At 33.1% G+C, this 144,179-nt stretch overlaps 9 protein-coding genes, 1 long non-coding RNA gene and 3 pseudogenes across 19 annotated transcripts in view; 9 read left to right on the plus strand and 4 right to left on the minus strand.

Annotated features, from left to right (window-relative positions):
* Positions 1–11,812: 11,812 nt before the first annotated feature.
* Positions 11,813–13,581, minus strand: LOC148620497 (uncharacterized; annotated as a pseudogene).
* A 7,896-nt stretch (positions 13,582–21,477) lies between these two features.
* On the plus strand, positions 21,478–31,824 carry LOC148620498 (uncharacterized). The gene is made up of 5 exons (XM_088581408.1): positions 21,478–21,634; positions 25,839–25,980; positions 28,032–28,180; positions 30,593–30,701; positions 31,363–31,824. The coding sequence occupies exons 1-5, from the start codon at positions 21,574–21,576 to the stop codon at positions 31,430–31,432; spliced, it is 531 nt and encodes a 176-aa protein (XP_088437534.1). The 5' UTR covers positions 21,478–21,573; the 3' UTR covers positions 31,433–31,824.
* Positions 31,825–42,000: 10,176 nt separating this feature from the next.
* On the plus strand, positions 42,001–51,953 carry LOC148620499 (uncharacterized). The gene is made up of 7 exons (XM_088581409.1): positions 42,001–42,132; positions 43,396–43,522; positions 44,991–45,151; positions 46,800–46,874; positions 48,461–48,553; positions 49,480–49,609; positions 50,903–51,953. Exons 1-7 carry the CDS (start codon positions 42,090–42,092, stop codon positions 51,675–51,677), a joined length of 1,404 nt encoding a protein of 467 aa, XP_088437535.1. The 5' UTR covers positions 42,001–42,089; the 3' UTR covers positions 51,678–51,953.
* A 7,311-nt stretch (positions 51,954–59,264) lies between these two features.
* Positions 59,265–66,266, plus strand: LOC148620500 (uncharacterized). 2 transcript variants are annotated; one of them, XR_015921343.1, is made up of 4 exons: positions 59,265–59,679; positions 60,122–60,177; positions 65,088–65,166; positions 65,539–66,266. It is a non-coding gene; the product is annotated as an uncharacterized LOC148620500 (long non-coding RNA). The 2 variants fall into 2 exon arrangements; XR_015921341.1 differs by having other exon boundaries at positions 65,847–66,266.
* A 1,827-nt stretch (positions 66,267–68,093) lies between these two features.
* On the plus strand, positions 68,094–70,088 carry LOC148620501 (protein CFDP2-like). Its single transcript, XM_088577111.1, has 3 exons — positions 68,094–68,984; positions 69,324–69,455; positions 69,885–70,088. The coding sequence occupies exons 1-3, from the start codon at positions 68,094–68,096 to the stop codon at positions 70,086–70,088; spliced, it is 1,227 nt and encodes a 408-aa protein (XP_088433237.1).
* A 4,445-nt stretch (positions 70,089–74,533) lies between these two features.
* LOC148620502 (uncharacterized) lies at positions 74,534–80,175 on the plus strand. Of its 2 annotated transcripts, none has more exons than XM_088577006.1 (8): positions 74,534–74,686; positions 74,956–75,082; positions 75,758–75,912; positions 76,621–76,725; positions 77,383–77,454; positions 77,871–77,951; positions 78,850–78,940; positions 79,645–80,175. In XM_088577006.1, the coding sequence occupies exons 1-8, from the start codon at positions 74,626–74,628 to the stop codon at positions 80,024–80,026; spliced, it is 1,074 nt and encodes a 357-aa protein (XP_088433132.1). In that variant the 5' UTR covers positions 74,534–74,625; the 3' UTR covers positions 80,027–80,175. The 2 variants fall into 2 exon arrangements, with proteins under 2 accessions (XP_088433132.1, XP_088433134.1); XM_088577008.1 differs by having other exon boundaries at positions 76,639–76,725.
* A 2,592-nt stretch (positions 80,176–82,767) lies between these two features.
* LOC148620503 (uncharacterized) lies at positions 82,768–92,262 on the plus strand. 3 transcript variants are annotated; one of them, XM_088581411.1, is made up of 5 exons: positions 82,768–82,931; positions 85,119–85,241; positions 85,564–85,773; positions 88,881–88,978; positions 92,044–92,262. In XM_088581411.1, exons 1-4 carry the CDS (start codon positions 82,889–82,891, stop codon positions 88,943–88,945), a joined length of 441 nt encoding a protein of 146 aa, XP_088437537.1. In that variant the 5' UTR covers positions 82,768–82,888; the 3' UTR covers positions 88,946–88,978; positions 92,044–92,262. The 3 variants fall into 3 exon arrangements, with proteins under 3 accessions (XP_088437537.1, XP_088437538.1, XP_088437539.1); XM_088581413.1 differs by having other exon boundaries at positions 82,771–82,931; positions 85,564–85,683; XM_088581412.1 differs by lacking the exon at positions 88,881–88,978 and having other exon boundaries at positions 82,770–82,931; positions 85,564–85,683.
* Positions 92,263–94,175: 1,913 nt separating this feature from the next.
* On the plus strand, positions 94,176–102,222 carry LOC148620504 (uncharacterized). The gene is made up of 4 exons (XM_088581410.1): positions 94,176–94,332; positions 100,384–100,534; positions 101,329–101,507; positions 101,840–102,222. Exons 1-4 carry the CDS (start codon positions 94,293–94,295, stop codon positions 101,980–101,982), a joined length of 513 nt encoding a protein of 170 aa, XP_088437536.1. The 5' UTR covers positions 94,176–94,292; the 3' UTR covers positions 101,983–102,222.
* Positions 102,223–108,560: 6,338 nt separating this feature from the next.
* On the plus strand, positions 108,561–118,630 carry LOC148620505 (uncharacterized). Of its 4 annotated transcripts, none has more exons than XM_088581417.1 (9): positions 108,561–108,687; positions 109,463–109,507; positions 110,598–110,713; positions 112,194–112,338; positions 112,634–112,747; positions 113,375–113,527; positions 114,174–114,473; positions 114,878–114,950; positions 115,270–118,630. In XM_088581417.1, the coding sequence occupies exons 3-9, from the start codon at positions 110,633–110,635 to the stop codon at positions 116,600–116,602; spliced, it is 2,199 nt and encodes a 732-aa protein (XP_088437543.1). In that variant the 5' UTR covers positions 108,561–108,687; positions 109,463–109,507; positions 110,598–110,632; the 3' UTR covers positions 116,603–118,630. The 4 variants fall into 4 exon arrangements, with proteins under 4 accessions (XP_088437543.1, XP_088437540.1, XP_088437541.1 ...); XM_088581414.1 differs by lacking the exon at positions 108,561–108,687 and adding an exon at positions 109,116–109,281; XM_088581415.1 differs by lacking the exon at positions 108,561–108,687 and adding an exon at positions 109,116–109,281 and having other exon boundaries at positions 113,384–113,527.
* Positions 118,631–118,996: 366 nt separating this feature from the next.
* Positions 118,997–131,323, minus strand: LOC148620506 (cytochrome P450 27C1-like). 3 transcript variants are annotated; one of them, XM_088581419.1, is made up of 10 exons: positions 131,186–131,323; positions 127,655–127,936; positions 127,162–127,387; positions 126,419–126,597; positions 125,194–125,389; positions 124,410–124,593; positions 123,121–123,287; positions 122,761–122,842; positions 122,062–122,277; positions 118,997–119,761 (listed from the first exon to the last, which is right to left on the minus strand). In XM_088581419.1, exons 2-10 carry the CDS (start codon positions 127,887–127,889, stop codon positions 119,642–119,644), a joined length of 1,605 nt encoding a protein of 534 aa, XP_088437545.1. In that variant the 5' UTR covers positions 127,890–127,936; positions 131,186–131,323; the 3' UTR covers positions 118,997–119,641. The 3 variants fall into 3 exon arrangements, 2 of the variants coding, with proteins under 2 accessions (XP_088437545.1, XP_088437546.1); XM_088581420.1 differs by having other exon boundaries at positions 127,655–127,879; positions 131,186–131,300; XR_015921821.1 differs by lacking the exon at positions 122,761–122,842.
* A 739-nt stretch (positions 131,324–132,062) lies between these two features.
* On the minus strand, positions 132,063–132,771 carry LOC148620507 (uncharacterized; annotated as a pseudogene).
* Positions 132,772–133,622: 851 nt separating this feature from the next.
* LOC148620508 (uncharacterized) lies at positions 133,623–135,940 on the minus strand (annotated as a pseudogene).
* Positions 135,941–141,047: 5,107 nt separating this feature from the next.
* Positions 141,048–144,179, plus strand: part of LOC148620509 (uncharacterized) — a 7,924-nt gene continuing 4,792 nt past the window's right edge. The window contains exon 1 of the mRNA XM_088581421.1: positions 141,048–141,199. The gene's annotated coding sequence lies outside the window, so the exon portion shown is untranslated. The remainder of the gene's footprint in view (positions 141,200–144,179) is intronic.

Raw genomic sequence — 144,179 nt, forward strand, 5'->3', positions numbered from 1 at the left:
AAAGAATTTATACGAGAGTAGCAAGATCGGAGAATATATCTGGGCTATTCGACAATGCACACGTACATCCAGGGACGTATAATTATATTCTCTTGCAACTGGAATACAAGTAAACTTGTATACTAGTAGTATACAGGGAGTAAATAGTGTTATATTCCTATTTTCTCTGTCTGGTTTCTGGGACTGAATAAATTATTACTACCTTGAAATTGGGTACGACTCCGGCATCGGAGGAGAGGTTTTGGGAGTGTTGTTGATCGTCTGCTGGATAATGTGTGATGTGTATTCACGTATAGTTGAATGTGAAAATGTTTTGTTTGAAAATTAACAATTGAAAAAGTTAAAGGAATTCGTAGTTCTTTATAGTTGATAATTTACCAAAAAAACGCGACAATAGTTAAAAACTTGCGGGTGATTATCTTTTAACATTCACTTGTAGTGAGTATATCATTTACTTAAATCATACAATAGGTACCCATGATTTAGCTATAAACATAAGGGGCGGATTCAGGCGGGGGCGTGGCGAGCGTGCAGCCCCGCTAAAATTTTCAAAGCATGTGTTGTCAGGGGTAAATTTAGGCGGTTTTACTTTGAAACTTTGATCTCTCGCTAATTTGACCACAAAAAATATCTCTAGAAGAATATTTGAAAAAATTAACCTCAAAAATTGTTTCGCCTCGCTCCGCTCCGGCGAAATTCTAACTGTGCCCCCCCCCCAATTTAAAATCCTGGATCCGCCCCTAAATACATTTCTTTCATATTACTGCTGTGACATATTGTATATCCCTTAATCAGTGTATGGTAATGGCTAATATTTAAGAAATCTTATTTTACATTTGTGACTTTCTCTTCAACGTTGAGCACCGAAATATAACGGATGCTAAAGGGCGGATTCAGGATTTTAGACTGGGTGTGTTAATATGAAGAGTTGCAAGACAATTGGGAAAGACATTACTGAAAAAGCAGATTTCTGGCAAAAATTTCTTTCTGTATTTTGGTAATACACTGGTGCGTTTGTTGCGTTTTATCATATATGTTCTTTGTTTCTTTTGCTAGTATATAGTGTGGAGTTCGAAGTATTTTGCTTCATGTCATATATTTTAAGAATACACCAGGTGAGGGCCCTAGAGAAGATGTGCCGGTCGTATCTCCCACTGAAATTGGGAGGGAATAATTGCATGGAATGACAATTGATATAATTTACACTCATTTTATACCAAATTTATACAATAGTATTACTGCGTAAGGTTTTCTATATTGGCTTAGTTATTGTTCCGAGACTAGCCATATTTGATTGAAGCGTAGACGAATTCCTATATTTCTAGCCGAGGACAAATAACTTAGCCAATATGAAAAACCTTACGCAATTATACCTTTATTGAATAACTAGTCAAATACACTGAGCCAGTATGGACTTTAACCAGTCCAGTATGACATATTGTACGGGAACGGCTTAATCCCGAATTGGACGACTATATCCCGTATTGGTGCACTTTTTTATTTTGTATTGTATCGGCAGTTTTAATCATATTTAGGCTAATATTCGAATTTAAGTCAATAAAACTCATTATTCCTTTACTGTACTAAAACCTAATGTATAGTTGATTCCGATAATTCTACAAGTATTCGTCTGTGTAGAATTACGCATACATTGTGCACGTGAAAAGTGCGTCAACGGCGGCAGGACCCATATATCCTTAATTGGGAGTTGATCTTTCGAAGGGGTTCAAACTTTGTTTAATATATTATAACAAGATTAGCTTTTTAAAGGGCCATCCATTCGGACGATTTTGAAACAAAAAATATTTCTCTTATTTTCCCATACAATATTGTCATAATTATATGACTCTTATACATTCTTATGATTTTTGCATGCATATGTTACGGCTGCAAGTCGTCTCTAATTATATTATTAATTCAGTATTTACTTACTGTATTACATTTTCTTTAAAAAAAACCATCACGTCTCAATAGAAAATATTTGTTTTCTATAATTATCATGATTATTCTATAATGTTTTGGGGGTATTCTTGGGTATTTTTATGGACAACTCTATTTAGCTGAATGTACAATGCATATAATTTTGCACTTTTTTTCAAAATGAGCACTTTACTTACGGGCTTTAGTGTAAAATGAAAGTAGAATCCATCATTGAAAGTGCCAAACCGCTGAGGCAGATAGCAACTATTAAAATTTCGAGTTCTAAAATTGAAGATGAAGCTCCATTTTGTATTAGTTGTTAACGACACAATTCGAGAGAATCTTTGTTTAAATAAAATACATATATTTCCCTAGATATTCGGATAATACAATATTGGAAAAAAGAATGTCTGTTAAAAAGGAGTGCTTTTTTTGTTGTTGAAGATTTTGAGTTATAAACTTCTTTTAAAACCGTCTTTCGAATTGAGGACAACCGTATTTTCACCACATGTTTAATATTCATTCTTTTTTTACGTCCAAATGTTTTATCATAGTCACTACTTATGTATACCATATGTTTAATCGCAATACAGTTATTTGATTTGGTTTGATTGTTTAGTTTGTAAGAGTTTAGCATTTTTTAATTACTTCGCACCTTGACCGGGATTACCGACTTACGGCTGGGTATACAATACACACTCGTGTCAAGCGAATTCACAAGGGGCCTATCGATACGGTTTTGTTAAATAAAATTTAATGTACACACCCTGCACTTACAGTGTGATATACATGAAGTTAATGGTCCAATGCACTTCATATTGTTTATTAGACTCTGCGTATGTGCATGATCTGAATATATCTCTCGAATGTTCAAACAGTCGTTATGCCTCTGCTTTCAATGGTTCGTAAAGCATACTCCAAGTAATCATAAACTTATTCATGTTTTGTTTGAATTTCCTTTTCAATGATCTTATTTTTAGTCTATTTAGCATAAGCGGCGTCATAAATGGTCATTCATGAAGACGTTCTGTTAAAGCATAGTACACTGACGTAATAATTTGGGATACAGCAGTGAAATTCTTGCGTTTGAACGGTTGGATAAAAGGTGAATTTATACTGATTTATTTCCTTCTGGATAAGTTACATTCTGTATATAACATAAATGTTTATTGGATGTAAGTGTTTGTAAGAATCAGGCAACATTTGAAAAATCAGAAACATGCATGTCAAACCTTCAGCGATCTGTCAATATGATTTCGCTCAAGGATGCTTTCCTCATTTGAAAAGACCCTTATTTGATTTCTGGATAACTGGATTCGTTCAAAAATGTTCAATAGAATGGACGAAATATAAGATTTTTGACAAAGTCATTTGCACTTGGCTTCATTTTCATTCAGAGAGGAATGTAATGAAATCATATATTTTCTCAAATTTGGACTGAACCCACATATTTTGCAATTAGGTTTGTATTTTGCATTAGCATACGGCAAAAAAAACAAAACGGTTTTGTTGTCTAATTACTCACTTTTTATTAATGTTAAGCTATATCTATACACATTTGCCAAAGTTGAATTTCGGGGGCCGACCTGTTCAACATGAGTATCAATTGTTGCTTCTTTGTTACATCTTTATGTTTGTTATTAATTGGTCAGTTTTTTTTCATTGACGGAATACAGTAACATGTCTGATCTGTATTTGTTCTGAGGAAGCTATGACAAAATTTGGAATAATCATCGAAACGAAGATACATGTATACGCAATTTTTTTTTTTTTGTTTTATCTCAAACTCCCTTTATGCTTAGTTCTAAGGCGTCATATGGAATGTTACTCCTTGAAATTTGTGTACAGCATACCCATCTTTTGCATTTCTGATCTAAGACTAATATTTTAGAATTTTTATATGCAGTTTGGTAAAAAATTACACGCCCATATTTTGAAGTTAATCAGTAATTGCATTTCTTATTCATGAGTTTTTTTCTAAAGGAATTGTAGGCAAGGCCTTTAACACACTGTATACGTAACGATGTCTATGGTTTATAGAAATAGTTAACACGTTTATTAACCTGCGCAGCTGCTAACATACTTTCATGGTTACCCTGGACATGACTTTTTATGAGTAACACGGTCGTGTTAAAAAAAGCAGAGGCGCTTACACTACCGGTGCAACTGGTCCATGCTCCCAGATTTTAGTAGGGTCCGAGTTGCTCATTTCTTTTTGTTACTTTGTATGTATTATTTTAGTTACTTTATTTTCGTTGTCGTACATTTCTGTTTTCAGTGTTTAGGTATTTGGACTTGGATTACCCTTTTTTTAATTTCCGCTGAAATCATGGTTCTCTCGATTATAGTTCCATATGTTTTGTCTTATTTTATATTTTATATGAAGTCAGGGTCATATCTAGACCTACACATAGCGATCGGTGTCCTAGAAACGTATTAACCAAACTTTACGACAACCGTGATGACTTCATTCAGAATTATCAACTTTTCTTTCATATGTAGCAACATCCCTTCCACAACTGCGTATGGATTTTTCATATCACAACTCACGCGTTATGCCAGAGCTTGCCATAACTATGCAAAATTTTTGTATTGCGCTAGACGTCTTACAATTAGGCTTCTGGAACGGGAAAGTCCTCACTGCTATGCTCAAATAAAATTAGTTGCATTTGCACATTAACATAATGCTTAACAATGAATTTTACTTTGATTCATTTTAAGTTCATTGAAATCTTCTAAATACACAATTCTGTGTAATAACTAACTATAAGCAGAGAATCATAATTGGTCAATAATAAACAGATAATATGTGTGCAGTACACTGATGCATAATTAGAGATGTGGAATGCAGCAATGACAAACATCTTGCAAATATGATATTTGAAAGAAGCTGTGTACGATTTAAATTTGCATTTGTTCTCAAAAATAGGTTACTGATAACATATGTTTTGTATCGTATTTCCGCTTTATCATCAGTGACAATGGTTAGCTACGGCCCTTGTACGCGGTGATGCGGGTCGTATTTGATACAATGTATTAACATTTATCATTAAAACCTAGGAATACATGCTTAACTTTTCGCTGTGTTTCGAATGTACCGCTATTTTATATATTTTATTATTTAATTATACAAGATTTGTATAAACGTCAACAAAATATATATCTTCAAATCTTTTTTTCTTTAACCATGTCTTGAATGAATACAACCAAATGCGTAATCCAGATTATGTAAATATCTTGAAGTAGTCTTATTTGCAAGTTGTTCTTTGTTGTATTTTCTGAACTTTTTAAACACGGATTTGGTTTTTCTTTTAATTGAATTTTATAATTAATTTATACATACAAATTCAGTTATCGAAAGCGTAAAATTGAGTAAGGGTATTTGATAAATTTTGTAATTATGAGAAACTGAGACTGTCACCAAATGACAAGCGCTGACTAATCAAATTTAGAAGAAGAAACAAAAACACTCCAGCTATCTGCAAGGGACAAACACAATCACAAACGTCCTGCCAAAAAGATTATCCTGGTATAATTTACTGTAATAAGTGTTTAGTTTTTCTATCATGGCAATGTATCCCCCCAAAAAATGTTTCTGTGCAGCTGTAAAACAGTCAAATAAGGCTGACAATTACATCATAATCAATATCCTATACTTCCTTTTTGTCACATCGATTTTTTAATTTAGAATTTAGAATGTGCGGTTAAATCCTCACTGCATTTTTCTCATAGAGTTATTATTATCAACTGTAATTTATGTCATTCAATGCTTCAGCGTGTCAACATCCATTTTTATATTATAAGTAAATACAATTTTAAACCAAATAAAGTTTTTTTTAATCGATTCCCGTATTTCTCAATTCAACACCCCCATTCACATTAAGATTACGCATTCCGCCATTCAAAATATTCATTGCTTATCATGAATAAATAACTAAATGCTTATAAACTGACGTCTCTATTCCTTCATTCTGAATGCTCATCCGAATCCCAACGTACAATCTTTTCCTAAAATATCACAGAATGGGACGAATAACACACTAGACTTTTTACAATTAGGCTTCTGAAACATGGTTATGTTGCTACAAGATTAAAGGCATCACTACTTGACTTTTTATGAGTAGATAAGGTTGGTGGATCCCGAGTTGCTCATTTACTTTTGTAGCTTTGCACGTATTATTTGGTTATTTTATTTTTTTTATTGTGTATATCTGTTTTCCATGTCTGGTCTTTGTTCTTATATTACGTTCGTTTGATTTCCGGAAGAATCTTGGTTTGCTTGATTACTCTACGGGCTGTACACCACCGCCGAGAACATTTATCTTCATTGAATGATATGCGCACATTGCATCCTTCTGAGAATACACACTGCAACAACTCCCACCATTTACAAGTGACCTGCACTCTTTTAACTTTCCAAAAAATAATGTAACTCTAACCATCTTATAAGTTTAATGAGATATACAATTACTTCCTTTGATCATAAATCAGATTTGAGATTGCGTCGAAGCATGAATTTTGTTATCAAAGAGCTATCTTTACATGTTCGTTACATTTCCCCTTTTTTCGTGATGACTGAAATAATAATAGATATGTAGTCTACCACAGCAGCAGTTTAGTCTTACACTGGATTGAATTTACTCTTTTACAAATTTTGTTTTTATTGTACACTACACTGAAACAATTGTGGCCACTTTGGAAGCGGAAGGTTAGACAACACCCATTTTTACCCAACATTTTTAACGAGTTCGCTCAAATTATTCTGTTAACACGTAACTTTCCTGTCGTGGACAGTCTGCTACATTTTGTTTAAAGTGCACCGTTATGTTGCTATTGGCAAAGTCTCATTCGATAAAGAAATGTGTGGAACTTTCTTCAAGGAAAGCTTAATAAACTTCTACACAGCAAATAATTTCCAAGATATTATTTAAAAAATAAACTAATATGAAATATTATGCATCGACGTATTTAAAGTCAAATCAACGTCTCTGCAAATGTAGGATAGAGGATCAATTTATGATGCATGTCACAAGAAATCAATATAGAGTCGTCACATTCTGAGACGTTTGTATAATATTGCTTTCTTGTGACATGCATGATTAATTTGATCCTCTATCCTACATAATAACATCTAAAATAAACTGTCCCATACTTTGGCCCGAAACTTTGTGCAGATGGTATTGCCATAGATGTCACCTCGAGGTCCGCGGAGAGAACGACAAAAATTTGCTTCGCAAATTTGACAGTTCTAACATCGTTGGGAATTTTTCGCCACTGCTATGCTTACATTATCTTCCCTGTATCAATTTGATCAGTGTAGCAGTGTAGCGAATAGAGTCGTCATATATATACGTTATTTTCGATAGAAATATGGTTTGACTCCTTCCGCCTGTGTTTAATAAACGCACCTAAAAAAAGACTATTCACTGTCGCTTAGTGACTAATACAGATGGTGAGAATTTTGTGTCAGTCTATGTTTTGTCAATCTAATAAAACATTATTTTTGTCAGCACTTTGTTTGGTTGAGTTAGTTAAGTTCCAACTAAATCATCGATTTTTGTATTATATCGGACAAAAACTGAGTTCGTCTATCTTCAAAATTAACAACAAATGCAAACCTAACACACTTTTGTAGGCATATTTTTTCGACGCCAATACAGAAAATGTTTGATTAAACATGTACATTGAATAACACAGTTAACATTAGATTTGCTTTGTTGTTTTAATACTTTGTACAGCAGTGATTTTTTTTGTGTTTAGTTAGAAACAAATGATCTTTTTAACGAGCAATCGTAGTCTTTGAGATGGTCAAAATCTGAATGAATTTAACAAAATGGGCGCCGCTGGAATAGACATAACCTCAATTACCTGTACATCTTAAAGGAAATCGTATATAGGTTGTGATTTGTCTGGCAAAATTACATATTTTTGTTTGTTTTTTTTTATATTGGAACGCATACCTAAGAATATTGTAATTAAACTAAATTCACTGGTCTTGAACTGATGTACGTTATTGAAGTAACATACATCCAAAGATGGCGGAATAAAAATCAAGTACTTTTTAAATTAGAATATTTACTCATCATATCAACTTTTTACTAAAATGATAAGTCAAATTGCATTTTTCTTTCCTATTAAAATTCTAAAGGATAAAATTATTCATTTTTTAATGAAGACTAAATAAATCTTCTTAAATAGTAATCAACGGAACCAAGGTTATAGCGGTAATCAAAAGAATGTAATCCAGTAGCAAAGACCAGACATGGAAATAGACATACACAACAAATAACATATACTAACTAAAATCATACATACAAAGTAACACAGTTAATGAGCAACTCCACTAAAAACTGGGAGCATGGACCAAGTGCACCGGTAGGGTAAGCGTCCTCTGCTTTTCTAGAAAAACCCGCCGAGCTGCTCATAAAAAGTCAAGTCCGGGGTAGACAAACGAGGAAAGGAAAACTATGACCCGTACTATATACACCATAACGATCCACGAGTTCATGATGATGACCATAAAACTTCTGTAGTGATGACTTCAATCTTGTAGCAACATAACCCTGTTCCAGAAGCCTATTTGTTAGAGTTCTAGCGCGATACAAGAAGTCTGCGTAGTTTCGGCAAGCTCTGACATAACGTATGAGTTGTGATATGAACACTCCATACACAGGAGGCGAAGGGATGTTGCCACAGATGGAAGGAAAGTTGACAATTCTGAATGAAAAGTCATCACGTTTGTCATAAAGTTTGGTCAATAGTTTTCCTTTATCATCGATTTCTAAGTGTAGGTCAAGATGTGAGGCTGAAAAAAAAAAAAAAAAAAAAAAAAAAAAAACACGGGTGATACCATAAAATTGACAAAGAATGTCTATCCAAAACATTTTAGTAGACATATTCTATTTCACATCCGTGCGAAAAATGATGGATTAGACATTTAACACTAGATTCGCTTTGATATGTTAAGACTACAACAGCACTATTTAGTGTTTAGTACGAAAAAATATTCTTTTTAATGAGCATGTTAGGCGTGGAGAGGGTCAAAATTTGACTAAAGTGAACAAAATGGGCGTTTGAATAGATATAATTTATTGTTAACAATTACTTGTACATTTGACTGTGCATGGTCATACAATCATACATATGTAGCTGTAATCAGACGCAAAAAGAATGATTGATTAATTGATTGTTGGGATTTAGCACCCGAGCAGCAGTATTTCAGCTATATTCAGGCGATAAACATGAAATGAATGATAAAATGAACATGAAATGATGATGATGATGAAATGAAAAGAGGGATGGGAGATAAGGATATGAGAGTCGAGATATTTTGATTGCCACTAGAAAAAAAGGAGTAATGGGTAGGGTCGGGCAATTTAGCCTCCTGCGGCCGAGCGCAAAGGTCCCTACTCCTATCGAATACCACAGCAGGGTTTTTTTAACGTGCGAGGAACTTGGCATCTTTCCCAACACGATAAGGTTTTCCGTATTATAGCCCTGCAACCCTAGCATGTAACACGCCAGGGGTACCCCATTCCACAGAGCGCCTAGCCCCCGGCACTTTTTAGTCGCCTTTCACGACAAGCTTCGCGCTGCTGCAGGCCTATTCTTTTGACACCCGGACCTGCACGGGGAAGAAACAAAAAGAAATAAAAGCAAAAAGACAAAGGCCCGTAGAAAGATAACTGTTTTCAAACAAAGTGCCTGCCTGTTTTCGTCAATATGTATGTAGATCATTTTGTCTTCAGTTTTCACATATCGTATTTGTATTTGCGATCTCTTCTGCTTTGATTCTTTGATATTTTGCCGTAAATTCACGAGATTGGTACGCAATCATAAGAATTCAGGAAATGAACAAAAGCATGTAATCGGACAGACGTGTGACTGAAAAGTTCAGTATGCATGTGCTATTTTTTTCCGATTTGCTTCAGTCAGTTGCATTGATTAAAAAAAAAAAAACAAAGAAACTATAACAAATGCAAAGACGAGTGAAATAAATAACTGTATGGTAAAGTACCAGAAAGAAGTTGATGTTCGTTTGAACATATTCAGGATTTTTTTTCGTATACACTTTACTTCCATAACTGAAACTCCAAGAAATATAGGCATAATTAATCAAATATATATCATATTGCCGATAGCCCAGTGAGCATTGTGGACACTGGATTTTATTTTATTCGTACAAGTAATATACAATACAATTAATTATTTTTATGAAACATCACATGTATTTTTCCGACTAAATTGTGCATCACACACACATTGTGTTGCACAATTTAGTCGGGAAAATACATGTGATGTTTCATAAAAATAATTAAGTATACATAAACACTTATTTGTTCATGTACAATTATTAATTCTGCATTACTGACGATCTCGCCGGCCAGGAAAATCCAGAAAAAACGAAATCTTTCGGTCAACTACATTCAAGTGTAGTGGAGAAATTGTTGGAAACCTGTGTGCGATACCAATGCGACAAATCGTCTCAAGAGTTATATTCGGACTTATATAATAAAAAAAATTTAAATATTAATTAGAAAAGTATTGTTATAAACATATTTGTACCGTAATTAATCTTATAATTATTTGAACTTGTGTGTTGCCCTCACTGACTTGGGCTAGAAAGTGACCAACCGGGAAAACATTTCCCGCTCAAAATTGATAACACGTGATAAATATCACTACGCCAGGTCTCGTACCGTTAATACAATAATTTCTCCCTATACTACGAAACGTGAGAAATTATACTTCCATATCTCAAACTGTAATAAATATAGGCATACTTAATCAAATATATATCATATATATATCATATTGCTGATAGCCCAGTGAGCATAGAAAATAATCAAAAAAAGGGGGTTAGTATGAAAGAAAATCAAAAATTTAAAGACCAAGTTTCTGTGAAACTGATGTTCTCTTATCTAATGTGTCTTCGATATAACCATCTTTTACAAAATCAGTTTTCCATCTCCCATGACTCTTAATGCACCTTTCATTAACATCAGATATGGCAGCGGCCGTAGCCCCACCGGAACGTAATGAATGAAGACCTAGATTGAGACTAGATGCTACTGACTTAAGCCTATTAACAATATTCTCTATAGCTGTAGTATAACTAATTGGTTTGTTTTTATATATAAGTTTACAAACACCTTTACATCTAAATATGGGTTTAAAAACAAATTGTTCAGATTGAGGATCTAATCCAGTTAATCTTAAATAAGGAACATACATTTTATATGGACAGGCAATAGTTTGACCTCTTGAAATATAAATCTCGTTGCCTTGTCTGTATTGATCTGTTTTACTACTGCCAATCCTGATTTTTAAATAATTGTCACAAATATGAATATCTTTACATTTGATTTTACTGATTTCATCAAAACGAAAAATCCGGTATAAGACAATAAAATCATAGTAAGGTCTCTGACTATTAAAATGTCCGTAGAATGTTCGTAAATAGAACAAAGTTCAATGAGCATACCGTTAAGTCTTTTAACTGATTCTAATAAAGATATAACAAAAGAATTGTTTGTAGGATCAATGAAACCGTTAAGATTGTGTGCCCATTTTATGGAAGAAACAGCTGAATTTACTACACTAGGTGAATAGTGGTCGTCTATTAATTTAGTTATATAAAGAGCTATATGTACAGGTTCAGCTGGTAAATCGGATAAGTTATCTTTTGCAAACTTCTTCCATCTATTAAAACTATAGAAAACTTTTTTACTAGTGTTCTCCCTTTTAGAATCCACAACAAAAGATGTCATTTTTCCTGCTAAAATGTACAATGAATCGTCTATGGTAACACCACTCTAGATTATCGCTGTTTCCACATTTCGTCTGATATTTAGTCCTGAAAAATGACATAAGAAATAATCAAAATACAATTCTAAAAGCTATCATATTGAAGTTTACGTTTGCCAAAAATCCCGTTTGTCCCTGCTCCCTCTACTACAACTTTGTTTTCTCTCAGATATTTCATATCTTTTATAAAGTGAGCTATTCCTTTTTTGTGTGTAAATGAGAGGCCAAAAAGGAGCAGATTTCCATTCTGGAATAATTAATGTACATTGTGCCTGGTCTTGTTCAGCTTTTGTAAAGACGAAACAATCAAGTGAGGGGGTGGAACAAGCAAGTTTATTTCGTTAGTCCAATCTTGTGTGAATGTATCTATTGCCTCCGTGTCAGGGCACCAATACTTGGAATTAAATCTCTTACATTGTGTGTTATAATCTGTAGCAAATCTATCGATACTGTACGGTTCCCATTTCTTGTTAAGATATACAAAAATTTCTCTATGAATTGACCAATCATCACAGTCTGATTGTCTGCTCATTGCATCAGCTTCTTTGTTTTCTGACCTGGGAACACAATTCAAATTAAGATTCATATCCCTATTGAGACATAAGTTGTGTATATCTGTAGCTACGCTTTGTAATTTGGATTTTCTGCTACCCACCTTAAGTATATGGGGAACATTCATATTGTCTGTATTTACGTTTATTTTCTTACTTTCTAGAACATTTGCGTTAGTACGCAAAACTGTCCTCATTCTAATTTGCGCCATGTTGAGCTTTCTGATTTTTCATCTCTAGTCCAATTACCTGTTACCTGACCTACGAAGTAATCACATACTTCCTGGCACTGAAAAAATCCCGCAAAGCCTACATTTGAGGCATCAAAACATGTCAAAGTCAGACACAAAATTTAAATCTACTTTACTGATATCTACACCCGATTCCTTTATCTTTCTAACTGAGTTATCCCAAAACATAATTTCTGTCAATGCTGACTGTGAGATTTTTACTTGAGCATCCCAACCTGCTCTACCCATAATACAGTCATACAAATATCTTATGTAAAATCTGGCTTTGTCGCCAATGACAATTTGCATTGAAATTAACTGACCAACTATGCTAGCTAAAAATCTAGCACTAAATTATAATCTGCCATAAAACTGTAATTTCTTTGCATAACTTTCTTATGCTGTTTTCAACTTTACTATTTGGAAACCAATGACATTTTTCATGAGCTATTAGAAAGCCCAATTCTTGTAATTCATTATTGACATCAGTGCTAGTTTTATAGCAACTATCAAAATTGTCATCACCTCCTATACCGTCGTCTAGAAACATGACTATACGTTTTCCTTCTGATCTCATGTGTTTAACTACCTACCTCAATACTTTTGAAAATATATACCCTGCTGTAGCGATGCCAAATGGTAAGACATTGAAAACAAAATATCTAGTTTTTGTGCCAAATTCAAACGAAAACCCATGAAATGTTCTGTGAATATCAATAATTTCAATATAATGATAAGCAGATTTTAAGTCATGACTGAAAAGGAAATCATTTAAATAAATCTCTTGCAATTTTCGTATCTTCATATTTGTGTCTTAATCTAAATAGATGTGGATTTATATGTCTGCAGTCTAATACTAATCTAGGCTTGTTTTTTATTGTAGGCCATAGTGAGTGGATTCACAACAACTTTTTTTCTATTACTTCAGTAATACATCTTTTCTTTATTAATGTCATAATCTCAGATTTTACAAATTCTGGATTATCTAAAGAAGATTTGTTATTCTTTAAAACAATCGAATCCGGTTCTGTTTTGAACGGTATTCTGTATCCGTTCTGGATAACATCAATAATATGTGTATGTTAACTTTTAATGGCTTCCTTAATCGTGGTGTCCATCTTGTGTCTTGCCCTCACTGACTTGGGCTAGAAAGTGACCAACCGGAAAAAAAATTCCCGCTCACGTGATAAATATCACTACGCAAGGTCTCGGACCGTTAATACAATAATTTCTCCCTATACTACGAAAGGTGAGAACTTATACAGATCTACAGGTGGATATGTTGGGATTGGAGTGAGTGGTCTACTTTTGATAGGTATTATCGTGGCTGTGTATTTCTGTGTTAAACGATGTAACAAAGGTTCAGAGACTGCAGGTCAAATAATTAGTCCTGTCCCTCAAAATCCAGCGATGGGTTAGTAATACAACACCGTGAAAAAGGGGTGCGCCATCTAGTTTGTACTTTTTCTGTCTGCATTTGTGCATCTTTAAATTTACGATTCTTCTAAACCGGTGTAGTTATCTTCTACAAGTCAAATTGATATATATATAACTCTTGATAATAATTAGAACGTTTGTATTCAGCAATTTCCATCAATCTCATGTAAGCATCACAGAAACATGGATCAATTTCATTCTGATTCAAATAAGAGCTTGATAGGCTTTGGTGATTTGAATATGATACAAACATATCACTAATTTCAAGAGTTGTGTCCCTTACCATAAGTCTACTTTCTTAAACTTGTAAGTGGCAATAAACCAAAACACCGATGAAGGTCATGTACTTGTATTTGCAATGAAATGTTAATAGTAAGACCAGCGCGTGTAGGTATATATAGAAGATGTAGTAAATGATAAAAGAAAAAAACTTATTTAACATCAGAATACAATATATACAATTGGCCGTTCGTTGATTAGTTTTAAATTGTCTCTGACAATCTAAACTTAAATATTTAGTTAATGGACCTTTTAATCTAATTATTGAAAGACTCATTAAGGGAACAAAGATTCAAACGGAATTTAAAGAGTACAATCCAGGGACAAAGACCTTGCAGGGAACACTGACACACAGGATAACGAACAAACCATAATCAAATAATACGTACAAATCAACAAAAGTAAATGAGTAACTATTAACTAAGAACACGGACCAAGTGCACCGGTAGGGTATTGACGGATATTAACCGTCTAGGATAACGACTACAAATTCGTTTGTTTAATAGATCTTGTGTTTCACCGACATATACTAACCCTAACCACATACCAATATCAGCAAGTCTTATTAAGGTATATACGTAGTTATACCAAACATTGCGAAACAAGATACCCGCACTATCAAAGGCAAGTCAGAAGAGCTACAAGGTGCAAACGATGAGGAAATCAATGATTTATTCAGCCTATGCAAACAATTTGTTATTAGATTAGGGAGTTCATGCAAAAACCAGGCGTTGGGTGGCAAATTAGAACAAAATTTCACTGCATAGCACCTTTTCTCAAAATTGTACGCTGGTTTATAATCAACTGCAACGGTTAAAGAGAAATACATTACAAATAAATTCATAGGAAACGGGACAAAACTCTTTATTTTTGTGCAAAATCTGGTTGTTTGTTTCCGAACTTTAAAGTCATTCTCTGAGCGATCTATTGGTGGTTTAAAAATATATTTATACTATGATATAACAATTTCTACGGAATTATGAATTTAGTGTGGTGAAAATTTGCAATATTGTACCCATACCATAGGAACTGTCCGGTTTCTACATGGAATGTCTCTTTGAAAGTTAAAAAAAACTCTGGGATTTCATGATTATTGTGTCAGCAGTCACTAATTGAAAACGATACTTATACAAACAAAACCTAATAAAATTTAGTTTTATTTCCTTGAAATATTTGTATTCACAAGTTCAAATATACATTAAATATCATTCAACAGAATAGAAAGTTGTAATTTTGATTATTCAATTGATTATGGTTTCAATCCAATTTGACCTCAAAATACTACATGCTAGGGAGAGGAGCAGAAACAAAAGATAGTGAAATCTTTGACATGCCTCTGTCGGAGATATACTCTTTCTTGTGCTACAGAAATTAGAACAGTTGGTCTAATTAATATAGCGATGTAAACATTTTTTCTGCCTGATAGTCTTATTTTTCATCAAATACTGTGCTTCAGCATCAATTCAATATTCCATTTGTCAATACTTTAATTTATTTACAAGAAACTCTGTGATTGCTCAGTTTATTTTGAGCATACCAGAATATTTGGATAACCTGGCTTGGTACTGTGATCTCATTAACATCAATTGGGCCGCATTTGGAGATTCAAATAACAAAATAAAAAAAGCTTCATTTCAATTGTACTTTCGTTAAATCTTAGCAGGTCAATGTTCACTACGTAAATCTTTCCTTTTTGAAATAAGTAAAATAATTATAGTAAAATATATTAAATGATATTTGGATGTGAATATTACGTAATTAAACAGCAGTAGTCGGAATATCTTGTAAAGCTGCATAAATTGCTGTGTATTTACATTTCTTGGGAGTTTGATAATACTTTCACCACGCACGTCAAGTCGGACGGCATTCAGAACTAGCATTAGATCCATATGTAAAACCACATTGAAATAGGGAAAAAACTTTACACAACATCAGTTTAAAATAAACATTACGAATTCGTCGGAGTACCATCAAATTTACGACAGATATAGGTGATGGAGTAGAATAAATATTTTTTTAATTTCATTTATTCATAGTTATCAAATTTGAGAAATTTTGTCAAATTGATAGGGCGCTGTGTTCCTTTATATCATGAACGTTTGTATATCAAGGCATCTAGAATACTTATGAACACACCATCAAATTTTTACACTGTGTCAGGTTTATTTGTAATTTACATATTTACATAATTGTACTGACTGATATTTCTTTTATTCATTTTTATAGTAATCTATATTTTACTCCTTGACCCGTCTAATAAGTTACACAAATTTTTTCACAATTCCGATTCTAGATTTAGCATTCGAATGATTTTAGTTAATTTTGAAATACTCCTACCTCCAATCCTAGTAGACAGTAAAAATGATTATAATGCACTATATGATGCATTCAGGCTTTTATTCATTAAGCATTGTTCTGCGGCTGATTTTTTTATCATTATATGAAATTAAAATTTGGAGCCGAGCAAAATGTAAAAAATTAACCATTGAAAATTTACTCAATATTGCAAAATAGGCAGTTGTTACTCAGGTTTTCATTTAGTTTTGAAACTTTGTGAAACTATATATTAGATCAGTATATTTTAGTTCATAATTTAATGACCAATTGATTATCCTTTTTAGTATACAAATTTTCTACATTTTATACAATGTAGCAATTTTCAAATGAATTTTAAATTTTTAACAGGAGAAAGTCCGAGAGTAAAATTACAGGTTTTGTTTCACATCATGTGAAATATCAATTTTTTTTAAAAACGGAACATTCTATAATTCTCTGTCCCCTATATCAAAACTACAAGGCATCACTTTAACCACAACGAATGTTGATAATTGGAGTTTTTTACCGCCTTACGGATCTCGCATGACCGCCCCTTACGGAGATTAAGTTAGTAGTTGAAGGTAGCGGAACCGAGCCTTCGGGATACCCAACCGACGACCTCAGTAGGAGTATGTCCTAATAGCGACTGGGCTGCTGTATTGACTCTCTGTCTTACTCCCAGACCCCACGTTGGTCCGAAAGCGTTTCCTCAAGTTAACTGTTTGGGAGTACGTCAACGTGAAGAGTGACCACAACGATTGATGATGATTGGGAGTTTTTACGGTCTTGACTATCCTTGACGGATCTAGCACGTTTTAGTTTTAATTTTTATGAACAATAAGCAATTTGTCCTTTGAGCGTAAAAACCGAGGGACTCACATATTCATAACCTTTTATTGAGTTATCGGTTTCGACAAGGTTGAATAATCGAAAATGGCAAATGAAGTGCGTGCGGTATAAATAGTCTGTAATGTATACATGTAAATGTAGATCGAAGGGTTCCGCTCTTATGGGAAATTTTACTAATTACGTGCACAATTTACTAAAAAATGAGCAGTTAATAGCCAGGACTCCCCCTCCCTCCCAATTCATCATCCCCTTATTACACTATTATAGCGTGGTATATATACTTAAAATAAAAAAAAAGAATGTATACGGGGGTAGCAAGATCAGAGCTATCTGGACTATTCGATAATGCACACGTATATCCAGGGACGTATGCATTATGTTCTCTTGTAGCTTGAATACAAGTGGACTTGCATACCAGTAGTATACGGGGAATAAATAGTGTTATATTCCTATTTTCTCTGTCTGGTTTCTGGGATTGAATAAATTATTACTACCTTGAAATTGGGTACGGCTTCGGGATCGGAGGAGAGGTTTTGGGAGTGTTGTTGATCGTCTGCTGGATAATTTGTGTTATGTGTATTCAAGTATAGTTGAATGTAAACATTTTTGTTTGGAAAATTAACAATTTAAAAAGTTAAAGAAATTCCTAGTTCTTTATAGTTGATAATTGTACCCAAAGAAAAGGCCACAGTAGTCCAAAACTTGCGGGTGAATTCCGTTTAACATTCATATATATATATATATACGTGAGTATATCATTTAGTTAAATCATACAATAAGTCCCATCATTTAGCTAGAGATACCAGAGGCGGATTCAGGCGGGGGCTAAGTGGGCGTGCGCCCCCATCCCCCCGCTAAAATTTGCAAAGTATGGGTTGTCAGGGGTAGATTAAGGCGGTTTTAAGTTGAAACTTCGATCTCTCGCTAATTTTACCATAAAAGATACTTACATTTCACCCACTCTAGAAGATAATTTCAAAAATTAACCTAACAAATTGTTAACTGTGCGCCCCCCCTCCAAAAAAAAAAAATCGAATATCCTGGAATCATCCCTAAATACATTTCTTTAATATTACTGCTGTGACATATGTGACATATTGTTTATCCCTTAAGCAGTGTATGGTAAATGGCTTTTATTTAAGAAAACTTATTTTTACATATGTGACTTTTCTTAAAGTTGAGCACAGAAATATTACGGATTCTAAAGGGCGGATTCGGAGTTTCAGGTTCGGGGGGGGGGGTTAATATGATGAGTTGCAAGACATTTGGGAAAGAGATTACCGAAAAAGCAGATATCTGGCAAAAAATTCCCTTATTTGATTTTTATCTTTGATCTCTGAAAATATTAACTAGCGACTGTTCTGTATTTTGGTAATAAGCTGGTGCGTTTGTTGCGTTTACCATATATGCTCTTTTTTTCTTTTGCTAGTATATAGTGTGGAGTTCGAAGTATTTTGCGAGGATCCTAGGGAAGATGTGCCGGGCCAAACGCCCACTTAGATTGGGAGGGAATAAGTGAATGGAATGACCATCGATTTAATTTACACTCATTTTTTTTATTTCATACCAAATTTATACAATAGTATTACTGCGTAAGGTTTCCCATATTGGCTTAGTTATTGGTCCGAGACTAGCCATATTAGACTGAAGCGTAGACGAATTCCTATATTTCTAGCCGAGGACAAATAACTTAGCCCTACATGAAAAACCTTACGCAATTATACCTTTATTGACTAACTAGTCCAATACACTAGGCCAATATGGACTTTAACCAGTCCAGTATGACATATTGTACGGGAACGGCTTAATCCCGAATTGGACGACTAGATCCCGTATTGGTGCACTTTTTTATTTTGTATTGTATTGGCAGTTTTAATCATATTTAGGCTAATATTCGAACTTAAGTCAATAAAACTCATTATTCCTTTAATGTACTAAAACCTAATTCACAGTTACTTCCGATAATTCTACAAGTATTCGTCCGCATAGAATTAAACATACATTGTGCACGTGAAAAGGGCGTCAACGGCGGCAGGACCCAGATATCCTTAATTGGGAGTTGATCTTTCGAAGGGGTTCAAACTTTTTCTTATATATTACAACAAGATTAGCTTTTTAAAAGGCCATCCATTAGGACGATTTTGAAAAAAACAATTCTCTTATTTTCCCATACGATATTGGCATAATTATATGATTTATACATTCTTAAGATTTTTGCATGCATATGTTACGGCTGCAAGTCCTTTCAAATGATATTATTAATTCCGTATTTACCTACTCTAATATATTTTCTTTAAAAAATATCCCGTCTCAATAGAAAATATGTTTTCTATAATTATCATGACTATTCTATAATGTTTTTGAGTATTCTTGGGTGTCTCTATGGACCTCTCTATTTAGCGTACTGTACAATGCATTTATTGCTTGCCCTTTTTTTTTTCAAAATGAACACTTTACGAACGGGCTTTAGTGTAAAATGAAAGTAGAATCCATCATTGAAAGTGCCATACCACTGAGGCGGATAGCAACTATTGAAATTTCGAATTCTAAAATTAAAGATGAAGCTTAGATTTATATTACTTGTGAACAACACAATTCGAGAGAGTCTTTGCTTAAAATAAAATACACCTATTTCCCTAGATGTTCGTATAATACAACAGTGGAAAAAAGAATGTCTAATAAATAGGAGTGTTTTTTTTTTCTTTTTGTTGTTGAAGATTTTGAGTTATAAACTTCTTTTAAAGCCGTCATTCGAGGACATGAGGACAATTGTATTATCACCACATGTTTAATATTCATTCTTTTTTACGCCCAAATGTTTTGTCATAGTCACTACTTATGTATATCATATGTTTAATCGCAATACAGTTATTTGATTTGGTTTGATTGTTTAGTTTGAAAAGAGAGTAATCAAGGGAACCAAGGTTATAGCGGTAATCAAAAGAATGTAATCCATGGACAAAGACCAGACATGGAAAACAGACATACACAACAAAGAACATAAAGTAACTAAAATCATACATACAAAGTAACAAAAGTAAATGAGCAACTCGGACTCCACTATAAACTGGGAGCATGGACCAGGTGCACCGGTAGGGTAAGCGTCCTCTGCTTTTCTAGAAACACCCGCCGAGTTGCTCATAAAAAGTCAAGTCCTGGGTAGACAAACGAGGGAAGGAAAACTGTGACCCGTTGAATAAATCAATTCTCATGGTGCTGATGGATACTCCATAACGATCCACGAGATCATGATAACGACCATAAAACTTTTGTAGTGATAACTTCAATCTTGTAGCAACATAACCTTGTTCCAAAAGCCTATTTGTTAAAGTTCTAGCGCGATACAAAAAGTCTGCTTACTTTCGGCAAACTATGGTATAACGTATGAGTTGTGATATGAACACTCAATACACAGGTGCTGAAGGGATGTTGCCACAGATGAAAGGAAAGTTGACAATTTTGAATGAAAGGTCTTTAGGTTTGTCGTAAAGTTTGGTCAATAGTTTTCCTTTACCATTGATTTCTAAGTGTAGGTCAAAAAATAAGGCTGACTTCACAGTGTCTGTAGTATCCTTTATCTCAAGTTCTTTTGGGTAGATGGAAAGTATCAAATCCCCGAAATTAGGATTGTTTAAAGGTAATACGTTAATTATATAGCGGAAACTGAGATTAAAGGATCTAGCCAAACGATATTCTTTCTTTTGGATCAGATCAGCTATAAAGTCAGCCTCATAAGAGTGAAGAAAAGATCAGCAAGTAAAGCAACACAATTTGTTCCCATATGAATGCCGATCGTTTGGTGAAAAGCAGGTCCGCCATACTGGACAAATATGTTGTCAATGAAAAATTCCAGCATTTTGTAAACATTAACATACAGCAAAAAACAAAATGGTTTTGCTGTCAAATTAAATTGTTCACCTTTTACTAATGTTAAGCTATACCTGCATACATTTGACAAAGTTGAATTTCAGTGGCCGACCTTTACTTAAGCCGAACCTACCTCTTTACTTAAGATTAACTATATAAAGAATTTGACATAAAAGGTATCGTTTTCATGACCTTATATAATTTCAGATGAAGAACACACCTATAGGTTACACTTATCGTCATAATTCAGGGGAACTGAAGTAAAACTGCGTTTATCTCTGCAATTCAACCTTGAATGCTTTACATAGGACAGAGAAATGTTCAACATGAGTATCAATTTTTGCTTCTTTGTTTCATCTTTGTGTTTGTTATTAATTGGTAAGTGTTTTCTTTTAATTCTTCATTTATTTTTCATTGACGGAATACAGTAACATGTCTGATTAGTATTTGATCTGAGGAAGCTATGACAAAATTTGGAATAATCATCGAAACGAAGATATATATATACGCAGTTTGTTTTTCATTATCTCAAACTCCCTTTATACTTAGTTTTGATACGTCATATGGATGTCATTCTTTGAAATATGTGTACAGCATACCCATCTTTTGCATTTCTGATCTAACACTAATATTTTATATTTTTTGTATGCAGTTTGGTAAAAATTACACGCCCATATTTTGAAGTTAATCAGTAATTGCATTCCTTATTTATTAGTTTTTATTCTGAAGGAATTGTAGACAAGACTTTTAACACACTGTATACGTAACGATGTCTATGGTTTATAGAAATAATTAACACGTTTATAAACCTGCGCAGCAGCTAACATGCTTTCATGTTTACCCCGGACATGACTTTTTATGAGTAACTCGGTGGTGTTAAAAAAGCAGAGGCACTTAAACTACCGGGGCACCAGATTTTAGTGGGGTCTGAGTTGCTCATTAATGTTGTTACTTTGTTTGTATTATTTTAGTTACTTTATTTTCTTTGTCGTAATTGTCTGTTTTCAATGTCTGGTATTTGGGCTTGTATTACATTTTTTTTTTATTTCCGTTGGAATCTTGGTTCCCTTGATAATATTTCCATATGTTTTCTCTTATTTTATATTTTATATGAAGTCAGGGTCATATCTAGACCTACACATAGCGATCGGTGTTAAGGAAACTTATTAACCAAACTTTACGACAACCTTGATGAGTTTTCATTCAGATTTGTCAACTTTCCTTTCATATGCAGCAACATCCCTTCAGCAACTGCGTATGGAGTTTTCATATCACAACTCATGCGTTATGCCAGAGCTTGGCGTAACTAGGCAAACTTTTTGTATTGCGTTAGACTTCTTACAATTAGGCTTCTAGAACGGGAGAAAGTCTTCACTGCTATACTCAAATAAAATTAGTTGCATTTGTACATTAACATAATGCTTAACAATTAAATTTATTTTTATTCATTTTAAGTTCATTGAAATCTTCTCAATACATAATTCTGTGTAATAACTAACTATAAGCAGAGTAACATAATTGGTCAACCATAAACAGATAATATGTGTGCAGTACACTGATGCATAATTAGAGATGTGGAATGCAGCAACGACAAACATCTTGCAATTTCATAAAATTTGCTATTTGAAAGAAGCTGTGTACCATTTAAATTTGTTTTTGTTCTCAAAAATAGGTTACTGATAATATATGTTTTGTATCGTATTTCCGCTTTATCATCAGTGACAATGGTTAGCTACGCCTTGTACGCGGTGATGCGCGTCGTATTTGATACAATGTATTAACTTTTATCCTTAAAACCTAGGAATGTTTAATTTTTCGCTGTACTGATATTTTATATATTTTATTATTTGATTATACAAGATTTGTATAAACGTCAATAAAACAGATGTATTCAAATCTGTTTCCTTTAACCATGTCTTGAATGAATACAGAAAAATGAGATAGCGTTTAATCCAGATTATGTAAATATCTTGAAATAGTCGTATATGCCAGTTGTTCTTTGTTTTATTTTCTGAACTTTTTAAACACAAATTTGGTTTTTCTTTTAATTGAATTTTATAATTGTTATTATTCATACAAAGTCAGTTAACGAAGCGAAAAATTGAGTAAGGGTATTTTGTAATAATGAGAAACTGAGACTGTCCTAACTTTCACCAACTGACAAGCACTGACTAATCAAATGTAGAAGAAAAACACTCCAGCTATCTGCAAGAGACAAACAGAATTTCATACGTCCTGCCAACAAGATTATCTTGCTATAATTTACTGTAATAAGTGTTTAGTTTTTTTATCATTGCAATGCATCCCCCCCAAACAAAAATGTTTCTGTGCAGCTGTAAAACAGTAAAATAAGGCTGACAATTCACATCATAATCAAACTCCTATACTTCCTTTTTGTCACAGCGATTTTTAATTTAGGATTTAGAATGTGTGGTTAAATCCCCACTGCATTTTTATCATAGAATTATCATTTTCAACTGTAATTCATGTCATTAAATGCTTCAGCGTGTCAACATCTATTTTTATATAAGTTAAATACAATTTTAAACCAAATGAACTTTTTTAATCGATTCTCGTATTTCTCAATTCAAAACCCCCATTCACATTACGATTACGCATTCCGCCATTCAAAATATCCATTGCTTATCATGAATAAATAACTAAATGCTTATTAACCGACGTCTCTATTCCTTCATTCTAAATCCTCATCCGATCCCAATCTTTTCCTACCATATCACATAATGGGACGAATAGCACGTTAGACTTTTTACAATTAGGCTTTTGAAACAGGGTTATGTTGCTACAAGATTGAAGTCATCACTACTTGACTTTTTATCAGCAGATAAGTTTTGGTGGATCCCGAGTTGCTCATTTACTTTTGTTGCTTTGCACGTATTATTTTGATTATCTTATTTCTTTATTGTGTATATCTGTTTTCCATGTCTGGTCTTTGTTCTTACATTACGTTCTTGTGATTTCCACAAGAATCTTGGTTTGCATGAATACTCTTAACGCTTCCATGGGCTGTACACTACCGCCGAAAACATTTATCCTCATTGAATGATATGCGCACAATGCATCCTTCAGAGAATACATACTGCAACAACTCCCATCATTTACAAGTGACATGCACTCTTTTTACTAAAAAAAAATGTAATTCTAACCATTTTACAAGTTTAATGAGAAATAAAATTACTTCCTTGGTTCATAAATCAGATCTGAGATTGCGTCGAAACATGAAAATTGTTATCAAAGAGCTATATTTACATGTTCTGTACATATCCCTAGTTTTCGTGATGACTGAAATTATAATAGATATGTAGTTTACCACAACAGCCGTTTAGTCTTACACTGGATTGAATTTACTCTTTTACAAATTTTGACTTTATTATACACAACACTGGATCAATTATGGTCACTTTGGAAGCCGAAGGTTAGACATAACACCTAGTTTTACCCAATATTTTCAATTGAAATGAAAGTAATAAATCAGGAATGTAGTGGTCAATTCAATTAAGCCGATTCATACTAGACTTTTTTGCCAATTTATGCATTATATTACATTTCTTTCCGATTTCTCAATATGATATTTTCCTTATAATGGATGGAGCACAATGAGTTTTCTCAAATTAGTTTGTTAAAACACAATTAATTTACCTGTCGTGGACAGTCTGCTACACTTTGTTTATAGTGCACCGTTATGTTGCTATTAGCAAAGTCTCATTCTGTGTGGACTTTCTTCTAGGAAAACTTAATAAATTTCGTAACAGCAAATAATTTCTAAACTATTATTTAAAAAATAAATAAATATGAAATATTATGCATCGACGTATTTAAAATCAAATCAGCGCCTCTGTACATTCGCAATCGTCTAATTTCGAGTCAATAAATATCGTCACTTCAAACAGAATATTTTTAAGTCATTCTTAGTTCTGATCTTACATTCTACAAATATAGAATTGTCGTTTCCCTCATATTATATGTTCGGTGAGTTCAGTTTTACTGTTATATATGTTGCTTGAGTGTTGCCTTTTATTTCTAGATTATTATTTGGTTAGTTATTATGTTTACATATCCCCACGCTTTTACTTTTCCATGGTAAAATAGCTGTATCTTTTTTTTCACAAATCTACAAAATGAGAACCGGTTCGTTCACCATGTCGTAGTTTTCCCTTTCTCCTTTGCCTACTCCGGACGTGACATTTAATTGGGAAAAAAACATATGGAGTTTACTATACTGTATTATGTACCTGGTCAATTGCCTGAATATAGCTGAAATATTACTGCTTGGGCGTTAAACCCCAATAATCAATCATGTACCTGATATATGCTCCGGTGTTTTAATGTAGTCCGGTTTGTTCATTGACTTACGCTTCTTTGTACATTTCACTTGTGCTTTTTGTAATGTATTTCTGTTTTCAATGAAAAGTCCTATCCTTTGGATATATTCTTTTGATTATCACCAATTTACTCCTAAATGCTTTTGTATCCTTTATGCTGTTTTTAATGATACGATATTATTCCCTTGATTTTTCTATTACTTTGTTTTACTCTTATTTGTATTTATTTTTTTTTCTTTCAGACTTCGTATCAGCCGCCTACATTTGCGAACAGAAGGTGGGATATCTCACTTATAAGAATAAATATTGTTCGAATGGTTGTTGTAGGACCGATTCTTACAGCCCCTGCTGCTCTATTTATTATAACACTTACAAGGCATCTGTGTAAGTAGTGGAGAATGTTATAGTACAGGTCAAAGATTTAAGCAATACAATTTGATGCTTGGTGGAATGGAAATATATATATATATATATATACAGTGTATGAAAAATTCTGAACGATGTTAGAATTTTCAAATTTACGGAGCAAATTTTTGTTGTGTTCTCCGCGGAACTCGAACTCGTACCGCTGTGACATCTATGGCAACACCGCCTACACAACGTCCAGCGCCCTAGACCACTCGGCCAGCTATGTTAGATAAAATGTAGTTTTCGCCGGCAGGATCATTCCTCCTCGTAGGACTAATCTACGATGTGTGGTACATGAAGTACGGGACAGCTCGTTTATATGTTATGTAGTTATCATGTACGGGACAGCTCGTTTATGTGTTATGTAGTTATCATGTAGCTCATTTCAATACCTAGATGAGCTATTGTGTGCTACATTATTTTTGTATAGCCCCGCTGGCCAAGTGGTCTAGTACCCACACTTTGTGCAGGTGGTAATGCCATAGATGTCAGAGTTAGTAAAATTTCAACTATATCATCGATTTGTGTATCATGTCGGACAAAAACTGAGTTCCTCAACACATCTTGCTTTAGAATTAACAACAAATGCAAACTACACACATTTTGTAAGCATATTTTTTCGACTCCAATACAGAAAATGTTTGATTACACATGTACATTCAAAACACAGTTAACATTAGATTTGCTTTGTTGTTTTAATACTTTGTACAGCAGTGATTTTTTGTGTTTATTTAGAAACAAATGATCTTTTTAACGAGCAATCTTAGTCTTTGAGATGGTCAAATCTGAATGAATTAAACAAAATGGGCGCCGCTGGAATAGACATAATCTATTGTTTTTAATTACCTGTACATCTTAAAGGAAATCGTTCTTGCTGTTATTATGCTATATAGGTTATGATTTGTCTGGCAAAATTACATATTTTTGTTTGTTTTTTTTTTATATTGGAACGAATACCTACGAAAATCGTAAATAAACTAAATTCACTTGTCTTGAACTGATGTACGTTATTGAAGTAACATACATCCAAAGATGGCGGAATAAAAATCTTTTTAAATTAAAATATTTACTGATCATATCAATTTTTACTAAAATGATGAATTTAATTTGCATTTTTCTTTCCTACTAAGAATTCGTAGTGATAAAATTATTCATTTTTAATGAAGACTAAATAAATCTTCTTAAAAAACACGGGTGATACCATAAAATTGACAAAGAATGTCTATCCAAAACATTTTAGTAGGCATATTCTTTTTTACGTAAGTGCAGGACTAGGTTTGCTTTGATATTTTAAAACTACAACAGCGCTATTTAATATTTAGTAAAAAACAGATGTTCTTTTTAATGAGCAATTTAGGCGTGTATATGGTCAAAATTTGACTGAAGTGAAAAAAAGGGCTCTTGAATAGACATAATTTATTGTACAATTGACTGTGCATGGTCATACAATCATTCATGTGTAGCTGCAATCAGAAGCAAAAAGAAATAAAGGTCCGTAGAAAGATTGTTTTCAAACAAAGTTGACGCTTGCTGTATTTTACTGATATGAAATTGGACTGTTGCCGCTTGCACCCGATTTTTCCAGATTTTTTTGTCATAGAATATATTTATAATATTTTAGGTTTTGTTGTGCTTGTCATTATTTAATTGTTTTTGTTTTACATGTACTTGCCTTTATTCTGTCTGTTTTCGTCATTATGTATGTAGATCATTTTGTCTTCAGTTTTCACATATTGTATTTGTATTTGCGATCTCTTCTGCTTTGATTCTTTGAAATTTTGCCGTAAATTCATGAAATTGGTACGCAATCATAAGAATTCAGGAAATGAACAACAGGATGTAATCGTGTGACTGAAAAGTTAAGTAAGCATGTGCTATTTTTTCCGAAAGTGCTGTCAGTCAGTTGCGTTGATTTACAAAAAAGAGACTATAACAAATGCAAAGACGAGTGAAAGAACTAACTGTATAATAAAATATAAGAAAGTAGTTGATGTTTGTTTGAATATATTCAGGAATTTTTTTTGCAGATCTACAGGTGGATATGTTGGGATTGGAATTAGTGGTCTAATTCTAATTGGTATTATCGTGGCTGTGTATTACTGTGTTAAACGATGTAACAAAGGTTCAGAGACTGCAGGTCAAGTAATTAGTCCTTTCCCTCAAAATCCAGCGATGGGTGAGTATTACAACACCGTAAAAAGGGGATGCACTATCTAGTTTGTATTGTCATAGACGGCGAATGGTCCCCCATAAGTTAATTGGTCAGGGCTCCTCGTTTTTTTTATAATAATGATAAGATATGCTGCTTCAATATTATACTAAATGAAGTTCATTTGTATTCATACAAGTACATATGTAATTCTGTAAGTTACAAAAGATGATGATGGCCTTCCGAATTCTCCATATATATATAACTATAGAGTATAAGGTGGGGAGCGTCGGTGTGGTGGGGTATCGCATCCTATCAAACGATTTTTATATATAATGTCAGGAAACAAATTTAAATTAAAAACTTTCTTATTTTACGACTGCTTGATTTTTTAGGATCTTAATGTAGATCTTATAAAAATCAAATTGAAAGTAAATAGTCGCCATTGTTGTTTGTATGGTAGAGGTATCTAAAATTAGTTACAGTGCCTAGAATATGTGCACTGCTTATACGCGACAGCACATAGTTATTGTAGCTTGTATTTTTATTTTGAATTGCTAATTTACGACTTTTAGTCAGTTAAAGATCCATTTCCGATCATTATAACGGCTATGTACCTATTTTCTTAAATTTCTTGTATCCAGTAAGCTCAGGTCTTAAAGTTGACAAGTGTATTGACTGATGTGATATGACATGATGCTTCAACTTCCCGCCTTATATACTCTCGGATGTCGGCAGAAATATTCATACCTGGTCGGCATCTCAAAATACTCAAAAAGGAGTAAATATATTCTAGCATAAAACGGAATAAAGATAACTAATTACTTATGCGTGACCTCATCACAATGTCGCTAAGGAGGCTAAAGACACGAACGCTGATTGTAAACGTAGTTCTTTAAAAATAGTAAAAGTGAATTGACTTTACAGATTGAAACTATCAGATAAATAATTGAAAACTTTTAAACTTTAACTAAAATGCGAAACATGTCTGTTTCTTAATAAAATAGAGATAATAAATATGTCCAAGAATAAAAACTTCCGGTTATACCGGCGTGCTGACAAAATGAAAATAGTCAATGAAATATTTTAAAGATAGCGGAAAAAATAGCAAAAGTATGACGATTCTACTGAAGCTGCAAATAACTTGCATCTTTTGAAAGGTAAACATTCATCCTTAAACGCACAAAATTGCTAGATTTCAACAAAAATAGCCCAAATAACTACATCCTATAAATCCCATTACTTTCATTTTGAACTTTTATCAAATGAAACCTTTCCCAAATTATAACCTAAATGAAACAACTTGAAGCGTATGATAATGGAAAATGAAAGCAATTTGATGTTAATCAAATATAAAAAGACATTAAAAGAACACGGAATGCCTTCCTTGTGGTTATTACAGTACTTTTTCTGTGATGTCTAATCTACATTGGTGCATCTTTAAATATACGATTCTTCTAAACCGATGTAGTGATCTTCTACGAAGTCAAATTGATGTATATTTGCTAAAGGAGGTAGACCCAGGGTAAAGGATACAACTCTTAATAATGATTAGAACGTTTGTATACTTCAATTTACATAAATCTCATAAAAAGCATCAAAGAAACATGGATTGATTCAAATGAAAGCTTGATTTGCTTTTGTGATTTGAATATGATACAAGCATATCACTAATTTCAAGAGTTGTGTCCCTTACCATAGGTCTACCTTCTTAAATCTGAAAGTGTATAATGAACCAAATTACCGATGAATGACATGTACTTGTATTTGCAATGAAATGTTAATAATAAGACCAGCGCGAGTAGGTACATGTACATGATGTAGTAAATGATAAAAGAAAAAAACTAATTTAACATCAGAATACAACATATACAATTGGCCATTCGTTGATTAGTTTTAAATTGTCTCTGACAATCTAAATATTTAGTTAATGGATCTTTTAACCTGAATATTGAAAGACTCATTAAGAGAACAAAGATTCAAACGGAATTTAAAGAGTACAATCCAGGGGCAAAGACCATGCAGGGAACACTGACACACAGGAAAACGAACAAACCATAATCAGAATAATACGTAAAAAGCAACAAAAGTAATTTGAGTAACTATTAACTAAGAACATGAACCAGGTGCACCGGTAGGGTATTGACTGATGTTAACCGTGTAGGAGAAAACCATGAAAATGGAGACCTCCATCAATGACGGGTGGAAGTGTGTTGTTTCATAGGACACTGTTAGCACCTAAGTTAAGTTGATATCGTTGTGGAAAATCATGTTTTATTGCTCCAGCACAAGTAATCTGTAATCCACATGAGTTATACCAGACTGATTTTGAAGTAAATACAAAATTAAAGATTTTTTATCATTTCCATTGTTGATATCAAAGTTACTTTCATTATTTATTTAAACTACCTTCACATGTACGATGTATTTATTCCTTAGGTGCGCCATGGGGTGGAAATCCATATGCATATAACAATCATGTGGCTGCACCAGTAGTCGCCCCACAACAGAAAAAGAAAGATACGATGTTAAAAGATATAGTCAAAATGTATGTTATTTTTAACAATTAATTAATTTTTATAAAGTATTTCAAATATTTTGATTCGATCATGAAAGCAACAATTTTGGTTTTTAATTATTTTTTTTATTAAAGTGTTTTTGTTAACTTAATATACAATAGCATTGATTTTTTGTATCTCTTTTTCATGTATTTATATACATACATTTTTCCTTTTCTTCATAAAATACTTTGTACGCAACGAACTGAATATATTTGTCTAGAATCTGATAACCTGTTCTCGTTTGTCTATGTTACAAAGAACGTTAGAAAATGCAACAATAACAGCAGGATTCTAAGATGGACACTGACATTTTTAACCGTTGTTATTGGACCATTTCAGAGCTTGCTTCAAGGCTTGTTTCCGCTTGTTGACGACTTTTTTTTAGATATCTGGAGGAAGTAACTATTTTAATTTAGTTTATGCGGTGATGCTTGTATTGCATTTCACCATATACGTTTTTATTCTTTCATTTATCACCTACTAAGAAATAAGTGCACAGTGTATATATTGCGATCTTCTTGTTTACTTTTTTATGGCGGGAACTTTTAAATGTTTTTAAAGAAACACTAGTGGGTTAAAACATGTAATAATAAGATAAAGTCCTTTTGTAATAATACAAAATACCTTTTTCTTTCTTACTTTTTGTAGGGTTGGTACTAGTTCAAACCTAGCTGTTTCTGAATTTAATGAAGGTTTTGACGGCTTTGGCGAGGAGTAATTGTTTTACTTCTTATTTGTTAGTATAAAACAGAAGTTTTTGTTATTGATAACTTTAAATGCAGTGATGTTACAGTTGTGTCAGCATTTTGTGTTTAACATAGTTTAACTACGTGCAGAAGTTGAACAACATTGTTAGTCGGGTAGCTATATGATTGCTCTAGACCGGAGCCGCTGGCGATGCAGGAAATGTTTATTTGTATACACATGTACTCTTGTGGATCCTCTTACATGAAAACAGTGTGTTTGTATAAAGAAATGTGTTGTACCTGCTAAGTTAGATTTTGAAACTATATTGCCTTCAAATGGTTATATGGTTATAATGAATGCTTTGATTTAAAAAAATATTTTTGACGAGCATAAAACATGTTAAGTAATAAAAAATTACGTTTGCGTGTTTGTTGTGCTTTCTGCTCTTTTCTGTCGTCGGGTTATTCTTCATTTTTACCGTTAGCCTACCTAATTTTGAAAGAATAATTAAACAAACCACGGTTTTATCGTAAATAAAAAAATATAATCCAGGAACAAAGACCAGACATGATAAACACAACATAGAACTTATAATAACCATAATAATGCATACATAGTAACAACAGTAAATGAGAAATCGAATTCACCAAAAACTACGATCGTGGATTAGGTGTACCGGTAGGGTAATCGTCGTCTGCTTTTCAAGATACACCAGTCGAGTTGCTCTTAAAAAGTCAAGTCAGGGGAGACGAAAGAGGAAAAGAAAACTATGACCATTTATGGAGACATCTAGCATCTAAGGTGATATATAGTGGTGGTGGCCAATATTCCTTATCCGTCGTCGATATTTGTCAATAAATACACCACATTTATTTTATTGCTATATTGGCTTGAAAGGTTTCCTTTACTTTTGATGTTGTAATTTCACCCGTAAGGTATTACAGTACCTAGTCTTCATATGCAGTATTCCTCTTTTTCGTACGATGTATTTTGTTTAAGACAAAACTGTTCGTTTGATGGTAATTTTTTTCAAGCATGCGAACTTTAGAAGATAGGTTTGAATGATCCTTTTAATTCAGATGTTGATAAAATGTCGGAAATTTGATGAACGATGACTACACATTCGTTTGTTTAATCGATCTTTATTCAACAACATAAACTAACTCTAAACACATAGCAATATCAGCAAGGCATATTAAGGGATATACGTCGTTAAAATACCAAACATTGCGAAACAAGATACCCACACTATCAAAGGCAAGTCAGAATAACTACAAGGTGAAAACCATGAGGAAATCATTGATTTATTCAGCCTATGCAAACAATTTGTTTTTTAGATTAGGGAGTTTATGTAAAAACCAGGCGTTGGGAGGCAAATTAGAACAAAATTTCACCCACTGCATATCACAAAGACATCTTTTCTCAAAGTTGTACGCTGGTTTATAATCAACTGCAGCGGTTAAAGAGAAATACATTACAAATAAATTCATAGGAAACGGGAGAAAACTCTTTATTTTTGTACAAAATCTGGTTGTTTGTTTTGGAACTTTAAAGTCATTCTCTGAGCGATCTATTGGTGATTTAAAAATATATTTATACTATGATATAACAATATCTACGAAATTATGAATTTAGTGTGGTAAAAATTTACTATGTTTTACCCATACCATAGGAACTGTCCGGTTTCTACATGGAATGTCTCTTTGAAAGTTAAAAAAATATTGTGTCAACAGTCACTAATTGAAAACAATATTTATACAAACAAAACCTAATAAAATTTTGTTTTACTTCCTTGAAATATTTTTATTCACAAGTTCAAATATACATTAAATATCATTCAACAGAATAGAAAGTTGTAATTTTGATTATTCAATTAATTATGGTTTTAATCCAATTTGACCACAAAATACTACATGCTAGGGAGAGGAACAGAAACCAAAGATAGTGAAATCTTTGGCATGATTCTGTCGGAATATTCTTTGGCATGATTTTGTCGGAATATTCTTTGGCATGATTCTGTCGGAATATTCTTTTTCTTGTGCTGCAGAAATTAGAATAGTTGGTCTAATTGATATAGCGATTTAAACATTTTTTTCTGCCTGATGTTCTTATTTTTTCATGAAATACGGTGCTTCAGCATCAACTCAATATTTCATTTGTCAATAATTTAATTTATTTACAAGACGCTCTGTGATTGCTCAGTTCGTTTTGAGCATACCTGAATATTTGGAATAACCTGGCTTGGTACTGTGACCTCACTAACATCAATTGGGCCGGAATTCGAGATTCAAATAATAAAATAAAAAAACGACATTTCACTAGCACTAGTAAGTCTTAAACGGTCATTTCGGTCTGAACAAGTCTGACCTATCTGAACAAGAATTTGTTAAGACTAGTTCAGTCGTTCAGTAGCTGTTAAGACTGTTTATCGGTCGTAACAATTTAAGTCCTGTTCAGTCTATTGTAGTCAGTTCAGTCTTTCGTATCCAGTGCCTGTTCAGCAAACGTTCAGACTATTTCAGACTTGCGCCGAAAATGTTGTTAAGACGGTGTCAGGCTGTGGTAAGATTATTTAAGTCTCTATTCTGGTCAAATTACTATTTTATTTAAAAAAAAAAACGATTTTTGACTTTTTCAAAAAGAAGTTATCTCCCTTAAGTTAGCGGGTCAATGTTTACTACTTAAACCTTTCCTTTTTGAATTAAATAAGATAATTATAGTAAAATATATTAAATGATATATGAATATGAATATAATGTAATTATACAGCAGTAGTCGGAATATCTTGTAAAGCTGCATAAATTGCTGTCTATTTACATTTCTGGGGAGTTTGATAATACTTTCACCACGCACGTCAAGTAGGTCTGCATTCGGAACTAACTATAGACCCATATGTAAAACCAAATCGTGAAAAAGGGAAAAAAACTTTTCACAGCGTCCGTTTAAAATAAACATTACGAATTCGTCGGAGTACCATCAAATTTACAGATATAGGTGATGGAATAGAATAAATAATTTTCTCAAATTGATAGGGCGCTGTGTTCCATGTATCGCATGAACGTTTGTATATCAAGGCATCTAGAATACTCATGAACACACCATCAAATGTTTAACTGTGTAAGGTTTATTTGTAATTTACATAATTGTACTGACTAATTTTACTTTTATTCATTTGTACATTTTTATAGTAATCTATATTTTACTCCTTGACCTGTGTAATAAGTTACACAAACTTTTTCACAATTCCGATTCTAGATTTAGCATTCGAATGATTTTAGTTATTTTTTTTAAAACACCTAACTCCAACCCTAGTAGAAAATGCCTTTAAAAATGCTTCTAATGCACTATATTAATTTTTAAAATTTGACATAAAACGGTCAGTTATTCAGTCTTCCGTGTAAGGACTTCCCGGCACGTGTCGGCAATCACGTTAGTACCTGACCGTGACTCGTTGGTTTCACCAGGTTGTTAATAACAGTCGATGATGCATTCAGGGTTTTATTTATTAAATTAAGCATTATTCTGCAATTGTTTTTTTTTTTGGTTATCATTATATGAAATTAAAATTTGGAGCCGAGCAAAATGTAAAAAAAAATAAAACCCTTGGATAAATACTCAAAATTGTAAATTAGGCAGCTGTTACTTAAGTTTTCATTTAGTTTTGAAACTTTGTGTAACTATATGGTAGAAAAGAATATTTTAGTTCATAATTTAATGACCAATTGATTATTCTTTTTTATTATACAAATTTTCTGCACATTATATACAATGTAGCAATTTTCAAATGAATTTTAAATTTTTAACAGGAGAAAGTCCGAGAGTAAAGTTACAGGTTTTATTTCACAGTCATGTGAAATGTTAGAATTTTTTAAAAAGGGAACGTTCTATAATTCAATGTTTAGATTTGGTTAGATATGAAATGTCAGAATTTGGTTGTTTTAGCTAGAGATGGTTTATCTCCCACTAATGCAAGCATAGTGGCACATTTGTTATTATGCAGATGATATTAGTTAGAAAATGATATTTCAAGAAAGTGTAAATGATAAATAGGTTTGGTTTAACTTAAGAGATTGGTACATCTCCCAGTTGACTTGAACATACATGTACATCCAAATATTTAAGATTAAATGTGAAGATGATTTTCATTTCACATAGTTGATGCACACCTGTAAGTGCGTTATAAGGAATCACTGTCTCGAGTCATTCAGTAAAACAATCAAGTTGGAAAAAGATAAATTTGTAGGTATAATACCTCCTACCAGTGATGAATATACAAATACATTTGGTGAAAAATTGGTAAATCTCTTAGTAGTGGTGAATGAAGAAAAAATACATTGGTAAGAGATTGACATATCTCTTATAAGTCATGAATATGTAAAACATGTGGGTATGAGGTTGGTATATCTCTAACCAATGGTTTAGTAAGTATAAAAGAATAGAAATTTATGTGCCATGTTCTTAATGATTAAGTTAATAATAATTTAAGATTACAAATGATGTATCTGCAACAATTGGTGAATATAAATAACTTTTAATGTGTCAAAATGGTACACCCCCTATCAGTTGTTAATATAGGAAATTATGTTGTTAAGAGATTGGTTTATCTCCTACCAGTTGTGGATATAAGAAACTATGTTGGTATGAGATTGGCATATCTCCTACCAGTTATGGATATAAGAAACTATGTTGGTATGAGATTGGCATATCTCCTACCAGTTATGGATATAGGAAACTATGCTCGTAAGAGATTGGTATATCTCCTACCATTGGTAAATCTAGAAAAGAGTAATCAAGGGAACCAAGGTTATAGCTGTAATCAAATGAATTTAATCCAGGGACAAAGATCAGACATGGAAAACAGACATACACAACAAAGAACATAAAGTAACTAAAATCATACATACAAAGTAACAAAAGTAAATGAGCAACTCGGACTCCACTAAAGACTGGGAGCATGGACCAGGTGCACCGGTAGGGTAAGCGTCCTATGTTGGTACGAGATTGATATATCTCTAACCAGTGCATTTTATGGAGAAAAAAAATGGATCTATAGTTACATCACAGAGTAATATTCATTTAAAATTAGAAATAATCACCAGTGAAGTAGAAATCATGTTCAGCTAGCAAATACCATTTGTTATATTATAATGTGATTTGTACATAAATAATCAATATGGTAAGAAATTGATATATTTCCCACCATTTATTCATTTTGAAAAATCAACAATGTTTCCACTGTTAGTATAATAACCTATCCTTTGAATATTCTACCCCAAATTATTCTTCCAAATTTGGACTGTACAATGAGTTGTTAAGAATGGAATGGAAAGCATAATCATTCTTCAGAAAAGAATATTTGTGTTTAGTAAGTGAACTGAAATTAGAAAGTCTTGCAATATCTTATATACGAGCTGTAACTGTTGGAGTATTGGCTGTGTGACAAATCCTACCTGGTTTACAAGTACAGTTGAATGCCAGACAAAATCAGGGGCCCACAATTACATGTATCACCTCCTGCTAATTTTACTCTAGAAAGGGCAACAAATAATGACTTTGAACCAGGATTTATGATAATATAATTAAAAGATTCCCCCTTCCCTATGGTCATGCCTTGGCATTTATTAATTGTAGATGCCCAACCAAGTTTATAAGGAATCTGTTTTCTTACACAACAGTTACAAGGTCATTCAATTCTTCTTTCAACAGGGAAAATACCAACAACTTTGGGGTTTTTTTCTATGAAAGCAGGGGACCTCTATAATTATCAAATTCAACCATAACAACAGATGGCAGTGCATTTTCTGGTCTTTTAGCCCTACTGTATACAATATTAATTATTTTTTCCAGCAAAGCCGTTAAACAAGTCATGTGAAACACACAGTTTCTTGTTTGGGTCAGTGATATTATGAGAAGTGTGCACAGAGGAAGGAGGATTCTCTATAGTATAATCTTGGTGAAAAGTATAAGGAGATACTATAGGTTCTGAAGTATATTGACCATGGTCCAATTTGGACAGTGTACTTTCATTTACTACCTGGGAGTTTGACACTGGGAATTCTGGACCATTTTCTTTAGGCTTACTTGAAAAATAAATATGATCAGCCATAGTACCATTTTTTACTATATCAGCATACGATTTTGGCTTTAACGAGAACTCCATGGTTTAAGAGGGTGCAATAAAACTCGGCAGAACTGAGAATGCGCATTGGCTTCTGTAGAGCTCGTGCACATTCCCAAAGTGTTTAAACCATAAGCAGGTTTTGATTTTATTTCTTTAATGATTTTATTTGTTTGTATTACTTGTGTAGGTAAGCTCTCAGTTATTCCTTTAGCACAAACTCCATGTTTATAAACGAACTCAAAAACGGATATACGTTATTACGCAAGTTACGGTTAGTGGTTCCATATCTTGGAAAAAATATGATATGTTTTGAACTCAATCAAAAACGCTACTGAGACTGGTTCTGTTCTCAATCACATTTTCCGAAGTGTACGAAAATGAAGCTGCCATTATACTGTTTTTTAAGTTCCTGAATTTACAAACCTCATATTGATGCCTTTTTGCCCATAAGTATACATGACCCAGTTGATAATACAGCCATTTACGCTCCCTTCGGGAGCGTATAATGTTTTGGGGGTATTCTTGGTTATTCTTGGGTATTTCTATGGACCTCTCTATTTAGCTTACTGTACAATGCATTTAATTTTTGCACTTTTTTTCAAAATAAACACTTTACTTACGGGCTTCAGTGGAAAATGAAAGTAGAATGCATCATTGAAAGTGCCATACCGCTGAGGCGGATAGCAACTATTAAAATTTCGAGTTCTAAAATTAAAGATGAAGCTCAGTTTTGTATTACTTGTTAACAACACAATTCGCGAGAATCTTTGTTTAAATAAAATACACCTATTTCCCTAGATGTTCGGATCATACAATAAAAGAAAAAGAATGTCTGTTAAATAGGAGTCTTTTTATTCTTTTTGTTGTTGAAAATTTTGAGTTATAAACTTCTTTTAAAACCGTCTTTCGAATTGAGGACAATTGCATTTTCACCACATGTTTAATATTCATTCTTTTGTTTACGTCCAAATGTTTTATCATAGTCACTATTTATGTATGTCATATGTTTAATTGCAATACAGTTATTTGATTTGGTTTGATTGTTAGAGATTAACATTAATTAATTACTTCGCCCCTGGGCCGGGATTACCAACTTACGACCGGGTATACAATACACACGTGTGTCAAGCGAATTCACAAGAGGCCTATCGATACGGTTTTGTTTAATAAAATTTAATGTACACTACCTGCACTTGCAATGTGATATACATGTAATTAATGGCTCAATGCACTTCATATTATTTCTTAGACTCTGCGTACTGCATGAATCTGAATATATCTTTAGAAAGTTCAAACAGTCGTTATGCCTCTGCTATCAGTGTTTCGTTTAACATACTCCAAGTAATCATAAAACTTTTTTTTACAAAACCGGGTCAGATATGTTAAATGAACATTAAATCTGTAGTCCGAGATGTTTATCCATAACCAATCTGAAATCGACACTAACCGTTAATATCTATTCTAGCTATACATGTGTCTAATCATGGGTTGTGATTACAATTTGACATTGGATTATGATAATACCAAAATCACACTTGCCCTTACAAATTAATAGAGGGGATTTTTCCGACGCAGTCGGTATAGGTTCGCTTTTTACCCTTTGACCTTAGGTACGCTCTTTCTGTTTTCCGATTGGCCAAATACTGATAACTGGGTGGCGTTAGAAAAAAATTGTATCGAAACCATGCGCCAATTTTTTTGAAAGAAATGTAGAAACTTTTAAGTAAAAAGAAAAACATTACTGCGTCGGCCATCTTTTTTTAAGGATAGTACTTGTTTCACTTAAAGTTGATTAATAAACTGGTTTTCATGAAAATGTTTGTATACCTGCACCAATTGCCGAAAAATATCTATCCTAGCCTTTTTGTTTGTTGTGCATGTATGCTACTTTTATTTCATATATTTAAATACTATTATTTATATTTCTGATAATATAAAACGAAATGAAAAAAACAAAGGGGTAAAAAGGTCATTAAGGACTAGATTTATGTCTTAATTTATTATAGTTTCATTTTACGTTAACGATTCTCAATTTATATTATTTTAGTACAATTTGCTTTTATAAACCCAATATCTGGAGGTAATACTTGTGATTAACGTGATTTGGAATGATTTCTAAAGCAGTAAAAAGACAGTCTTTGGTGTTCATAAAGACATTAACAGTATATACTGTTTCCTAAGGGATTCTTTTAGATACTACTTTAGCTTTTCAGAGTCACCCATATTGTTCAAGCATGTGAGTCACAAAAAATATGGTTATGGTTTTGTTGATGATATAAACACTCTATGTGACTGTATATACATGTATACAGACAATTTCTTTCAGTATTCATGCAGTACATATGAATTTGAAATCTTGTATAGTGTTCGACTCTCAATACCCAATAAGCGCGGTCAAAATGGGCATTTGGTAGCAAAGAATCATATTTAAATAATACAAGTTGCTACTACATGTTTTTTTCTATTTTTGGGTCTGTAATGAGCACCCATTACGAGGATATTAGTTAGTAGATGTTGGCGGAGCAAGCCTGTGTGAAGCCTGACCAAAGAACTGTCCATATGTCCTGATATATGAAGCAGCTAGATGTAAGCTGCTATGTTAAATTTTCGTACTCAGTCTCATACAAATGTACCCCATGTGAATCGGTGAACATTTACAAAGGCTGCAGTAAGTCAACCGAAGAGTGAAACAAATCTTGATTGGACTCCTCTGTAATGTTATATGGCCATCTCCCTGATTTTGAAATGCTTTAAATAAATATAATCATTTACATACGACTGATTTTTACGTATACATTTACAACACTTGAAGAAAGGTCGATCAATATTTAACACAAAATATTCTTTATAATAATTATGAAATATTTTTATTCTTTTAGTGGTTTACATGTACCATGGTATTTTGTTCTTCTAACACTTTTAAATTTAATTTATATTACGTGAAACATATGAGTGTTTATAATAAACAAAGCCGATGTTATAATATCTTAACACAGAATTTTCGTACAATCTCTGATGATCCAACAAAGTCTGAACTAGTCTGAACAGAAAACAAAACAGCTTGTCTTGTTATTTGAACAAGATTTAACACGCCTTACATGTGTATAACTGAAAACAATCTTGTAGTCTTAAACAGATTAAAAATTTCGAACTGAAATCGATCTTATTGCTTATATAGTCTTGACATTTTTTGTTAAGACTTTTCAGTATATTTTAAGACGGTCTAAGATTGTGTTAAGATCGAAATGGCCGTTTAAGACTTAAAACTCAGTTCTAGTGTTTAGGTTAAAAATCTAACATATGGATTGTTATCCCTTAAAAATAAAATTTGAAGATTTGTTTGCATAATTTGAACAGCTATTAAAAAATCATCTGTTTATGACCAATTTTCACATACAAGTTGGTATTTTAACTTCGTATATACCTTAATATGCCTTGCTGATATTGGTATGTGGTTAGGGTTAGTATATGTCGGCGAAACAAAAGATCGATTAAACAAACGAATTTGTAGTCATCGTAAGGGAAGTGATACCACAAAATTCCTGACATCTTAATCAACAGGATCATTCAATTCTATCTACCAGAGTTCTTATTCTTGAAATAAAATTACCATCAAACGAACAGTTCTGTCTTAAGCACGAGACAACGTACGGAAAAGAGGAATACTGCATATGAAGACTAGGTACTGTAATACCTTACGGGTGAAATTATAACATCAAAAGTAAAGGAAACCTTCCAAGCCAATATAACAATAAAATAAATGTGATAAATTTATTTCAGAAGCATCGAAGACGGATAAGGACGCTTCCCCTACCGGTGCACCTGGCCCATGCTCCCAGTTTTTAGTGGAGTCAGAGTTTCTCATTTGCTTTTATTACGTTGTATGTATGATTTTAGTTACTTTATGTTCTTTGTTGTGTATGTCTGTTTTCCAAGTCTGGTGATTGTCCCTGGATTACATTCTTTTGATTACCGCTATAACCTTGGTTCCCTTGATTACTCTTTAACAGACTAAAGCTTTGATAAGTATTTTTTTAAAATATATGTGTGACACCTTCCTTCATTTCTCTAACCACTACGGCATTTTCTATTGTGCCATTTGTTTTTAAAAATATAAATTGATACGATTGTACAATAATTTAGTTACACCAACTAGTTGTTAATTTATCAATATGAATGAACTTAATATAATATATAATACAAATCAAGACATTAACATTTCAAAGGAAGTTTTATCTAATGGAAAGAAAAACGTTTTATTCTTAAAAATAGAGTGGCACTCCAGATCACTATATTAGCTAATGAATTTTTTTTCTCTACTCATCGAAATAACAATACTAGCTTAACACTATACATTATTTGTTTGAAATATTTTTCATCGTCCATTTTGTAAGTAATCTGAAATTTATATCTTTCCACACAGTTTGATTAACGAACAGATATTGTTCTTGTTTTCCTTTACTTCTTATGAATTTACATTGAATACATCTGAAACCAAATACATGATTTTAAGTTTTATTTTAGTTTGAGAGAAATAACAAGGAAATATCCTTCTGACCTTCCAAAGATGAATTTCATTTTTCTAGTGTTGCAGCTATTGCATTTAATTGGTAAGTCAGTATATAAGAGTAAAAATTAATATAAGGCAAAAAAAATACATGTATTTTCGCTAACATGCTCTAAAAAGGGTCGGTCGGTAAGCTCAGCGTAAACACATGATAAATAAAACGAATTATTATATTTATAGCAATGATTTACCGAACGTTCTGATTGAAAAGATTTTCGATATTTTACACTGTGAAATAAAATCGATTTTATCACCCTCGGAGTTTCTCCCCTAACGAAAGTCACAAAACATCACAAATATGTATCAATCTTCCGTTCGGAAATTTTTAATCAAATAAGGGAGAAAATCTATATAATAAATAGAAAATTCAATTGGTTATCATAAATAACAAAAATAATAATCACGCATGCATAGAACGCATTATGATTTAACTCGAGAGTGGAACAAGTTCCGCACAATAGTTTAATACAGGTGTTTATACGGCTGTCTTGATCATGTTTTGGTTATTTACTCTTAATTATATTAAAGAACAAACAATGTACCAAACTTGAATTCCGATACGAGATTTATTCCTACAGTCTTTTTTTAAAAGGGGGAGGATGATGATAAATGCCGTAACGATTATCGTACTGGAAGAAGACGGTTGATATCATAAAGAGATAGGTTTGCTTCTCAAATTTAAAAGACAAATCTTTAACTCTAAATTTGACAAGATAGTGTTAATCGCTTATTATATAGAATGTAAAATGAAATATTTAAGGATGAGCAACGTTAATCTATCAAATGATCAGTTTATATTACCCAGTCCATCAATTTTCAGTGGGCTTTTACAAGGGCTTAAGTCTAAAGTTATTTTCACTTATTTCACCCGTCATTCAAGTATTTTTATCTTTTGTATCAGGAACAAGATGTTGATCATTCCTTATTTTGTTTCTGTTCCTATAAAAGTAGATATTGCAAAATGATAGATTGATTATAGTTACAAAGTGCAATAGAGGGTACAGTGTACTAGTATTTCATACATGACTTAAGGAGAACGATTGACAAATCCAACAGACCCTGCTCTGAACTGATCGAGATAATCAATGTGCCAGCACACAGAAAATCAGCATTTCTCCCGAGACATTAATTGGACGCCGAGCTGTCACTCAACCTCCTATATGCCGCATGGTTAACGGAGAGGCATTGACATCATGTATCAATTGTAAAATTTTTGATATGACCCAAGTTTTTTTACTCACTTCTTCCCCAAATGGGCATTCTGTCGTATTATCCATAACCATCTGTTAACCCTTGTTTTTACCAGGGGTGATATCAGCGGCTACGTGTAAAGCAGAGGGTGGTATATTTTCATCAAGTTATTACACATACTGTTCCTATGGTTGCTGCCAGTATGATACCAATGACCCATGTTGTTCTTCTTTAAGCAGCTTGTAAGTGGTTACTGTAAAGCTCCTTTGTGCTTAACTTATGATTATAATCATTGTATTTTTTTTAAATAGGTGCAGTTATATTTCTTAATTATCAATATGCGACTTATAAACACTAGTCTTCACAACCTGTAAGCTGAGAGCAGTCGCTATTGGGAACACCTCATGGGTCGAATCTAAACAAGATAACTACATGCATAACGATTATAATATAAAACTAAAACAGGGACAAAAGGAACAAAAAATAGAAATCATGAAATACAACTAAAAAATAAAAGCAGAAAAATTGGATTTAGTTAAAGTTGCACTAGAAGGGACACATGTTCATTTGTAATACAGACATTATCAACCATACAAACATACAAAAAACAGTGAAAGATAACCAACAGACAACGAAACATCCAAATCGATCAAGTAACTTTAGCTATAGATCGTGATCAGATCCATGATGAAGTAATGTATTGCAGCGTGAACACGAAGGAGTTTATGAAGGATCGTGAACAGCAATGGCATTACTAATTCTACAATTTCAACAAATCTGCCAATTCTATCATTTATTAGGAATATGTAGTGAAGCGCCATTGGTTCGATTAAACAATATTTAGAAATAAACATTTTGCCCTTTATATTATTACATATTAATAGATGCATGATATAATATTTTCGTCAGCTAATCAAACATTCAAAGTCATTTTTTGTTGACTTGCAACATTGAATATATTGTAATGTATTTTATAAAACATGTGTGCAAAAGTGCTAAAAAAATGGTTGAAGATGAAAGGTTTTTATCGTAGTTTTTCTGTTATCTTCTGGCATTTCTGTCCACTTAATTATTGTTTTATTATAGCTGATATGTCGTGTTACCGAAGAACTATTGACGATAGCGTCATATAACCTTAACTTATATGGTTAACACTATCTATGTGAATAATAACGATTTACCCTCCCGAAATACGATTTGTTATTGTAAACTAGTATACGAAAATAATTCACAGATTTTCATTTAGTTAAATTAAGTGAAAATATTATTCGAAGTAAAAGCAAGGAGCAAATATGTAGAATAAGGAAAATGATGTATATAATTCGTGAACAAGACTATATAAAAAAACCAAAAGACAAGGCATCATTGTCAATACTAATTAACGAAACTTATACACACACAAACTTAAAAGAATGATTGAGCAACCTAAATCAACTAAAAATAGGTGTATGGGCAAGGTGTACCGGCAGGGTAGGCGTCTTTTACTTCTAATTATTCGTGAATTCTTTAATATATTGTACACAAAACCTTTAAGACTAGAAACTATTCAGGTCTTAATTGACAATCTACACAGTAATTATTTCAGTGAAAATCGGATTTATGTCGTGTACATTTGTTAAATTGTGTTTCTCAATAAAAGAACAGGAAAAAGTCGTTTTGACCTTGGATGTTATTTTAAAATTGAATACATGTCTCTTGTGTATTTTCCAGGTCATCAGAAGCTATCACCGGGATTTCACTTGGTATTATAGCTTTCATTTGCATAATCATTGCCATTATCGTCTGGAAATATGTCGTACAAAAAAGACAGGGAAGTACGGGTCACGTGATATGTCAACAACAGCAACCTACGTTTTCTGTTGTTAATCAGGGCAAGTGCACTTAAACAAATGACAACCGAACTTTAATGTTTCACGTTCATTTTCTGTGAATTTGCAGCAAATAATACATATATACGATTTACAGCGTTATGAAATTTTGCATAAAAGTAGATCACGATATAATTCTAATATCCAATATTTACTTTTATCTATATGGTATTTTGAAAAAAAATATCAAAGGCTATTCCATGCAAGAGTAATCAAGGAAGCTAAGATTCTAGCGGAAATCAAAGAATGTACTCCAGGTACAAAGACAAGATTTGAAAAAAAAAACCAAAAACAACAAAGTATATAAATTAACCAAAATAATACATACAAAGTAACCAAAGGAAATGAGCAACTCGGACTCCACTTAAAACTGGGAGCATGGACCAGGTGCAATTAAGTCTTTCATTATATCTCATATACTTGGAAGCTAGAAGTAATCATGGGATCTAAGCGGTTATCAAATTATCACAAGGACAAAGACCAGACAGTGAAAACCGACACAAACAACTAATAACGTGAAATAACCAAAATAATACGTACAAAGAAACAAACTTATGTGCAATCAGGACTCCACCAAAGGCTTGGAGCATTGACACGGTGCACCGTAGCGAAAGCGCCGATTTTTTTTCTAGGGAAAAACATGCCGATTTACTAATTAAATATTAAATCCGGGCTTGACAATAGAAAAAAGGGAAAACTATGACACGGTGAAAAAATCGGTTTTCATGGTGCAGATGGATACGTAATAACGATCCACACGTTTATGATTACGACCATTAGTGATATTCTTGCAGAAACATAGCTCTTTTTCAGTGGCCTAATTGTTACAAGACGGTTCAAAAAGTCCGCGTAGTTTCTGCAACGGTGGACATAGCGTATGAATTGTAATATGAAAACTGAAGGGATCTAGCAACAATTGGAAGAACAACAAATTCACAATAAGGAAACTATTTCAGTCACAAATGTATTTGTTAAACTTTCAGCGTTATTTGACATTAAACGGTGACTGTCACTTTCCGAAGAAGCTTACAATTCGTTTGTTTGTTTGTTACACCCAACGACATATGTAATCTAGCATTTAAGGGGAATTAAAACAGTGTCTGTTGCGGGGACTGATTTCATTTATTTCTAATTGTAATATATTTATTAATGTGGAATGAATTTAAGTTGAAAAAAACTATTATGTTAAAGGGTATGGCCTTTTTCACGCAAGAAAAATCGCAGCCTGTGTTACATGTGTTTAAACCAATATGGCGATATTAATTGGTAATTAATTAATAAAAACAAGATATTGATGTAATGTAAGTTGAGTATGTTTTCCGAAGCAAACGAAGGCCATATCATGCTCTTTTCATATGTAAAGTCCTACGAGAAAGATATAAACTTAATGATATTTATTTTTATTTTTTTTTCATGAATAAGTCCAATGGTCCCAGACACATGTTCTTCTTAGTGTTCTAAATATATGACAATCGTGTGTCTTTCATATGTTTTACTTAACATATGAAAGCATATGTTGCATTTTATTCCTTGCTTTGTCTTAAAAAAATATTTCAATGCTAAGATTATATATGTATTGGAATATAAATTACCTGCTTTTTGAATATATACTGATTGCAAAGATGAACTTAATGCTTTATTTGTTCCGCAGGACAGCCCTATTTTACACCAGCATGCAATACTGTTCCTTGGACTGGAACACCGGTACAGTCTCCGCCTCTAATTGGTAAATATGGTATAAAATTTATCACAAATGTATTCAAAAGGCAACAAAACAAGAACGACAAAGAATCAGAATTATTGCATAGCAATATACCCCTCTTATTGATAGCAAGGTAAGTTGCCATGCAATATATTTCCATATCGCATTGCGAGCAAAAAGCTTCAAATAAATGACGCCATTAACCACAAAAACACGTTAAGACATTTTTGTCCCATCTGCTAAAGATTGTTGCATGAATATTGGGAATTATCTCTTTTAGAATATTATTGCACTCGAAAGCTCGTGCAGTATAAAATTCTACCTTGGACAAAATTTCCCAATTTTGATGAAATAACCCTCATTTATTGTATAACCCCACAACTTATACCTCAGAAACCAAACACAAGTAAATGTGCAATGAATTCGAATACCTCAAAAGTTCAAATATAGCGCAAATTAATGACGTCATCTTTAACAAAAAGTCATTTCAACAATATTTTAAGCTTAGCTATAACGTAAACAGATATTTTCATGAATATTAGGGTGATTTACATCATACATTTAAGACCAATGTAGAAATTCATGTTTTATTGCATAACCATATATTTATTTTAAAGCTCATAGCAAACTATCCTATTCACTTATGAAGTCCAAAAAATATTGAAATACCATATCAACTAACTAGCAGAGGTCGAACCCTGAACATAAAATTGACACAGCTACGAATTTTGATTTGGCCTGTCTTAATTGGCATTCACCTAAACAATTTTGAATAGTTCCAATACTCTTATGACTGTAGTTAAACTCCTTTTTTTGATAAATGTAAGTCATTAAAATGATTTGTGCTGTACTGAAAATGTGCGACATTGCTTTTTCCGTTTTAAATTCATGCCAGGAATTTTTAAACTGTGTATACGATATGGCATGTTTTACGACAGTTTACACTTAAAGACTGCTTCAGTTAAAATCGGTTAAAACAAGGGTATTTCGTATGTTATTTTTAAACACTAGAAAAATTATAATGATTTAATTTTTAATTTAAGTCCACACATTAATATTCAACTCGTGATCAAACCTTTGTTTTGTTTGGGATTATTTGAATTGCGGAATGCGGGATAATCGACGATAATTAAGTTTCAGTACAAAAGCAGGTTATAAAGTATAATATGATTTGCTCATAGAGAACCAATCAAATTGAAAGCTTGTAACAAATTAAAATAAATCATTCCATTTTAACCTGCACTTACATTAGTAATAAATGTACACCATTCTATACCAAAGTTATCGGTCCATAGTACGGTACGGTAATAGACCACCCAACAGATAAAGATATGACATAATAATGTTTTAAGTATATCACTCGAAATTTGAAAAAAGACAATTGTTTCTAATAGTCTTCTCGATTGGAAGAGAAAGCGTTAAGATATTTTGAAGCAAAAAACTCACACGAGATTGCATATCGTTATTTTTTCTCCACTTTAAAGATAGAGATAGGGCAAAACTGCCCGTAAAGTATTCATTTTTTCTTAATTTTTATTTCCAAACTATATATATATATATATTCTTTCTGTCTTTATAACATGACTTGTTTATTCCTCTATTATATTTAGGATCTGCTTGGACACCTCAATATCCGACACAGTTTTGGCCGAATATTGCTGAAAACGTACCCCACAATCTATCAACGGCTCCTCCACAACCATGTAAGCTCAAAAAACCTTGATGACTCATTTTATATCACTGTTTATAGAAAACCACATATCGATATTAATCTAAATTCAATAACTACAGGTTCAAGACTGATCATGTCACTACTTTTAGGACGGTTCTTTAGATTTGCCATATTTCAGAGATCAGTTTCTCTTAATCAGTAAGGGCTAATGTGTTGAAAGGTTGTTTATTATTAACTTCCATGTCTGAACTTTGAGTGAGTCAATGCACGGTTACCACAGTTAACTGAAATTAAAGGATTTGGCTAAATGATATTTTTTTTATATGATCTCTACCAAGGTCTACGTACCTGTATCTTGGTGTACTGTCTTTGTTGGAGCTGCTGTTAAAATATTTTCAAACCACTGTAGCCAAAGTTATGAAATTATTAAATAAAGCCTTCTACTCGTGATGTACTATAATCAGCATGATTAAACAAGACTTGATTAAACAAGTGGCCATCTTAGTTTCTGATGGCAAGTTTTCAAGTTCAGATCTTCTACAATTGTTGGTGCAAATGTTTTGAAGCTTGATTCGGTTGTTGCACACACTGCCATTATACAAACGATCAACCAACGTTTGTATTGCTCCGTCTGCACAGTGAATGATATGTTTACTCTTTTTATAAACGTTCATTGCAGTAACTTTCAAACGAGCCAAATTAAACAAAGTAATATCTATCAGAAATAAATGAATTGATAATTTGCACTATTTACCAATGATAGATTGTGTTTTATTTACAAATATATGATAACTTTGAGATATTTTGATATTTCAACATTGTAACAGTTCAAACAATATGCATTTAGCAGTTTTAAATAAGCAGTAATCAGGTTAAGATTAAAACGACGAAATATTAATCAAAAAGAAGTCGTTTATTTTCAAAATATATATTTCTGAGTTATCGTACAATGAACAGGGACTGATAGTCCAAAGAGTGCAGACAATCTAATGGATAATAGTGCAGGGATTTCAGATCACTCAACAAAGACTAATCCTTGTGTCAAAAGGACAATGATGAATGTATTTAGTAAAAAAATTAGGAAAATGTAAGTTATTTATTTATTTTAGTTTGTGTGTGTATGTGTATGTGTGTGTGTGTGTGTGTGTGTGTGTCTTTACACGAAAATTAATAGTAAAGTTTGTTTGTAAATCAACAACACTAGTTTATTGTTTACAATGTAAGACATCTGCACGTACCAGATAATTCGAAATTTATAAGATTTTCCAATTGCTTTTTCCAGTTATACCAGTGACAAAAAACATATTAAATGCAGATGATGATAACTTAAAAATTAAAAACTATCACTATCAACAAACAACTTGCTCTAGTCAGTGGTTTATCAGCAATATAAATTGAAGAATATCTTTTTTTATACCTCTCCATACGACCGCTTTCAGATTATAACTTGCAAGAACAGATCAATTATTTCTTTAAACTTTTAACAGTCAGGTCAGTGTTAGTAACTTCTATAAAGAACAGGCTAATTTCAATTTTCAGCAAAATTGAAATTTCAAAACGTAGTACACGTGTAAGGTCATTTTTAACATTTTGCCATATCCTTTTTTCCATTACGTTGCGAAATATCACTAAATGCATTGTTTCCTTCAGATTGAACACGTACAGATGCCTGAACTTGTACCAAAATGATAAATACGTTCTTTTAAGAATCCCATGAAAGAACAATCTAAGTGATCATAATAAAAAAATCACTGGTAAAAGATAAAAAATTGAATTGTCCAAGTGTGAACTGGCTTTGTATAATGGCAACGGTATCATATTGATGCTTTTCTTTTCTCTTATTTGGTTAATGGTGAAAGGAGACTAAGATAAGATACAATTTGAAAGATAACCGACATTATTTTTTAATTCATTAAATAATTAAAAAGAATTAAAAAAATTAAAATGACTTTTTATGCGCAAGTCGGGTGTTTCTAGAAAAGCAGAGGGCGTTTGCTCTATCGATGCACCTGGCCCATGCTCCCAGTTTTTAGTGCAGTCAGGGTTGTTTTCCATGTCTCTTCTTTGTCCCTGGATTCTTTTTATTTCCGCTAAAATCTTGGTTCCCTCGAATCCTTTTTCAAAACCAGCATAACCTATATTCATCTGTTGATGTAGTAGATAACAGTTAGTTTTTTTCAATAATTTAAGCTTGACATTATTTAAGGTATTAAGATGACGGCTGTCTTAAGATCTGTATTCATTGATCTTTTAAGGCAAACTATGATGTTTATTCTTCCTTTTTTACGTTGTTACAATTTTGAAAAAAAAGATATTAGCAATAGTTTTGATGTGTACGTCGACTAAGCTTCCACATTTTTTTTTATTTCCGTTGTCACAGAAGCGAAACCAAATTAAAGAGATCACCGAACGATGCTGCAGGAAACATTGCTGTTAACGATAAAAAAGGTATACATCTCAAAAGTGGAAAAGCAGGTGGTACGGCTTGGGACGTCAACGATGAAGGATTATATACAGATATTGACGAAAGCAACATGTATAAAACTAACACAAGTATAAAATCTAAGAAGAAAAAGAAAGCCGTTGAAAGTGGTTGCGTAGAAAGTGACACCTATACCACAAAGGCACGTGCAAATGCTAATAAAAAGTATGGAGAGTGCATAGATAGCAACTCGTATAACCCTAAAACAGTGGAAAAGGCTTATCAAAAGTATGGTGAGTGTGTAGATAGAGACAGTTATGTCGGTAGCAGAAGTGATAACGCTAACAAAAAGCATAGTGAGTGTGTAGACAGCGACATGTATACCACAAACGCACGTACAAAAGCTTATAAAAAACATGATGAGTGTGTAGACAGCGACATGTACATCCCTTACAGGGGTGATAATGCTGATAAAAATCACGATGAGTGTGTCGATAGCGATACATATGGCTTCACTGCACGTGTAAATTCTAATGAACAAAATGGTGAGTGCGTAGATAGCGACATGTACAACCCTTACATATGTTATAATGCTGATAAAAAGCACGATGAGTGTGTTGATAGCGATACGTACAGCTCCAATGCACGTGTAAAAGCTAATAGAACATGTGTAGACAGCGACATTTATACTCCAAGAGGCGATGCATGTTCTAACAAAAGAAATAAAGAATGAGTTGGTAGTGTAACATAAAAAACTGATGCATAGTTAATTTCTAATGCTGAACAAATGATATCTGTTTCAGAAGTGGTGCAATAAGTTTTATTTCATTTTTTAATCACAGAAGTGCATAATGTGCCAATATTAATTATTTCTCTGCGCGAAAAGTTGAAGGTACTATTATAACTATTTTATGAATATTTCTATGTGCCCAAGTATTGTTCATATTTATGTATTCTATGATATTTCAATGTGACTGCAGTCGTATTTGTAAATAATTAAAGTCTTCCATAAAAGACTTATTTTCTAAGTGTCCAACAACATAATTATTGTATATTTTCAATTTTGAATAACTATCCTATGATATGAAAATGTTATATATACTTATCTATTGAATTGTTTATTTCAAACTCTGAAATCACCACAGCAAATATTAATTGAAATCTCCGTTCAAAATAATGCTTATTTCGGCATAATATGCCAAAGCATAAACAACGAAGAACAATCCAGATGCCAAAATGCAGGTTGGAAATCGAAGACAGGAAATAGAGAAATCTACATACATAATGAAGTCAGCAGAATTATATACATCTGGAAAAAATGTTACACTGAAAACATACAAAAAATTGAACTCAAATGAAAATAGTTAAAGGTTATCCGGATGGTTAGGCATGACATACTCCGTACGTAAAACCGGTCATTTGCAAGTAAGTACGATCCGATAAGTTTCAAGCATTGGGTGAGGTGGGTAAACAATCGGTGAGACATTAAGTGTATCTGGAAGTATATTAATGCGAAAAAAGGAATTGTGTACACCTTTCGAGTTTACTCATTTCAAGACGAAAAGCTTTTCCTTCAATATTTTAACACATTCATGTATTTTTCCTCTTTCCAAAGCATCCCAATTTAAAGAGTAATCAAGAAAACCAAGTTTTTAGTGGAAATCTGAAGAATATAATCCAGGAATAAAGACCAGACATGGAAAACAGACAAAATATCTGCAATTTTAAGGATTTTGTGCGCATTTGTAGTTTTGTTATTTTTTAATTTAAACGTAATTGCACTGTTCCCTTTTTCATTAGTATATTTTGAGAAATAGACCCTTCGATTCAGTCGATCAATTTATATAACATCTGTAGTGATAATATGAGTAATAAGTTCTACTAAGAATCATATGCACGACAATTAAGGATTAAATGTCTAATATGATGTTTTGCTGCAAAAAAGAAAAAAAAAACATATGTCAAACAATTAACGATTAACATTTAGCATTTCCTTTCAATTTTAAAAGTAATTTGTAAATATGACAACAAAGACGATTAGTAGGATAAATGGTATAACATCATTCTTTTACTACTACAGCATCAAAATCCAAGTGTTTTGCCTAAACATGAAAACAAGATATGAAGGTGATCTACATGCACAATGAAGCAAACAGGATGAAATACAATTTTACTTAAAAAGTGAAGACAGGGAAGACAAGACATCATACAAAATACTAAAGCAGCTGCAATATGAACTCTCACAAGCATAAACATATAATTCATATCATATATGGACAACAAAGACGATTAGTAGAATATATGGTTTTATATCACCCTACCAGGAAAGACATCATGTGCTTTAAAGGGACAAGAAGCAAGGGCTACTCCACCAGCAGCACCCGTCACAAGTGAGTCAAATCGGGTAAGTGTGTACAGTTATGTAGCTCCCCGACACACTTTGTCAAGGCGGAGTCACAACCAAAGAAAAAAAATTACTATTTAAATTAAGGAAAAGTCATTGAAGTGAAATATAATATGAAGACGACCAACACCGGAGAATATTCTTGATATTTTATCTTGAATTGAATATTTCTCAGGCTGCAAGTGAAAAATAATATAATAATGACATAAAATATTATTAAGTATTATTTAGTAATAGTGTTTTATAGGCGTGTTAAATGAGTATCAGCAATACAAAGTTCAAAAGTAAGTTATAATGTAACCAATATGAGATAACTGCTTACATGAACTTGAACTAAAAGGAATGTGCATGCATTTTAATTTTGGAGTCCTACCATTATTTCTAGCTTATTTGGAATTAAAGTGCCTTAATCTGGACAATACTAAAATAGAAAATATTGGTTAAATCGTTATCAAAACGAATATTATTTTATTACTTGAATTTATGAAAAGGTTCATTTGATACTTCATGTTTTTGCATATTTAGGTAATTTCATGCCCAATGCTTTTAATGGAGTATGTGCTGCTCATTAACGTTTGTTTCTTTGTACAAGTTAATTTGGTTATTTTATGTTCAATGTTGTGTGAGTCTATTTCACTGCCTAGACATTATTCTTAGAAAATATTCATTTGATTTCCACTCGAAACATGGTTCCCTTGATTACTCCTTCAAACAATTATCATTGGTCATTGTTTACAGCACATGATGTTTTAAAGAATTATAACGAGAATAGGTATGTGAAATTGTCAAAGAAACAACAACCCCACCGGGATAAAATGTCAACTCATGATTACCCATTTGTCTTTAAACGACAAGAAAACCCTCATTCCATAGTGCAGGGTGCAGCTGACTTCTAAAGCATCATTATACAGAGGTACAGCGTATAAACGCACGAAACATAAAAAATAACTGAAGGTAAAAACGAAACAAGACATACGGGGGCACGAAATTCCTTAATTGGGACAAGGGCATAAATGTGGCGGAATTAAAGTACTTTAGTACATAAAAACAAATAATGATATGTCTTGGATTTGTCCGATTCGTGATTTTTTCTAGTCTTTTTCAGGCAGAAAATGAAATATAAGTGTAATTAAGAGTAATCAAGGGAAGGTTCTAGCGGTAGCGGTAATCAAAAGGATGTAATCCGGGGACAGAGACAAGATATAGAAAACAGACATACACAACAAAGAACACAAAGTAACTAAAATTATACATACAAAATCACAAAAGCAAATGAGCAACTCGGACTCCACTAAAATTGGAAGCATGGACCAGGTGCACCGGTAGGGCAAGCATCCTCTGCTTTTCTAGAAACACTCAAAAGTCAAGTCCAGTGTAGACGACAGAGGAAAGGAAAACTATGACACTTTGAACAAATTAGTTCTCATGGTGCAGATTGATACACCGCAACGATCCACGAGTTCATGATGACGACCAAAAAACTTCTGTTGTGATGACTTCACATAAGCCTGTTCCAGAAGCCTATTTGTTAGAATTCTAGCGCAATACAAAAAGTCTGCGTAGTTTTGGCAAGCTCTGGCATAACGTATGAGTTGTGATATGAGCAATGCATACGCAGATGCTGAAGGGATGTTGCCACAGATGAAAGGAAAGTTGACAATTCTGAATGAAAAAAAAATTTGAATGAAAAATCATCACGTTTGTCGTAAAGTTTGGTCAATAGTTTTCCTTTACCATCGATTTCTAAGTGTAGGTCAAGATATGAGGCCGACTTCACCGTGTCTGTAATATTCTTTATCTCAATTTCTTTGGAGTAGATGCGATGTATCAAATCCCAGAAAATACGATTGTTTAAAGATAATACGTTATATATATAGCGGAAACTGAGATTAAAGGATCTAGCTAAACGATATTCTTTCTTTCGGATCAGATCAGCTATAAAATCAGCCTCATAAAAGTGAAGCAATAGGTCAGCAAGTAGAGGAGCACAATTTGTTCCCATTGGATTGCCGACCGTTTGTTGAAAGGGCAATCATGGGAACCAAGGTTCTAGGTGTACCATCTTTTTTGGAAAAGCAACTGAAAATTGCATGAAACTACTATATAAATGTAAGGTACCACATAACGAGACATTTTCGCAAGTTCCTCATTTTTGCTAGAATCTTGGTTCCCTTGATAACTATTTCGCAAGGAATAGGGAATCAGGAAAACTAAAGCTCTCCAAATTTAACTTAATTGATAAATTTAAGTTCATAATGAAAAGTAAAGATCGGGAAATTTTAATGCTTCTATTCTATAATAGAGCTAGCAAATTGCAAAATTCGTCATCCGCGAACATTACCGGCTATACGGTAGTGCATGAGACTATAGATAAAACTCGTTCTGCACTATTTTTTTTTAGAAAAGCCCGAGTGGCCCATTTACTTTTATTACTTTGAATGTATTGTATTGGTTTTTTTATGTTCTTTGTTGTGTTTGTCTGTTTTCCAAGTCTGATATTTGTCCCTGGATTACTATCTTTTGATTTTCGCTAGAATCTTGGTTCTCTTGATTACTTTTTCTCTGAAACAGTTCAGTAGACTCATGACCACGCTTTAGATTTATTAATCACATACATATTCGTGACTATATACAGTAAACATCTATGAAAAACGATATATTTTTACTATGAGATTTATCATCTATTCTAAAAAGTAATGATTAAAAAATAAGAAAAATGATTACCACATATAGTTTATAACAATGTTTTTCACCTCGTAGCATATGCTTTTAAAATGGGCATCTACGCCTATAGTGTGGATTTTCAGTGACACTCCTAACACACTTATCGATAAGTACTTCAATCATTTTAACACTCTTATCTATAAGTACTTCAATCATCTTAACACACTTATCGATAAGTACTTCAATCATCTTAACACACTTATCGATAAGTACTCCAATCATCTTAACACTCTTATCGATACGTACTTCAATCATCTTAACACACTTATCGATAAGTACTTCAATCATCTTAACACTCTTATCGACAAGTACTTCAATCATCTTAATCCGGAAATTAAATGGAGTGTGTTTGAGTAACAATAAAATCCTAAGTGATCAGTTTACAAGTGTGCATGATTAGCTTACAAATGTGCATGATTAGCTTACAAGTGTACATGATTAGCGTACAGTAATATTCTATTCTTTTAATCTTGCCATCTGAATGTACTACACTACTGTACAGATATGAACAATTAAGACAAAACAAAATTCTAATTTATTTCAATAAAAAAGCCGCCGAAAACCGTTTTGACAGAAGCAAAAATCATACTCATGTTGACGAAAATGCAATAGAAATGTTTTAGTTTTTACTGTTTTGTATAATTAAAAAGTAGAAAGTCTTTTTAAGAATCAAGAAGAGTTGAAAAAAAAATCTAAAACATGTTTTTAAACATATATCGATCTGACAATACACTTTTAATATAGAATGACATGGAATGATCGTTTTTTGATCGCTACATCACTGGACTAAAGTATCATTCATTATCAAAATGTGATATTTTTCTGGTTTCTTGGATTCTAAAGGTGAAATTACTTGATTGACAATTTCAAGGTGGAGGTCATTTCATAACAACTACTGACTAATTCCTAAATACAATTTATAAACAAATATGCTTTGTAGATATATATTGTATACTGTATTGGTTATCGCTATCACCTTGGTTTCCTTGATTACTCTTTGTAAACCACTATAACCTTGGTTCCCTTGAGTACCCTTTGATTACCGCTATAACATTGGTTCCCTAGATTACTGGATGGTAAAACAGTTCCTGTTTCCCACTCCTTTCAAAACAAACCGTACCGCTTCAAGCGGAAGAAAACTGACCATTACACAAACGATTGTAATCATAAAACGGATGCTGTACTTTAAATTTTCAGTTTCCCTTAAACTATGAATCATTTGGAATCAAATAAATGGAGAAAATGCATCAAGCTAAAGTATCACTAATGCATTGTATGTTTGCGATTTTGTTCCTTATCAATGCAATAGGTGGGTATAATATTTGATCACTTATTCTTTTAATTGCTTGATGACTGTATAGATAGTAAATTACATGTAAAGTCAACGGTGATGGAAGCAGTCTAAACGCCAGCGCGAATAAAATTCTATAAAATTTCATTCCGTTGTATAGCAAGCTCCAAAACAGCGTCTGACTTAAGAAACTTACTCTAGACTCTGCAGAAAACCTCTGAGAAAATGAAAGTCGCAAAATGTGAATGATTTTACGCGACATTATCCGATTGATTGTCAAACGATATTTGATTTAAATAATGTACGAAAATTTCGAAAAGCCTGTCTACAGCAGTAAGTAAGAGAGGAAACGGACGCCTATCGCTTGCTTGAGATTATTTAGATAGCGTAAATAACCTCGAAATCGAAAAATTTCTGTAGTTTATTCATCTTGAAGTGAATCGGGTCAAGGTAAATAATTTCTCATAAAAAAAGTAATGCTTAAAGTACTACTATCTGTAAGAATCTGGCTTAATAGAAAAAAATAAACATATGAAAATGGTAATGTGGGCATATAGTGTATGGTCTGTTGAAGACGAATTGACGTCCGTTCGCCTTTCGTCTGGTAATCAGAAAATGCAGAAAAGTGAGTTCACAGTAACAATGGAGTAATAGGGAAAAAGAGCGTATCTCCCTTTGATGAAAATATTGCTATGTACTCCATTTAATTAATTCATACCTCGGGTTTCTGAAACTGAAACCAAAATCGGACAAAACTTTATCAAGTTTTCAATTTACGCACTTTCTACTCATCACAGGTCGCATATGATGAGTTTTTGGTGTTGTTTTGTCTGAAAAATATATTATTCACTTCCGCATAATAATCAACCGAAAAAGCTAACATGGACGTAGACCTTATAATGGTAACCTATACGAAATTAGTTGTTGACCTTTGAACCATGGTGGACAAGATTTTAGTCTAACAGAAGGTGATTTACTGGACACTTTAAAATCGAACTTCTCAGTCTTTCTCTTTAAACAAACAACTTTTAAAAATTGTCTAGGAGAACTGATTTGACATCTCGATTTGTAGACAGTCGTTTTCAATGTCTACAAGGACAAAGAACGATATTAAATTAAATAAGTGGCATATCAACCGATAAGGCCTATCAAGCTTATATTCAAATCCGGAACGGCTTTTTATTACGTTTTGGTATCCAGTATGAGGTCCGAACGGTCAAGTGATCGATGACACAACATTCATTCTCTGTAGAAATTATGAATTTAAAAGCACTCGAGTTAGTTATCTCGTTCCGAAGTATTTTTATATACGAAGATCTAAATCTAATAAACTAATTGTAAATAAGAAGTATTGTATCACTCCTATTTAAACAGATGATAGAAAACACGCATTACTAACATCAGTTTGGAACAAAAGTAAATAACAATTCAGCTTAGGAAGAAGTAGTAGAAGATGTAATAGTGATGTATAGGTTCACAAAACAATGTCGAAATACAGTAAGGATTAAGACAAAAGCATGTTTTATAACATTCCGAAACTAAAATGTGCTCATAAAAAAGAAAACAGCGTAAACCAACCAGAAACGGGGAATACGCAAGTGCTTTAGACGGTAAAGACGTTTCTTTCAGGGTACCACGCATCGTGTAATTCTACAATACACTAAGGGATAATTTTTGGTCAATGTCTAGGCTTTATTTCTAAACTTTGTAAAAAAATGTTCGAAATCTGCCTTTTTGTGTAGGACTTAATGTTTTACATGCATGTAATCATATTCTAATTTTCAGTTGTAGAATTGATTTTGTAAAAATAGCTTAAGTTAGGTACAAACGTGATCAATTTGTTTGTGATGCCTGTGCCAACGTAGATCCACCAAATCTGATTAAATTGACACAAATGATTCAGAAAACCAAACTAGTACATGGGTCCAGAGTGGCTTGTATTTCTATGGATTATGTAATCAACTTCCTGGTTTTGTAAACTTGAAGAAAATCTGCTATTTTAACCAATGATCATGACTCAATGAACAATTTATACTTATTATGAATACAGGCAATTAAACTTTAGGTTTCATACGTTTGTTCAGCAAGTAAAAGTGTAATAACTAATATCTAATGTTTTCATTAATCGAAGGAACTTGTGGGGTGAATGAAATGAGATGTGGCAATGGTAAATGTATCGTTACAAATGTGACAATGGTAAATGTATCGTTATAAATGTGACAATGGTAATGATCGTGGAGATAAACAGTATGTATATTAAAAAGAAACAAGTACTAAACTACAAATATGATTGTGGAGATAACAGTGATGAAAACAGTATGTATATTAAAAAGAAACAAGTACTAAACTGCAAATATTTTTATCAAAACTTTTAAAAAAAACTTAAGAAAGTTGTTGTTTTAACTACAGCTAGCTGTATAAATTGAAATTAAATGTATTTCTTGATTTACGTCCAACTGTACCTTAACATGTGCTATCTAATGCACTAACCTCACTTAAATCAAATGAGAACTTCGAGTGTTCAGAAAAGTGAGTTTTCTGCTTCTTGCAAAACACCCGCCATGCTTTTAGTTGAAAGTCAAGTCTCGTGAAAGAATAAGAATTAGAAACGAAATATCTTTCGAAAAGTATGCAAGGTACAATACAAATATTGTGAATATATTCTTTTTCAAATATATGTTTTGTTTCATCGTAATTTCTGTAACAATTTGTGGGTTCAATGAAATGGGATGTGACAACAGTAAATATATTCTAACAGATAAAAGTGTGACCGTGATAATGATTGTGGTGATAACGGTGATGAAAGGAACGGCGGTAAGTATGTAAACGTTTACATTAAAGTGTAAAAAGATAATGCCGCCTAGGATTTTGATTGAACAGTAACTTTACTTAGTTTCATTTCGTTGAACTGTACTTCACGGTAATCTACATAGTTGATCGACTATGGCGGTATGTTTCCTATAACATTTCCTGATTTTCCGAATTTTTTCTGTATTCTAGTCACAACTTTGACAAAATCAGTCACAAGACGAGAGTAGACGTATTTCTCACTACTCATTTGCCTCTAGTCTGAGCTTTGTTGTTATGACTTTAGACAGGCAAACACATTTTTGTTACCTAAGCATTATACACCATTTTAACATTTCTGTAAATCTAATGACATGGACCTAAAATTAATGGAATATCCTTTTTATTACTTAATTTTCATGATAATTTATAAACCTTTCGAAAAATCGCAACACAATTGTGATATGAATTAACGCATTTTAATGCATGAAACCTAGACAATATGTGTATATTATACATGTTTATATTATACATCGTTGTTTTTCCAAAAAAGATGGTACACCTAGATACAAATAAATAGTTTTTGGTAGAGATTCCTCATACTTTGTAAGAAATAATTCCAAATCATCTTCCAAATATACAGAGGAAAATGTTTACAAAATACTGGAAATTTTAATAGACAACATATTTGTCCAGTGTAGTGGACGTGTTTTTTCAACATTCGGTCGGCATTCCCATGGGACCAAATTGTGCTCCTTTACTAGCTGACCTATTCCTTCACTCTTATGAGGCTGACTTTATAGCTGATCTGATCAGAAAGAAAGAATATCGTTTAGCTAGATCCTTTACTTTCAGCTTCCGCTATAGAGATGACGTATTATCTTTAAACAATCCTAATTTCGGGGATTTGATACATCGCATCTACCCCAAAGAACTTGAGATAAAGGATACTACAGACACTGTGAGGTCAGCCTCATATCTTGACCTACACTTAGAAATCGATGGTAAAGGAAAACTATTGACCAAACTTTACGACAAACATGATGACTTTTCATTCAGAATTGTCAACTTTCCTTTCATCTGTGGCAACATCCCTTCAGCACCTGCGTATTAAGTGTTCATATCACAAATCATACGTTATGCCAGAAGTAGTTGAAACTACGCAGACTTTTTGTATCGCACTAGAACTCTAACAAATAGGCTTCTGGAACAGGCTTATGTTGCCACAAGATTGAAGTCATCACTACAGAAGGTTTATGGTCGTCATCATGAAAAACTGATCTATTCAACGGTCTTTGTTTTCCTTTCCTCGTTTGTCTACCCCGGACTTGACTTTTTATGAACAACTCGGCGGTTATTTCTAGAAAAGCAGAGGACGCTTATCCTACCGGTGCACCTGGTCCATGCTCCCAGTTTTAGTGGAGTCTGAGTTGCTCATTTGCCTTTGTTACTTTGTATTTATCATTTTATTTACTTTATGTTCTTTGTTCTGTATGTCTGTTTTCCACGTCTGGTTTGGTTTTTGTCCCTGGATTACATACTTTTGATTACCGATGTAACCTTGGTTCGCTTGATTACCCTTTCATATCACCAATGAAGTTTTTTTTTTTTCAGACCAATAAAAAGGTATCCAATTAGTAAAAATAGCTAATCTTTTTCAAAATAGAGTTTACTAATATTCTATGACATTTTGATATTTTAATTCTCCTGGAACAAAGAAATTGTGTTTCCAATAATAGTTTCTTATTCCAAGACCAGTCAAACTGTTTTCGCAGTGTACCATGTATAATAAAAATGGACACTTCCCATATCTACAATGCAATGGTTTCTTTTTTTATTTACTAAAAAAATGGTATAGCGTTTGTTAAAAAAGCTAAATTATTTAAAAAAAAATACTTTTTACCAATACTTTATGAATTTTGGGTATTTTTATTCTCCTGGAACAAGGAAAGTGTGTTCCCAATGATTCATATACAACAGATATGGACATTTTACATAGGAAAATACTTTTTCTCATATTTAGATGGTATTGCATCTGTCAAAAACACTCTATTATCTAAAAATTGAGTATATTTTACCATAATTTTATGAAATTTCAATATTTTCATACTCAACGACTAATGGAAATGTTTTCGCTATGTACCATGTATAATAAAATGGACATTTTTCATATCAACAATGCAATATTTTCTTTTATAGATAAATAAAATGGTATCGCATTAGTTAAAATAGCTAAGTTATTTAAAAAAAAGAGTACTTTTTACCAATATTTTATGAAATTTTGGTATTTTTGTTCTCCTGGAACAAGGAAAATGTGTTCCCAATAATCCATATTTAACAAATATGGACATGTTTTCACACATAGAAAAAGGTTTTTTTTTTTATTTCATATTCAAAGCAATATGATTGCTTGGTAAAAACACTTTATTAACTAAATTTGTTTAGAACTTTTCTTCAATTAAAAAAAAAACATTTTCATACTTCCAGACCAATGACAATATTTTCGCAATATACGATATATAACGAAAAGTAACGTGATTTTATATCAAAATATTTATAGACAAAGTTGGGCACAAAATGTAACGAGAGAGCATGATTTTGGCCCGTTACCGAGGATCAAACATTAGACCGCTGGGTGATAGCAACAAACCGATACGACCGATCAATTAATCCTTCAACCAGTTCAGTTAACTGGTCATTTAAACCTCACTACCTATTACAATTCAGGTGGACAACAATTCGGAGACTGTATAACAGTTATTTTCTCACCTAGAATATATGGTCTACTTTGTGATTTGTAAATGTGTTGATGCACCAGGTCTCTATTTGCAACGGATGACCGGCTTCTTGGGGCAATATAGATAGTCAGATCTGGGGACGTTTTAACATTTCTAATTCTTTTAAGTCTAGGTTGTCTTTTTTCTTTGTTTAAGTTGTACATTAATGAAATCAGCGACTTAAAGATGTAGAATCAAATCGAATCGGAAGGATAATGAAATAAATGGCAAGTGCATGATTTTAATGAAAACAACCAGAGCAATAGTTTTTGAAGGATGCAACTAAAAATATACACATACATATATCATTTAATGCCCGTGTGTGCCTTGTCATCTGTATTTGTAAATGTAAAATGCTTATTCAAGTATTTAAACGACGGCAACCAGAAAACACTGGCAAGAAAAACCCCTAAAAATACAGAATGATAAAATTGTCTCATTAAAAAAGTAGTGTATTCAATAATTTCATTTTTTTAATCTTTGACGCCAATTTAAAATTTACTAATAATTAAGTTAATAGTCGATTACATATCTTTTTTGCAGTGTTTTTTCAGTCTGTAAAATTTGTCACATCATATATTGTGTTCTATTTTTGTAAATTGGATAAGTTAACTTGTTATGTACAAATATTTGCAAGGACCTGACGAACCAATAATACACGTAACATTGATATGATCTTCAAACCCTACCCGAATTAAATCACTTAAACTTGAAAATTTGATGAAAAGCTCAATAATTGAGACGATTTTGCCTTTCGACTTGTGAACTTAGATATGATTCGTAAACAATCATATATTTGCAGCCAGTTTTATTACTTTCATCAAAATTGTTTGAACGATAGGATCTGGGTTCCCTTGATTACTCTTACTGATGAGACAAGGAATTATCAGTTACAATTCACGTCTGATTGAAATGATAACTAATCAAACCTTTCCAGATTTCACTTCACTTATTTGCATTGTGGCCGATGTCGCTATTTCCTTCTTTCATGATCTGGCAATGAACTTGAATAATGCCACTCAAGGTTTTTTCTCCTCCTTTGATCATTCTATATTTTGAAGCGATATATAGATAATTGATAAGTGTTTTTCTTTCCTTATTCCTTGATTCCGATAGTATAGAAATTACAGTGTTTTTCAACACATTGCAATGGGAACAAATTGTGCTCGCTCCTCTACTCGCTGACCTATTTCTTCATTCTTATGAGGCTGACCTAATAGCTGATCTGATACAAAGAAAGGATCTCTTTGCTAGATCTTTTGACCTCAGTTTCCGCTATATATTTCGTATCGTCATCTTTAATCAGTGGCAATATCGTTTCAGCACATGCATATGACGTTTTCATATCACAATTATTACATGCCAGAACTATTACGCACACTTTTTGTACCGCGCTAAACTTCTTACAATAAACGTTTCTAGAAAAGCAGAATAAAAAGAAACATATATAGTGAATACAACAAATGCACCATCGTATAAGCCCTATAAAAAGTGTAAACACATTCAAGTTCTGTAAAGCCCCAACAACAAAAGTAATAAAAACCACGGTAACAGAACGAAGACACTCCTTAAATACAATAAAAAGCCAAATAACGACACGAAAACAAATTAATGACCAACATTGACATTAGGGCAGATCATTCATTTCTGGCTAATTATCATGCAGAAAGCGCAGCAGGCAACTTGGTAATAGTTTAAAAAATAGACAAGATTAGATTAACAAAAGTCACCATAAACATGCTTCATTCATAAATCATTTGTTGGAAATTTTGAATTTGAACTTGAACTTGATATCACAAAGCAATAATTTGTGCAAAAATAAACAACTCAAGGCAAACTTTTACTAGATGATTTCAAAAGAAACAAAATGCAGAAAAAAATAAGTTTAATTGAAATTATTAGAACGCTTACCCTACCGTATCCCCTGGTCCATGCTCCAAGTTTTTAGTGGAGTCCAAATTGCTCATTTACTTTTGTTACTTTGTGCGTATTATTTATGTTATTTAATGTTTTTTGTTGTGTGTATGTTTTCCCTGTCTGGGTTTTGTCCTCTGATTACATTTGTTTAGATTTCTATTAGAATCCCTGTCAAATACTCAAGTTGGATATTAACTTAACAGTTCTGTATACTGTTTAATATTTGATTGTTTTATTATTAAGCTCAAGAAAAGCGGACAAAGCAACGCTGACTCTAAAAACCAAGTTTTGGAATCACAAACCGCATATTCTGAATTAAAATGTATGTATCAAAATAATTTAATTTAGAAGCATGCTTTTTCCGATGTTATGTGTGCAATATTTTCTATATAACCCACTTTTTAATGCCAAAAAGTAAAAAAAAATAACAAAACAATACATAAAATGAATAAGGAAAAAGAACACAACACACAAATTGAAAATACAGCTTTTACTAGCTTTTGTTAAGTTATGTTGCCGATAGGTTAGGAGGTTAGTGGCATTAAGCTTTTTTTGTTATATATTAAAAGGCTGGCATTCTTGGGTACTAATGCCAAGCGTAAAAAAAACAAGTTTTTTTTTGTTATTGTTTGAATTTGTAATTTAATTCATCTTCAGAGAGATCAATTTGACAAATTAATTCTATTGCCAGCAGGAATGTCTCACTCCCAACCATACAACCAATAATCTTCGACCCAGAAGTGAATAAAATAACACTAGGCAATTTATACCGAACTGTTGAGAGACCATTGACGGCTGACATTATTAACACAAAAAAGACAACTGAAGACAGAAAACATAAAAGAAATGACACCGTAGAAAATACGATTGACATCGCACAAGTTGAACACACACCAGAAATATATCACAATTAAAAATAAATATTAATTAATAAGACAATTGGAAGCAAACCAAGCAGTATTTTCATAATAAAACAATCGATAAAGAAAATTGTTTTGATAGTTGTAATTTAAGCGCTTTCAACGATCCATTTATAAGAATAAAGGAAATGACAGACTGTTTGGAACGTGATTTGTATGCCCCTGGAGATGTTCTAAAAGATACAGACAAATGCGTAGACAGTGACTTTGCTAACGTTCGAGAATCTGTTACCAGTCAGTGCGGATGTGTAGCCAGTGACTTTGTCAATGTGCGAGAATCTGTTACCAGTCAGTGCGAATGTGAAGACAGTGACTATATCAGTCCTTACGAACCAGCGACTAATGTCACGGCTGTATGCGTAGGTAGACAGTGACTACCTGAATTCTTGCTTAAATTGACGAATGTAGACAGTGATTTTGTGCAATTTAAGGTGAAAAGTTGCCTCATTAAACTTATTTATTACAAATGTATGAACAAAGGGTCGGCGTTCTTCTCACATTCCATTGGATTTATTTTTAATAAAAAAACATTGCATTATTCAACTTTACATGATGATAACTTTTGTTTTTTCATCTTGCCTTTCACCGGTCTAAAACAGTATTTTTAAGCAATTTTAGATTACAGAAGTCTTGAAAAAAAAAAACACTTACAATGCTCAAAGTATCAAATGACATTTCTTTACTAGATATATTCGAGCTGTTAACACATGGAGAAAGTCGAGAATGTATTTTGTCATGAATTTCTATGTATGAGTGCGTTTCTTTCATTGATTTAGTATTTGCAGGTTTAAGGGTTTTTATTTCTATTACCTAATATTCTCTATCTAAGGCTACTGTCAATGACAAATCGACCGTGATGTTGCCGATGAACAGATTAATGTAACGTTTTAATGTCTTGACAGAATATAGTGACTCGCCTTATCGAGTTTACTGTGATATTTTCTGTCTCGACTTCAAAACTGCTGTTATTCTGTATATCTTGAAATATTGCTTTCTCTTGCTACTTTTTGTGTTCTCATTCATTTAGCAAAGCAAAATGTATCGATAACCTCAAATAAAATGAAGAATGAATAATTACCGAGAACAAATAATTTCAGTGAGTTAAAGTCTTGGTTTTTATGTTGTCATATTATCTAGGTCTAAATTCATTACATCTTCGATTAAAGAATACGATTGTGCGGGGTATGATAGCAAAGTGTCATCCGCAAAAAGTCTGATAAAACTGATGAGATCATCAGACAAAGAAGAGGACCAAGAATAGAGCCTTGTGGTACTCCAGCATTTGTTTGCTTATACCATATGCTTTAAGTTTTATCGGTAAACTTATGTGTCAGAAGTTGCAGATACTTTAGGGAAAATAAAAGAAGATATGTTTCTTTCTTCGCGAGTCATCGTTATTTTATGATTAATTTCCTGTAGCTGGTGAACTGTAGAATGGCCTGGGATAAACCTGATTGGTATTCATACAGTATGTTACTAAACAACAAATAATTAAACGGAAATACAACCCTTTTTGTGTGTTGGTGGCTTAATAACCACAGGGTAGTGATATGCGTCTGGTGCAGTAGTGATCGAACGTCTCTAGATCGCTACTGACGCTGGCTAGTCTACGTGTAGACGAAAAGGGGAGCAGCGTAAGCAGAAGCCTTCCTCTGCCAGTATATAGCCTCTACACTACCAAGACTCCTTCAATTTGCCTCCCCGAGGTAACACACGGTAACTTGGGTCTAGTACTCAAGGCTAACATGAAGGGGATCTCGGAGTAACAAGGACCCTAGAGGTGTAGAGTGCAGGCCCACCGGCGCGTGGAACACGCCCTGGCTCTCACCAACCTTGCCCCACCTATGGGTTAAATAGATCGCTGCCTTGTGATGGACTGTTGAGTCAAAGGCTACGGGAGACAACCCAGACAGAAAACGATGGTCAGACTGGGATCAAACCTTTGAAAGGGAACCTGTCTAGGAGAGGAAACTCTGATGTAAAACCCGGCTAGAAAGGAGTCGTCACCCATGGTAGGGAACCTATCTAGGAGAGCTGACTCTGATACAAAAGCATGTGAGGGACTTGCTGACCACCACATTAAAATAAAGCTGAAGCTAGAGGGCCAACCCCCCACTAGTGGATACAAATGGTTACAGAAACGATTACAGTAAAAGTCATTCCTCGGACTCGTCAACGACTAGAGAAAGATGACCAAACCAAACATCGAAGACAGCAAATGACGCGAAAGCTGATGAAGTTGTTCTCACCAAAACAACAAACAACCATAGGCACTTGGAATGTTAGAAGAATGTATCAAAGTGGCAAAAGCTTGCAAATTGCGAACGAAATGGATAGATACAATATCAAAATTCTAGGACTCAGCGAAGTAAGATGGAATACAGCTGGAATGACAACACTATCTTCAGGTCATACGGTCATATTCTCAGGAAATCCAAATGAAGACGACATACATGACAAAGGCGTGGGATTCATGCTTACAAAGAAAACCAAGAAATCGCTTTTGGAGTGGAATCCAATATCTGCAAGAGTGATATCAGCTAGATTTGACACTCGATTCCAGAAAACAACATTTATACAGGTGTATGCACCAACAAACACCGCAGACGAAGATGATAAAAATGACTTCTACAACTTATTACAATCAGTTGTTGATGCCGTTCCTAAAAGAGACATCCTTATCATCTTAGGAGATCTGAATGCCAAAGTAGGTGATGACAGAGGAGGTAGAGAAAGGGAGATAAGACCACATGGAATAGGGCAAATGAATGAGAACGGAGAGATGTTTGCTGACTTTTGCGCTATAAACAGTCTAGTAATTGGCGGTACTTGGTTTCCACATAAATCTTGTCATAAAACCACATGGATTTCACCATTTGGAGACACTGAAAACCAAATAGACCACATAACAATAAGCCGTCGATGGAGATCTTCATTACAAGATGTACGAACAAAACGTGGAGCAGACGCAGCATCAGATCACCACCTTGTAATTGGAAAAATTAAACTCAAGCTTTTAACAACAAAGAAAAGAGAGACTACAAAAAGGAAGTTTAATGTTGAGAAGTTTAAAGATCAGAAAGTGAAAGAAAACTTCCACATTACACTCAGGAACAGATTTAGTACTTTACTAGATCTTGACAACGAAGAAATGAACAATGATATTGATGACATCTGGAACTCAACAAAGACAGCCATTCTGGAAGCATGCGAAGAAACAGTTGGTTTCATTCAAGTGAAAAGAAAGAAATGGATGTCAGATCAAACATGGGATACAATATCTGAAAGAAGGGAAATAAAAGAAAAGTTGATGAGTGCCAAAACCAGACAGCAAAAGAAAAACCTGAAAGACCTTTACAGCGCAAAAGACAGAGAAGTGAAGAAAAGCTGTAAAAGAGATAAAAGAAACCATGCTGAAAAGTTAGCAGTAGAAGCTGAAAAAGCCTGCTTAAAAGGAGACATCAAAACATTGTATAACATCACAAGACAACTCAGTGGAAAGATCTCTCAAAATGAAAATTTACCAGTCAAAGATAAAAACAACAATACCCTCACAAAGCTAGAAGATCAGCTTGACAGATGGAAAGAACACTTTAGTGAGGTATTGAACAGACCACCACCAACAAATCCACCAATACTTGAAGAAGGTCCAACACTTAACATAGAGACTGACAAAATTACCGAAAATGAAGTAAGAAAAGCCCTAAAACATCTTAAGAATGGGAAAGCAGCGGGAATCGATGGCATACCACCAGAAGCCCTCAAGTCCATGAATGACACTACCATTCAATATCTTCTTGGGCTATTAAACCAGATATGGGAAAAAGAAAAAATTCCAAAAGACTGGCAAAAGGGACTCTTGGTAAAACTACCTAAAAAGGGGGACAAATCCAATTGCAACAACTGTAGAGGAATAACTCTTTTGTCCATTCCTAGTAAAATCCTATGTAGTATAATCTTACAAAGAATGAAAGAAGAGATTGATAGCAAGCTGAGAGATGAACAAGCTGGATTTAGACAAGAACGATCATGTGTCGACCAGATTGCAACACTCAGAATAATTATTGAGCAAACGATCGAATGGCAGTCATCCCTATATCTAAACTTTATTGACTTCCAGAAAGCATTTGACAGCATAGATCATCAGGTCTTGTGGAACATTCTAGGACACTATGGGATTCCTCCAAAGATTATTTCCATGATTAAGTTACTGTATGAAGAATTCTCTTGTCAGGTCATACATGCTGGTACATTGACGGATCCTTTCCCTGTAACAACTGGCGTAAGGCAAGGATGCACTCTCTCTCCCTTCTCTTTCTCATAGTCATCGACTGGATAGCAACAACAGCTTACAACGACCCTCATGGTATACAATGGACACTAACATCTCGTCTAGAAGACCTCGAATTTGCAGACGACATATGCACACTATCGCATCGTCTTCAAGATTCCCAACACCAGGTCAACCATCTCGAAGAAACAGCTAAAAGAACAGGATTGTATATCAACACAGCCAAAACCAAAGCCATGAGAATCCAACAAAACCAGATGGATCCAATATTGGTAAATAACCAACAGATAGAGAATGTAGATAAATTTACGTACCTTGGAAGTGTCATGAGTACAACTGGAGGCACTGACGAAGATGTACAAGCCAGAAAGATGAAAGCATTACAGGCTTTTTCCATTCTAAAGCCAGTATGGAAAAGTAGAACACTGTGAACGACTACTAAGATCAAAATTTTCAACAGCAATGTTAAGTCTGTCCTGTTATATGGTTGCGAGACCTGGAGAGAAACAGAAAACACCATGAAATCTATACAAGTCTTTGTTAACAAGTGCCTAAGAAATATACTGAATATCAGATGGCCAGAAAAAATAACAAACAAGAAACTCTGGCAAAGAATAAAACAACAACCAATAGAAAACACCATTCGAACCCGAAAATGGAAATTGGTCATACTTTAAGGAAGAACACTACAAAGCAAGCTTTAGATTGGAATCCCCAAGGGCAAAGAAAAAGAGGAAGACCAAAGAACACCTGGAGGAGGGGTTTGAACTCTGAACTGAAGAGAGTAGGACTAACGTGGAAGAATTGTAACACCATCGCCCAAAACCGAAGCGAATGGAGAGAAACTGTAGTCGCCCTATGTCCATCCATGGACGAAATGGAATAAATCATAAATCACAACCCTTTTAAAAACCTTGTCGACAGATGACATAAGTTAGATGGGTCTATAGTTTGAAATTTCGAGTCTATCTCCCTTTAAAAAGTTGCGTTACGGTTTTACTTAGTTCGGGGAATTGGGCTGATTAAAGGGACAAATTAGAAAGCATAGATAATGGAAAACATATTGTATCTTTTGTATTGTTTAGCATGTGGTGACTAATTAAATCAGGTCTTGGGGTTTTACCAAATGTAAGTATTTCATGATTGTTTCTTTAACATCTTAAAAAATTATAAACATATCAATAGATGAGTTAGTTGGCTGTTCAAAATAAGGTGTTTGAATACCAGTATCATTAATCATAGATAGAACAAACATTATTATTGAGAAGGCACGCGTTCTCATATTCCTCAGATACAACATCACCGTGTTACTTTTCCAATTGCTAATCTAAGCAATTTCATCAGTACCTTAGGTGAATTTCTTTATTAAGGATCATTAATGTTTAATTCATCTTGTATATTATTTACATTTAAGAAAAAAAATGTTCCTTGTAATGTAATTAACATTACTTTTCTTTTTTTATTATTATTTATTCATATGGATATCCTTTTTATTTTGATTTTTAATTTGAGGAATCTGTTACGATTTCTTATTTTTCTACGTAACTCTGAGTTGAACCATATCTTGTCATTTGGACGAATTGTTACCACTTTCCCAGGAACACATTCATGTTTAATATCTAAGTATTTTTTGGGTAAAATGTTTACAGTTGTTATTCAAAGAGTTAATGGAGTCAATTGCACTATCAGTTCATTGCATGTTTGAAAGTCTGCATGACAGTAGCTCCATAAAAAACTCTTATTCGAAGTATGCGTTATTAAAGAAATTTGCAAGAATGTAATTTCTGACTGGAAAGTGGTACTTACCTTCGATAAATTTGTTGTCGTTTGTAACATTCTCAACTAAGTGTGTTTCTCTTATACAAATAATATCAGCTTCATGACATATGCTCCCTATATAGTCAATTTTAGGCATATACTTCGGGTATATTCCAAAACTGATATTTCATATTAATCAGGTCCTGGGTTCAGTTAAAAATTATTTGATAGCATAATTAACGTAAGTATAACAACTGTCGGTAGACAAACGAGGAAAGGAAAACTATGACCCGTTAAATACATCAGCTTTCATGGTACAGATGGATACACCATAACGATCCACGAGTTCATGATGACGACCATAAAACTTCTGTAGTGATGACTTCATTCAATCTTGTAGCAACTAACAACATAACCCTGCTCCAGAACCCTATTTGTTAGAGTTTTAGCGCGGTACATGGAAAACAGAAATAAAAAACAAAGAGCATACAAAGTAACAAACGCAAATGAGCAACTCGGACTCCACTAAAAACTGGGAGCATGGACCAGGTGTACCGGTAGGGTTAATAATTCCATAACTTTCTGATTAACAGAGACCACAGCTACAAATGACTGATTATAACGTTAATGTAGACATCGTTAACAACGATAATGCGGTGACATAATGTTCAAAATCTGGTGCATTAGTTTTAATTTGTGATTTTCTGCCATCCAGTTTCTATATATAAATTGTTAATTGATGTTAATCTAGTACTCCCTGTAATTATTCTTGCTGCATCAGTTTGAATCTTTTCAACTTTGAGTTTTAGAATAGCAGGGTTTGCAGTGTTTGCAGTGTCCATCGGCATATTCAAAAATCGGTCTAATAAAAATTTATGTAAAGTTTTTCAAGGGTCAGTCTAAATTACTTTAAATTTTCCTAATATATTTAAACGATCGTATGCTTTGGTTGTAATCATATCAATATGATTTTTCCATCCACAATTATCATATACTGTAAAAACATCTTTGTTCTTTATGAGAAATCTACCTGCCCCTTCTTTCACTACAAAATCCTACCATCGGAGTGTCAAAAACGAATCGATGTCATTTTCAAAGCGGTGGTTATACAGTTGTTTCATCAGCGTTTGCCTGGTTCTGGAAAGATCCTCGGTATGGATTTTTTTGTCAGTATTGTCTTTGAGGTTCTTCTTTGAAATGTATATTGCATTTGATTTTCCAGTTACTAAAAAGGCAAACGAGTTGAAATTTACCATCTTTAAAGTCAGTAATGATGTGTAAAGGGGTGGTGTCGTTTGCGGAGATTCCGGGTTCAAAATTAACTTCTTGTTAACTATGTTCACATTATCATCATCAGTCATTCTAGCTGGTCTCTATTAATCGGAAAGTTGTTGAATCGCAGTGAGTTCCTTCGCCCATACTGCTCGAGTTCCATATACCCAATATAGATAGCTGAACATTTGGATTTGAATGTCTCATCTTATGGCTTGTTGTTCTAATTTTCAGTTTGCAAGTTCTGTTTTTAGAGTGTAGTTTGTTCTTCAATGATCCTTTTGTCATCACTCATGTATTTAGCAGTGGCAGATCTGCCATGTGAAAGATTCACCTTGTGTTTTAAATGTTACATATGGACAGCTGAGGAGGATTTCATATTATCATTTGAGTTGGAGGACAACTGACTCTTACCTGAATGACTTCTACCTCTTACATTCAGTTTGTCATTGTCCTGTGTGTCGTGTGGCAGTAACTGTGAAAGCGGTGTGTGGGCCATATTAATTGTTTTCTAAAAATAGAACCCACACTGATGCAAAATCATCAAAATCACAAAATTATGAGTCTATGACAGGCTAAATAGAATTAGCTAAATAGTTCCACAGCCAACACCACATAAGAAAGTCTCAATGCACATAATTGCCTTTCTGTACCTTTTACTAAATCTTCATGGTTGCCGAGTTTGAAGCACAAAAAGAAACATGTCAAAATTTTATAGCCATAATACGGAGTGTTATATTTTTCTTCAGTAATGAATTAACTAATAATTTTAACTAATGACACAGCATGTCAACTTTTAGAGCCATAGGAGGCATATTTGTCTGTTTTAAACCATGAATGCAAGCAATAACTCATAACGCATTTCATTTTATAAGAATACATGAGAATATTTGAATTTATTTCTGCAAGTTTTGTCAATTTGAGAGTTAAAGAGTTTACCGTGCAAATGAAATCAGTTTTAAAAGGCTGCCAATGTAAACATCAGGCACAACCTATTAGTATTCCGTGGTGCTTAAAATAGTTCAGCCATGTTATTAAGGGGTGTGATAAAGTTTAAGGACGTACTGAGAATAATAAGTGGTGTGGTGTTAAGATAGTTTTGATAAACAATTTAGTCTTAATTGAATTTTATAATGGTATTGATGTTGTACTTAATGAATAAACAAACAATTATCTTTCTGACACTTTATTTTTACGTTCTATAGATAAACAAGAGTAAGCAGTTTATTTTTATTGAATCAGTCACAAAAAAGCTACAAATAGAGGGTTGAAAAACATAAATATCATTTATAAGTATACCGAAGCGTAAAAAAATATTTCCTTTCCAAATGGCCATTCGACAAATTTATACAGTCTTTCTTTTCGAGAAAAACAAATTGAAATATTTATCGTGTTATCTAAATGTAGCTTCCGCTATTCTAAGTGGAGATCAAATTACAATGCTAACTTTCTTAATAGACAAACGGAAATAAAGCAATAACCTCTACTCTTACATATTCGTTTGTTTGAATACAATGACATAAAAAGCCAGAATCTTTATATGATATTAACTATCAAAATGCATTATGGTCTACCAGTTTTGTATTTTTTACTTTGCTCCGGTAAGTTTTACGATTATACAATGTATAGTGTATATCATGTGATGAACGTATTCTGTTTAAACGAATGATTCACGATTTAGTTTGTTGAAAGAAACTTCATAATCGGATTGAACTTACCTGAATTTGTACCTTTACGTTTTTTAAGCCACGTGCATCTTCATTTAATTGAATGTAATTATACCTGATTCTGTCCTTAAACTATTGTCTCAACTTTGATATAACAGAAAAAACCAATACATGTGTGTATATACATGCTATCCCATTCTCAGATGCATCAGCTGGTTCTAGATGTTTGTCCGACGCGGATTTGTATACTTACGAGTATTGCCCTGATAGATGCTGTTATACTGACTCCAGTTATTCTCCCTGTTGCTCATATACCACAACAAGGGCTCCGTAAGTTATAAAAAAGACATAATACAAGATTAACAACTGGAATAGGAAAAAGTATCACACACAACAAAGGATATGAATTAAACACAATAACAGGTACTTAGTATCGTCAAGGAAGTAAACAAACTAAACATTGATAAAGCAATGTATGCATGGACCAGGTGCACAGGCAGGGTAAGTGCCCTCTGCTTTCAAAAAATACCTTTCGAGTTTTCCATGGATGACATGTCCACAGTTGACAACAGAGAAAAGTAAATAAATCAGTTTTCATTATAATATATCCCGCTTCATAAAATATGCTTATCAAAAGAACAATAACAGGAGATACATGTAGCCCGTCCATAGAAATAGTGCTTAGATTTAACCTATCTCTGAATGGAAAAAAACGATGGAGTAAACCATGTAGGAATGAGAAGATTTCAATTGTTTCAAATTGTCTAAGGTTAAAACTGTTGCTTGTTTTCAACTTATTGTGCGCCGTTAAACATAATGGATCTAAGAGGGATTACTGATGACCGTTTTATTCGTTTTTCGGGAAAACATATTTTTAAACCAAAATTTACTTTTTTTAAATGCATAACTGCACTTATACATATCTGTCATGATAGTTGGTATTCAAAATCTTTACTAACTTAACATCTAAAAAGCATTTTCAATACGTATATCATATTTCTATAGATCTACAGATGGAAGTTCCTTAGGAGGTTGGGTCGGAGTATGCGTTACTGTTGGTATCATTATTTGTTGCTGTTCTTGTTTAATCCCTTTATTAAAGAAATACGAAAACAACATTCGTCAGTGGTTTGAGCAAATGACTCAGGACAATCAATCATGTAAGCATTGAATTCTAAGCAATAGATATTGACCACAGTAAGGATCATAATAAAATATTAGCACAAAATATATAGCTAAATGTTCTGAGTTAAACAATTTTAAAGTTTTGCAGATGACTTCTATAAAACTTATATATAATGTTCATCACTTGGTATATATATATATATATATATATATATATATATATATATATATACATAAATTTCTAAAGAACAATATGACGTATTATTACATATTCATGTGTACGTGCGGATGACATTTGTTTTCCATAACTTCTTAACTTTAAATAGACACACTTAAATAAAACAAACACTTAACCATACATGACCGTAGGACAAATGGTAAGCTTTTGACACAACGTACGAAATTGTATAGGAAAACTCTTAACCTAGGTGTCGATCGAAAGGGAGGATGCAACCACAGATAAAAATGTGAACAACAACTTTTCCAGAATGTTCCGTCTTTTATATTAATAGATTGAAATGATTGTCATGTCGTTAACAACCTTAAAAATGAATTTCTAAGGGTGTTGATTGCTTATGACGAAAACCACATACTGAAATATTCACTATTATATAATATTGAAAAGCAATAGATTTAAACACACAACACAGCATAACAAAGTACTATCGACGACGGAAAATTGCCGAATTATGCAAGGATATCCTGAAAGTACATATCAAAATGGGTTATCAGTTTTGTTTTAGTATTGTCTATTTATAAAGCTAATCCTAACCAAAATCATCATGGATCTAGTCCAAGAAATCCATCAACAGTACCGTTGACAACGTTGTCGAATTCGCAAACCCCAGGTATGTTAAAACACTTTTGCAGAACATTTATATTGTTATAAAATACAGTGCAAATACTTACCAACACTAGGATCTAGTGTTAGAAGTTATATGAAAATGTTTCCCTTCAATAAATCATTGCTTGAATGCGATTGTTTTAACCAATCCAGACATGATTTCATACAAAAAAAAAATTTGCTCTACGTAAGTTAATTCCTATAAATCCTAGACGTTAAATGTATTATCAGTTTTTTTTTACACATGTACATATAGTACTTTTACCAGTTAGTCTTCTAAATAACAAATATTTGAACACAAAAAAGGTCAACTACAAGTAATTGCTTTTTTTCGTAGGCATAAAATATTGAAAAAAAAAGCATTTAAAGAAATGACACATGAAAAAAACCCTTTTTGTTTAAGAGTGAAACCTGTTTACATCGACTTGACGGATTGTTTTCTTTATAATGAAAACAAAAATAAAAGAATCGGGAAATTCTCTACTTTAATTGTTGACATGTTTATGGTTTAGAATGCTTCAATATACACGCACCAATCCAATAGCCGACATGTCAGAGCACTGTCGATATACTCTTTGGTTTAATAGTACATAGTATCAAATGAAGATATCAAGTAATCTTTATTACATATTAAGATGTAATTATTCTTTTTTACTTGTAGTACATCATGGATATCCGCATCAACAATCTCATAATACTTATTGGAACCGAGGTCAGGCACACGCGCATAATGGTAATATAAAGATAAAATTGCACATTCAAGTGTTAAGAGGCTGTCCATAAAAAAGTCAGAAAATCAGTATCAATTGTACATTGTTTGTTTGTTTTGTTTATGTTTATGTTACCTTATTTTAATTTGATTTATGATATTTCAATTTTGAAAATCATAAGAACATTATTAAAAGCCAATATAAAATCACATTCTATAAAAATAGGTGTAGCAGTTTCATGTTCAGTTGATGGAAATTTATAAATCATTTCGATATTTGTATTTTTGCGAAAAAATTGTCTTAATATCCAACAGTTAAAACTCACATTATGATATTGTTAACATGCCTAAGTGTTTTTACGTTATAAAAATCAATTTTTTCTTTTTTTAAATGACAAAATCGCATCAATTAATGTACGCAATAATTTCTGAATTTACAGTATCTAATTCTGGCTGGACAAACGACTATCCATATACACTACGAAGCAATGAAACTAGTTATGGTATCGGAGATGATACGTGTGAGTTAAAGTGATTTTCCTAATATTTTAAAACTAGGAAACAACGAAGAATAGATAAACTTCACATTGCAGCATACACATTTTGTCCAAGTTCACTAAAACTGCTACTCCGAAAAATTCAGATCATTAATCTCCAATAAATTGTATAGATATAAGAGACTAATATTGGAGAAATATTTCCTGACGCGGTTTACGGCAGATTTTCAGATTTATTGTAATCTTTAATTCGTCATGCCCGAGCTTGCAGAGAGCATGCAGACTTTTTTGTATCGCGCTAGAACTCTAACAAATAGGCTTCTGGAGCAGGGTTATGTTGCTACAAGATTGAAGTCATCACTACAAAAGTTTTTTTGGTCGTCATCATAAACTCGTGGGTGGTTACGGTGTATACATCTGCTCCATGAAAACCGTTTTGTTCAACGTGTCATAGTTTTCCTTTCCTCTTTCGTCTATATCGAACTTAACTTTTTATGACCAACTCGGCGGGTGTTTCTTGAAAAGCATAGGACGCGTAACCTACCGATGCACCAGGTCCAAGTTTTTAGTGGAGTCCGAGATGCTCATTTGCCTTTGTTACTTTGTATGTATGATTTTGGTTACTTTGTGTTCTTACTTGTATAAATCTGTTTTCCATGTCTGGTCTCTGTCCCTGGATTACATTCTTTTGATTACCGCTAAAGGAATAAAGTTAGTGAAAAAAATTGCTTCCAAAAGAAATCCATATTTTAAGTGATGCCCCTTGTAAATAAACCTTTAGAAGTCAAACATGTTTATGTATCACTCTTTAAGGTTCATGAGCCAAGTTATCTTTTGCAACTTTCACAAAACATAATCAAATATGTGTATGGTTTATGTTTCGAATTTCATTTCATATTAATTCATTAAAATGTCTTATTAGCGGCTGAAAACAGGATTGATGTTTACCCTCCCCCATACAGTGAAAGATATAGAGCAACGGCACCGAACGTTAACATAACTATCAAGAAAACGTAAGTTACGTAATTATTTCATTCATCAGTAATGAAACTTTTCAGTTGGCGGACGTAACACTAGTTAGATATATACCGACGGAAACAACCAGAAGGCAACTTGCATTATTCAAGGGCAGTTTTAAAGTATTCTAAATATATTTGAACTGATTTACGAAATCTCACTCTTGGCGGGTGTTTCTAGAAAAGCAGAGGAAGCCTACCCTACCATTGCCCCTGGTCCATACTCCCATTGTAGTGTCCCAGTTGCTCATTTGCTTTTGTTTCTTTGTATGTATGATTTTAGTTACTTCATGTTCTTTGTTGTGTATGACTATTTTCCATGTCTGGTCATTGTCCCTGGATTACATTCTTGTGATTACAGCTATAACTTCGGTTCGCTTGATTATTCTTTTCATGCAATGTTGCCCTAGGGTGCCTTATTATACTGAACTGAATCATTTTCAAACCAATAATAATAATAATAATAATAATGATAATAAACAGTAACGGGAAGCCTTATTATAAAATCATATGAACCTGTTTCCAAATATGCAAATTGAATAAAAAATATATTTCTGTTCGCACTTTGTTTTTTCATCTTAGTTTAAGTTTAAATTTACCTTTATGTCGCTAGAAAGTGTTAACCGACATATATAAAAAGTAAGATATCACTGCTATCATCAAAAGAAATAAAGAATCCAATTTATGAAATGTTGTTTCAGAGACGACACAAATGTGAAAAAGTCGGAACCAACTCTCAAAGAAAGGGACAAGAGCTGTCCTCAAACCACACGAAATAGAAAATTGAATACAGCAAATGACGACCGTCATCAGAAAAAAAAAGAAAATCAAAACCAGCAGACCGACAAGGAAAGGCATGTAAAAAGTGGGGGAAAAGAGGGCAATAAAGTCTGGGTAGATACTGATTTTGATATCGAACAAAAATATATCAAAATGAAAGAGGAGTGTGTAGGAAGTGATTTTGTTAACACCTGTACATCTACTACCATGAAAGACGAATGTGTAGATAGTGATTTTGTTCCGACACGTGCGTCTGTTTTAAGTAACGAAGGGTGTGTAGACAGTGACTTTGTTACAACCTAAAAATGTTCTAATCAGAAACAAATCTGATATCAATATGGTTTCATAATCATTCAAACAGAAATGTCACTGTTGACGAGTTGGGCGGTTCATGTAACCATACAATCCCATAATTGAAAATTATTTAATAAAGAATTTTTTATTCCTTTTTATCCACTGCTCATTCCCCTGAACGTATATCATAAAATGCACTTAACCATTAAAGTGTAATTTTTTTTAATAATCAGGCAAAATGGTAAAAATCAGAAACATGCATGTCAAAACCCACCATCCAGTTGACAATATGGTTTCACTCAAGGATGTTTCCTCTACTTGAAAAGACAATTAGTTTGTCTCTGCATCAAAGGACTTGCCATTTTGTTAATAGAATGTTAGAAAATGAAGCTTTTGACATTGTTTTTGTCTGCAAAACGTTTTATATCCAATGTTTATTATCAGAGGTAGACGTAGAAAGTAATAGCAGTGATAAGACCTACACTGCTACCACTCTCTCCAAAGAAGAAATTGTGGAAAACCATAAATCTGTGCTATCCTCTTTTGGTCTCTCTACCAAGGACGATGCTTGTGATTTACCGTCTATGTACTGGATTCCTAAACTTCACAAGAATCCATACAAACAACGTTTCATAGCTGGATCTGCAAAATGTACCACCAAACCTCTTTCAAAACTTTTAACTTCTATACTCACAACTGTCAAAGAGGGTCTACAGTCCTACCACAACACTTGTTACTTCCGTAATGGTATTAATTCAATGTGGATCCTGAAAAATTCGAAAGATCTTTTGGAGACACTCAGTTCAAGACTATTATCTGAATATAATAGCATTAAAACCTATGATTTTTCAGCATTGTATACTTCTATTTCCCATACTCAGTTAAAATCCCGACTTAAAAACATTATACATCGTTGTTTTTCCAAAAAAGATGGTACACCTATATACAAATATATAGTTCTTGGTAGAGATTCCTCATACTTTGTAAGAAATAATTCCAAATCATCTCCAAATATACAGAGGAAGATGTTTACAAAATGCTGGAATTTTTAATTGACAACATATTTGTCAGTGTGGTGGACGTATTTTTCAACAAACGGTCGGCATTCCAATGGGAACAAATTGTGCTCCTTTACTTGCTGACCGATTGCTTCACTCTTATAAGGCTGACTTTATAGCTGATCAGAAAGAAAGAATATCGTTCAGCTAGATCCTTCAATCTCAGTTTCCGCTATATAGATGACGTATTATCTTTAAACAATCCTAATTTCGGGGATTTGAAACATCGCATCTACCCAAAAGAACTTGAGATAAAGGATACTACAGACACTGCGACGTCAGGCTCATATCTTGACCTATACTTAGAAATCGATGGTAAAGGAAAACTATTGACCAAACTTTACGACAAACGTATGACTTTTCATTCAGAATTGTCAACTTTCCTTTCATCTGTGGCAACATCCCTTCAACACTTGCGTATGGAGTGTTCATATCACAAATCATGCCTTATGCCAGAGCTTGCCGAAACTACGCAGACTTTTTGTATCGCGCTTGAACTCTAACAAACAGGCTTCTGGAACAGGGTTATGTTGCTACAAGATTGAAGTCATCACTACAGTTTTATGGTCGTCATCTTGAACTCGTGGATCGTTATGGTGTATCCATCTGCACAATGAAAACTGATTTATTCAACGTGTCATACCCCGGACTTGACTTTTTTTTGAGCACCTCAGCGGGTGTTTCTAGAGAGAAGAGGCCAATTACCCTACCGGGGCACCCGGTCCATACCCCGGCTTTTATTGGAGTTCGAGTTGCTCATTTGCTTTTGTTACTTTGTATGTATGATTTTAGTTACTTTATGTTCTTTGTTGTGTATGTCTGTTTTCCATGTCTTGTCTTTGTCCCTGGATTGCATTCTGGAGAAAAAAAACTGGAGAATCAGGTAAATTGTGTAATATGTGATACATCCCAGATAAAGGCTACACATTTTTATTTTTGCTATTTTAAAAGTTGCTTTACAGGTCTATCTAATAAAATGTAATTTTTTTCATTCTAATCGGTCTGTCCTTACGAGGTACATTGAAAATCTAAGAGTTTCCTTTATATTTTAGAGTTATTTCTCTAAATTTTGAATTGTACATTTATTCTTTATAAACGTTATTTCCTATGAACAAGGCTTATATTAAAAGTCACATGTCAATTTCTGTTTACTATAACACTTTAAACGAAATATAAAAAAAATTGTACATTTAGGCTCTCCAACCATGAAACACATTTGCATGATTTTTATCTGGAGTGCTACTTTAATAGTTTTAAACACTTAATTATATTCTGCTTACATGTTGAACATCTACCAATGTACAATATACACATTATATCTCAGCATTTCCTAACATACAATAATTGTATACATAACATAACAACGAAATGAATAACATGCAGTTACACAAGTGTATTTTTTTTCAATATCATTTAAAGATTTCAGAAGAAATGCATTTGATTACACATTTGAGTTAATCTTTGTTTTACGAAGTCTTAAAACCTATTTAATATGAGAATCAGACTAACAGGGAAATTTAAGGAACTAAGATTTGTGTATTTTCCCTGTCTAGTAGCTTTACTTGGAATATATTCTTTTGATTTCCGCTGGGAAATTTGTTGTATTGTACTTAAGAGAGACTTTCCTTATTGATTCCTATCGAATTCCGTTTATAGATATATCGTAAGATATTTGTAGTGTGTTTGTTATTGACTCATTTCTATACATTTAAGATTCTAGACGTAAGGGAAATGTAACATTTTTTCCACGGGTTGTATCTATTTCAAATTTATATAATTGAACAAGGATAGAACATTTGTTTGCGTTCAAAACATGAATCGTATATTTGCCATCATAGTTTTTCCATTTTTAATCGGTAAGTTATTACCATTTCTGAATTGTCGAGACATTTTTTTATCATGGTTCTCGTTTCCAATTTCTGTTTGTTTTCATTGTTTGACAAAAACCTGCTCTATATCTGTTGCTGTTACCTTTTGTGGATATTTGACACTTATGCAATCCCTTTTTTTTAAATTCCTAGAAGTATTTAACTATTCTAGTCCTTGTTATCTAGAAAAACATGGATATGATACTACAATCCATTTCTATATTTGCATGGATGAAGGTTATAATACAACTTTTCAATTTGATACATGAAATCCGGGGTTAAACCATTGTTAAAATTCAAATTCAACAAATATAAGGGCAATCATTATTGCCCTGTGCGAATGTAATACTTATATGAACAACCTCAATTGCGTAGGAATTATATACGGGAGACAATTTCACTTTATCTTTGATAATTCACACAGCGACTTATACATTCCTATGTAGTGCGGGCCCGGATATTTAGGATTTAGATAACGTATATGTTGTTGACACTTTTTTAAAATGAATATAGCAAATCAAGCTACTGAAAGCTCGCGGGGATTGAAAAATGAGTTCATTTCACGATTTTCAAATATTTGGTTGCTGACAGATGGGAACGGGGTTTCTTGGGAAATATGGTAATCGAGTCATTAACAAAATGAAAAAAAGGAATAGTGATGAATATAAGGTGAACTAGCTGGTGGAATAAGAGAGCAGAAGGGAATTAATGGGGGGACTGTATAAAGTAAATTGGTCAATTGAAAAATGCAATAGTAGTGTATTAAAGAAGATTATTTTCAAGGGGAGCTGAAAAGTCAGATAATGGTAGTATGGAATAATGTGGGTCACAGTTTAGTACTTACAAGAGAAAGGGGTAGTCAAGGTGAATTAACTAGTGATTACAGGGATGAAGGGTGGGTACGAGGTAAATTTTTCAATAGAAAAATACGAATAAAAATGAGGATAAAATTAATCGATAAAATTGGTATTTGTTGGAAGTGGGTTATATTGAAAACTCACAAGTGTATTATGATAATATATTGTTGGAAATCAAATGTTCTTTCACTGTGTCGTAGAAAAAATGTACAGTGAAACTTCTCCAAACCGGCCACCACTGGGAATAGAACAAATGGCCGGTTTATAGGGATGGCCGGTTTTGTGAAAAATAACAATGCATTCTAAGAGCTGTTTCCATTAATGCGTTCTGTAACCCTACACCTTGTCAGTTTGTTTAATGCCAATTCAAAACGTTTGGCCTTTTATTACATTTTAAAGCTTGCATCATTTGTAAATGATTTGATTTTACAAATTGTACTGCCGACAAAGTAATGTTCACGACTTTGAAAGAATGTGTATTAAAGATCAAAGGGCTATTGATGGTAATTAATTATTTGTATTGTTTTCGTAAATTACCTATCAACGAAGTATAATAATTTCGCCAATATGTTGTTTTAGGTAACATTAATTGACAGTTAAAAGATCGTAAAGATCGTACTATTTAATGACCCCGGTTGCCTGTCGTGTGCATACACCAACAGTATGGGTTAAATTTGTTGTTAAAACTACTGTACCCTTCAATTATCATCTGTCCACTGATGAAATGCAAACCGGTCAGTGAATTATTAATTACGTAATATTACGTAATCATTTACAGTTTTGTTGACATATTTATTACAGGTGAAGAATAACAGGGCGGCTGGAATTGAGAGGTTGTTTTAATTTGAAATATGTAACGAAAATTGTGAAAAACACGGTGTACGGTTTTATGGGGTGGCCGGTCTATTGAAGACAAAACACAGGTTTTAATGTATACCGGCCGGGACTTTTGAAAACGGCCGGTTTGGAGGGAAGACAGGTTTTCTGAGGGTCCGGTTTGGATATTTCACAATCCTTATTAAATTAGTTCGTTCCGCAGTTAATACTTTGAAATTAACAAAGTCGTGTCGCTGATTTCTTTTTTTTACAAAAGACGGGAAACATGCTTTGATAAAATACTATCATCAAAAACTCCTTATTTTATGATTTTTTATATTTACATTCTAGATGACCACGGCAATGTTTTAAACATAAAAATAATTGAAGTAAGTATCCTAAAATGAGAAAACATTGTGATACGTTATCATGTTTGCTTTTATTTTTCTTTTTTCATTTCTTTTATTATAATTCTGTTTTTGATTTTTTGTTATTATTGTAGAAGCCTGTATGGAAAATGAAGTTAGATGCAATAACGCAAAATGCATCAGTAACAACTGGAGGTGTGACGGTAAAGATGATTGTGGTGATAATAGTGACGAATGGAACTGCAGTAAATTAAAAAGTAATACAAGTTGTAAGAATTGGACTGAGATTTTTTTTTCAAAATATCTTATTTTAACTGCGGTAATAGAAAGGATAACAATAAACAATAAAGTGAAAAATCATTGCATTACTGGTCTAAATTCGTTGAACTGCATTTCATCCTCTACTTACCAAAGCACAAACATCACTAAATTATTTGAGAAATCAGGTGCTTCAAATTGGTGAGAGGTGTCTACTTCTTGCAAAACACTTGCTAACATTTAAAGTTCAAGTCAGATGAAAGAGAAACAATAAGAAACTAAATACCTTTTACAGAAACATTTCGTTTGCTGTTATTGTAGGATCTGTACGAACGTGTGGATCGAATAATTGGCGATGTGACAACGGTGTTTGTATTAATAACAACTGGCGGTGTGACGGTGATTGTGACTGTGCTGATAACAGTGACGAAAGAAACTGCGGTCAGTATGGCTACGCTTACTCTACCGGTGCACCTGGTCCATGCTCCCATTTTAGTGGAGTCAGAATTCCTCATTTGCTTTTGTTACTTTGTATGTATTATTTAAGTTACTTTATGTTCTTTATTGTGTTTGTCTGTTTTCCATGTCTGGTCTTTGTCCCTGGATTACATTCTTTTCATTACCACTAGAACTTTGATTCCCTTGATTACTGTTTGCTATTGCTCCCAAGTGTGAAATGTATTCGACTACACTCCTCTGTGATTGGTGATGGGGAACTGCATTACTCTCACCGTCTTTTGCCAGATAATTGTCACTTGCAATATGTCGGGTGTTGCTGGTGAAGCAGGATATGTTTAGCCTTCCAAAGCACCTGATGCCGGTTTTATTGCAGGATTTTATGTTGCAAGTGCTATAGTTTTATTTCTGAAAAATGTGTTTAAAATCAAATAAGGTGCTTATATATAGAGCTTTGAAGTCTCCTTCTACATTTCTGTTTTTAATGACTACTTGGAACACCAATTTGCATTAAGTTTTCTTCCTCAACACAATACATATGTACCCTTATCTTTCAATATAAAAATAGTTAAGCCCAAGTTTTACTTGACTACAACACTTCTTTTGCTTTTGGACCCATTATCGTGAATTTATAGGTGAAAACAAGATTTGCAAGCACTTTTACTTACAGTCTAATTCATCACTTCCATCAAAACAGTCGACTTTCCTATCACAAGTTGAATTCTGTAAAATGCATTGTCTGAAATGTTTGCACTCTGTATCCAAACATGATTTATTATTGTAAAGATGAGTTCCACACAAAAATTCATCACTTTTATCATCACAATCATAGTCTCCATCACAACGCCACTGCTTATTAATACACCGATTATCTTTACATTGAAATTGATCAGAGGAACAAGTTTTGTCTGAAAACAAACTAACAACCGTTTATGAAATAGATACGATTAAAATTTCAGAGTTTAGGTCATGATAAAAACAATCGTCAGTTTTTAAACGCACTACTACAATTTTGAGCTGTCTTAACAAACTACGGGCATTTTACTGTTTCCCCCAACATTATAGCTCAGAGCATTTCTATTCATGACTATTGTAACCACAGCCAGATATTATATTATTTCAGATTAATAGTCCATTATGAAACCCCATTTTATTTACCCAACATATTATACAGTAGTAAAAACAAATTTAAATACAACAGTGATCACGTATTCATCCTACAAACAAATTCGTCAGTTTTATCCAATACGCAGTCGAATTCTCCATCACATATCAAAATTGGCTTCACAAACACAAAAAACAACACAAACAACAGAAGAAAAAAGCAAACAAACGAACTAAACAAAAGCATAATCAACAACCATGAAAAAAAAAAAGAAAAAAAAATCGAAACAAAACAAAAACAAAAAAACAAAAAAAAACAAAAAAAACAACCTTATCAAATTTATCATCCCGAATATCATTGGCATCACAACGCCATCTTTCTAGAATTAATTGTTTATAATGACGTTGGAATTAAAACGCATCAAAGTAAAAGTCAGATCTACATATAGAATGTAGTGAAAATAATAAGAGGATAAAGCATCGTTGGGCAAAAAATAATCAAAGAGTCCGAAAACCAGACAATTAAATTTTCATAACTCGTAAATAAATAGCATTTTATTAACTCGTTTGTGTATTAATGAAAAGGCAAAATGGCCTCTGCTTTTTTGGAAATATCCGCCGAGCTGCTCATTAAAATTCGAGTCTGGAAAAGACGAAAAAGGAAAGGAAAACTATGACACGTTGAACAAATCAGTTTTCATGGCGCAGATGGATACATCGTAACGATCCTCGAGTTGACGACCATAAAACTTCTGTAGTGATGACTTCAATCTTGTAACAACATAACTCTTTCCAGAAGCCTACTTGTTGGAAGTCTAGCGCGATACAAAATGTCTGTAGTTTCGGCAAGCTCTGGCATAACGTATGAGTTGTGATATGAACACTCCATACGCAGGTGCTGAAGGGAAATTGCCACAGATGAAAGAAAAGTTGACAATTCTGAATGAAAAGTCATCACGTTTGTCGTAAAGTTTGGTCAATAGTTTTCCTTTACCACCAATTTCTAAGTTTAGGTCAAGATATGAGGGTGACTTCACAGTGTCTGTTGTATCCTTTATCTCAAGTTCTTTTGTGTAGATGTATCAAATCCCCGAAATTAGGATTGTTTAAAGATAATACGTCATCTATATAGTGGAAACTGAGATCAAAGGATCTAGCTAAACGATATTCTTTCTTTCTGATCAGATCAGCTATAAATAAAGTAAATAATGCGGAAACTGTAGATGATATCCGGAAACGTTTTACTATGAAACATAGCATTTCATGCACTGGACAAGCACAATCACAAATTTAAAGTTCAATTGATTTTTTTTCTTACCATTAATGAAGAAGAACTAAATCTTTTTAAAATGGACAAAAGCAATCAATTATCTTATGACAAAATGATACTTTGCCAAGTTATTTTTGATTGGGTATCTGATAAACAGGCTGTTAATACATACATAACTAACTGAGTTATAAAATAATATCTCAAAAAAGGTTCTGTACTCTCAAAGTAGAGCTCAGACTAAAAGTGTAGTTACATATGTATAATCTACCTGAATTAACTTTACATGATACTTTCATGGTCTTTTGGGTCTTCTGAAATGTTTTTAGTCAAAATAGTGTATCGCCTTTCTATATTTTTGATATTTCTTTTGAAATGAGCAATTACACATATATACTACTATATGAACATAATCAATTATTTATCTAATCATTAAATGGAAACTGTACCGGCTTTCCGTGGTTGAAGTCTCATAAAAATCTAACATTATTGAAATATCTTTTTAATTTAGTATAATTTAAAACATACAAAAGATATACAAAATGAAACTACTAATTGAATCATTTTATTGCATTTTCATCGGGGTTTATAATGTGAAAAACATATAAACAGCAAGCGGGATTAAATTAATATGGAATATAAGTTTTGGTTATTTTCTCACTTATATAGGACTACGATAGTTATATGTCTTCTTATGTGTTAAATAGTATATGATTATTACATCTATCAAACAACATAGGATTTTCATTTGTTTTAATTTCGTCTGTGTTTTGAAGATATTGTTTATGTAGCTTTCTTTTTCTTAATACAGGTTCATATGGATGTTCTTCCATTCAATTTAAATGTGGCTATGGTCATTGTATCGCCGTTGACTAGAGATGTAATAAACAGTCTTGATTTTACAGACGAGTATGTATATAATTATGTCAGAAAATTACATGTTAATATTAGTGAAACTTTTTACTTACAGCTTTTCCTACTATTTATCCGCACTTTAATTTGACGAAAAGAGTAACAAGATAAAAAAAGCGGAGATTCTAGCGAAATCAAAAGAAAGTAATCCATGGACAAAGACAAGACATGGAAAACTGACACAAACAACAAAAACATAAATTCTGGGAGCATGGACAAGGTCCATCCGTAGGGTAAGCGCCTGTGCTTTTCTAGAAACCCCCGCCGAGTTACTCATAAAAATCAAGTCCGGGGTAGATGAAAGATAGAGGGAAAACCATGACGCGTTGAACAAATCGGTTCTCATTATAAAGATGAATACACCGTAACGATACACGAATTCATGATCAAAACAATGACGTTAAAATAGCATGTTCATAAATAAAAGTTACATTCGACTCATCTAGTGAACGCAATGATATTCATGTTCCATGTCTGTAAAATTCCCAACGATGTTAGAACTGTCAAATTTGCGAAGCAAATCTTTTGGTCGTTTCCTCTGCGGAACTCAAATTCGTACCGCTGTGACATCTATGCCAACACCACCTGCATGGAATCCAGCGCTCTAGACCAATCGGCCAGCTAGGCTATATAAAAATATAGCTTATGCTGGCCGGGTCATTCCTCGTAGGATCAATCTAGGACTGTAACTTAGTACACGATGTATGGTAGTACGGAACAGTTCATTTAGATGTTATTATGTAGGATAGAGGATCAAATTAATGATGCATGTCACAACAAATCAATATTATTCACTACACTTCTCCATCGGATCAAATTGTTACAGGAAAGATATGTAAACGTATAGAAAGGTGTGAAAAATTCCCAACGTTGTTAGAACTGTCAAATTTGCGATGCAAATGTTTGGTCGTTGCTCCGTGGGACTCGAACTCGTACCGCTGTGACATCTATGGCAACACCGCCTGCACAAAGTCCAGCGCCCTAAACCACTCGGCCAGCTAGGCTATATAAAATATAGCTTTCGCTGGCCAGGTCATTCCTCCGCTATCCTACATAACAACAGCTAGATGAAATGTCCCGTACTATCATTCCTCGTGTACTAAGTTCAGCCCTAGAATAATCCTAGGAGGAGGAATGACCCGGCGAGCGAAAATAGAGTCGTCACATTCTGAGACGTTTATATATATATATATATATATATATATATATATATATATATATATATATATATATATATATATATATATATATATATTTGGAATGATAATACGGGAATATTACATATTATAGTTTTGCATGTAGCTAATAATTAACAAGTAGTTTGGTCTTAAGTTATCTTATGTTATGGTAGGCAATGAATTGGGGCACAAAATACAAATAATTTACACAGTTTAAAATATATGACTAGAAGAGGACAATCAAAATGACTCGTGGTTGTTGTGGTTTTTTTCTAGAAAAGCAGAGCACGTTTACCTAACCGTTGCACCTGGTCAGTGCTCTGGGATTTTAGTGTTGCCCATTCAATTTATTTATATGCACGTGTTATTATGTTCATTTCATGTTCATTGTTGTGTGTGTGTCTTTTGTCCGTGTCTATTCCATATTCTTTGATTATATTCTTTTTATTATCGCTAGAATCCCTGTATTCTTGATTTTCCTATACCGCCATTTCCTCTTTGCACAAAACCTCCCTTTTTTTTGGGGGGGGGGTTTCTCATCTTATATAATTTGTAAAAACTAGGTATTGATTGAACGCACACTTAAATTTTGATTCATGTCTAATGTGCACGTATATGAAATAACAAATACATTCAAGATGGAACTACCAGCAAAAACCCATATGCAATAGACGTCATTGTACAACGTATTTCTAAACTATTTAATCATCACTCATATAAAAAATGCGGAAGCACTGGTTTTTGCAAGAGTAATTAAGAACAACAAAGAACATAAAGTAACTAAAATCATACATACAAAGTAACAAAACAAATGAGCAACTCGGGTATACTTCATCTCATAACTTTTTTAGATACTGTGTTTAAAAACTGTTCAACCTTATTTGATGTTACCTTCTTTTAAAAATGCTAGCATATCGAAAATGTAACAATGTTAAATGGAGAAAGCTAAACCGAGTACAAGCAATGTCATTTTCTCAGATCCGTTCTATAACTAAAACAAAAACAAAAAAAAACGACATTTTGTTCGTTTAACCTTAAATGACAATATTAAAAAAAAAATGATTGTTTTGGTCAACTCACCAGAAAAATATTATAAGTTATCACAGAAAAATAATACTAAGTTCGGAAGGCATGTATGATTATGCTATGATAGGCATTAGCTTGTTGTATAGAAAACCGTGATTTTCAAACTAGGTTGAAACGTTACTTGATGTCATAAACAGGTTCTCATAGACTACCTGGCAAATTAATACAAAAATTGGAAATGTGATATGGTTGTCAATGAGAGAGTTATCCATTTAAAACCAAACAACGAACTATTAAACTTCCATAGAGCACCACACGATGTTTAATAATGGGCAAAACTTATACCATAAAACAATCAGTAAAAGCCAAACAATCAAATACAGGTAACAAAAGGCCATAAGACAAATCTTAAGCAATTAAATCTACGAATAGGTCTGACCATCAGCAGCAACTTGGTCACAAAACATCTACCATACATATGTGAGTTTGCTTTTCACTGTTGAGTACTCGCAAACAGTTTAAATGACAATTATGGCAGCTATACAAACAATATTTATTTCGAGGTTCATGATTTCAATTACAAAGTATGTTTGCTTACTCAAAATTACCAACGGTCTTTATTCTTTTACATAGGCACTGTCGACTATAGAGGAACCGACAAATGATTTGAATATGTGTATGCACTACAATCATGATCAACATTTTTTTTTATATTTTCAAAAATTATGTTTGAATCAGGTTAGCCGAACATACCAGAAAACACATTTCTGAATTGTTTTAAACATATCTCAGAAATCAACTGTTTTGAAAACATCATGAACAACATATGACAAACAAATATTTCTTCTATACTTACAGCAGGCAAAGAGAATCTCCAGTCCTACCACGACATTTGTTACTCCGATAGAGTCATTACTTCAATATGGACCCGGAAAAATTCGAAAGATTTTCTGGACTACGTCGATAGTAGATGATTATCAGAATACAATAACATTAAAACCTGTAATTTTGAACTCTTTATACCTTGATTCCCCATAAATTGTTAAAATCAAAAACGACAATACACATAGATACAAATATGTAGTTCTTGGTAGAGATTCCTCACACTGTGTAAAAAACTATTCCAAAACATCTCCCAAATTTACTAAAAAAAGATGTTTGTTTTCAAAAGGCTGGATTTTTCGTTCCGTATTTCCTTTTATCTGACAACATCTCTTCAGCACCTGCGAATGAAATTTTCATATCACAACTCATACGTTATGCCAGAGCTTGCCGTAATTAAACAGGCTTTTTGTATCGCGCTGGAGGTCTTACAATTAGGCTTCTGAAACAGGGTTATGTTGCTACAAGATTAAAGTCTTTATGACAGAAGTTTAAAGTCATCGCGAACTTTTGGATGGTTTTAGTGCATCCATCTTCCCATAGAAACTGTTTTGTTCAACGTGTTATAGTTTTCCTTTCCTATTTCCTATTGACTTTTTGAAAGCAACTGGCGGGTGTTCCTAGAAAAGCAGAGGACGCTCAATCTATTGGTGCACCCGGTCCATCTTCCCAGTTTTTAGTGGAGTCCGAGTTGCCAAATTACTTTTGTTACTTTGTATTTATTTTTTTATTATTTTTGTTCTTTGTTGTGTGTGTCTCCTTTCCATGTCTGGTCGTTGTCCCTGAATTACATTCCTTTGACATCCGATAAAACCTTAGTTCCCTTGATTACTCTTTCAATATACTTTTACATACAAAAAGAATAGGATTTTCATATGAATTTCTGAAACATGTAATTTCATGTGTTTTTTTTTAAGTACAAAAACATACTTTATCAAACTGGTCCTAAACATTTGTTTCATTATGTTTTGAAACATATGAGAAAATGTGGTGCAATTCTTCATATATGTCCGTCCATTCATCTTGTTAGCGCAAGTCCTCCTTATCGTTTTATCATTTTGATAGAATTTTGATTCGATGTTTACTATATTATGTATATATGCGAGTGATTATTGAAGGCTTTCATAAAGATATAATACAGCTTAATGGTAATCTTAATCTTTTAATAATTCCATTTAATAATCCAGACCGTCGATCGGTCTGCATATCCCAATTAGAATAATTCAAACTAAATAAGTTTCCCATGAAGGGACATTAATTTGACTTTTACCGCTAAGAAATTAAATTTTATGGATAGTTTTCAATTTTTTAGCAAGTTATGCTCGCATAACCTGATCGAGAATTAAAAAAAAAACAATATACATACTTGCATATTTGTTTTCAAATTCACAGAAATTTGTGAAATAAATGTTATTGTCATTATATAAAGAGGGTAATATATATCATATGTATTATAAGAGTTTATTCACTCATATTGATATAACATTCTGTGTATAATTAAAGTAAAGTTTTAAAATCGGCAAAAAATACCGATGCATCAATTATTGGACAATTGGGGTACATAAAAATCCACTAACATCGACTGAACGTGAAAAAGGAGAAAAGGGAAAAGCACTTACACAATTAACCCTCACAAAAATGTAGGTAAGATTAAATGCTTCAGAATTGAAAAAAAATCATGTCCGTAATCGACACCCGTCACTTTGTAAGGAAGCTTATTGTAATCGGATCCTATGAGAAATGGAATGAATAGTTTCTAACCTGAATTCATGTTTTAAAGAATTCATATGCAAACAATCTGTCTTCTTATGATAAAAAACTTCAATCATTTGAACAGTTAAAGCATTCAATGTTACTGGACAAAACCTATTTCATATTTGCCTCATTTTTTAATAAAAACGTTTCATTATTACCATATATGTTACATAAGAATTTTCATATTTTGAAATAAATAGTGTAAACAATGCCACAAGTAAACATGTGCATTTTCTATTTAAAACTGCTGTTAAGTTACTAAATACAAAATATTACACTCAATGTTTGGGATCGTTTTAATGTATCTCTGTTTAAATGATTTAAATGTTAGGGCTTTCATCAAATGGTTTATTAAACAGAAAACGTAGTACATATTATTGATTTTACTTAACTTAACTACGCACTAATTTTATCGGCCCATGACCTTTACCTTAGACAAGAAGACGTTTTACGAAAACAAGTTGTAAAATATGGTTATTTTAACTGTTATATTGATTTGGTTTCTTATAGGTAAGTCTGTCGACTAAGTTATGAATAATCCTATGTACATTGAATCAAATATGTATTCCTTATTTTAATATTTAATTTTGGTATGTATTAATATCCCTACAAAATAATTCCCGTGTTCAATGACGTTTTTCATCTAATCTAAGAGTAATCAAGGGAACCAAGGTTATAGCGGTAATCAAAAGAATGTAATCCAGGGACAAAGACCAGACATGGAAAACAGACATTCACAACAAAGAACATAAAGTAACTAAAATCATACATACAAAGTAACAAAAGCAAATGAGCAACTCGGACTCCACTAAAAACTGGGAGCATGGACCAGGTGCACCGGTAGGGTAAGCGTCCTCTGCTTTTCTAGAAACACCCACCGAGTTGCTCGTAAAAAGTCAAGTCCGGGGTAGACAAACGAGGAAAGGAAAACTATGACCCGTTGAATAAATCAGTTTTCATGGCGCTGATGGATATACCATAACGATCCACGAGTTCATGATAACGACCATAAAACTTGACTTCAATCTTGTAGCAACATAACCCTGTTCCAGAAGCCTATTTGTTAGAGTTCTAGCGCGATACAAAAAGTCTGCGTAGTTTCGACAAGCTCTGGCATAACGTATGAGTTGTGATATGAACACTCCATACGCAGGAGCCGAAGGGATGTTGCCACAGATGAAAGGAAAGTTAACAATTCTGAATGAAAAGTCATCACGGTTGTCGTGAAGTTTGGTCAATAGTTTTCCTTTACCATCGATTTCTAAGTGTAGGTCAAGATATGAGGGTGACTTCACAGTGTCTGTAGTATCCTTTATCTCAAGTTCTTTTGGGAAGATGCGATGTATCAAATCCCCGAAATTAGGATTGTTTAAAGATAATACGTCATCTTTATAGCGGAAACTGAGATTGAAGGATCTAGCCAAACGATATTCTTTCTTTTTGATCAGATCAGCTATAAAGTCAGTCTCATAAGAGTGAAGGAATAGGTCAGCAAGTAAAGGAGCACAATTTGTTCCCATTGGAATGCCGACCGTTTGTTGAAACACGTCCACCACACTGGACAAATACGTTGTCGATTACAAATTCCAGCATTTTGTAAACATCTTCCTCTGTATATTTGGAAGATGATTTGGAATTATTTCTTACAAAGTATGAGGAATCTCTACCAAGAACTATATATTTGTATATAGGTGTACCATCTTTTTTGGAAAAACAACGATGTATAATGTTTTTAAGTCGGGATTTTAACTGAGTATGGGGAATAGAAGTATACAGTGTTGAAAAATCATAGGTTTTAATGCTATTATATTCAGATAATAGTCTTGAACTGATTGTCTCCAAAAGATCTTTCGAATTTTTCAAGATCCACATGGAATTAATACCACTACGGGAGTAACAAGTGTTGTGGTAGGACTGTAGACCCTCTTTGACAGTTGTGAGTATAGAAGTTAAAAGTTTTGAAAGAGGTTTGGTGGTACATTTTGCAGATCCAGCTATGAAACGTTGTTTGTATGGATTCTTGTAAAGTTTAGGAATCCAGTACATAGACGGTAAATCACAATTATCGTCCTTGGTAGAGAGACCAAAAGACGATAGCACAGATTTATGGTTTTCCACAATCTTTTCTTTGGAGAGAGTGGTAGCAGTGTAGGTCCTATCACTGCTATTATTTTCTACGTCTACCTCTGATAATAAACATTGGATATAAAACCTTTTGCAGACAAAAACAATGTTGTTTTGGGCTTTGTCTGCTGATACGACAGCATACTTGTCATGTATAGTAGACAATGTTTTTGCTACATCGGGATTTTTGAAAACTGATGTAGCCTTGGCACTCATTGACCTACTTAAAACCTTCGTTCGTTTCATAATTAAAGACCTCACGGCCTTTAACCACTCTGACAGAGAATCAACGTCTTTTTGTTCTCGTTTTATCCATTTTCTTGCATAGTCCGCTAAGTTATTTTTGCTCAGAGGCAATAACTATGTTTGCTTTATCATACGGATGTTCGGGAGTAGGATATACTAGTTTAGTCATTTAACCACTGTTCACAAAAAAATATTAGGTATTCATTGAGATTTAGGTGTGCGTACACCTCTAGAAACGTGTAACATTCTCATATTAGCGTCATTCGTGTGCTTCGTCGGATAGTGTTACGTGCAGCGTGTGCCTTTCGTTTGCGCACTTCGTGCTTCGTGTATCGTGCAACATTCTTCGTGCAACGGTTCTGTATTCTGATTAGATGCTAAAAATAGCTCTAATGGTAGATCAATTTTAAGGAATGCCGTTGTAATTTTGTTTTCTATGCCAAAATCAATATTACTCTTACATTGAAAAGACAATATTTTGTCAGGAATCAATATATGTAGGAATTAATTGGTTTCAGACATTCGAACAATGTTTTACTTACAAATGTATGATGAAATACTGCAAAAATTTGAAGGGCCTACCGGAATGGTCGGGTAAGAGTTTTCGAAACTATAGCTGTTTGTTTTGTCTTTTTAGAAACGAAAGAGTATGTTTTACCCCAATTTTATGAAATTTCAATATTTCAATATAATTCAATATGTTCATACTCCAAGACCAGTGAAAATGTTTTTCCAATGCACCATGTTTAATAAAAAAGACATTTTACATATCAACAACAATTTTTTTTTTTTATGATTAAGACAAATCAGATGGTAAAATAGATATTTTTCCTCATAATTTCTTTCCAATAATTTATCAGATTTTGGTATATTTATTCTTCTGGAATGAAATAAATGTTTTCCGAATGATCAACAAATATGGGCATTTTTCACATGAAAAATACTTTTTATTCATATTCAGAGCAAGGAGTTAAATTTTCTATACATAAATCCAGAGCAATTAGATGGTATCACATAAATCAAAAATACTCTATTATCTTAAATTAAGTATATTTTACCCCAATTTTATAAAATTTCAATATTTTTAAACACCCAGACAAATGAAAATGTTTTTAATTGTACTACGTGTAATATAATGAACAAAATACAACATTTTCTTTTTTAGACAAGTAAGATGGCATCGCATTTACATTAAAAAAAATTGTTAAATTACTTCAAAATAGAGTATTTTTTTCAATACATTTTTGAGATTTTGATACTTTTATTCTCCTACAACAAGGAAAATGTGTTCCCAATGATCCATGTACAACAAATATGGACATTTTTTACATAAAAATTACTTTCCTTTCATATTTAGAGCAATAAGATGGTACTGCATAAGCCAAAAATACTCCTTCATCTTAAAATTGAGTATATTTTACCCCAAAATATGAAATTTACATGGTTTCGTACTCCCAGTCCAGTCAAAATGTGTTTGCAATGTACCATGTATAATAAAAATGGACATTTTTCATATCAACAATGCTAAGACAAATAAGATAGTATTGCATTAGTTAAAATAGCTAAGTTATTTTAAAGTAGATTTTTTTTTCAATATGTTATGAAATATTGGTATTTGCATCCTCCTGAAACAAGGCAAATATGTTCTCAATGATCCATGTACAACAAATATGGACATTTTTCTTATACAAAATACTTTCTTTTTATATTCAGAGCAATTAGATAGTATCGCATTAGTCACAAATACTCTTTTATCTCAAAATTGAGTATACATTAACCCAATTTTATGAAATTTCAATATTTTCATACTCGGAGACCAGTGAAAATGTTTACGCAATGTACCATGTATAATAAAAATGGACATTTTTCATATCAACAACGCAATATTTTTTTAGACAAATAAGATTGTATCCCATTTGTTAAAAAAGCTAAATTATTTCAAAATGGAGTACTTTTCACCAATACTTTATCATATTTTGGAATATTTATTCTCCTGGAACAGGGAAAATGTGTTCTCAGTGATGCATATATAACAAATATGGACATTTTTCACATGAAAATTACTTTCTTTTCATATTCAGAGCAATTAGATGGTATCGCATCAGTCAAAAATACTCTATTATCTAATACTTGAATATATTTTAACCCAATTTTATGAAATTTCAATATTTTCATACTCAGAGACCAGTGAAAATGTTTACGCAATGTACCATGTATAATAAAAATGGACATTTTTCATATCAACAACGCAATATTTTTTTAGACAAATAAGATTGTATCCCATTTGTTAAAAAAGCTAAATTATTTCAAAATGGAGTACTTTTCACCAATACTTTATCATATTTTGGAATATTTATTCTCCTGGAACAGGGAAAATGTGTTCTCAGTGATGCATATATAACAAATATGGACATTTTTCACATGAAAATTACTTTCTTTTCATATTCAGAGCAATTAGATGGTATCGCATCAGTCAAAAATACTCTATTATCTAATACTTGAATATATTTTAACCCAATTTTATGAAATTTCAATATTTTCATACTCAGAGACCAGTGAAAATGTTTACGCAATGTACCATGTATAATAAAAATGGACATTTTTCATATCAACAACGCAATATTTTTTTTAGACAAATAAGATTGTATCCCATTTGTTAAAAAAGCTAAATTATTTCAAAATGGAGTACTTTTCACCAATACTTTATCATATTTTGGAATATTTATTCTCCTGGAACAGGGAAAATGTGTTCTCAGTGATGCATATATAACAAATATGGACATTTTTCACATGAAAATTACTTTCTTTTCATATTCAGAGCAATTAGATGGTATCGCATCAGTCAAAAATACTCTATTATCTAATACTTGAATATATTTTAACCCAATTTTATGAAATTTCAATATTTTCATACTCAGAGACCAGTGAAAATGTTTTCGCAATGTATCATGTATAATTAAAATAGATATTTTTCATATCTACAAAGCAATATTATTTTCTTTACCAATAAGATGGTATCGCATTAGCTAAAATAGCTATTAATTATTTAAAATTAAACAGATTCAACAGATATGGACATTTTGCAAATTAAAATAGTTCTCTTTATTTCGTGTTTAAAGCAATATGATTGCATGGTTGGAACAATTTTTATTTAATTTTTTTTGTTTTTTGAATTTTTTTTTTTTTTTTTTGAATGTTTCTTCAATTTTAAGAACTTTCAACATTTTCATACTTCCAGACCAATGACAATGTTTTCGCAATGTACGATGTATAACGAAAATTAATGTGATTTTATATCAAAACATTTATAGACATATAAAAGTTGTGTATATCGAATATGTTTATTAAAGCATAGTACACATTAATGTAAAATAACATGTTAGATGTTAGCAATCAACAAAATACGACAAACACGTACACTGTCTATCATAAATTATTAGTACTTTCGTTTTGCAAGTTAGATTTCGGAATATACCAATTACTGAGAATAATACTTCCGGCGGACACGATCATTCGTTTATCGTGCAACGTGTGGCTTTAGTGTATCGTGTGCTTCGTGTGCGTGGTATTGGGAACGTTACACGTTTCAGTAGTTGTAGAGGACAATAAAAAGATCGATATTTGGTCATGTTGTTAACTTATCAAAAATACACCTTGACAACTATTTAAAAATAAAAGGATTTAAAGGGATTTTTATTTAGATCAGTGTTACATTTAAAAACTTATAAGACAAAAAAGTCAATAGAACGAATATATGAACAGTTTTATCAGAACTATCAACTGTGATAAAGAGCAGTGATGAATTTAGCTTCCTTTTCCGATAGTTTTAGATTTAGATTTTCTTATATATATTTCATTCTATTGCTGCTAATGAGAGTAATTCAATTTTTGTAATTAATACTATCTATATGATTGATATATGTTTTTGAATTTCCTAAGAAGGGAAAGAAATATTTTTTTTAACATTCAATACAATGCAGCTGTGTTGATTTCTAAGAGTTTTTAGCTATCTTAACTCAATAATTAGTTTTCTGACTATGTTTAAATGCACTTTAATGACAAAAGTTTAAATCTGTATAATAACTCCTCTTTTATATGTATTTATGTGTTTTATCTTTAAGCAAAAGAGATTAGAGTATTCAAATTCATATTACTACAGACATTTACAGTTACCGAAATATTGTTTTGCAGAGGTTGCATCCTGTACATTTTGTGAAGAGAAAAGTCTAATTGGTTATAACAGTTACTACTATACCTACTGTCAATATGGCTGCTGTGGATATAGAACCTATAGTCCCTGTTGCTACAGCTATTACAGCAGTTCTGTATATACAGCAACATTGTAAGTGTATGTTCATGTAGAAATAAAATATCGACCAATAAAACAAATGCCTGACATTCATTTATATTCACTATATTTTGAGAGATACAATTTCTGATTGATGATTCTTCGAACGTTCCATGGTCGCTATAATATCGATTGATGTGAATATGTTTGTTCAAACTAGGAAGCCGTAGGGAGACAACACATATAACATTAGAAACTTCAAAGGCATAAACAAAAACAAACTGATAACACTTAGTTCATGCATCGAGCTTTTGCTTGGAATCTTAACAATATATGACCTAAACGGTCACTGCTAATAGTTGTTGATTGTGTATCTTTTTTCGACTTATTCATCCTTCCGAGGCTTTTATCGTCATTGTTATCATGGTTTCCGTAAATTTATATTTCTTCCCGAATCGTATGCAACATCAAGGCATAATACTTATGATTATAAAACATACAAGTCTTAACTAAGTGCGAAACAGGACAGGACACATTATACACGAAACTGTTATGGATGTATTTTGTGTAGTTGGTCAATAAATTTGTTATCCCACACTGGTCCTCAGTGATGTTCAAATCAGTCCTTGCGACCAATTTAATTCACCTCAAACCTGTAACATAGTATAAAACCAAGTTATTTACGAACTTATTACATTGAATTTGTCTATATTCTTGGTTATATATTATACCTTCACTCTTCAATGAGGTCGATCTTAATTGTAATAATCAGTACATGCACAGTTGCCTATATTTCAGATACATTCAGTTTTGTGATGAAATAATCGGATACTGCGTTGTATTTCTAGAAATATCGGTGCCATCGTTGGTATTATCATCGGTGTCATTATTCTGATTGCCATTGTGATGACAATTGTCGTCTGTTGTGTTTGTGTCGCACGAAAAGGACAGGCCAGTGCAGGACAGGTGATCAATACTGGTCAACAGCATCCGACCGTTGCCTATGTCAATACAACACATACTGCGGGTTAGTTAACATTTGAAGTACATCCGTAGGATAAAAATAGTTAATTTGACATCAAATTAACATCAAACGTTTACTGATTTAATTATAAATATCCAATGTCTTTATCACCAAAGCTGATTTCAGTCGTCTGTATTAAATGTTTTGCTAAAGGTTAAAAAAATATTGTCAAAATTGTTTCCATTTCTTAGGTTACTATTAGTAAATTATTCTTATCTATTTATACTTGTCAACATTTTCGTTTACGTACCGGTTGCTGAAAACAATGTTTCAGTTTTAAAAGAACTTTTCATTTTTGTGGTATATCTTTTAAATGATCTTTTCTATGTCTCCAGGAACAACCGGACAACCTCAATATGCGTATGGTCAAGGATACAACAATGCTGGTTACACTCCCGGGACGGGCGTACCCATCTCTACGGGTTTTGGACAACCGCCTCCTTACGGACAACCAGTGCCTGTCCAACCACCTACATAACATTTGAAGTTGTACATTGTATCATATTTCTAAATGTTTTACAAAATGACTTTTAAGAGTTCCAAAAAGTAATATTAATTTTTATCTGCATTTATAAACTAAACTTTTCAAAATGTAGTTTTGAAAACATATTTTGAATATTTTATGACTGAAAATTTACGGAATATTTGTCTTAAAATTATTACGACTGCTATATTGTATTACTTTTGTAGCATATAAAATAAAATTTAGGCACTCCAATCTTGATCTATAACAATTACTAACTGTTTGATTGATGTACCTCGTTTGACAAAACTTTGGTTGAGCTGTTGAAGCGCTTGCTATTGTGTTCTATTGGTGTCCTTAACTATATTTCTTCACACGAACAAGATATTATTGGGGTATTATTTGAAATCTGATCACCAATTAAAATAGCCAACACATGTTAAGATTGTAGTGAAACGCAAAGCACATTCTTTTTTTAAAACAAGAGAAATATATATATCTCCTAAACTCTATAGATTTCATGTTGCAGTTTTTGTCTTGAGAATTGGCTACCGTAAAACGGTTCAGTTTGTATTGGGTGTAGTTAATCGTTGTAATTTGATGCATCAAGAGAAAGGTGATTTTATTAACAACACCTAATATTATCATCATTTTCGAACGGACTGTTTTTCAACAAATTGTCGGCATTCCGTTGGGCACTAACTATGTTCCTCTCCTGGCAGATCTGATTATCTATTCTTATGAATTGGAGTCCCTGCAAAATTTTATTAAAGACCCTCCTTCATTTCATAGATATACTGACAATGTTCTCTTTATTGATTAGCCTAAATTTGGGGAATGGCTTTTAACCACCAGAACTACAAATCAATCAGACTACTGACACAGCTTCCTCCGTGTCGTTATTTAGACCTTCACCTCGAATTTGACAATACATCACAATACAAAAACAATATATGACAAACGTGACGATTTAACTTTAAAATTATCAATTTCCCTTTCTTATGCACTATTATACCAGCTTCCCCGGCATAGGGTGTTTATATTTGTAAAGGTACTGTATGTTAAAGTAAGTACCAACTATTCTAACTTCTTAATGCACAATAAATGACTAAGAGACAGTTTCTTGGCCGAGGTTATAGTTTTTAGATCTAATCGAGAAATATTCTGTTTCCTGACAAAAGAGTACACAGGCTAATATTTTTGACGTGAAATCTATGTTAATCGAGCTTCACATGAAATTCAAGTGAAATTAGCATGATTTTCATGTGAAATTCACTAAAAACGAATTTCATGTGAACATTTCGTGTGAATTTTACGTGAAGGCTCCATTCACCCGAATTTCACATGAACTCTGTCACTTAGTTTATTTGCTCAATTCAGGTGAAAATCATGTGGAATAATTTTGCCTGTGTATTGTTGATAGATTTTCATAATGTCACTAAACTAATTTTCTGCAGTTTTTAATTATATGATTATTATTTCCATCTTAAACTTGGCGCGTCTGTTTTGACTTCTTATTAAACCGATTTTGATCGGTGAAATTTTTTTTGCTGCCCGTTGTGTTGAAATAAATCGGAAATAAAGAACTGAAATTGAAGCAGGAAATTTATTGCGCTAAAAAACCTGGTACCCCCTTCCTCCCCATTTCATCGGCTATTTTGTACCGAGTCATGAGCAATACAATGGTTTTACAACTTTCCGGGTTTTACTCGGTAATGAAATTTGTTATACGTGAGAAAACTATTTCAATATGAATACTTATTTTAATAGAGTGAAAGCGGTCATGTTTGATAGTGAAGAGTAATAACAAAATAACCGAACTGATAACATATAGGCAAAAGTCAAAGGGAATAGTTTACAGTTTAAAGTCAAATTACTTGCAAGTATGAAAGTATTTATATCTATATGAATAAGGTGACAAAATGCATCAGTCAATATTTGCCCTAAAAGCGACGATATTATTGAAGTGGTCAGTAAAAAAGTGAGAAGTTACCATCAACATAACATTTTGGGTTGGATTTTCGTGTATGTTTGATTTTTCGTATTGTTGTTTGGTTTGGTTTTGGTTTTGTGTTGTTCTTGTTTTTATGTTATTTTATGTTTTGTTTTGTTTGTTTGTACCTTTTTTTTTTCATATTGTAAAAATATTTTCTGGAATCACTACATATATATTGTTATTTAGTGAGAATAATAATGAAATTTTGACCAACATTTGCAAAAAAATGTTAAATTGTTTTGTTTGATGTTAAAAATATATAAAGACATAAGAAAAGCACACAATTTTAGTTCTTGTTTTTATATCAAAGACGAAGTTGAGAAGACATATTTAGAATTGAACAAATTTTCCCACTTCTAACTATAATGTGATTTTTTTTTAACTTTCTTATTTCATTATGGGTAAAAGATATACTATTGATGTAAAAATTTATAGTCGTAAATACATCTCAACTGCTTCTATACCAACAATAAAGGGTTATGTTGTCAAGGCACACATGTCAAATTGTTTACCCGAATCAAGGACGCCATGGTAAATTTGACCAGACCGAGTTAAAGGTACGTCTTATAGATTTACTCTTTTAAGCAAGAAGGACAAACTTTACGGTTACAACGATGAACTATCCCTGATAGCTAACTCAATCGTATTATGGTGGTGCACTCTAAATACATTGGTTTCACAATTTTAAATTAACAGTATTTGGGTCAAATTTAATAGCTTAAATCATGAGGTTTCGGCGTAAAAGTACTTACACTAACGCAACAACATCTTCAATGTATTTAGATTATTTTTAACAGAATCAGATTTCACTACATGGTATTTGTGGATAAGGACTACACCAAAGGGTTATAAGGAAAAAGTAGGAAATAGATTCGTTCTTAATAAAAGGACTGAAATACAAAAAATGAAAACCAAATTAGCTTTCACAATTAAATAATAATAATTATTAATTAAATAATAATTAAATTAGCTTTTTTTTTGGGGGGGGCTGATATGTATGTTTGTTGTATGTAACATATGATACATATATGTAAAGTCAAGTATACATGTGTTAGAATTTATATCATTAAGAAATAGTAAATCACAGTATGCTGTCACTTGATATTTTAGTGAGTTAACATGATTATTAGAAATGAATTTTGGCTTAAAAAATTGAAAAAGTATCTGCACATTACAGTAGTTGTGACAAATGTTAAATCTGAATTATAAGACATACTTTTATCATTCTTTTTCTTTGTTTAGTTTTAATTAAGCATTTTCCTATTTGGCTGATCGCACGTATTACAATTACCAAACACAAAAACGTAAAAATCATACTCAGCCCTCCCCCTTTTTTTCTTTTGTTATTTTTTGAACAATTTCGAAAACCATTCAGCATTCAGTCATTTTATAAGATTTATTTTATTACTTTTAAAAATTTTCGAGGCATCTGCATTTCATTTACATACAGAAAACAGAATTGACGGAATTTGTGCTTATGTTGTGAATTGGTGGTTTCATCCATAATAGTCGAAAATCAAGTCTGAAATAAGTCACTTCCAAAATGATGGTTAAGACAAAATTCAATTACCAAACTACTTCAGACTTTCCATATCATTCGTAAAAAGGCAAAATGATGCGTTAATTTTTTGTTTGACAAAACTGTTTTATTTATCTTATTGGGGTGCAAAATGTCAATTTTTGATAAAGCTTATCTGAAAATTAGAAACATCTAAACTTGCACAATTTAAAACTATGGATTCCACTAACAAAAAGTTTTCAGTTCATATCGAACATTGTTTTAAATTTAAATTTACCATTTTTGTTTGAACACGATTTGAATACTCCTTTGAGTAGATGAACTTTTCTTAAATTTAAATGCAACAAAACGCCATAAAAGTCAAAGGTTTGTGTATATAGAAACATATTTCACTTTTAAATATTTTCCATTCATTCAATTAAAAAAAAAAACTAGTATTGACAGGTATGTGTCCAGACTATTATTCAACATTGAGAATTATATGAACAGTAAAACTGTTGTTTTTTCCACAGTTTTTCAAACAATATCATCTTTTTGCAAAACGTTTACGGCGGCGATAGTCTTGTTTACCTGCGTATGGAGTGTTCATATCAACTCATACATTATGCCAGAGCTTGCCGAAACTACGACGACATTTTGTACCGCACTAGACTCCTTACAGTTGGGCTTCTGGAACAGAGCTATGTTGCTACAAGATTGCAGTCAGTCATCACCACAGAAGTTTTATGGTTGTCATCATGAACTCGTGGATCGGTACGGTGTATCCATCTGCGCCATGAAAACTGTATGATTTTAGTTACTTTATGTTATTTGTAGTGCATGTCTGTTTTCCATGTCTGGTCTTTGTACATTACAATGGATTACATTCGTTTGACTGATTACCGCTAAAACCTTGGTTCTCTTGATTACTCTTTCAATAAAAAATACCTGGTCGTTCGTTTTGATTCACGTTTTTTCTCCGATGCTTGATTGTAGTGTGATCCTTATAAGTGGTTATTCCTTGAAAACGTATACAACATACCAGAATTTGCAATGATTATATGAGTAGTATTTTCGCATTCATAAATTTTGCATTTCATTCGCACTCAATATTTCTACGGTCTATTAGAACCATTTTGAAGTCACTACAAGGGTGCTGGACATTTACATACTATATATACCAAGGTTTCACTAAGTCATCCAATAAAATATATATGTATCAAATACTTCATTATTATACTAAATATATAACTGTGGATGGATACCTTTTTATATCTTCTTTCTTCTACATGGAGGCGAAAGTTTTATTGTAAACCTGGACCATTATACGTGTTCACTTTTGCCGTATAAGGGGATTGTTAACACCAAGTGAGCATGAAAATAACTTTTTCATAGTCACTACAATCAGCAGATGTATGCTTTTCAGCATCGTCAATAAAGACGTCTAGATTGAAATTTATTGAAGCTGTCTGTTTATTATTTTTTTGTTTTTGTTTTTTTTTGTTTTGCTGTAAACCTCGAGAATTGAATGGACGTCTCATTTATTCAATACACTTCACGTTTATCACGTGATGTGCATGTTACGTTTACCTTCTTTCATAGATTTACTGTTTATAGAAGACAGCTTTCTTTGATTTTGGATCCATAAATGATTTTTTTGTTATCGTATTAAATGGCATGTCTCAGAAATATAATAAGAGCCAGTGCAGTCATCCCTACTAAAGCATATCCCTAATAGCCAATCGCATGTAATTTCCAATAAACCGACAATTATCAGTACTATAATTTGAATATTTCTAGAAAAGCAGAGGACGCGTATACTACCGGTGTACCTGGTCCATGCTCCAGTTTTAGTAGAGTCCGAGATGCTCATTTCCTTTTTTTTAGTTTGTATGCATTATTTTGGGTATTTTTATGTTCTGGAAATTGTCCCATAATTACATTTCTTTTTTATATTTTCGCTAGAATCTTGGTTGCGTTGATAACTCTTTATAAAAAAGTAAAGAATAATATATACTGGGTTATAAGAACATGTCGGTATTCATTCATATAACACTTCATCAGTTTTATCTGGTCCATACTTTTAGCAATACTGCTTCCACATGTAGATTTTTGGAAGATTTTTCAGCTCTGGTCATCGTACCATTCTCATTGAATGAGTAATGTGTTGCATGTTGAAATTCACCCTTATAATAGAATTATCGATACGAAAATCCCAACTTTTCCCTACTAAACGGTAGCATCATACAATGGATTAATATGACAACTATTTTTTTTTTCATCTCAGAATGATGCTCGTTTATCATATATATCGCAAAGGAAGCTATAACTTTGACACGGACAAATTATATCAAGTGAAATTTTTGTATACATATCACTTAGCTTTGGTACAAGCAAACCCAATGAGTTTGCATAAAAACGTAGTTGAATTGTAATAAAGATTTTGTTTTTGTCAGAATGCGCAATTTCTTATTGTTTATTCATCAAATACGTAGGAAATATAATTTGCACGCAAGGTAGAACTGAGATAGAAAACTTTTTAACTTGTTGTATAGGGCCGTAAATGACAAAATATATTGAAATGTAATTTAAATAATATTCCAATTAACAAATCTGTCTTAAGTGTTAGTTTTTTTAAGAATCAGTCATAATGGAAAAAATCAAAAATATGCATGTCAAAACCCCACCGATCTGGCAATATAATTCCACGAAATACTGCTTTCTCTTTTTGAAAAATATGATTATTTGATCTCTACATCACTGGATTTGCTAAGAAATTTTTCAATAGAATGCAAGAAAAATGATGTTTTAGACCGAGTTATCTCCCTTAAAACTTTTTAAATGTTTCTTTTTTCATATCATGTTTTTACCCACTGCTCGATTTTTACAAAGATTGGCAAGATCCGCACTATAAACCACGCAATGAATTCCAAAGGTCCTTTAAACTATTATGACTGTATAAGTCCTTCGAATTCCTTGTTCTTACATCGATCTGTACTCTTAATTTGAAATTGGTAGAATTTCGTTCAGTAATTAGTGGTTTTAACTACTTATCTCGTTCTCAAAATTTTTTGAAATAATTCCAGATTTTGCAAGTGTGTTAGTCTATCATAAAGAGTAGAGAAACAGTTAAAATAGGTTTCTCACATGAAATATGGAGAAGTCTTTGAAATGTAAAGTGGAAGAAAACCTCGCAGAAATTTCATTATCGCTCATTGGTTGGAAGGTAGGGAGCATTTTAATCACTTTCTTAGAATGAACAGAATTTAGTGTTTTGCTCTAAAGTACATTGCAATTCCATGGTTGTGCAGTAACTTCGTGATAATCGCATGCATTATTCTTAGATTTAGATTTTTCTTTGTGTTTGATTGTAATGTTACTGGTGAAAAGATACCCTTGATATATGTGTACAGCTTATCAACATTTGAATTGTTCATATGATTCACATTTGTCATTTTTTTTACATTCGTATATAATACTTAAATCTCGTTTTTGTAATAAAAAAACTTTTGTTATATTTTCCCATAAGCGTTATATTATTAATTCCCCTATGTAATCCCATAGGACTCTGCATGGAGTCATCTTCCGCAATGTCAAGTATATCCTTTAACACTTATAAAGTATTTCCTGAAATAAAAACGAGGGCAATGGGATCATAGCTTATACATCATACGCAAAGTGCACTAGGAAATAGATTTTGATCAAATTTCATTAATTACACAATAATTTCCTTGTGTTGTATTAGAACGATAATATCAAATTAAAATGGAAAGGATTAGATTTATTTTTTTGTCTTGGTTTGTGTGTGTTTGTTTTCATTGTAAGTATCATCTCTTAATAAATATATAGCTATTAACAAACAAAGACGGTACACCACGAATTTAAAAAAAAAGATTTTTTATAGAATTGTATACTTTCTTGAATTGCAAAGAAAAGAATACTTTATATAGATAAAATAAATATACCATCCTATTACATTAATTGATATTTGTTTTTACTAGGTGTGCATATATCTGGTTCAAAGACAGATTGGATTTCATATCGTGGTATGTCATTGTAAGAAAAAGTGAAACTTACAACATATGTGAATTCTAAGAACAATAGTTAAACTTGTTCAGAGTTTCATTATTAGATAAACATTATACACATGTGACCAGCATTACTGTAGATAAATATTACAAACATGACCAGCATTACTGTAGATAAACATTACAAACATGACCAGCATTACTGATGAGAGATTTTACAGAAAGTTGCAACAATTGAAATTACTTTTATTTTACCAAATCGCAAAATCTCCAAATATTTTCAATGCACAGTATAAATGTATTGTTATATGAAAAGTTTTCCTTTCGATAAAGTTGAGCTAATTAAACGGTCAAAATATCCAACAGAACTAAACAAATGCTTAAAATGCTTAGTGATATTGAATTAATCCATAGTCTAAATATGTACGCGTTTTACTTTCTAATAGACAAATTTTATTGTTTCTAGACTTGATTTAAAAAATTCAGAAATAAATTTGACAAATGACACAATCAAAATTGATTTGATATTTGATAAAATTGCAACATGCAATGTATTATTACTAAAATTTGATGCCTCCATACCCTTCCATCAAAATTTTATTTTGTTAGATGGTGTATGTACTTATGAAATACATTACATGAAAATAGTTTGTTTTTGGGAGAAAGCGGAATTTACCTTTATCTAACAATTAAAATAAATCTGGATATTTTCTATGAAATTTCTCCATTTCCAAAAAGAAAACTCAATGTAATGACATCATAATTACGTCATTTCATCACGGTGAAGAAAACTGGTTTTCATAGAAACGGGTTTACAATTTTTCTTGTTTATTATAATCAAATCGTTCGATGAAGAACAAACCAAATTTTTGGGTCGAATTTGGCTGTTTCAGTCCACCTTTTCACTTAAGAAAAAATGTGTGTTACTATATAGAAGTATTTGTTTGTTTTAAACGACATTTGCGAATGTTGTAATTTATTTTTCTTTACAAGAAAGTTACCAAATTACATATATCTTTGGGACTAAACAAACTCTTAACGACACTGTTCTTCTAATAAATTGTATTTGCATATAAATATATTCCTTGATTCGAACATTTTTTTCTAGGTTGCTTCGGGGGTTTGAAAAACGATAATACTAAAATGAAACGTCATGAGATATTGTCAAATCAACCAAGTCTTTGTTCAAAATACTGTAAGAGTTATAAGCGTTTCGCGTTGGTGGTAAGTATGTAAAGCTACAACAAAATAGAAAGATTCGTCTTGTAAAATTGCGACTTATTATTCAATTGTTTTTGGATTATCTAGTTATATGTATAATTGCAAAGGTTTTTTAATCTTTATGAAAGTTTTTTTTCTGACTATTAAACTCTGGCTTTGATAAACCTGTATTTCTTTAAGCACTGCTTGACCTAAGAATCTTGCAAATAAAGAAAATAGGTGACATGTCAATTTTTGTGTGAAATTTCACATACGAGTCGAATTTAATGTTCGGATAGATGAGATTAGTCGAGACAGTTTATTTGAATAATAGAGAATTGATATTGTGAATATGTCAGAGAGACGTTAACCTTACTGGGATAAGAAAAAATGTCAGCTTAATGGCATTCAGTAGTCTTCAATAAAGGACGAGGAAACCCTCTCACTACAGGGCAGGCTGCAGCTATTGTACAGCGTACAAGTATAGCGAAATAGTTGAATTCTACAAAAAAAAATTTTCCATATGCTATTCGAAACAGACTAATATATAACACTATTTTTACTAGGTTCTTTTAATCCAAACAAATTACAATACACATCATTTTTTTACTAAGGCATAACCAGTTGTTTTTAGAACACTATATAGGCTTAGCAAGTAAAGACTTTTCTATAAAAAAAATTCTAAATCTTATCAAACAAATCGTACTTATAAACATTTAATATCGATATGCTATTTTTCATGAGTGGATTCTTTAGTCCTAAGACATTGTATTTGATATGTTTCACATGATTGTCTTACAAAACGTACGGCAGACATAAATTGATGTTTGTTTTATGTTCTTATGATTATTCAATTAGGATTGTGATTAAATATTTATCCACTGCTATCGCTCGGGATAAAACCAATGCGACATAAATAGCCAGCCCGTAGTAAAACAATGATAAAAGGGAGTTTCCGTGATTTATTTCTTAATTCTGTACATAAATTCTAGTTCGTCGCTTACAATGGAATCATTCTTGCAACCACCGATGCTGGTAATATCGAATAATATCAGATAGACACAGGACATACACACAAGTTTTAATTGATAAACCATATTCAATTTAAGGAATGCCAAATTTTCCTAAAACATAATAATAATGTTTGTTTTACATGTCTCTTTTTAAAACTCGTGGTTTGGATTTATATATATATATATATATATATATATATATATATATTTGTATTTTATTTTCACTTATTTATTATTCATATATTCTGTACTGTTTTGACTACTGATTTTACAGATTTTTACTGGTGGCAATTTTATGCTGCTCATTTGTATGTGTTTAAATATATCGGAAATAATGAAGTCTGGTGTAACTCATCTTTCGTTTTAGAATTCCTTTACCCAGTCAGGACCATTGCGGTAGTCTTACACTTTACCCTGACATTCACATTTGTTGAACGGATTTTCTTTTTTTACTACTGCATAGATTTTATCATTATTAACCCTCATTTCAGAATAGTACTTGCTATTGCTTTAATGATGTCGTTTATAATAAATTTCCTCGGAACAGCTGTTTTGCAAAATGTCCAGATTTTTCAAAGAAAATGTATTGTGGTTCAGAAGATGGGAATTCAGGAAGCGTGTACGAAAGGCACCCTGGTAAACTTGTCTTTTTATTTCTTTAATTCTGATTTCTATTTCACTTTTGACTTATGAAAGTTGGTTTTGTACACCATTATTAACTTTATAAGCAATCAATCAGGACATGCCATTAAGTGCAAGCCGTTTCTTTTTCTGTCTTGGTATTTGATAACTTGGGCTTTGGTCTCAGTATTGTTTCTCAAAGTTTTCTTTAGAAAAAAAAGATTTATTTTTATTTTTAAGTGTCAAAGAAAAACTTATTCAAAGAATCCCCTTTTAAGAAATAAAGCTTGTTTTAATTGTAATGTTTCAGATTTGATACTCAATGGATCGTCTGACTGTCTTGCTGTTCGGTGTTTTAATCACACAGTTTTACACGAATCAGTGGAATGCAGTACGAGACTTCAATATGCTTGCTTAAAAACAAGTAGGTGCACCTGAAAAACACAATCTCTTCCAAAGATAACCGTTTTCTAATTTTCTACATATAATTTCGCTAACTTGTAGACTATTTTAAAACTTCCAAAAGGCACGAGTACCGTCATTTCAAATTCGCGAACGTGTTTACGATCTTCTGCACTATTTTGCATTAATAGACGTAGTCTATTACCGAGAATGGCAGTTGTGTAAACGTTTGAAATAGCGGATATACTTTATGTGGAAGTGATTTTTATTAACGATGATTATCGTCAATTACGTCTATATTTACTTATTTTAATTTTGAAACAATTGTACGAAAAAAAAACAGATATTGTGAAACAAAACAAATGCACCATCGTATAACCGTATTATCAAAAGGTCTTCAATAAGTGTAAACACACCTTCAAGTAAACTCTGAAAGGCCCCGACAACAAAAGTAATAAAATTCACAGGAACATTACGATGGCACTCTTTCAAAATAAACTAAATTGTCATATAACGAAATGAAGACACATTACACTTTTTTATAATTCAATTTTCGTAGTACTGATTGAGTTGACCATAACAAATCTGGGATGTAAGTTTTATGCATGAAAATAGAACTGATTTTGTCTTTATAATTGTCTTCTGAATGTTATTGCAGGGCCTTCTGAACGAAGATCATTTTACGAGGCGAAACTTTTGTGCGAAAACGGATTTAGTAGACTATATGCTTATGGTGAAATCAAATGTCCAAACATTAATAACGCCACGAAATATTGGGTTGGAACATTCAGATCTTCGAAAGGTACAAATAGCAAACGCGCTAAATAAGAAGTACTATCTTCTAAAAAAAGACGCAGTAAAATTTAGTTCTAAGTTTCTACGTTTCTTTCAAGAAAACAACACATTTTTTTCGAACGTAATTTCAAATTTTCGATACCGTTTTTCGAACGTCACTAATTAGCAGCATTTGGCCAATCGAGAAGCATAATTGCGATCAGGTGATTTTCGTTTTCATAGAAGGGCGTCCTTAAGGTCATAGGGTAAATGCAACCTTCATCATGAAAGCATTGTAATGAACAAACATCTTAGCAAAACAATGTTCCTATTTTGATAAATGCAAATTCTTATCTATACTTTTGGACTTTTTGTTTTATTCTCCGCCGATGTTTCTGGACAAGCAGAGGACACTTACTCATCCGGTGCACCTGGTCCATGCTCCCAGTTTTTAGTGGAATCCGAGTTGCTCATTTACTTTTGTTACTTTGTATGTATTATTGTATTTATTATATGTTCTTGGTTGTGTTTTTTTCCATGTTTGGTCTTTGTCCCTGGACTACATTCTTTTTATTTCCTCTAGAATCTTGGTTCCCTTGACAACTCCTTCAAAGTTGAATTGTCTTTAAACCATGTTGCTTCAACAGCTGAATAAGTTGGGCTTTTTTTATTAGCAAATGCAGTACCTGCCACGGAAACGACACCTTCGACGTCGACATTAAAACGAATTACGACGAGTGAGAAAAGCAGACAATATACAGCAACCACTGTTAAAATTTCGAAGACTGATGTGACAAGGAACAAATTAAAATTGACGATGCACACATCAACAACCAATAATGTCGATTTAGAAACAACTGTGCAAACGACAATGAGAACTGATTTGGAAACCATTAATGACAATTCTGAAATATCTGAAGCTATGAAAGGATTGAACGATGAACAGACCTTTAAATGTGGTTTATATTGCATGGGTAAGTGCTTCTCAAATGACAGCAGTGATTAAATTAATTACGTGACATCACGTCAACCATTTAACCGGTTTAAAACCCCATCCTTTTTCAATTTGTTCTATTTCATGTATTTTGGGGGACAATTGAAAAAAACAGCCTGGAAACTCCTTTTTCCTTAATTCATTCCTTCTGCTGTCTGTGTTGCTACAAATTATGCCTTAAAGAAGTAATGCTTCATTTTATAGAGATTTATCTAGCAAATGAATTATGATTCATATATGATTCAGGAATAACTTCTCTAACCACAATATTCTAAGCACATGCAAAAACAGAAATATAAGAAATAAATGTATAAATTACCTTTAATAACGTCAAAATAAAACCCTTAATTATCATTTCTATATGTAATTTTTTTTCTTTTTAAGCTTTGACAATTCTTGTCTCTGTAATAAGCATACTGATTCTATTGGTCTGTTTGTTTCAACTACGTCAACAGTGGTGAGTTTTTTTTTCTTTTTGTTTATGTATTGTTTTGTTTTGTTTTTGTTTTGTTTTGTGTTTTTGTTTTCTTTCTTTTTTGTCGTAGCACGTTAGCTCACGAATTGCCTTTATTTAGATAATAACTTACTCTTATGGACTGTTTTATTTGTAATACAGTATAAAACATTTTGGATTATGGTTAACGGTATTTGATATTTCAAAGAATAAACACTGTGGTAAAAATAGTTATTTATTTTACTCAGTGAAATGTCAAGTATGTATGCACATGACGGAATGAGAAATATAAAACTAGTTATGGCCATAGTCTTCATTTTAGGTACAAACTTACGAAACAAAATCAGGACATATCAGATGGAAGCAATAAAAAAGGTCATGATAAATGTTTAGATAATACAAAACATGATAATCTTCCAATATATCTTGATCCTAATTTACAAAAGGCCGTCTTCCATAAAAAGAACACTTCTGAAAGAAGGAAAATGGCGCATGAACATCACGTGTATGATCAATGCAAGATGTATTCCACAACTGAGACGTCAAAGTCTAAATCCACGAGGCCTTCTTCTAGTTATCAGTCACTAAAGTTAACACCAAAACAAAAGGACGAACTGACAGACAGCTTTAAAAAGTTAAAATCTAGAACGGAAGCCTTCAATGACGAAGTAAAAAATAAATCTCGGTGTTATGACATCCCTATCAATGAGTTTAAGGACCCCAATTATGCAAAACCTTGGGGCAAAAAGGTTAACTCGGATGACAAAAGTAAAGATGAAAACGACGGCGCAAACTATGCAGATCCTTGGTCCAATGATCCAGAATCAGATGACGAAACAAAAGAATCCACCCGGACGGCTAGATACTTGATGAAAAAATTACGTAGCACCGGAATTTTTAATCCTAAAAAAACTCACTGCCAAGAACCCTACGAAGAAACAGAAATAGATGTCCGTCGATTCGTATATGACAAACCTACCTGTAAACCGGAAGTAATGGGGGAAAAAGAACAATGGAAAAATTATAGATACCAACCAAAGAGTCAAGAAGGAACCTCAGTGTTGACTCCTGGAAGAGGATTGAGTGTTGTAAACCACCCCTCAATTCACAGGAGTGCAACCTTTACAAAGACGCCACAAAATCCACCGGACCTCATATTGCATGATTCAAATTGTTCAGAAGAGCCGTCTGTGTCAGGAAACGATGAACAGTTGGAGGGGAAATTAAAAACAAAAAAGAAAACAAAGAGAAAAAAAGTAATGCAAAGATTATCACGTTTCTCTTTGAAGTCAACGATTTTTTCCACAGGGAAAAGACCACATTCAGAAGCTGAAGTTGAACATGTGTATGAAACCCCTAACCCTATAGGCCGATCTGCGGCAAATACTAGGTCATTGCTGGTTAATCCGGAAAGCATTGGTCTTAGACCATTACAACAGTCTCAGTACCGGTTTCAACGTGATCATCGATCTAATTACGAATTGGCAAGACCTATCGTTGTTGAGGGAGAAACTACGCAGGAACTCGATCGACGAATGCCGACAGCACCCAGATTAAATAATATCTATGCTGTTGCACAGCCAATTACTAGTTCAAGTAGCATACAAGAAGAAACCAATGAGACAAGACCTATTTATTTTGAACCAGTAGTTTGATTGGTGTAACTATTTACCTACACGTCTCTATAGGAATCAGGCTTTTGTCGAAAAAACGAAGGAACGTTCCTGTCAGTCCATCACCTGTGCGGCAATGTATTTTCTTCGAAAGACATCTTCACTTTAATTGATCGGTAGATAGATTGATTACTTGAGTGTGGTTTATGTCCTGTAACGGATATTAAATTAATGAAAGTCTTAAAATTTTCAATGTTATATTAGAAAACTATCTAATTTGCAGGAGATTGTTTATTTAAAGTGCATTTCAGATATTATACCTTGTGTCGCTTTTTTATCTTAATGTGCATGATTCTTATTTTCATTTTTCCACTGTACTTCAGTAGTCAACATACCCTGCAAATACAATATGTAACAATGTAAATATCATTTGTACATACGTAACACTATGAATATCATATGCACACATGTACCAGCGTTGAATACCATATGTACACATGTACCAGCGTTGAATAACATGTACACATGTACCAGTGTGACTGGCATATGTACACGTGTACAACTGTGAATGTCATAAGTACACATGTACCAGTGTGAATGTCATATATACACCCGGAACACTCTGCATGTCATATGTACGCAAGAATTCGATTTAATTGAATTGCATAGATTTAATAGTCAATCGCTCAATCAATTTGTCCAATGCACCTTATCCCGTTTTTGATTTGATAATCTGTTCGAACAATCGTTTTCCTTCGAACTTGACAAACAAGAATTATTGTAACACTTTATAAATAGTACAGCCAAGTACTGTACGCAAAGCTTACCTGATGTCTTTTTTCCTGATCTTCAGTTTTTATTTGTAATATATTTTATTCGGACCGCTGCATTGTGTTTGTACTGGTCATGTATTTGGATCTTGACGTATTTGAATTGTACCATTGTACACGCTTCGGTTTGTTATGATATGACTCACCCCATATATGAAATACATGTCGTAATATCAAGTGGCTGTGATAAGTACTGTAGACAAACGAACAGATGGACGGACAGCATGATCACTATGTACCACTTGCAAAGAAAAGTTGGTATAAAAATGGAATCAAGTAGTCAAGTAGTTTCCTAAGTAGCAAATAAAGAAAAAATCAGGGTATAGTCATGTCCAAATCATTGTACATGGTAAGAAATTATGCTGTTAATATTGTTTCTCGTTCGAACAGATGGACGGACAACATGATCACTATATACCACTTGCAAAGAGCAGTAGTTATAAAAATAGAATCAAGTAGTTTCCTGAAAAGCAAATTAAAAAAAATCAGGGTACAGTAATGTCCAAATCATTGTAAAATACAAGGTAAGAAATATTGTTGTTACATGTAATATGTAATATGCCAAACTTTCAAATTTTACAAGTAAATCATATCACGTTTTGTATCATTAAGTATCTGTAATATACCGAAATAATCAATGATCAGGGGTGGATCAAGACACTTTGAAAAGGAGGGGTTCCAGCCGGGGTTCCTCGGAAAATGGGAAGGATGCTAGGACATTATTTGCCATTTTTGTCAATTTTACACTGAGAATGACAATTTTTCCGATAAAAAAGAGGAGTGGTGCCAACCCCCTGCATCCGCCACTGAATAATCATTTATGTTGAGGTATTGAATGTATCATCGAATTAATTATATGGTGTGTTTGTGTGTTTTAGTTCATTTTAGACCTTACATTAAAGGGGGATGGCTAATGCCTTATATAACTAGTTTAACCCCACCGCAGACAAGCGCCTGTCCAAGTCAGGAGATGTTAGTCATTAATGTGTCTTTGTGTCGTTATATTGCTTGCAAGCTTTATTCCGAAGATTGTCATCGTTCACTTTGCTGATTGGGCCTTCCAGAGCTTACTTAAAGGTGTGTTTACACTTATTGAAGACCATGTGGTGATCTCTGACAGAATATACTTTGATTTTTTAAATACGCTGGTGCATTTGTTACGTTTTACAATATTCGTTCTTCTTCTATTGTTATGTTTTGTTTGACCTAGAACATGTAAATACATTAAAGTTTAAACTTATTGATTAGCTTTACTTTTTGTTTATGTACTGGTCATTTGTCCGCATAAAAAAATATGATTTGTAGCTTTGATAAAATATCAACTGTGGTCAATAGATATTAAACTTAAAATATGTATAATTGATGAAGACTTTTTTTCTCATTGTGTCATGTTAACTGGACCTAAACACAATTCTTAGGAACCACCTCATTACTGAACCGGTTAATGCATTACAAATTGTAAATGTCATTCAATAAAAAAAGTAATAATGTACTAAACCATGTAAAGAACAGTTATTTCTAAGTGTACTGCAAAAGAAATTTTACCATTTTTTTTTTCAGATTCAATTTGTGTACAATGTATACAATTCTTTTCACGACAAAAAAATACAGTTCTATGTATTTTAAAATACATTATGCACATTAATGAAACAATTTCAGTAACACTATAAAATGTCACATTGCCTCAAAAGAAAACAAAATACTAAATAAATGAATAAGCAATTATCGTATCCAGCATACACCTGCCGGTACAAATCCACCATTTAACAGTAGATGAGAAGTAAATAGAACTAAAAGCCCCCTAAACTTTTTTGGGGATGAAATTTGTGAAAACTCAAGATTGAGTCTCTCCTGCTGTACTAGTGTCACCCGTCAACAACGAATATTATAATTACAGGAGATATGATCCCTTTCTGGTGATGTTAATAATATGACCTAACCAGGATTAATATAGTCCCTCTTCATATCCGATTTTTTTTTGTCCTCTGTAGTAATAACTTTAAATTAGTGGAGGGGGTGGTTGAAACAGGAGACGTTGATACGCGGATACCTTGATACGCGGATACCCTCAGGTATGTCCTTATATTGCTAAACTGAATGCGTATTGGCATTACTATTGATCCCGTATCATCGTGTGTGCCACAATTGAACATGGAGTTGAAACTGTTAATATGAAGATCTTCAGAATACATGTATACAGACAATGCAATGATGTTACAGTTACAATCTATTTGACAGTTTGTTGTTTGTCTTATTGATTTCTTTCCTTGAAAGTCATTGTTACAGGATCAGTTGGCGTAGTAAATATCCTTAAAGTTGTTTTAATATCTGTTGCATTTGGTGGCATTGCGATTTCGAACTTTTGAATAATCTGAAAAAAATACAATGAAAACGTTAAAAATTGAAACGATTTTTTTTTCGGTTAAAATTTCACAAAAGTACAGAAAAATTATTTTTACAGAAAAAAATTGCACTCTCTGATTCAGTATTTATCGTGCACTTAATTTCCCAGGATATGAAATGAATTCCTCCAACGATCATCTGTCATTCAAAGGGCATATTTCTATTGAAAAGGAAAAATGACAAGAACACATCAGGACTGGATATTACTAAAAGTTTACGTGCATGTCAGAGTTTGCTATAACAAAATGTTTTGAATTTTTTAACTTCATTTTTTTAGATAATATCAAACTAAACCTTCCATCTTCAGTGACAGAGTAAGTGAACTGCATCACATACACTGCATTTTGAGCATGTATAAAAAATGAGAGATTATAGTTAGCCTGTGGTATTATATAGAGGACGAGTCTGCAAGGAAGTCACATCTATCAGAGCTTGCCATACAAAATTTATTCGATATTTTCGTTATATGGTCTTCAATATTTATTTAATTTTTTTTTCGTTTACATGCAATAAAAGTAGGTCTTGCAGAACACTAATACTGGTCTCAATAATCAGCAACAAGATGTGTCATCAAGCGTAAGCAAGTGACAAGAACCATCAAGATATCTACAAAAAGCGGCAAGAGATTGGAGATGGTGAAAGAAGACCAGGCGTGTAACTAGGCGGAAGCTCGGAAGCCTGAGCTTCCACAGCATTTTGCCAAAAATAAAAAATAGTAATAAAATTAGATAAGATAAAAAAAGAGGATAGGGAAGAAAAGAAGTGGTGAGGTAATTTATAAGTGACGAGGGTTTCTATGTTGTTTCTTGATTTACTTTGTCCTTACTGAGTAAAGACATGGGCTCTTTTAAGATACTCTGAATCCCATTTTCATGAAGGTAATATAAAGACGTCTTTTAAATGATTTCGATTTGTCAAAGAAAAGACATGGGCTCTTTTAAGATACTCTGAATCCCATTTTCATGAAGGTAATATAAAGACGTCTTTTAAATGATTTCGATTTGTCAAAGGAAAGACATGGGCTCTTTTAAGATACTCTGAATCCCATTTTCATGAAGGTAATATAAAGACGTCTTTTAAATGATTTCGATTTGTCAAAGAAAAGACATGGGCTCTTTTAAGATACTCTGAATCCCATTTTCATGAAGGTAATATAAAGACGTCTTTTAAATGATTTCAATTTGTCAAAGTTCAAGACAGATTGAGTTTGTCTAAAAATGGCATACAATGTACACACTATGTGGACCTGTGTCGTTTCAAATGGGGCTTTCACGATAATAATGATGAATACAGATGGTGTTTAAATTCAGGGCAACAAGTCAGCTAATATAAAGACTGGACCCCTAAGACGTCAAATGTCAACGTTACCTATTTGCTTGTACTTAATTGCATATACATAAAATACAAACTCAAAGTAATTATAAGAGCTTGAAGAAAACAAATAAAACAATAAGACCTCATAGAAGAAACACATATAGACTCCGGGTACTATCGCAGAATCAGGATCGATGAATTCTGGATGACGACCATAAAACCACTTCAATCTGCAACATAACCCTGTTCTAGAAGCCTTATTGTAAAAGTGGTCCAGCGCGGTACAAAAAGTCTGCGTAGTTACAGCAAACTCAGACACAACGTCTGAGTTGTGATATAAAAATTCCATACGCGGGTCCTGAAGGGATTTGGCATTTAAAAACCATACAAAATACAACACATCAAATTGGGGAAGACAATTTATTCATTTGAATTATATCCTAATCACGGTCAATGCTAGTATTACAATATAAAAAACAAAACATTTTCCACAAAATTATCTGGCAGTAAGGCCGTTTTCATCATGATTTTTTACTAACTTTTATGAATCTCAAACGCTTAAACACTGGGACCTAGTGGTCCTCTAGACCCTTTGCCAAATTTGGGCTTCCACTTCAAAGAAAGTCTGGCTACGCCCCTGAAGACTTTTAAATACATCTATATATTCACTTCGTCCTCAGAATTTTAGCTCAAGAATCAATAATGTAACCTATCTGAAACTCGTTGATTTTTGTGAATTACATTTTTCAATTAAATGTTCCGCAAGAGTATAAAACCGTTGGTCAGTGGATATGATCCGTATTGCAAGCAATGAAGTAAAAACGCAAATGTGTTTGTTTGACAAAAAGTTTGATTTCGACGTTCTATTTGGATTTATTCTATATTTACAATTTTATTTTTGTTTGGGGTCAAATAACTTAGGAAATGGGAAAATAATTTAACTAAAAAACAAACCTTAGATATTCCAATAAAAATCTCCGTTTCGGCAAATCTTTGACCCAAACAAGATCTAGGACCATAACCAAAGGGCTTGTGAGCAAATGGAAACTCTTTGCTCTTTGCTAATTCGCCAGTCGTTGACCGTAGCCATCGTTCTGGTAAAAACTCCTTGGGTTTTGTAAAGAATCTTTCGTCCATACACATAGAACGGTTGTTAATGGCGATGTGAGTCTAAAATGTATAGAAAAAAGTAACACATTACACACATGCTTTTAAAGTTTTAGAAACTATGCCAGGAAATCCGGCTCTAATTTTATTTGTCGATATAATTCATTACAACAAGCAAGAGCTTTTATGTAATGAGATAAATGGAAGATCAATGGGCAATGGAAACAAAAATTTCATGCGGGATTACTTTTACCCATCTATCCCAAAATTATCTCTCCACGGAAGAGAATGTGACTACGGTACAAATGAATTAACAAAACTAGCCCCGTTCTACAGTGAAAAATTCTACGTTTGTAACAATGGTATTCGAACCATAGACCTCTCAAATTAAAGTAAGCTCAAAACGCAACTGAGCTTTATTCTCAACCGCTAACCCGACTGAGCTCAACCTTTATTTTCCAGCACAAAACCGTCAGAGCTAAACTTTTACTCTCGAGCACAGCTGACCCAGACTGGCTAGTACATCAACACATTATTCATGCTTACATGCTTTGGGATGGCGTAACCTCCGACGACTAAGTCGGACTCTGGGAGCCGTATTGCCCCAAATGATACAGGAAACGTCATCCTGTAATTAAGAAAAATTATACCAAAATTACCGAACCCGTCATCACAAATCGGGAAGAGGTATAGCAAAAGGTTGAAACGGGAAAAATTAAGGATAAATCGGAAACATGAAAGAAGCCACCATGCTCCACAGTACAGGTATTTCAAAGTGAAATGGTGGTTTAAATAAGATTTTATGGCTATTAGAACATGCCGTTTCCATAGTGGCCGAAATAAAAGTTAATTAAAACATTTATGTAAATGAAATACATTTCCAAGTTCCATTCTGTTTGTGAATACCTGTGAGATTCCCTTAAGCATGCTTTGAGATAAGACATCTTAGCGATGTGTTCTTTCGTCAATACTTCACTATCACCAACCACACGCTGGATTTCTTCATAAAGTTTCGTTTGCTTTTCTGGGTTCATTGCCAGTTTTGCTAACAAAAATACTAGTGTGTTAGCTGTCTGTAAAATATCAAAATAAACATGCATTATTTCACATTTTATCGTTGGGCATTTCGTATTTCGAAAATATGAAATTTAACTCCAGAACAAAGGTATAATATTATGATATATTTGAGACTATATTTATTATCTATAGCATACATACCATTGTTTTTCTCTCTGAGTCAGTATAATAAAAATGCCTACGGTTCTTGCGCCCAACTTGACAAATTGTATTTGACTAATGTGATCACTAAAGTACTTTACCCCGCCGCATTGTTTGCGTCTGTTCCAAGTTAAGAATTTCTAGACTGTATATATTGTTTCGTATTCACTTTCAGTTCACTTTTGTTTTCCTGGTGTATATTGGGGCAACCGTTTCACTGTACCACTGTGTAATTTTGTTTCGGGGTCAGCAGCATCCTGCCCTGTGGTGTGAGGATTTCATTATTGTTCATTGAAAATCCATGTGTGGCCTCGAACTGACATTTTCCATATTTTTTTCAACCCCGTTTGGGTTGTTGTCTCTTTGATTCATTCGCCATTTCCATTCTCGTTATATTTAATGAATCGAACTACCTGTATCAGTTGAAAAAATCTGTACCACATGTTATGTAAAGTTAGAAAATCAACATTTTGTGGTTGAAATACGTGTCGTCAACACAAGACTTGCCACTTTTTTATGTTCCGAACCTGACTATCTAGAGTGTTTAGTTCTGCATTGGAACAGTGACGTCGATTTATAAAATTATTCAACATATATAAAAAAAACTAAAATTTAGTCAAATCGAGGTTTGGCATATGATCGTTGATGACACTAATGTCCGATCTCAACCATGGGTCAAGGTCGAAATAAGTGTTAAATAGTCGATGTGCATGCGCGGGGTATTCTCAATATAGACTTTTGCGATGAAAATTCCTTTGTTCAACCCAACCTCTTCCTCGTGCATGCTCATCGACTTACCGCGAAATGGTTTATATTATATCAGACCATACTTTTAGTTTAGGGTCGAATATTACGCTCTCAGACTCCTAGCTTATGGCTCACTACCATTTCAGACAGTCAATAATGTAGATCGAATATGCTTCCAACTGAATCGAACCTTTGGCTTGATTTACACTATGGAATATACATGTACCCACCGAATCGATTCCAGCTCCTATCAAATCACTTATAACAGCATTGACCTCGTCGTCCGTCATTCTGTCATCAGCAAGTAAGGAGTACATGAAGTTTGGTTCCTTCTCTAGGTATTCATCCAATTTTCCCTCCTTCTCATATTGTTTTAAATTCTGCCTTTGAGTCACGATTTCATTATTTACAAACCTTAAAAGCCGAATAATACAGAAATAAGAAATCGTAATGTAAACCATTGAAAGACTTAATAATAAGGGAATCACAGTGTTTTTCTTTTCTTTTTGTTTGTTTGTTTGTTTGTTTGTTTTGTTTTGTTTTGTTTTGTTTTGGTTTTTTTTTTTTTTTTTTTTTTTGGGGGGGGGTATTATTTTTTTTTAATTTCTATTGATGGTAAGGTTTTTATTTTATTTTATTTGGTCTGCTTTCTTTTTGTTTTGTTCTTCGATTGTAGTAGTTATTTAGATTAATAATAAGTTTATCGATTACCATTTTATTGTCTTGCGCCTGTGAAAATAAAAATACTTCTTTCGAATTGTCACTATATCATTTTGCTTAAAGTGCATCTGCAAAACCTAAAACATATATGTATATCAATTTTGTCAATGTAACGCAATTCTATTTTCCAAACGAGAAATTTGATTCTGTATATGTAACTGAAAAAAAGGTTATTATCCAGTTCTACTATAAAGGAACATTACTTAAAATTTTATCATATGAAAAATAGAACAAAATAGAGAATAGCACAGCGATAAATGATTACAATACATTACAATAACCAATATTTCTTACTCGAAAAATTTTATAATTTCTCTCTCATAACGTTTATAAAATGGCGTTCGGAAGTACATAAACAACTTCAGCGGCATAAACATAGATTTTTGGATCAAGTCAAATGCGTCCCGAAGGAAATCAGCTACTTCATTCGAACCGTCTCTGCCTGCCTCTAAACACCCAAGTCTTCTGTTAAAACACAGCATACCAACACCTGCAGAAATATGTGAAAACACTGCATTCGTTAGGTACATATTGAATATTGATAGGAATGAATAGACTAATGTTATTAACAAAACGATGCATTGTTGATAGAAATTTCAAGAGCTAGCACGACCAATGAATGAAGAAGTTAGATAATGAACAAGTTGGAAAATTGAGGACGTTTGCATTATTAAAAAATAGATTCGTAAAACTTAAAACTTAATAATTTTTTTTCTAATATTTCTGTTTTCATTAATGAATTCAGTTGAAAAACGATTGAAATTGTAAATTTGTAAACAATACAACGAGGGGAAAGTTCTGTCCTACCCTGCCAGAAGCATTATGAAGCGTAAGTCGAAAATAATAAATTCAACTGAATCGCTCACCATAACCATGATATAAGTATCTGCCGATCTAATCAGTTACATACATGCATGTACATTTCAACAGCAAGTGTTCATATACTGATCAAAAGTCCAATCATGGAGCCCAACTATTTTTTGTTCGAAAAATGTGTTTATTTCATGAAACCTTTGGGCAAAATTGCGGAAATAAAACCCTGGAACACTCTTGTGGACGATCCATCTCCCCTTTAAAAAGTCTGGATCTGCTGTATTTTATAATTAAATTATAGGCTTTGGATAAAGACGTTTTGTTAAGTATATGCAACCAAAACAATAAAATTCCTTCTTATGATAATTCGATGACGTGTCATAGACAACAATGAAGCCTACCAAAAAATGCGTAGCTAATTTACAGTGCCAGCTGGTATCCTCAATTCGACTGGTCCCGTTGGTACATGTAACATAAATACTTGTGCCTTTACTCTTGGCAAAGGTTAAAAATAAACCGCTAGGTGTTTTTTTTTTCTTAGAGAATTTGAACTGTCGTATATTAAAAGAAATAAGAGAACAAGTTTCGTTAAAAAATTAAAAACAAATTGCACTTGTTCGCTGGCCCAACTTAAGTTATTTTTCACACTGTCGGAAAATTTGCTCTTGCTGTCGTGTACGTGTATATGAAATGTTATTCCACTTACTTTCGATAGCATAATTTGTCATTGTCCACAGAAGATCTTCTACTACAGGCTCGGCCTTAATCTTTTTCGTCAGATCATTAGTAACTTTCTCTATCAAAGGAACATAACTCGTAACAACGGCTGGACGTAAAAGTTTCTCTTGGGCAGGTTTTCTCCTCTGTGACCATTCTTCACCTTTGCTAGAGTTGTATAAAAAAAGTTTAAATGTAATGAAGAGTGAAAAGTATAAAGTTAAAATATCTTTCTCCCTGAGACAATAGTACAAGTTTTAAGCCCTGACATTCCGTTAACACTGTCTATTAAAAGCATTCGCTTGTAAGTATATATGATAAAAAAAATCATTCGCTAGAGCTGCTGGAATTTAACTAAATACTTATCAATTGGTAAGCATGATAAAAATACACTTCCCCGAGGAAAATTCTCTGTTCTACCCAAGCCAGACCTCGCGGAAGTGAATATTAAGCACAAAGGGTCTATTGAAATTGTGGCGAATCCAAGGGTGCCCGGGGGGGGGGCCTTAAAAAAATAAATTGTTGAAAATTTGTGTGTGTTATTACATGAAAAACATTCACTTCGTGCTCCTCATCATTGATCCTGTCAAGAATATGTTTTGCCCCCCCCCCTTTACCTTAAACTCTGGATCCGCCACTGTGAAAGATTTTATCTTTTGTCACTTTCTCGAGGTGAAGTTCAACTTGACAGAAAAAGACAATAGGCACGCTTATTCAAAGACTGTAACTTACAGCATAAGCATCCCTTGAGGCCTTTTAAGCCGGTTAGCGGCCACTAAAGTGAGATCTAAGCTTATCCGATTGTGCATCTCGTAGTTGGCCTGTAATACTGTCTTGGCATAATCCGGGTGATTAACGTATACCATGTGGTTCTTTCCAAACCTCATTTTGAAAATATCGCCATATTCATGGGCAAAATCATTCGCCATATCGTTGATATCGTGTGGTGAGTATTTTGCTATGAAGAAATAAAAATCTGGTTTATCGCATGAGAATTGATATCGTTCGAAATTGAAACTACAAGTTTAAGGAGCCCTAAAATGTAGAAAATCAGATAATTGAATGAACAGACAATGCAAGTAAACAGAATTTTGGTTGATTTTCGAAACTACATGATTGAATAAGTTTATAAGAGAGAATTAAGAGAATTGAAGTTGCATGTGCTTGTACTAGAAACGTTATATTCGAAAAGATTCCATGGTTAAGATCGAGGTATTATACTTACTGAAAGGTTTAAACAGAAACACAGTTCCCAAGTAGGGCAAATCTCGTAATCCGGATGGCCCCGGCACATCGCTGAACGACTTCACATCGTCCGAAACTGCCGATTCGCAACCAACGACTGTTGATGAAACCTGCCGACAAATTTGTGACTCGGTCGACTGTCTAGTGAGGACAACAGCTACATGTCGAGATAATCGGAATGAAAACATGGTCAGGTAGCTACGAACTAAAGTCATCGAATTATTTAGGATTTACTCACATTTGCGTTTAAATGCAGCACCACCTAAGATTATACAAAAATATACAATAAATGGTTCATACATATCTTTGAAATTATATAAATAACATATATTAGCTAAAAGGGTGAAAGAGCATTTTGTTACCCCGAGAAAATCGTTGTCATCCCGAGGCGTATTTCAAGGAGTAACAAACTCTCTATCACCCTCTAAACTATGTGTTATTTATTATACTGAATGTTCCATTTTCATTCTTTTTTCAAAGAATTAAAGCCCTAACAATTAGTTATATATGTTTGTATTTTTTCATTATTTTATTCAATAAAATTGTTTTATTTTCATTCAAGTTTGCATTAATTTGAAACTGTGAACGTCAACCATGGATCACGCCCCTTTTTGTGACCTTTATTCAGTGTATCAGCGGCGGGCTTTTTTCCTGCTCACATAAATGTCAATAAGAAGGTTTGTGTATGTTTTTATTTTTGTTTCTTTTTGTTTTTTTGTTTTTTTTTTTGTTTTTTGTTTTTTTGTTTTTTGTTTTTGGTTTGTTTTTGTGCTTGTTTGTTCTTGTTCTTGTTCTTTTTTTATATTTCTGTTTCTTGTATATAATTATTTCATCCACTGTTACAATTGGTCTCTACGAGGTAGAATTATCAAACAAAAAAAAAACAAAACAAAAACAAAAAAGGTCAACAATGAAAAATTCTCATTTGAACACTTTCTTTACAGTTCCAACCACGATCGCTTTTGAATTTGACAATAAAACAGAATCGTAGTATGGTTGGCATCATAAGTAAACAAGTAATTGTTTTTTAAAAAAAGATAGCGAAGCAGTAAAATTTGTTCTTTTTACTTAAAATTTTCTACATTGCATTCAGGAAATAACACATGACACGGAAATTTTAATTTCCGATGCAGTTTTTTTTTTTCGAACGCCACTAAGATATCAGTATTTGGCCAATCGGGAAACAGAATTTCGATCAGGTGACTTGCGTTTCCTTGGAAGAGCGTCTTAAAGGTCAAAGGGTAAAAAGCGAAACTAAACCGACTGCGTCGAAAAAAAATAAATACGTCTATCAATCGATGTAATATCAGTTATTGATATGGATTTCTTTTTCAAAGGCAAAACTGAATAAGATTGAACTGGTACCTAATTCTTACCGGAACAAGTCTACGGCTTTTCACGACAGGGTATTAGACAAAAAAAGTATCACCTTCTGAGCCTTGTGATAGAGCAGAATATTACCCTTGTATTGAACCAATCAAAATTCAGCAAATTGACATAAAGTATAATTTTAAAAAATGCCTAAGACGCGACTGATGATATCAAAAAATGATTGTGTCAGACTGAGTATTGTTTAGTAAGTTCAGGTTGAATATCAACAGACAATGAATTAACATCTGCTTAATTTTAAAAGAAACCATACTTTTAGTAGTACTCAACATACGAATCATGCAAAATGTGATCATACATATTTTTTCTTCTTTTTTTTAAATGTCATAGTAAACAGAAAATAACGGCATGTGGCTTTTCATATAACCATTATTCATAGGAGATAAATATTATATAGAACGTAGTGTAGAATTCAAAATTAAGTGAGATAACTCCGTAAATGACGCTAGAATACATGTACAATATAAATTATTGGATTTCTCATGTGGATTATCTCCTAGGGGCGGGCAGATCGGAATGAATAATTATACATTTCATCATATAGAACTGAAAAGCAACTTTATAACAAAAATAAAAATATGTAGCATTTTTTATGTGTATCACAGTTTACAGAATTTGCATAATTCTAACAAACACTGCTACTTTAAAATCATATGTACACATATGGTGTAAAATTATAGCAGTGCACTGTTGATCCTGTCATACATTGGTTACCGTAGCTGATTTTCTTGCTTACCTGGTCAAATTATATTTATTGGTAGACCTTATATCGAAACGGAAATTGATATCATTGAGCTCAGGCTTCATTCGTTATCTACCATGTTTTTCATATCCACAAGAACAAATATTAACGAGTTCTATAAGATACCAGAAGTTTCATTTGAAAAGGGGAATAAGGTCTGTGATTTTTGCGCTTTCTATCGTGTTTACCGGACTTTATCTAATCTACAACTGGTTCTTTCGGCATCACAATTGGAGGTGGGTACATGTAATAGAAAATCGCATTATCTACATTGATGCATGTATATTGTATATTGTGAGTATTTTTATTATTATAATTATTATTTTTTGTTTATGTTTTTGTTTTTGTTTTTGTTTTAGGTCGATGTAACAGAATAACGGCCAACCATACACAATAAAGCAGAAAAGGGAAAGCTTTGTAAAAATAAGAATGGGATACTAGTATTCCATGCACAAGTGTCTATGTGCCGACATTTCTTAATGAACTTGTAAAGTCACGCAAAATGTTCATGTAATACATGTGCTTAGTAACATAATGAAACGAACAGTTAGAAGTGTTCTGTCGTGTAGTGTAGTATAAGAGTAGTCGAATAGTGTGCGTTGCATTCCATATATTATGGAAATTAGCCATACACATGAGCAGTGTACTACAGCAAGGCATTTAAAAGTTCTAAGTTACAATGTGTATGAACACCACCTTTAACCCTACAACTCCGTGCAAACGTAAAAAAAATATCCAATAAAAAACGCGGTGAGCATTCAATTACTTCTAAATGTCATAAATCTTAAATGCCGTACAAGATTGCACTGACAAGAAAACTTTAAACAATTACGACATACTTGTGTAAGTCATGTATGCTTGAATGTAAACTTGTTATTAATTGCTATTTTTGTTTTTTGTTTTTAACTTTTTTGTGTTATGTCTTATTCTTCTGGTGTAATTGTATTTCATTTCGTTGTTTACACATCGAATGTAGATCGTCTTATTGCTTCTTGTTTCTAAGTTTCGGCCATGTACTTGGAATTAGATGACAAGTATTGTCCTATTTATGCCACTTCGGTATTTCTACCGATATTTCGGTTCCTCACCAAAAATGCACCTCCAGCTTTCCATATTTACAATAGCTTCATGCTTTTTATTCTGTATAATGATTCATTCGTAATTGGTACGTCGATATTTTGCTTAAGCTTAGACTTGTCAACATTAAAAAAACGGTCAATTCAAAAAACAGTCCGATACTGAAGCTTTAGTAGGGTCCGATCAATAAACTACAGGTAAACACAACACCACATAAAATATATAATACATATTGCATGTATACATATGAAATAGAATAATGCATGGAAGTCGGTCTCCGTAAAAAACATTAAATTAACTCACCTGATATGTTCCTGTTTGATTATTTAATTTCCATCGCTTTCATCGTTAAATAGGTCTTAACCCCAAAACAACATTATGTAAACTTATACACGTGTTCACGGTGTGTGTCAAAAACTATTGAATAGTCAATAAGGTCACGTGATTTTGAGAAATATGGCAGGTTTATTCAAGGCATGCAACTTATTATGTGTTTGGCGTGTCCGTGCAGTGGTTCTTGAGTCATGTTTCGTGTGAACTGTTCTATACCTGAGCCAAATATACAACAGTGGCGGATCCAAGGGAGGGTGCATGGGGTTGGCACCCCGGTGTCCTTTTTATTGGAAAATTAGTCATTTTCATATGTAAAAATCAGTAAAAATCGTAAATAATGTCCTAGCACCACCACCCTTTTTTTTGGAGAACCAGGCTGGCACACCTCCTTCTCCTTTACGCATTCTTTTTATATCGCGCTAGAATTCTAACAAATAAGCTTTTGGAACAGGGTTATGTTGCTACAAGATTGAAGTCATCACTACTTAAGTTTTATGGTCGTCATCATGAACTCTCGAGGGTCGTTATGGTGTATCCATCTGCGCCATGAAAACTGATTTATTCAACGTGTCATAGTTTTCCTTTCCTCGTTTCTCTACCCCGCACTTGACTTTATATGAGTAACTCGGCGGGTGTTTCTAGAAAAGCAGAGGATGCTTATTCTACCGGTGCACCTGGTCCATGCTCCCAGTTTTTAGTGGAGTCCGAGTTGTTCATTTGCTTTTGTTACTTTGTATGTTTGATTTTAGTTAAGTCATGTTTTTGTTGTGTTTGTTTGTTTTCCTTGTCTGGTCATTGTCCCTCCATTACATTCTTTTGATTACCGCTACAACCCTGATTCACTTGATTATTCTTCCAAGCAAGTGTCTTTCACGTAGCCGTCTTTTGCAGTTTCGGACTTCCACCTTCCATGTCTTTTAAGAAGTCTATCGGATATTCCAAAAGTACAAACTGCGGTAGCTCCACCGGTACGTAAACTGTGTAACCCATAAGATTTAATGTTTGTAACAAACGGTGAAAAGGCTTCTATGAATAGTCATTCTAGTATACGAAAGCGGCTTATTACCCTTTCGGAAAATGAAATGATCTTTACATTTCGTAAAATTACGGAACAAATGAATAGTTATTCTAAATAAATTCCATTCTAAATAAATTTCTAAATTTTTTATAAGGCACAATTTATATCCGGTTCTAACAATAATATTCTACCGCCGTATCTGTATATATCGGTCTTACTCTTCTGTATAAAAACGGACATATAACTTTGAAAAAATAGAATATCACATGATTGAATGTTTAACAATTCGGAAACTCGTAAAAATCGGGAATATGCTAATAAACAGGCACAAATGGTACGTTGTATATATAAATTTTAATCACAAAACATTTTATCGTACATTTTAGATAGAATCTCTGGAGTGATAGGCTCTTTTTTCTTTATCGAAACTGATAAACGCCTCTTTGCGCCTTCAAGAATATTTTTCACTAAATTAGAATCTGTTGGAGAAGAAATACTAGCAATATTATGTGGCCATCTAATACTATAAAAAGTTTGATTGATAGGGCTGGGTGAAGCCCTTTATGAACTAAACAGGCTAAATATAAAGCAACATAAATTTGGTTTAGCCGGTAAAATAAATCAATGGAAATTCCGTTTGTCCTTTTTATTGGAAAATTTGTCATTTTCATATGTAAAAATCAGTAAAAATCGTAAATAATGTCCTAGCACCACCACCCTTTTTCTGGAGAACCAGGCTGGCACACCTCCTTCTCCTTTACGCATTCTTTTTATATCGCGCTAGAATTCTAACAAATAAGCTTTTGGAACAGGGTTATGTTGCTACAAGATTGAAGTCATCACTACTTAAGTTTTATGGTCGTCATCATGAACTCTCGAGGGTCGTTATGGTGTATCCATCTGCGCCATGAAAACTGATTTATTCAACGTGTCATAGTTTTCCTTTCCTCGTTTCTCTACCCCGCACTTGACTTTATATGAGCAACTCGGCGGGTGTTTCTAGAAAAGCAGAGGATGCTTATTCTACCGGTGCACCTGGTCCATGCTCCCAGTTTTTAGTGGAGTCCGAGTTGTTCATTTGCTTTTGTTACTTTGTATGTTTGATTTTAGTTAAGTCATGTTTTTGTTGTGTTTGTTTGTTTTCCTTGTCTGTTCATTGTCCCTCCATTACATTCTTTTGATTACCGCTATAACCCTGGTTCACTTGATTATTCTTCAAAGTGTCTTTCACGTAGCCGTCTTTTGCAGTTTCGGCTAAATATAAAGCAACATAAATTTGGTTTAGCCGGTAAAATAAATCAGTGGAAATTCCGTTTGACAAAGCCCATTTTTTCCATCTTAAAAAGCCATCATAATAATTTTGAACTGTATTGATCGATTTACATTCCATCAATAATCCAGGAAGTAGTGAATTTTTTCCACAAGAGAAGCGGGCAATTGCGAAAAATCACTCTGGAAAGCCTGAAAAAACATATGTAAAAACAAAATAACATTACTACAAAAAAACATAAAAATGAAAACTTCAAAATGTCATACTCTGTCATTATAACTAACATACTGTTCATTTTATACAATATAACTACCAACCCTGCCTACATGAGGAACATATCCCACCACCACTACAAACTATATCGAAAAGGGGTACCGTAATTATATGCTAAAGAAACCATCACCTTGTAAAGGAATCCATATATGTTAGTACCAAATTCCATTTTACAGCCAATACCCTAAAAGGCAGATCAATATTTCCAAATACCGATTTGTTACCTTTACCAATAGTATAGTTTTTCTTTGTTAGTTGGAAAATCAATACACCCCAACGGCTTTAATAAACCCTTCACCAGTAGGGCATAAAATTGGCCAATAATTTGCCGATTTCCACAATGGAAAAATAACTGTTCCATGTGCCATACATTGTTTCATATAGCGTAATACTCTCGCTACTAAACCAATAGGAGGTACAAACCGTCCATTTACACCGTTCCAGTCTATAGTAAATGCATCGATGCACATCGAGTTGACCGTCCGGTAACAGGAATAAAATACTGGTAATTTGTGATTATGATCATTTGCAAACCAGTCTATCTCATGCGGACCCCATATAGATTCCAAATAATCAAAGATTCCATGAACGACACCCCAATCGTCGTAATCGTCGACTGATATAATCAGCTTTGTCGTTATTAGTTCTAGGGACCCATTCCACATGAATAGAAATGTTATTATGTACACAGTTCTAAAAAATACACAATGCAATATCCTGTAATTCAGGCTTCATGCTACCTTTAGCGACAATGCTTACTACATTCTGATTGTCCGAAAACCATTTAAGGTAGGAAACACAATTAATTTCGTAATTTCAACAGACCCATCTTGACATATAAAAAAATCCACCGCTTCAAACTCAATAAAACTTCAAGAATATGGAAACGTGTATAAAAGCAGATTTCTATAAGAGTGCCAGAAAAATTCACCATCATTTTTTATTTTTAGCAACTTTGCTCCGGAGACCCCGTAGACATGAAAAGTGACCACTGCCAAATGCCCTAAATTTTGACCTACTTTCATAGGACCAAATCACAACTTCCACATAAAATTACAGAATGAAAAAAATTCCCTTGTAAATTTGATCCTTGCCCTACATTTCTGCAGTAAATACTAAGCAATAAAGTTTATGGCAGCAAAGAAAAAAAATCAGGAAGAAACACACTGAAAAAAAGGAACTATATTCGAAAAGTCAAGGGGAATTAATTGTGATCTCGTACCTTAATGTGTTTATCTTGCAATATATTGATCATCGACTCAAGAATATGTTTAACAGCGGTGAATTCTTTCCAAGTAGAACTCTTACTCGATTACCATTCAGACCATGTACCATGTGCAATATCGTTGGGTGTTTCTACAATATAACCACCATATCCAGTATCACTCGCATCACTATAAACAATAGATTGAATTGATAAATCTGAAGTAAATTGTTTACATACAGTTAACCAACGTTAACCAACGTTAAGTTACATTTCCAAAAATTGATTTGGTGTAAACTATTTTCGGTCAAATCGATACAACTGTTCCACGAGGTTTTACCTAAAATGTCAATGCTTATATATTTGGTCATGTTATAAGCTACATTCCCGATAACGTAGGCCATAGATACTATTTGTCCGACCAAAGATGCAACTGATCTGGAATGCACTGTACGATATTATTGTAATGTAAAACTTAATATTATCAATAGTTGTAAGAACTTGTTTGATTCTATCATCAGGTTTATAATACATTTGTCTGTGTTAATAGAATATCCCAAAAAAGTAAAATGTTGAACTGGTGACCATTTAGATTATTCGTTTTTAGGAACAAAACCACTCATAATCAAATCTTGCTTTACTTGTTCTGACATAGCCCTGCATACTTCAACATCCGTATGCGTACCTAAACCATCATCTAGATACTTTAACACCTGCTTCCCTTCACCTCGCCATTTTTTATGAGTGGTCTGGTTATCTTATTGAATATGTAACATGCAGAACTTACGCCAAATGGAAGTACTAATAATTTACACCACTTTATATTGTTACCTTGGTTCCCTTGATTACTCTTCCATGAGAAACCTAGACAATCTGTATGAGGAATATAAATGTTTATGTGGTGATAGGCTGATACAATATCAGACTAAAACAGAAAGAATTATTAGTAATAAATTCCATCGCTATGCAAATATCTTCCAATTTAATACTGGTCTTCCAAAGATGTTTTGTTAACGTGTCTAAGGCCTAAAATCAAACGTTTCTTTCTACTGTCCGATTCAGAAACAGTTAGTGGATTAACAACGTATGGTTGATTGTCACATTCTTCAATTAATACACTAACCAAAAGATCATGACTACCTTCGGTAACAAACTCGTTAAGGATGATCGCCGATCGATTGTTTTTTAAACAAAGGGACGGTGGGGTACTGTAAAAGGGAATTCTGTAGCCGTTTAAAATAGTGTCCAATATAAAATCATATCATCCAATACTTTCCCATTTTCAATCTATCCTTAACAATAATATTACCCTGGCCTTGTTCATATTTATAATAATCACGAGTAAGATTATCGGAATAGTTATTAAATTGCTCAGTTTTCGTATCAAAATCTGTTGTAATTAAACTATACTTATCTTGTATGAATTCCGTCTTATTGTGGTTTTGGCATGACTGGTCTTGGGTTGAATTGACACTGATATTCCCAGTGTTGAATGGATCCACATCCATAGCATGCTCCTTGTTGCTGACCTCTACGCTGATGTCCGCTCCTGCTGGGCATGGGTTGTCCATGGTACAAGGCAGGTTCACGAAAGGGCTGATTTTTGACTGGAAAAGTAGCAATAAATTGAGAAGAAGCATTTTGACCTGTATTATTCGGCTTAGCAGCAGCCTTTTTACCCTTTGAATTACGTTTGCGTAAAGCTCTGTTTTCTGTTTTGTTAATCTTACTTTCATCGTCGGAATCGCTAGCGACTGGATTGCTCTCATATTGCCCCACAGTTTCCCATCCCCCTTCACTACCATCGGCAATCTTAATATGGTTATTGCGTTTCTTAATCTTTTCAATAACCTCAGTTATTCCCGACTTGTGGACCAACATTTTGTCAACATTTATCTCCCTGTGGAGCAGGTATCTATTTGGAACACGTAAGGTTTTCCATCCGATATCGACGATACTTTAGAAAATTCCGAAAGTCAAAAGGGAATTTCTCGTTCTACTGACCCTGCTATAAATTTTCTTTACCCGGGATACCAATGAAAATAATCCTTATGTTACCTACCAACAAAATGAAACACCCTGCAAATTTTAGAAACACCGTTGTGTTTGTCTGCTGGGGATTCCATTTTCATTCGAGTTACCTCTTTTTTCTGCACCCGAATCCGAACATCGGGCACGAGACCGCAATTAATTTTCAAGTGCATTTCAATATACACATGTGAGCAGATTAAAAAAATTCCACCGGCGCAAACTGAATAAAACTTCTCTGGCCTAAAGATATATACAAACAGAATTTTATATATATATTGTAGAAAATTTTACCGTCATTTTCTGAAATTAATACATATAATTCGAAGATGGGGTAAACATGACAAATGAACTGAGTTAAAAGTCCTAAATTTTAACATTCTTCCACTGAACCAAATCACAACTTTTAGTCAGAATTGATTAATGAAAAAAAATCCCTTGTAATTTTAACCTATTTTCTACCAATTAGAGGCAAAACTTCAGCAAATAAGTTTCCAGTAAAAATATGAAAAAATGTGGAAGGTACCTACTACCAAAGTTGGAACTATATTCGTACCAAGGGGAATTAATTGTGTTCTCGTACCTATTAGATCAATAAATGTGCCCAATTTGAATAAAAACTGCACTCATGTCAAGATGAACCTTTTTTGACTTCAAGTACAAAGTTTCATCATGATTAGTTGAAAAATATATAAGTTATAGCAAATTTAGTATCAGTGGTACATTGCATGACTTGCATGTCCAATGGTCGAAGGAAATAAGGCCCCTCTAAAATGTACATCTTTTTTTTTAAATGAAATATTTTTGTGATTTTTTACATTGGTTGCATCATATTATGTGTATCTGATGCAATAAAGTTCAGTTTACTCAAGTTCCAGCTGCTTTAAGGCCAAAAATTGGGTTTTTATACATGCGGCCATGGTCAATGCACTTTTAGACCATGTGTAGGGGTACACATATAAAAACTCATTTTATGATGCTGACAATGACTTACATTGATCAACGTCAAACATAAAGTGGTCTACACATATCTAATGTTCATTGAAAACAATAAGAAGTGGTTTCAAAGCTAAAACTGTCACTCCAGATCAATTTAAACCAGACCTGTACAGAGCTTGTTCAAGTGCGATTGTGTCCGATATTAAAAGTTAGCCTTTATTTGGGTTTTGAATGATGAAAAGTCTGAAACAAATGTAAGATAATGTAGGGTTCTAAGTTTATCAGGTACATAAGCAGACAGTCAGCTGTATTTTTCCAGTTTTTCTACAAAAAATTTCATTTTTGACACCTTATAGTGTATGCGGAACTCTAAAATTAGGTGTTTTTGAGACATCACAAGGTATATACATGTAGTGACTTACATTAGATGCATGAATATCAATGGAATGAATATATTAGTTTTTTTCACATTATTTATATTATTTACTAGCAAATACAAAAGATTCAGACCAATAAAACACATATCTGTGATTTTATAGATCCTAAGACAAGGCTGTGAAAACCCCTGATTTTGCCATATTTCATTGACTGGGTTCATAAAAATTACACTAAATTGTCAGATTTCTGCCTAAACCTTGTTCATAAAGTATGTTTTTTGTTGATTTGATGTTCCTAGTGTATAGTTAGAGGAGAAAAACTCAACGCTGTACAATATTTTCCCCACTGGTCTATATTTCATACCTAGCACCTTAGCAAAAGTGCAATTTCAATGGAAAATCCCATAGAAACCATATTTTTTATTTTAATTTCAGAAAATAGAGAATAAAGGGCCAAAATCTTATTATTTCATGTAGATTTACTGAATTCTTGAAAATAAACACCAAATTACCCCCAGCAAATACTAGCAAATACAATTTCTGATACCCTGGCAACCCCCTTATCAGGCACGAGACCGCAATTAATTTTCAAGTGCATTTCAATATACACATTTGAGCAGATTAAAAAAATTCCACCGGCGCAAACTGAATAAAACTTCTCTGGCCTAAAGATATATACAAACAGAATTTTATATATATATTGTAGAAAATTTTACCGTCATTTTCTGAAATTAATACATATAATTCGAAGATGGGGTAAACACGACAAATGAACTGAGTTAAAAGTCCTAAATTTTAACATTCTTCCACTGAACCAAATCACAACTTTTAGTCAGAATTGATTAATGAAAAAAAATCCCTTGTAATTTTAACCTATTTTCTACCAATTAGAGGCAAAACTTCAGCAAATAAGTTTCCAGTAAAAATATGAAAAAATGTGGAAGGTACCTACTACCAAAGTTGGAACTATATTCGTACCAAGGGGAATTAATTTTGTTCTCGTACCATCGATTAGAGAGACTTCGAAATTATACCTGCTCTTACGGGAGGTAACTCTGCAAAAACAGGATAAAATATGGCTGTATCCCGAGCTCCACAAGTAGGGAATAGTTTCACGTGCGTATTCGACTTTGCCATTATCAATAGCCCATATAGATTGTGTCAGATCTTCTAATAATTCAGAATTGAGCAAAAATTGAACTTTGTTGCCTTCATATTTCCATTCATATAGGGACTCAGTTTTCAACTTTTTCACTTAGATTACCACACCAAGTAAATATATCGTCCGAGATGCATTCTGAGTGTGGTATTGTATTTCCAATAGATGACCCAGAGTTCCAACAGGGAGTTCCAACGTCTGGAAACTCCCAATTGTTTGGAAAATTTTGTCTTTTTTGGGTGAAAGTTTGGCAGGTATGAGCAAATTAAAGCATTCGAATCTTCTTTTATATATTCCTTTATTTTAGTGTAACAGCCTGGACTGCATGTACCTGCACTGTATGATATAGCATTTTGGATTCATTTACACATATAGAGGGTTGTATACGACCCTACACCTGTCTGAGGAGGGTGATGCATCCGAGGGGTGTATGCGCTCAGGTCCCCTTTTGAAAGGGATTTTTTTTCAAAAATGTTGCAATTTATATGTTGAAAAATAGTCTGAAACTAATAAAGTTAAAAACAATAAATTCAATCATTCGATACTAAGTACTTTGTTATAAACAAAGATGTATTTGATGCATATTTCTTCACATATCTCGGGAGGGAAAGTTTCCGGGTCTCGGATTGCCCTTTCCCCTTTGTGTAAATCTCTGAAGCCAACACTGGTGGCATTCATCATTCAACCAATTATTGTTATACTACAATAACCAAGTCATGCTGATCTCAAGTATAATTATACTTTTTACACGCTTGATCAATCGAACAGACAACCTGATATTTTCATTTTATTTAAGTGAGAACACTTCCCCGAGACTATGCATTTTTAAAGCATAACAGGTATCTGTTTAGCATAAAACATGCTAGAATATTAGTCTGTCTTTTGTGTCACCTTCAAGGTAGCACACCGGATAAACTGTTGATGAATAGTACATATAAATGAATTAGGAAGCAAAGAAAACAGATGCATGAATACAATGAGAAAGATGCTAGGATTAGGATCCTCAGAAATCAGTTTTGAGAAGATAGCTTGGTTAGTCAACACAATTAAGTGTATAAATTATTTTTTTTGATTTAGATCTTTCTATTCATTTGCCTCAAATGCTACTGATGAGAGTTTACACCTTGAAACACGTGTACAACATCGCAAATTTGAAATATCTATAGATATGATTAGTATTTTTGTATAATATCGTCCATGCGATTTGGTATAGAACGGGTTTTTTTTTTAATTAGATAGCTCCAAATGTAGTATAGGGTAGATGTCTTTACCAGATTTAGTTGATACATATACCTGAATGTATATAGTATTCATATTAAAGGTTTTAACCTTAAGGAACAAGGGTGGATCCAGACGCCCTGAAAAGGAAGGGTGGCAGCCAGGATTCCTCAGAAAAAAGGGGTACTAGGACATTATTTGCCAGTTTTGTCGATTTTACACATGAAAATGACAAAATTTTTGATAAAAAGGAGGGAAGCCAACCCCTTGAACCCTCCACAGAATCTGTCACAGAGGAACGTCTTTCACAGTGACGAATGGTTATCAAGCAAATGTAGTTTATTCCGCTTCACTCCCCTTCACAAACTACTCTCCATTTGTTATTGTTGGCGCTGCCTGGTTATGACCTTCTTAAATCGCATATAAACGGTCTAAGTAATGTAGGTACATGTGTCATTGCATTTAAGAGCCTGGATAGTGAAGAGTTACCATGTCCATGTAAGTAATTATAAAAGGTAGTCTTTTTTAAAGCGCGCCACGTGCAGGTCCGGGTGTCAAAACAATTGGCCTACAGCAGCGCTAAGCTTGTCGTAAAAGGCGATAAAGAAGTGCTCAAAGACCTAGCCGGGGGCTGGGCGCTCTGCCCACAGGGCGACAAGGTTGTGTGCCCCAAGTGGTGGAATGGTGTGCCCCTGGCGTGTTGCATGCTGGGGTTGTCAAGCTATAATTATAAAACGGAAAACCTGGCAGCAAACCATAGTGGTGCTTCGTGTTGGGAAAGATGCCACGTTCCTCGTACGTTAAAGACCCCTGCTGTTGTATTCGATTGCCCAACCCTACCCATCCCTCCCATTTTCTTGTGGCAATCAAAATTTCTTGACCCTTGGGTCCCATCCCATTTTTCATTTCATCATCATCAATTCATGTTCATTATATCATCCATTTCATGTTCATCGTCCGAATAAAGCTGAAATATTGCTGCTCAGGCGTTAAACCTCAACAATCAATCAGTCTTTTTAAAGCGCCCCGCACGTGTCCGGGTGTCAAAAGAGTATGCCCGCAGTAGCGTTAAGCTTGCTTATCATGAAAGGCGATTAAATAGTGCTCAGAACCGTGACCGGGGACTGGGATGCCCATGGCATGTTACATGTTGGGGTCATCAGGCCATAATACGGAAAACCTGACCGCAAACCTTAGTGGTGCAACGTGTTGGGAAAGATGTCACGTTCCTCGCACTTTAAAAAAACCTGCTGTGGTATTTTATCGGAGTAGGAATCTTTGCCCTCCGTCACAGGAGGCTGAATTGCCCTACCCTACCCACCGCTCCCTGTTTCCAGTGGCAATCAAAAGTATCCTAGGGTCGCTTATGATATTGGCCGGGGAACCAGATTAGGTAGTCAGCAGAAACAGCCATGAAATAGAAGTTCCACAGCAAAAAAAATCTGAAATTTCCACTCATCTGGTTCAGTGACAAAAACAATTATTTCTCATCACTGAAAATTTACAGGCGTTTCCTATGCACTCCTTTAATGTTTTTCTGCTCTGTAAAATATTCATCGAAAAATTACTTATGTGTATCCTGGTTCCCGGACTACTAACAATACACTCGCACGTTTATTTGTTTATGTGAATCATATTGAATATTGTGATCGGGAACCAGTCTAACTTACGTGTCTCTCTTCGCCGTTCCACTTGTTCAATAACCTAACCCGTCTTGGACGAATGTATTGTTGTAATCGAAGCATAGCTTTTCTAAGATAGGGAAGGCAATCATATTTGGAGTTTCTGAAAAACTCTGAGAGTTACGTTTACGTCACATGTTATGTGTAAAATATTCCCACCATCCGTGGAGAATTGTTATCATTACGGACTTTATACATATTCTAAATTGGACCCGCTTAATCTTATAATGACATAGCCGGTTAAAAGTGAGGGTTGAAAAATGTTGAAACTCTTGGTGCTAGCTTCTATAGTCAATTTATATGCTTACATCATATTATCAAAAGTTTTAACCCTAAGGAACCGAATGTATCTCGTGTGACGAATGGTTATCAAACAGATGTATTTTATTTCGCTTCATTCCCCTGCACAAATTACTCTCCATTTGTTGTTGTGGTACCAGTATCGTATTGCATATCCCTGAGCAGGTGTACATCAAAACATGGATGCTATAAAAATATAGTGCATTTTCTTTTTGCCTCTCTACAAACTAATATTTTGTCAAAAGATATGAACAATGACTTATAAAATAGAGCAAACATCACACTGTAAGATGAAGAACTTTTTTAAAAGAAAATCTAACATAATATCATAAAAATGTTCCACTGAAAAGGTTGGTTTGGTGAGTACAAAACGAAAGTGAAAGTAGGGAAAATGGCTATTTATAGTTCGAGACTACTTTTCTGTCCGATCATCGTGGACTCACCCTATTTTCTTTGAGGGAAATTATTTTTTCACATGTCCTTAGAAATGCTACATAAGTGAAAGTTTTATTGAATCAATTTACATATTTTTTAAAAAATCCTAAAAATATGCACTTCACTATAGAAATCTATGGGAAAATTAATACGATACTGAGACCTAGTAAGCCAGTTTTTCAAGTAAAGTTGGATATTCAGCAAGTGGTCTTCACCAGCTGAAAAAGTAGTACCCCAATGCAGGTAACACTTTTAAGATGAATTAGCCAACTTTTGAACCTGATTTTTTATGGTAGTTCTGGTTTTTTGCATTTATGGTTAATCTTTACCAAATTTGGAAATGCATTTTGTTTTCATGAATTTGTATAATATCAGTTCAATAGAATTATTATCTTGACTGTTTATGATGAGCATATCTATATTCATGTAACCTAAAGCAAGTAATACTCCTGCATAAAGGATAGTTTTCAAGTTACAACACATTTTAAGTATGTGGTTAGGACTTGAAAATAGTCATTTTCCATACATTGCCTCTTATATATGAAAAAATGAATATTTTTTTTATTTTTTGTTTTTCTTTCAAATAAATAGCTAAAATGAGTTGCCATATAACTGTGTGGTTGATTTAAACACAGAAATGTCACAAAAGTCAACAGCCAATTTTTTAGTGGACTTTTTTTAGTGGTTCAAATGGACAGATTCTAATGCGGCAAGAAAAATAAAGGTGTTTTTTCATATAAAAACTGAATTTTTTCAAAAAGTATCTAAAGCAGACAGTTGTTATTATAATATTTATACCAATAAACTATTTTTCTTGCATCATAGCTATCTGTTTTAAAGAAAAAGTCCTTTTCCTGTCATATTGAGGTCCTTTTGTATCTGTTTGGGTACCAAAATGGCTTAAAATCTGTATTTTCTGCATATGAAAAGCTATATTTTTTCAAAACTATGATATTGGTATAATTTTTTTTTTGGATTTATTATAATTGAAATGACCATATCTATAGTTTAAAACAGTTGGTTGTACCAGTCATTATACTTTACTTTAAACAAGGGGCTCC

This window comes from Perna viridis, chromosome 4 (genome assembly GCF_037379345.1).
Source record: "Perna viridis isolate PV_CMFRI_1.1 ecotype Kerala chromosome 4, ASM3737934v1, whole genome shotgun sequence".
Lineage (NCBI taxonomy): Eukaryota > Metazoa > Mollusca > Bivalvia > Mytilida > Mytilidae > Perna > Perna viridis.

Coding starts and splice junctions, on each gene's coding strand:
- LOC148620502 (XM_088577006.1), top strand. CDS start 74,626: ATGATATTAACTATCAAAATGCATTATGGTCTACCAGTTTTGTATTTT. Junction 74,687..74,955: donor GTATTTTTTACTTTGCTCCG/GTAAGTTTTACG, acceptor TCCCATTCTCAG/ATGCATCAGCTGGTTCTAGA. Junction 77,455..77,870: donor TCAGGCACACGCGCATAATG/GTAATATAAAGA, acceptor CTGAATTTACAG/TATCTAATTCTGGCTGGACA.
- LOC148620498 (XM_088581408.1), top strand. CDS start 21,574: ATGTTCAACATGAGTATCAATTTTTGCTTCTTTGTTTCATCTTTGTGT. Junction 21,635..25,838: donor TTTGTGTTTGTTATTAATTG/GTAAGTGTTTTC, acceptor TTTTTCTTTCAG/ACTTCGTATCAGCCGCCTAC. Junction 28,181..30,592: donor CCCTCAAAATCCAGCGATGG/GTGAGTATTACA, acceptor TTTATTCCTTAG/GTGCGCCATGGGGTGGAAAT.
- LOC148620504 (XM_088581410.1), top strand. CDS start 94,293: ATGGTTATTTTAACTGTTATATTGATTTGGTTTCTTATAG. Junction 94,333..100,383: donor ATTGATTTGGTTTCTTATAG/GTAAGTCTGTCG, acceptor ATTGTTTTGCAG/AGGTTGCATCCTGTACATTT. Junction 101,508..101,839: donor CAATACAACACATACTGCGG/GTTAGTTAACAT, acceptor CTATGTCTCCAG/GAACAACCGGACAACCTCAA.
- LOC148620499 (XM_088581409.1), top strand. CDS start 42,090: ATGAATTTCATTTTTCTAGTGTTGCAGCTATTGCATTTAATTG. Junction 42,133..43,395: donor GCAGCTATTGCATTTAATTG/GTAAGTCAGTAT, acceptor TGTTTTTACCAG/GGGTGATATCAGCGGCTACG. Junction 45,152..46,799: donor GTTTTCTGTTGTTAATCAGG/GCAAGTGCACTT, acceptor TTTGTTCCGCAG/GACAGCCCTATTTTACACCA.
- LOC148620505 (XM_088581414.1), top strand. CDS start 109,227: ATGGAAAGGATTAGATTTATTTTTTTGTCTTGGTTTGTGTGTGTTTGT. Junction 112,339..112,633: donor CGTGTACGAAAGGCACCCTG/GTAAACTTGTCT, acceptor GTAATGTTTCAG/ATTTGATACTCAATGGATCG. Junction 113,528..114,173: donor AACATTCAGATCTTCGAAAG/GTACAAATAGCA, acceptor TTTTTTTATTAG/CAAATGCAGTACCTGCCACG.
- LOC148620501 (XM_088577111.1), top strand. CDS start 68,094: ATGGATAGATACAATATCAAAATTCTAGGACTCAGCGAAGTAAGATGG. Junction 68,985..69,323: donor TGGAAGCATGCGAAGAAACA/GTTGGTTTCATT, acceptor ACCCTCACAAAG/CTAGAAGATCAGCTTGACAG. Junction 69,456..69,884: donor ACAAAATTACCGAAAATGAA/GTAAGAAAAGCC, acceptor ATTGACTTCCAG/AAAGCATTTGACAGCATAGA.
- LOC148620506 (XM_088581419.1), bottom strand. CDS start 127,889: ATGACTTTAGTTCGTAGCTACCTGACCATGTTTTCATTCCGATTATCT. Junction 127,388..127,654: donor GTTTCTGTTTAAACCTTTCA/GTAAGTATAATA, acceptor ATTTCTTCATAG/CAAAATACTCACCACACGAT. Junction 119,762..122,061: donor TTTTTATTGGAATATCTAAG/GTTTGTTTTTTA, acceptor TATTTTTTTCAG/ATTATTCAAAAGTTCGAAAT.
- LOC148620503 (XM_088581411.1), top strand. CDS start 82,889: ATGAATCGTATATTTGCCATCATAGTTTTTCCATTTTTAATCG. Junction 85,242..85,563: donor GAACTGCAGTAAATTAAAAA/GTAATACAAGTT, acceptor CTGTTATTGTAG/GATCTGTACGAACGTGTGGA. Junction 85,774..88,880: donor TCATTTGCTTTTGTTACTTT/GTATGTATTATT, acceptor TTCTTAATACAG/GTTCATATGGATGTTCTTCC.